Here is a 144,179-nt window from a genome sequence, read left to right on the forward strand (position 1 = left end):
GTGAAGTTGCAAAACACTAAATTATGAAGTAGAAACTCCACAAACAACTGGAAACCTTTTCATTGTAAGAGCTATCTTGGTGGTCACTGATGAAATCTCCGACCGTGTGAAGAGTACAGATACCTGTTGACATATAACAGGGTCATATAAGTTGGCAGGTCAACAGAAATTATTTTGATTGTCGCCGAGTAAACCACAGTTTTCTGGTTTATGGACTTCCTGGATGGACATGGTTTTATAGCCACTGTGGTACCAACAGATTAAGGAAAATCCATATGTAGAAAAAGTGAGAAGGGTGCTCTGTACAGTTATGAAATTTCTGTTTCCAAGTTTGGAATCTAGTAAATGCTAGTTGCTTACTTTTTTACCTCTTGATGTAGTGGAGATAGATCTAGAGGAAAAACTTCTGTTCTCAAAGTCGGTTTATTCTGAAAATTGGAACAGGTTTACTGAGTATGTGCCCAGGAATTAAAATTGTTGGCAATGGAGGTGTATCTGGTCTTGTAGTTCGCCCTCTACCTGGCAAGGGCAGACCAAATGCTGTTACTGAGGATATCTTACCCCTATTTATGCCTTCTTCCAATAAATGATTTTTAAACTTTTTGAAAAAGTGCATAATACCTATATGCTTTTGCCTTTTATTTTACATGTGTGGTACAGAATCTAGCTCATGCTGTTGACGGTATCTCCATTTGATTCAATCCATTCCTGTCTTGCACGGTTACTGATCTTGAAAACGTTTTCTTTTTTTGTCATCGATAATCAAGAAAGAGGAGTGGAAGGCCTCAGACTTGGCACATTATTACACCCATTATTGGATTCCATCCATCCAACTGATGTTGAATGTTTATCCTTTCGCCCCCAAAAAGATGTAATTTTGTGTTGTGTGTTGAACATCTTATATGGTATACCCTCGATGAGCAGCTGTTCATTTCTTTCTCTGGATTCAGGAAAAACAGAGCATGTTGCAGGGATTCTGCCCAAAAACAGAACTATGCGCAGGTTTATAGGACCTTGGTGTATAGGGACAGAGTCATACTACCACCTTAGTACCCATGAGCCCAGGACTGACTAGCTATAGTGTCTCACTTGCCCTCCTACTCGCCCACAGAGAAACAGTTGATTAGACACTCCAGAACACAACACAGATCTCTCAGGAATCGTGGTAGCAAGACACACCTTTTCGCTCGCACTCTTGTACTTGTCCACAATAAGATCTGACAGAGAGGCAAAACAGTTAAAAATATTTATTTCAACTAACGTGCCCTAACATGCAGTATATGTGCCACAACAAGCAGGAAAATGCATAGTACAAATACAGTCAGCATAGCAGTTGTCCATAAATCATGAAGGGGGATGTCATCATGAGAAGACAATAGAGCCTAACCTCCCTCCCCTTGCTAAGAAGCAGTATTATTATATATTAGATCTCTGGGCTTTGTCAGCAGCCCCCATACCTTAGCCTATAGATGGTAGAACTACATCATAGGTGCTGTCTCTCTCTTCTCCCTGGAAAGGTCCCTGCCCCAGTGTGTGCAACCTATTTGTGTATTCCATTAAAACCAAAGTACGTTGTTCAAGCAACAGCAGCATTAGTATTTTGTCTGAGGGCTAAGGCCTGGCCAGAACAAAATAACAAGGGGCATTGTTGTTCGACCTTGCTCACAAAGTTCAGTCAACATCCCAGGAACCTGCAGAATGTGAATACAGGATGAGTTGTCTTGTGAAAACAGCCATAGAAATGAAGCAAAAATTAAGTTGTTTAGTAAAGTGCGCAAAGCAGCGGGCAAGCTGCAGTGTGCTCATGCTAACTTAGAGAAGAAAGCAATGTCCCTATGGGCCATGTGACACTCTCCCATTGGTCAGGTCGTTAGGACTGGGCAAAAACAAAAATCGGAGATAAGCAGAGGCAAAGCATCCCAGTGGTATCCCAACTAGAATATTTTTGGACCCCAAATTTAGTTTTTTTTCTTAAATTTAAAAATAGCCAACTGTGGACCCAAACCTATATCCATTCACAGCAAATCTTCACAGTCAAACATGTTGCGGAAAAAGTGGATTGTCATAAACTCCAGCATGTTGTCTGAACCTTCCATAGTAAAAAGGTTTGCTATCCAATTAAGTAAGTCGAACGAGCACACATGCTCCTCCTATTTAGAAGCCGTTAGGAACATATCAGGGCAACCTGCATTAACTTCGATGAAACTCCAATCCATGAGGCGCTGTGCACGAGCACAGGTACTCAAATGTGCCGTTGGTCCAAGTAGAGGATCGCACACTAGGCGCATACCCACGGAACAGTCCTGGTCATGGGCCATCAACAGACCCATCAACAGTTCATAATCCAGGGCAGCGTGTGCCGTATTGGAGAGGCAGACATCCAGGGCCCATTGAAAAGGGTACTGGAGGCAGTAGAACACAGGTTGCACGCAGGTAAAGTAGGCATAACGGAAGGTCAGCCAATAGTCGATGTTAAGACCAAAAAGCTGCTGCATCCAATCATGGTACAGCTGCAGCTGGACCGGGCTTGGCTGTACCACAGGTCGAGTAGCCATTGCGGAGCAGAAGTAGAAGTACAAGTATGCTGCAAATCAACAAGAGCAATAGGGGAAACCCTCCGAAGGCGCTGGAAAAAATAGATTGGATAAATGCTGGGATTACTCCAAAAATAGTCTGAAAGGAAGTGACAAGTCCGGAGCCCACAAGATTAAAAAAGTGGGCAAGGGCCTCTGTATCAGACGCAATAAATATTTTGTGAATTAATTCTCCAAAATGGATTGGGAGATTCGTGTTTAGCAGTGACTGAATCTCATTTGCGGTTCTTGCTACCCGCAAGTCGAAGGTCTCAGGAGCTGATGTGAGAGCCACTTATTGTTGAAAGAATAGCACTTTGAGTCTACTTCGCTTATTGAAATCTGTTTTCAAAGTTGGAATGAAAGGCCAAAGCGAACTATCTACAATCCCATGCAGGGGTGGAAACAGGACATTGCTGTAACACATTGTGAAACTGTTACTATATACAGGATGCCTGCCCGTAAGCCGAAGCAGTTTTGAATATTAAGAATCAGATAACTGCCGTTAGAAAGCAAAGTTAATGCGGGAATAATAGCTGGGACCGGGGTCCCTTTAAAAAAAACAAGCCAAATTAGGGGCCGAAACATTGTAGGCACTGTGATGTTTTACTTGTTTACAGACCAGGGAGTGCCCTACTGTAGAATCACAATCCTCCACTGTAAGGAAAACCTCCTTATCTGCTCGTTGAAACCGAAATGTGAAAGGCAACAACCATATTTCATGAATATAGCTATTCCTAAGGGGCTCATATCTACCAACCGGATAGTGTTTCATGCAGGCCATAAACTTGAACAGAGAGAGAGGCAATGAAATAACCCCATGTATTACCCACACAGATAAATCAGTTTCTGCCACAGAAAATGGTAACTGTTCTAGTTGTTCGATATGTAAATTTGTGTATCTTGTGTCTTTTATTGACGTCAATTTCTACTTATCTGTCAAATTAAATGGTAAAAACAGTGCAGAAGCATTCAGGTAATCCCATGGACTTTCCCACTTTTGAGTGTTTGCAAGGTCCAACCAAATTGCATTACAGAACGTAACTGATTTTGACCATGGTACAAAACAGACACTTCATTTTGAACAATGTCAATGACCGATGATACAATATTATCCAAAGTATATATACGAGAAGACAGTGCATTAATGCTGTTATCGACTACTGCGAGAACTTTTCTAAATTATCTTGGTCAATTTGGCACAGGCGGACTGCAGCTTCCATCTGCGATAGCTTCCAAAATTCATTAAATGCATTAAATGCAGCATAAACAAAACGTTTTGCCCGGAGGAACTTTGGACCCAAAAGAAAATCAGCAAGATCGATATTACCTGATAAAAGGGAAAGATGCTGTTTCACAGATGCCAATGTGTAATGTTCCAACCATTGTCGACATAACTAATTGCCTGATGGGTGTAAGGGAAAACGAAACTAGCGCTCCAACAGGAATTCACATAAATATTTAAGAAATTAAATCTAATATGTGCGGTGCTATCAAGATAGGGAATAACAACCAATTCCCTAAGTAACTCAATCAATGATTGAAAAGACCAAAAACCAGCTGTTGATGCACACGCAAACTATTTAAATGTATGTATACAAATTCAGTAGACAAATGACATTGATTAGAACTCTTGTTCTTCTTTATTCTTGAAAAGAGATCTTCCACTCCCAACGCGTTTCGTCGCGATAGTGATTAACCCAAGCGACTTCCTCAGGGCTGGAAGTAATGAAATTACAATAAATCCAAATATCCCTCTAGTGTACATAAAATTACAGTTGCATAAATCAATAGTAGATGACAGCAAAGACAAAATGCATTGTCAAAAGCAGTATAATATTTTAAATCAGGAAACAATGAATAAACAGCGTTAACATCCCAGTCATCAGAGTGTATTCCAGGCAAAAACCACATCTCCTAAAGAAACGCAGAATACGTATAGAATGTTCAAAGTTTCAGTCGGGCAATGTATATCAAATGGTACTTTATCCCTAACGATGCCATCAACAATAGGGAAGGCTGAAATATTAACTAGGGCTTGATCTTTGTTTATTTTTTTAGATGAAGTGTGAGGGGCCAGAACTCCGTTAACCAAGTTCACAGCAGAGCATTCAGGTAAGTAATGGCCATTAGTCTGTGGTAAATATTTAATTACCTGTACTATTTTTCATGCGGTAAAGTCTAGTAAGAATAACTCAGTAAAAATAAGAGGCAGAATCCGTGGTATTAGAGGTTCTGAAAGGCTTTATTCCTTACAAGGAATTATGGTTCGAACCATAGGCATCAAATTCCATCACCACGAGGGTTCAGGAAGGGAAGGCAATACATTATTGACAGGTAAAGATATTTATATGAAAAGCATTACATTAAGACAGATGCAGGAGGCGTAACAGCTGATAATATAGATAATAATACACATACGTAATGAAAAAAGGCGTAAACATAGGCGTAAACTAGAAACGTCATTAAACATGATGTCACAGGTGGGTGGATCCATAAAAGAATCCTGCAATGTCAGCAGAAATACTTGGCAGAGATGCGTGCGCAGCCGCATGACGTGTGATTGACGTGCAACTAGAGGGTGAAAGGGACTTGACATTTAGCTCTACATGTGGAGACAGAAGTCTGGGGGGTCATGTCAACCTAATCCCAAATCATATCTAATATCTTATGTTTAAAGAACTGTATTATCCAAAAGGAAAGGTCTCTCGGACGGAATCTATTCTATACTGACTGTTAGTGCGTGTACAAGCGTCTAAGCGTCTACATGAGATGCGAGGGGGCAGGAATCCTCCATAGTAACCGGGGCTAGGAATTACTTGCATGAGGACAGTGAGGCCTGGCCCTTTGCTCGGTAGCTGGAAGAATGTTTACCTAAACTACTAGACAGGAATGCATCGGATGAGGAGCGGAGCAGATAATCTTGAAGGTGAAATACAGTTTTTGGCAGGCAACAAGCCGGATCAGGCACCGTTAGCCGCGCAGGGAGTAGGACAAAGTTCATGGATACAGATGCGGGCTCGGACTGGAGCTTTCAGAGGCAGAAGGCAGGAAAAGGCTTGATGGCAGAATTCAGGGCCTACTCGCCTGAACTGTAAAATGTGGAAAGTGAACCACATAAAGTCGGTGGCCTTTCATACTTAGGAACGGAATATCCGACTCATTCATGGCGGATCTGAAAGAGGACATGTTGACGGTGGACGCACATGTATTTGCGTCTTCATAACTGGAACTGGAGGGAACATACATGTACTTGTAGCATGTACATGGAGCCGTTGGGGTCTAAGATAGGGGACATAATCTGATCATAAAATTCATATTTCCTCATTCCCTCCTTGTCCCCTACGGACCCTCAGGAGATATCGATCTTCATCAATCCATCAATCTGTTCATATAGCATCATTTGTTCTTCTTTCTTCTTCCGGGATCTTGAACGAAAACTTGAAGGCGGGATACACGATGTGGCACACAGACCACAAATCGCTGGCCCGCATTGTAGACATAAGCAGCAACTGAACAATATGAGAAAGCCAATACCTAGGAAGGATAGAATCCTCCATCCCCAGGCTGACAACACGCTCCAGAACCAACCGGACCAAGTCCAGGTGCCTGGACTCTGGTGTATCTGGCTTATAATCTTATGAAGGCGAGTTATGGCTTTATATACTGACGGCGAGTTTTCTGGTATGAAAACACAGCAACTTGATCCGATGACCCTACAAGCTCCGCCCCTATCGGCCAGGATGACGTCAAGGACAAGACGATTTTGAAGCACAACAATCCGCATCGCAGACTGCTCCTCTGTTAAGTTGCCTAGGGCGGAAGTAGTCTCATTCACTACTGCTTCAAGGGTTCTAGTTAATCTACGTATCAGTTTACTATTAGTTACTGTACCTATATAGGGAAAGAAACCTTTATTGAAATCTGTGTATTGCTCCCATGCCGTTTCAGTATAATCGACAATCGGGAGATCTCTCTGCTGTCTATTGTGTACTAAATGGGTATTTCTGTGATAGTCAGGAGGGGCTAGGAAAACAGGTGGCAGAAGGAATGCTATGTAACAGGTACCATCCCAATCTAGAGGTAAACGTATATATGCAGTCTGACCACATATGAAGTAGGAATGACGAGAAGCTCTGAATGTAGACTTGCCTTGATCACTGAATTTTATCACAGTGGTGCATTTACTATGGCCCATGTGTATGGAACCATTCTTTCTTACACATAATTCACCTTTAACTGGAAATACTGACATAGCGGGCAAGATTGGTGTAGCTTCGGATTCAACATTTAGAATCATGAGGTTAAGTGTAAAGTTACCTAATCCATATACTTCATTTTCTAGATCAGTTCCTGTTCTTTTGGGAAGTCCCTCCTTGTTAGGGTAGCAGACTTTAAGCAAAACTAGGTTCAGGTTTCCCCATACCCAGTTGTCTTGATAAACTACTGAATTTGAATCTAGGGAATTAATCAAACTAAACCATGCTCCACAGGAGCCATTGTGTGTGAACGGATACGGAAAGAGAGGCAAAACTCCCTTATAGCTCTGATAGGGAGGAAGTCGGCCACATATCCAACAATTGGTAGCATTGTTGGTCTGATGGGAATGATGTAACATACTAATAAAAGTGTTGTTGCGCAGCGCAAATCTATAAGACAACTCATGCGGAGGTAATTCGCTAAAAGAATGTTCAGCAGTAGCATTGTAAGCACGCTTAGAAATAGGGTAATACATATGTAGCAATACACTAGAAATGATGATCAGAAGACTTAGAAAAAACAAAATTAATAATGTCACTATGCAGTGACTACGAAGCGATTTACAGTACGCATGTTTTTTAAGCTGTATCTGTCTATTTCTCTCTCTATTTCGGTCTAGAGGATACATGTCAGAGACAAATTCAACCGATTCACCTTGGAGAGGACTTAAACAATCAAATTGTCTGACTTGCTAGACCTTAGTTTCAGTTTATAGAGTTCAGTCTCCGTCTTTTCAACCAAGGGGAGCTTTGAGTCTGTCTGTGAAGAAGGAATGCAGGGCTGAGTGTTCACATCGGACGGTAGTCCATAAAAATTTTTGATATGGCTCGAGTGCAACCACCCTTTACGTCCCTCAATCTTCACGGCTGTCCTTGTGGTCAGCAAGACGAGCTTGGGCGACTGCCACCTGGGCTCCAGCTGGGTCTTCCGGTCAAAATTCCTCACAAGAACCAGGTCACCTGGAACCACGTCATGGGGCTTCACCTCAGTGTTATCGGGAAAAGCTGCAGCTACCTGTGAACGACAAGATTGTAGTGCAGACATCAAGGAAGCCAGGTAATCTGTCAGCATATTACAGTCAACATCAGTGATTTTACGAGGTATAGGCGTCCCCCACATATTTGGTGGTCTACCGAAGATCACCTCATCCGGGATAGCCCTGTTCGAGAATGTGCTACCATTCTCATGTAAAAGAGCGCAACTGGTAAGGCTACTATCCAATCGACACCTTTTTCTCTACATACTTTGGACAATCTAATTTTCAGAGTTTGATTATGACGTTCCACGAGACCTGCTGCTTCGGGATGTCGGACACAGTGGAATTTCCATTGATAACTTAACAGAAGTGAAACGTGTTTCATTAGTTCGGATGAGAATGGCTGGCCATTATCTGAGTACACGATACGGGGCAAACCATACCGTGGGAAGAATTCTCGAACTAACTGTTTGGCAGTAGTCGGGGCAGTGTAATCTGAGACGGAATACGCCTCTGTCCACCGGGAAAGAGCACAGACAACTACGAGGACATATTTGAATCCTCGACAACGTTCCATCTGGATATAATCCATCTGGAGGACTTCAAAAGGGTGATCGGGAGGTTGAAATCCACCCTGCTCTACGGGAATGCTTTTACCTGGATTAAACTGACAACATATCATACAGGTACGTACTTTTTGTTTAGCTGCTGCTCGTAAGTGTTTGTTGAACCAAATGTGTTGAATACTATCTAGCATAGCTTTTTCTCCTAGGTGCGCTGGACTATGTATTGTGTTAATGATGACTTGAACCATGGAGTCGGGAAGAAACCATATAGATTTTCCCTTTGTCATCCATCCTTGATCCGTTTGGATCCCTCCTAATTCAGTCCATTTCTTTATTTCTTCTGGTGTAGCATGTGTCTGTATGTCAATTACATCAAGGGCGGGATCCTTAACTGTCATGCAATGTGTTGGTGTCGGAACTATTGTCTTTGTCGTGTCAGTTGTATGAGTCTGGTTCTGAGCAGTCTGTTTAGCTGTTCTGTCAGCTAGGTCGTTACCCTGGGAAATGATATCGGTAACTTTCGTATGGGCCTTGCATTTCATAATCGATATTGCAGTAGGTAGATGAATCGCGTCTAATAGAGCTTGAATGAGGGGTCCGTGTTGGATGTGGGTACCGTGAGACGTTAAATAACCTCTCTCTCGCCACAGTACGCCGAAGTCATGGACGACTCCGAATGCATAACGTGAATCTGTGTATATGTTGACTTTCTTATTTGTGGCTTGAATACAGGCTTGTGTCAGAGCGATGAGCTCTGCTGCTTGAGCTGACAAAGTGTCAATACAATTTGTTTCGATCACTTCAGTGTCTGTTGTGACTGCGTAAGCTGCCACTAACTCTCCTGTACTTGTTCTCATACATGAACCATCTACATACAATGTCAGGTCCGGATCTAATAAAGGGATATCTGTCAAATCTTGTCTGGGTTTCGTCGTGATAGTAATGACTTCAATACAATCATGTGCTAATGGATCTGTTCCGTTTACTGGCAAAAGTGTGGCAGGATTTAATGTATTACAACGTCTGATTTCTATGTGTGGCTGAAACAATGTTAATTCATAACCGGTGAGTCTTGCTATAGTCAAGTGTTGTGTTTGCGTTCGGTTCAAGAGAACCTCTACTGCGTGTGGTACTTGTACTGTCAATTGATGTCCTAACACTATGGCATCGCTTTGTCTGATTGCTAAAGCTGTTGCTGCCACTGATTTCAGGCACGCAGGAAGAGCCTGAGCTACGGGCTCTAATGTACTAGAAAAATAAGCACATGGTTTGTGTGATCCTGCTTGTTCCTGAGTGAGTACTGACAAGGCAGTACCTTCGCGTTCTGTAACAAAGAGTGTAAAATGTTTACTGTAACATGGTGTTGCTAAAACAGGTGCTTGACATAAAGCTTTCTTTAAGCTTTCAAAAGCTTGTGTATGTTCTTGAGTCCAAGGGAGGACAGTCGATGTGGCTGCCTCCTGTGTTGTCAACTGAATGAGTGGTTTTGCTAGAAATGCATATTGAGGGATCCACTGCCCACAGTATGAAGTGAGGCCTATAAAAGCCCGCACCTCCTTTTGTGTCTTAGGTGGTGGCATGTTAGCAATTAACTGGATGCGGTCGGGTGTAAGCTGTCTTCCCTCCTTGGACAGCAAGTGCCCAAGGTAAACAACTTGCTGGACACAGAATTGTAGTTTCGAAGGGGACACTTTGTGCCCCTTGTCGGCTAAGAAATGTAAAACCGTCAGTGATGCTTTTTCACATTCAGGTTCGCTTCGTGCGGTGATCAGCAGATCATCGACGTATTGAAGCAGGGCAGTGTGAGCTGGCATGTGAATACTGTCAAGCTCTCTTTTCAGTGCTTGGCTATAGATGCTGGGGCTTTCTGTGAATCCTTGAGGTGCGCGTGTGAATTTAAAACTTCGTCCATTTAAACTGAATCCGAACAAATATTGGCTTTCCGGATCGATTGGGACGCTAAAGAAAGCGTTCTTGAGATCAATTACAGTAAAGAACGTTGCTTCTGAATCTATGGCCGTTAATAATGAAGAGATATCTGGGACCACGGGGTATTGTGGTACAATGCATTTATTTAATTCTCGCAGATCAATAACTAATCGATATACTGGTGGTGCTTTTGGATCCGTTCTTTTAAGAATCGGAATTATCGGGGAATTACATACATTGGAGTCGGTTTCCACAACCACTCCTTGTGCAATGAGCTCGTCAATGATTTGCAGCAAAGCCACAACAGCATCGGGTGGTAACTTGTATTGTCGCATTCGTGGTAGTACCACTCCTGTTTTTAGTGTGACTCGATATGGTGTAATGTTCATGCGACCAACATCAGTGGGGCCTTGTGCCCATAAATGTGCAGGTAGATTCTGCAGCCGGTGATCCATGTCTCTGGACACGTAGTGACCTTTGAAGTCACGTAAAAATAATCGTACTCCATCCGGAGAACAACATATTATTCTATTGTGGTGATATTGTAACATCTGTAACATCTGTGACGGGGTATTACCTTGCCAGGTACTCTCGAATTTCAATACTCTATTCTTAACTTGTGGTAGGGAATTTTCAACTAATTTTGTCACAAACAGATGTGGATATGACTCGCTACTTGCTTTTATGCCACTATTAATACCAAAACATTTTTCAAATCGGGAATAGAAATCGCTAGTGTCTTCATCTTGCTTTTGTTTACAGGCTGATATTGCACCCCAGTCCTCCTTTTTCGTAGTTAATAAACGTGGTAGTACCTGCACTAATAATCCTGGTAATGCTGTAGTCTTTTCCCCAAGCCCTGATCCTGCAGCTCGGGCCTTTTCTTCGTTTTCTAATGCTGTCCAATCTATCTTTTGGTCTCCCACCTCCCATTCCTTTTCTTTGAGTTTCTCGTAAATACCGGCAGGCATTAATACTTTTAATATTTTCATAATGTCGGGGTAGGTATACTCTCCCATGAGTAACATGTCTTTTATCTCACGGTGGAAACCTGCTGGATCCTTGTCATGGCTGGGTACTACTTTCTTCATTTCTAATAATTCAATTTTAGTTATAGGCGTGTACACAAACACGCGTTTAAAGGTATTATCTTCACCTCTGATTGGGTGTACTTCGCGTAAGGGATTCTGTCTATCTATGTGATACATTTTTCTTCCCATAGTGGGAACTGGAACATGTTCTGGGCATACGAAAACTATATATTGGTTTCGAAATTCTAGAATTTCTTTAATTAAATCAGTACCTGAACCTCTCCATTTATTCGTGAGTAATTCTGTCAATACGTCAGGTAGGGGTCCAGGATCGGAGTGTTGGCTTTTATATAATATAAGAAGGTGTTGAATCATGTATATACCAGCTAAACGCTGTTCGTCTGGGGTAAGGTTCAAAAACGTGTGTGCCAACGCATCATCACTGTATTTCTCAGAACTGTCAGCCCATTGTACTGCTGACCTGGCTAATTCTTGTTCATCCATAGAATCGAGCATATGGTACCCCCTTCGGTCTCGGAGTAGTTTATCAGCGGCTTGGAATAGGTGTTCAGGAGACCTTATATTTAACATAGGGGCTTGAAAATTTCTGTTACATTCTGGACGTATCGGACGTATTGGATCATTAAAGCATCTGGTATTATTAAAAGATCTTCCTCTACCTACATAAGCCATTGTCTCTAAGCGTCCTGTGGGCATTTCTGATTCTTCGTCCTCCTCTCCCTCTGATTCATGTTGGTCTGTCTCTAATCTTTCTTTATGTATTCGTTCTACTTCTTTGCGGATCTTTCGGCACATAACTACTATACATGTCTGTCTATCATGTTTCCCTTCTGATATATTCTGACCCCATTTGGTAAGTACTTGCATTTCCTTCTGCTCTACCTCAGGCCTGTCTTGGTTTCTGATCACACAGTTTATGAAGAAGCGTAACAGTTGTCTCTGTACATCCACTTTCTGGTATTCCATGGCTTCGTCAATACTTTCAGGGCCTCGCCCTGATTGGACAAAGTGGTATATATTGTCTAAATGTGCCACCATTCCTGGTAGTGTCGCTAAATACCTTGAAGCTCGTCGTATACGTAGTGATGACAGCAGCATACCGTCCCGTCTACCGGGCACAGGATCATATCTACAATCCACTAGATGCTCTTTAAACATGTCGGAAGTTGCTAGTTGGGGTGTACGTTCGTATGCTAAATCTCTAAGGGATAATTTATTTCCTCGGGGTGGCGTGGCAAAAATTTCTGTCGTTCCTCCTGTCGCACCGTCTGAGGTGCTAGGCACGAAAGGATTTGTTGGATGTAAGATAGAAACTGTAGATGTGGGAAAAGCGGTAGAAACAGATGGACCTGTGGGAATGTGCGTAGGAGTTTGTTGTTGCGGGGATACAGACGGATGATCTTGGCGTTGAGCACCATCGGTAGGCGGTGTGTGTGGCGGAACATTAGCATATTCAGGAGTTACATCATCTAAAAATGAAGAAAGGAAAACATCTTTTGCTGTTTTGGGATGTGCTTTTATCGGGAGTAATGGAGGTGTCAAGTCTTTCGGTATTTCCGGAGTGGCCTGAGGTAACCCTTCGGCCAGAAGAGGATACATACCATTCATAAGAGTGTTTCGTTGTCTGTCCACTTGTTCTGTTTTTACTCGGGTACCTTCCCCAATTAATATATTTTCTCGAGCTTTATTTGAATTCTCCCTACTTTTCTCTTCCTGTCTGAGCGCTTTTTCTGTACGTCTATATGATTCTTTACGCCATAATTCAATGGCATCTTTCTGTGACTGTCTGGCTTTCTTTTTCCATAATTCTTCTTCTACTCTCATGATGCAATCTGTATCCCAGGTCCCAGCTGCGGGCCACCTCTGACTTTCTGGTAGATCTTTGGTGTAGTCCACCCATAAATCAAGAAATAATACGGCATCCAGGCCATGCTTATGATACATAAAGTACCCTGGAGTGTCCCTAGGTGGAATGGGAACAGCTTCCTCGAGTACCCCTTTTCTGGTTTTGATCTGTCTTAATTTTGAAAAGAGCGGCATTTTTTAGACCTTATTACTTAATCTTGAACACACTTAATACAATAAACACAATAATGAACAATCATTCACACCACAATATGTAGAACGTATTAAAACTTTTAACATTTAACAGTTAACGAACAATGATAACTAATAGGAAACTAGTTACTGACATAATACTAACACTAGATAATACTGAATTATATGCAAGACATACTGGATATACTGCTAAACAGTACAGATACACTGCTAAAACAGTGCAGACCGGATCTGTGTACCCAAACCCGTCAGGACCGGCACAAATTAATGTGCACGTCTAACTGCCTCCCCAGCAACGGTACTCACCGGGTAGCACGGAACGGAAGGCCTCGGAACTGAACTGAACTGGACCGGACTGGACTCGACTGGACTCGGAGCTTCGGAACCTGGTGGGCCTCTGTATACCTCGGATCTTGCTCTCTCAGCTAGGCTCTGGTCGGGATACTTCGCACTTCTCACCGCCTCGTCTGGGTGTTGATCGCAGCCTCAGTCACCCCCGCTTGGCCGGAGGGAGATACAGGAAATCCTGCGGGTACGCGTTTTTGTCCGTCCAGCTGTGGCAGGAGACCGGGCCTGCAACGCACCTCCGGCGCGTGAGATGAGAAAGTGTCCCTGTTCGGGCGCCAATTTATGTGGTAAATATTTAATTACCTGTACTATTTTTCATGCGGTAAAGTCTAGTAAGAATAACTCAGTAAAAATAAGAGGCAGAATCCGTGGTATTAGAGGTTCTGAAAGGCTTTATTCCTTACAAGGAATTATGGTTCGAACCATAGGCATCAAATTCCATCACCACGAGGGTTCAGGAAGGGAAGGCAATACATTATTGACAGGTAAAGATATTTATATGAAAAGCATTACATTAAGACAGATGCAGGAGGCGTAACAGCTGATAATATAGATAATAATACACATACGTAATGAAAAAAGGCGTAAACATAGGCGTAAACTAGAAACGTCATTAAACATGATGTCACAGGTGGGTGGATCCATAAAAGAATCCTGCAATGTCAGCAGAAATACTTGGCAGAGATGCGTGCGCAGCCGCATGACGTGTGATTGACGTGCAACTAGAGGGTGAAAGGGACTTGACATTTAGCTCTACATGTGGAGACAGAAGTCTGGGGGGTCATGTCAACCTAATCCCAAATCATATCTAATATCTTATGTTTAAAGAACTGTATTATCCAAAAGGAAAGGTCTCTCGGACGGAATCTATTCTATACTGACTGTTAGTGCGTGTACAAGCGTCTAAGCGTCTACATGAGATGCGAGGGGGCAGGAATCCTCCATAGTAACCGGGGCTAGGAATTACTTGCATGAGGACAGTGAGGCCTGGCCCTTTGCTCGGTAGCTGGAAGAATGTTTACCTAAACTACTAGACAGGAATGCATCGGATGAGGAGCGGAGCAGATAATCTTGAAGGTGAAATACAGTTTTTGGCAGGCAACAAGCCGGATCAGGCACCGTTAGCCGCGCAGGGAGTAGGACAAAGTTCATGGATACAGATGCGGGCTCGGACTGGAACTTTCAGAGGCAGAAGGCAGGAAAAGGCTTGATGGCAGAATTCAGGGCCTACTCGCCTGAACTGTAAAATGTGGAAAGTGAACCACATAAAGTCGGTGGCCTTTCATACTTAGGAACGGAATATCCGACTCATTCATGGCGGATCTGAAAGAGGACATGTTGACGGTGGACGCACATGTATTTGCGTCTTCATAACTGGAACTGGAGGGAACATACATGTACTTGTAGCATGTACATGGAGCCGTTGGGGTCTAAGATAGGGGACATAATCTGATCATAAAATTCATATTTCCTCAAGTCAACAGATAACATAGTCACAAACCCAATCCACATGAAGAGGAACACCATCGTCTGCACCATCCAGACATATGTCCAGAGCCTTCCAAGAGATGAAACCCCATATATGTGCAGGGTGCTCTGTCACAGTCGATGACAACGAAGATGTATCAGAATAAAAGCTTTCACGGTCCATACAGTAACCACTGGACCCTAGCTGAAACAACGGGGGCTGTTCTTCATTAGAAGGTGAATGAATTGTACTTTCAGGAATGTCAATTATAACTTCGACTGAAGGAGAAGCATACTAAGTGTCCTTGATTGTAGATGTAGAAGGTAAAACAGGCAACAAATCAATTGAAGATTCCATCTCCCCATCTGTTTGTTTGGGACTTGTTGAGGAAACAGAAGCCATCTTATTTAGATGAAATCTCCCAGTGCTGAATGCTTGTAGGCATACTATTCAGTATCGGCCATATGGTGTAGCTTGACATGCTCGATTGAAATATATCAGTTCTCCTTACGACCTGGCATTGGAGGCAGGATTCCAGTACGGGTGCCCTTCAAACCAAGGACTCTGACTGGTGCACGGTATGATGGACCAAATTCTTGCTTGTCCTCCACCTTCTCTCTGACCAGATCTCCAACTTTAGGAAGCCTTCCACTAACCGAGATCAGCACCATCGCATCCGTGGAGAAAGGCAAATGGGCTTTCGCTTGTGAGTCACGAGCCTTTTGTAAATCCTGTAAGATAGCACAATGGTTATATACGTTAAACGTTGCGGCAGCCGCCACAATGTCTAGACCTCAAAGTCTGGCACAAATATTTTAATGGCAAAGAGCAATTTGCATGGTTTCCCCCACCCAGAGATCTTCTAGGGAGATTATTAAGTGCACGTTGGGCTCCATACAGATGAGTCAACCAGCCCCTACAAGTACCTAAAACCCTAGCTGTCAAAGATTACTCTAAGCCACGGTTCATCCGCTTCACAACAGAATTGCCCTCAGGCAGATATGGAGATGAGAATTGCACCTGCACCCGCACCCCCAGAGACTTCATCCATCCCATTAAGCCTTAGATGCAAAAGCAGGACCTTGGTCTGAATGGAAGGTGCCACAGGAAAACTCCCTACAAAGCCACACAAATCTTTTATAACAGTTTGTGCGTCAGCACTACGTTGAGGCCAAACCCAAAGGAATCTAGTGCACGAATTCACTGTAACCAAAATATACCTAAAAGCATTGTCAGATGTTAAAGGACCGCAGTGATCAAGATACATACAACCAAAAGGTTGATTTGAAATGTATAGTTGCGTGTGGGGTGGACGTGAAACAGTTGAAGGCTTAATCTGTTGACAAATGTCACAGGAAAGAACATATTTACGTGCCTGTTGGAATAAACCACACCACCAAAAACGTTGCTGTAAAAGGGAAATAGTTGGTGTCACTCCCGCATGTGCAGAAGCAACGGCTTCATGTGCTGCCATTATTAAAGAAAGTCTGCGGTCCTCGTTGGGAATCACCCGATCCACAACAGATGGAATAGTCACAAATGGAATTTGATCTGTTGTTAAATGATGGGTATAACGAGAAAGGAAACCTTGGGGAAATTACAATCATCAATTTTAGTTATAGACCTAGTAACTGCTGCTACTGAGCATGTGGCCACTGCAGATTTGGCTGCCTCATCAGCCAACGAATTACCAACAGTGTGTGCTCCCACACGCTGATGACCCAATGTATGGATAGCATGTGTGTGTGGCAACTGTTCCTTAAGAGCAGCCACTCGGACCCAAAGCATTTTATGCTTAAATGCGCTTCCTTTAGAATCATGAAAATCATTTTGTGTCCACATGAACAAGATGTTGTTGTAGGATTGTATACAGTAAAATGAATTGCACACTACAAGCATAGGAACATCTGGATCAGCAAATTCAAGAGCCAAAACCAAAGCACGTAGCTCTGTCAATTGCGCTGTGCAATCCCCAAGAGATTGTGTGTGCAGCAAGTAGGATTTGAAATCACCATATAGTATTGTGCCTGCTACAAACGCGCAGGCTGCCGAATAAGCATGTTTGGAACCAATGGCTGGCTGAGCAGACCTATCAGTGTTAAATAATTAATTTTTACTGTTCAAGAGGAAGTAAGGATAAAGGCGGAGGATGAACATGTTCTTATTGTAAAAACTCATGTGTTTGCAAAGAAGGGTCAAAGATAAAGTTAACATCAGTCGACGTCAAAGAACTAGCTCATTGTATCCAACGCGGATGCAAGGCTTTGGAATTTGGGACGCTAGCCTTCGTGACTGCTTCTAAAGCAAGCACTGGGGAGACCATAAAAATGCATTTACCCTGAGCCAAAGAGCGTTCTTTCAGAATCGGCATCTGGACTGTTGTCAAAATCTTTCCCGTAGAAGAGAAAAGCATTTCAGCTGGAGTATACAAATGCGATTAAAAGCAAAGGGGACGGTGTCCCCTTCGTTGAAAGTCAGTTTCGTGAATCCTAACACTCCTGGTACAATCTGTGTGACTAAATTAGTAGTATTATCTCTTGTTAACAAGAATTGTGTCGCAAGCAGATCAGACTGCAAGGACCTAAGTACTGCTGTATGTTCTGGAAGCCATCTGGAAGAGGGAAAAAAGGGTTGTATCAACGCCTATAGCGGTTTGATTCACTGGGCATAATCAGGAATGGAAGTTCTGCCAAAATTTAAAAAAACGAGCAAAGACTGCAATTTTAGATAAGGGTAGAGGGAGGCTGCAATTAAGCACATTTCTCGAAAAAGTGGGGTCCAACCACCTACCTTCATTATTGAGTTCATAACCAAGGAAAAGTACTGTCAGAAAAGTAATATGTGGGTTTGCAAAATTAAATTTGTAGCCTAACTTCGCAAAATGTGTGATGCTGTGGTCCACATGCATAAGATGCGGAGTCATATCATTATCCGTCAAATAAATGTCATGGTCGTACGAAAAGGCATCAGGGTCAATTTCATGTAAAATTGAAACAATGCGTGCCGCAAACACACCTGGGCTATTCTTTTATCCCATAGGCAATCTCGCATAGCATCTCTGATTGTCTAAAGCACTGAATGCAGTCAAATTACGGCTTTCCGGTGCCAAAGAATGGCTGAAAAAGCTGTTGGAAATATCCAAAGTAGTTTTATACTTTTTTCGAACAATGTTGTTTACTAACGCAGAGCAATGTGTGTTCTGAACTGCAAATGTACGAACTTGACTGTACAATGAACCATCCGGTTTCAATATCGGAAAAAGAGGATTATTCATTGAGGAAACACAGGGTTCAATCACACTCTGATATTCCAATTGGGTCAAGATGTCACTTACGGACGCTTTTGTCTCACGTTTAATCGGATACTGCAGCTGGGGCTGAGGTGTAGAACACAAAGGAATCACATGAACCGGGGAATCCCCATCCCAACCCGCCTGATTGTGATATAACGCGGAGCTAAGGACAATGCTCACTCCGATGCCTAAGCCATTTTATCGTCATCTGGTGTGTATTGCATAAAACTGGGTAGAATAACATCTTCCCCTCTGGAGGAAGCTAGAACAATAGGGGGAGGCCAATCAACCTCCGCCAATAAAATATCATAAGAAGTAGTGAGATTCTCCCAAAAGACTTCTTAAACCGGGCGTTTAATATCACCTTCAATTTGGAGGCTTACTTCATAAAGCCCATCAGGAGGAGCAACTCGGATATCAGCTGTTTCTACGGTAATAAAAGTGTCAGTTGCTTTTGCCTCCAGACGCTGGTGGAGTGTCTGCCGCACTATGGTAACCTCCACCGTGCTGTCGAGGAGTGTTACCGCCCAACTCCTGTCGAGGAGCAGGGTTCTCACCGTCTGAGGCATACTTTGCAGTCAAAGCAGAAACTTTTTTCTTCTGGAATGGGGCATGAAATTGAGGTGGTTCCTCCTGCTTGTCTTTCACATCAAACTGGCACTGCGGGGTACGTCTTGTTTGCATAGACTCACCTTGTCTGCGATCCAGACCCTCTACTCTGCCGAATTGTTGATCTGACGATTCCTGAAAGGAATAAGGAGAATGTGGATCTGGAAACTGGAACCTCTCGGTGTCTTAATTTTTGAGCAGTCACGCAAATCATACCTACATTCAGAAGCGTCCGGTGAAGGCGAACCCACAAGAGAACTAGGCTTCTGATGTTGCTGCCGCTGGTTTTTGTTCCAAGCCTTTTTAGGAAAGACTGGATGACCCTCCTTATCGTGAGGGGGTTTACTCTGTGCCTGTGTAAATGGTCGAATCTCCAAGCTATTGCGACCTAAAGATGTATACACATCCGCAATAATAATCGGCAACTGTCACTGACGATCCACTTCCGCCGCCAGGCGTTGACATATTTGTTAGCAAACTACGTCACCTTTAATATTGGCCAGAATCATATCGGAGACAATAGGGAACATTCCCACTAACTTCATCCCCAAATCCATGGCTGGACCAGCCCTGTGCTCATCCTGTAACTTCTTCAGAACACTCGGCAGAACGCTCATGGAAGGGGTGCCAAAGCACAGTGTATACACTGAAGCAAACACTGTCCCCCAGGTGGTGCAGTCAGCTAAAGAAGGAATCGGACTACTTGGCAAACTCATTGTAAAGATTCTGTGTTTTACAACAGGCGTCGTATGTGGAAAAACCTCCTCAAGCTGCTCAAATCTATGTGCAAGCCAAAATGGCAAGCCATCACGATTTTGAGAACGTTTGCGCATCTCCGAGGTAATCATGACGGGACTAATCACAAGCCCACCGCCATGTCCTGGCGGCAGAGGAGCAGCTCCAGCCGGAGCTGCTTGAAGTGCACAAGACATAAACTGTATGACTCGTCTATGAAGATGAACCAACTTTGTGTACAATTGACGCAGCTCTGCATAGTAACATTGAGATAATTTGGATGTGGTGTAAAACCAGCCAAAACAGACCAGGTGGCCCCATCGATAGACAAGGGGCTCATTCGAACAAGAGAAACAGTGTGAGGAAGGGAGCCGTTAAACCATTGACATCATGGTATGCTCCCATGATGTTAACGGAACTTCAATCAATGCATAAGGACGATACACTGCTGGAGGAGCATTGACCGTATATTCATGAAACAAATTATCATTTCCATCTACTGCTGGAAATGTAACCCAAGAAAAAAATTACCTCAAAGCGGTATGCGGGATCAGCCTCAACTACGAAAATAATATTTGCCCCTGCATTAGGGACTCCATGTTGAGGTAAATATGCTGTAATTGCTGCACAGTTATGTGCCACAGTAGCGACTGGTTGTGCCATGTTTATAAAGAAAGGAACAAGTAGAATGGCAGCGCAAAACCGAGTCAAAAACCTTTTAAACTTCAAGCTTGAAAAACCTATAGAAATAGGGATACCCTACAAATACGCCCACCACGAACGTCTCCGGGAACCGGTGAGAGGGTATCGTGGACAAGCACAAGCGCTACTCAGGGGTCTCGTGAATGAGTACCAGACCAAATGTTGGCAGCGCCATGTTGCAGGGATTCTTCCCAAAAACAGAACACTACGCAGGATTATAGGACCTTGGTGTATAGGGACTGAGTCATCCTACCACCTTAGTACCCATTAGCCCAGGACCGATTAGCTATAGTGTCTCACTTGCTCTCCTACTCGCTCACAGAGAAACAAATGATTAGACACCCCAGAACACAACACTTCCAGATCTCTCAGGAAACACATTAGCAAGACACACCCTTTCGCTCACACTCTTGTTCTTGTCCACAATAAGATCTGACAGAGACACAAAACAGTTAAAAATATTTGTTTCAACTAACGTGCCCTAACATGCAGTATACGTGCCACAATAAGCAGCAAAATGCATAGTACAAATACAGTCAGCATAGCAGCTAGTCCATAAATCATGAAGGGAGATGTCATCATGAACAGGCAATAGAGCCTAACCCCCCAACCCTTGCTAAGAAGCAGTATTATTAAATATTAGAAGATCTCTGGGCTCTGTCAGCAGACCCTATACCGTAGCCTACAGATGGTAGATCTACATCATAGGTGTTGTCTCGCTCATCTCCCTGGAAAGGCCGCTCTTCAAGTGTGTGCTACCTATTTGTGTGTTCCAATCAAACCAATGTACGCTGTCCAAGCAACAGCTGCATCTGTATATTTTGTCTAAGGGCTAAGGCCTGGTCAGAACAAAATAACAAGGGGCATTTTTGTTCGACTTTGCCCTCAATGTGCAGTCAAAATCCCTGTAACCTGCAGAGTGTGAACACAGCGATGAGTTCTCATGTGAAAACAGCCACAGAAATTATTGCACAAATAAAGTTGTGTACTAACGTGCACAAAGCAGCAGGCAAGCTGCAGAGTGGTCATTCTTACTTAGCGAAGCCGACAATGTCCCCATTGGCCATGTGACAAGCATTGGTGAAATAGACTATATTCATGTAGTTAGCATTGTGTATCAAGTTCTGCTATGAACATGACAAAATATTGTGGTGAGGTTACATAGGCCCCCGGGAACAGAACACCACCATTTTATATATATACACGTTTAAAGTTGGCATCTTTTTTAAATGATTACTTTAACACACATTTGTTTGCACGCCTTTATGGGAAAATGATCTCAGAAATGGGTTTGCTTACACTTACACTTCTTCGTAGGCATATTATTAGGCCCTTGAACATTCTGTACAAGGACTAAGTTCACAGCGCAAAATGTTGTTGTTTGTTGTTGTCCATTCAGCGACAACTCTGTAAAGGTAGAATCAACAGTAAGAGTCAGAGCTCTAGTATGGAAAGCATGGATGAAGTTCATTATATAAACTACATCCCTCCTTAGTTTAGACAGAGGAGCATTTAGCTGGTACTGTCGCCCCATTCCGGAATTCTAGCCCAGCTGAATCCTGTTACCTTCCTGAGAAGGATGGTGGCCTTCTCTACACCAAGACGGGCTCCCAGATGAAGCATACCCTCAGCTAAATGGGGAGTTAAATCACCCTAAGGTATTCTAGCAAAATCACAGCCACTATGTTTACTAGGATAGGAAGCACTAGCCAGGAGTATAGATACAATTATATATATTCAAATAATCAATATACCAGCACAATGGTTGAACTGTTTATCTTCTTTGCCATTCTTGTAATGCTGATTACTCTGTTTTGTTTCCTTCTATTAATCATTGCAGTGCACGTATTTTACATAAGAATCCAATTTCTTCAATAAATGATGGAAATGCCAATTCGAGTATTTCTTTTGTCTCCCTTTGGGCATGCACTAGTTACTAACGAAAGGGTCGGATCTGTTTCCACGATTTCCTTGGGGAGTCAGTGTTGTGATGCTGTGGGATTGCACATACAATCTGTGAGCAAGCCAGGACTACGGTCAACATAACTTGATGGTGTGCATGGATTCAGTCCTTCACAGTTTTGATGTTCATGTTGTCCAAATGCACTGTCTTACTGAAATAGTATGAACTGTACAACAATATATAGTGAAGAAGGGATCAGAACCTACTCGACTGACGCGATATTGAGTATGATTCCTGTCATTGATTTTTGTCAAATAGCACCTTGGTCTGTGTACCATACTCTGACAAAGCACTATTGCCTGGGCTTCGATGAATGATTAAATCTTATTTTGGAAGCACTGTTTTTCAGCAGTTTCTACATATATTTCTTATGGGCAAGAAGAACCTCAGATCCACCCTCTCCTGTTAATGGCTTTCCTTTGGGCGTCTTGCTAAGATTGAAAATCTGAAGGATGAAGTATTCATAAAAAATAATGCTGGTGTACTAAAACCTGTTTGGAAACCACTGACTTGTTTATGCAGGTATGCAAGTTGCAATGTGCATAGAGGTCAGAAAGTAAATTGCCCATTTCCAGGAGGTGACAAAACGAGCTGCCTATTGTATATTAATTAAGTAGGTGGCTCTTTGCAACCCCTACGATTGGCTGGAAATGCAGGGAAAGTTCCATAGTAGCCTCTGAGATCCAGCAGACATTTATTACAGTTTTTGCACTCCCAAACAGGAAAACTTGGTTTTAAGCAGCCAGTGTTCGTTAAAGGGCAGCTACTGCTTAAAATCTTTTTTGTACTTTGAGAAGGCATTGAGGGAAGCAGGCAGTAGTCCCCGTAGTTGCTGCTGTCTAGGCCACCCACCACAATTGCAAAAGGGGATATCTTCCTCTTTTGTGTATCTGGTGCCAGCTCAACATGGAAGTCAGGACATTTTTAATGGTTTGCGACCACAATTGAGTTCACAAACCTAGGAGGGGACCACCTCTCCCTTCTAAATGTGATTAGTTATGAACCACAAAAGACATTTCGTAAGTTGGAAAGCGTTTTTTGAACTCATGAAATGCCTTTGGTATATTGCACCCTTGCATTTTGTGTCACAGTGCCAGTGGTGCTGGAACACATTTCACAGTGGGGGTGCAGCCATTAATGTTATATTACTGAAGTCATAAGGATTGTGAAAAATGTAATTGTCATACAAAATAATAAGAGTAGCACATGTGCCATGCCCATTCAGCAGGAGAGTGGTAAGGGTGTGGTATGCAGCTGGTGGTGCAATTTGGAGCACTGGTATAGTAGCGCATTGTCATTTACAGACAGTACGTTTTACATTGAATTGGCCACTAGATTTGCCAGACATACAGTTTAACTGGTAAAACTAAAAACCAACAATGTGTGGAAATTGGGTTTCAGCAAATATTTATCATTTATGTTTCACCAACTAAAGTATCTAGATTTGATTTGAACTTAATAAAATCTTTGTTTCCATCACACTTCAGACATAAAAAAGTGCTTCATTTGTGCTTTCCTGACTTTTGATTTAATTTGAAATGTGTATTTTTCATTTACTGATATTTAAATATGTGTTAGAAAAATACTGGCGTAGTACAGTCTTTCCATTCTTTTCCTGAACCTCAGCAGGATTGTCAGCTAGATGACTTTAACAAATTCCTCTCACTTTGCAGTCTGGAAAATAAGAGTACACTACAGTTGCTGAATAAGCAGCAGTTTGCCAGAAGTAATAGCCTGACAGTTGAACTTTGTCTTTTAACATGCAGCAACTGTGACAAGAATAATCACTAGATTTGAAGGCATCTTTATTGCTCATTCACCTTCTGAGCTCCAGCATGGTTATTTCTAGGGGTGCTGCAGCAACCCCCCCCCCCCCAGCACCCCTACTTCCAGCGCCTCCAGCATGATTATTTCTGGGGGTGCTGCAGCACCCCTACTTCCAGCGCCTAGGCACAGTGTCTGTGATTTTGCAAATCACAGGCTTTGCAGCCAAAAAATGCAATGAAACAATGGGTCTTGTCACTTTCCTTCTGGGTAAAGTATGTCCTGAGGAATAATATATCTTCATGTATATTCTTCATTGCGTTCCATCCTCTCCCCTTTGGAGGATGGATATATTATCTGGTCACACTTTTACAGTCCAAGGTTCTATCTTTCAGTCACACCTCCTGTGGAGTGCGGAAATTGTGTGACGCTGATATCAGAAAGGTGATGTAGAGTCATGATGACACTTCCTATTATGTCTGTGACTCAGTGGCTGGCACAGGATAGGCGAATTGCTTCAATGAGTCTGGATCATGTCTGATCCATGGGGATACTTTTAGGATGATAAATCTGTGGGGGATAAGAGTATTCATGAGAAGGGAAAGGTGCCGAAGGTGAAATATTCTCCAGCTTCCTAACCCAATACCAGCCAAATATTGAATTTCCTCCTAAATCATTTGTTTTATACTGTTTCATACAAATATGTGGGGTGTCAGGTTACTGGAACACTACAAACTGTAGTACAGGACAACAATATTAGATGTGATGGATGCCAGGAATATGCACATGCTAATTCTGGTCAACCTCTGTATGTGTATACTGCAATCTCTGTATAAACGTCTCGATCCAGGGGGCATATCTACAACACGACGATAGAAAATTATCGCTGCTTTTGCGGCCGTTTTCGGCCAAAAAGCGGCAATCATTTTATCGCCTAATTAGCAAACTCACGCTAACGCGTGAAACCTTGCGTTAGCGCAAGAATTCCTAACGCCCAGCTTTGCTTCTCTAATGAGATGCAAAGAGGGCGTTCCGGACCTGACATGACAGGAGAAATGTCGCTAAGCGACATTTCTCCTATCATCAAGCCCCACGCCATGAAGCATAGCGGCAAGAAAAGTAGCAATAACCCCTGCTATCGCTACTTTCCTTACGCCTGCTTCAGGACTGACTTAGCCATGATATCCTATGGAAGGTGGATATCATGGCTAAGTTTGTGAGGCCCTATCACCAAGCTAGTGCCACATTTCGTGAGATTATCGCTGGGTTTCCAGCGATAATCTCACGTTAGGCAGTTAGCGCTAGGATTTTTATCGCTTTTGAGATAAGCGTTGCTAATAGCACGCTATCTCAGCGATAAAAATCCACGTTAGCCGGCGATATTTATCCTAGCGCTAAGTGTGCTTAGCGATAATTATCGCCGGTTGTTGCTGATATGCCCCTAATTTCTTTTTACTCTGTGACTTGTGACGCATCCACTCGCAGAATATAAAGACGAGACGTCAGAACTCAACTAGCTATTGCAGTCGAGCTCTGACATCACAATGCCTGCAGCCAGAGCCAGCAAATGAGATGAAAGGCAGGCCAGGTCACAAAGCAGCTGCTTAAAGGAACAAAAATGAAATGTTGCTTTTCTTTATTATGCTCTATTTTTCTAGCTTAAAGTGACTAGCAGAAAGAACATGATTATTTTTTGCCTTCCCTAGACAATAAAAAATACAGACTTGTATTAAACTGTTTCTAATACGTTTTTGCAACAGATATCGAACACTTTTTTGATGTGTGTAATTTTGCTCTAGAGGTTCTACTTTTATTCTTTGTTTTCAAACATGCTGTCTCTTTCATATGAAAGAGCTAGGCACCAATGTTTTAAGTGGTTTGTGGGAAAGGTGATAGTGTGACCATGTATTATATGGGATAAAGTACCCCCTGCCATACATGATAAGGATATTGGAAGTCACCTCTGAGTTCCATAACCTTATAAAGGAACTCAGCCTTTAGCCTCATTCATTATGTGGTTATAGAACTGCTCAGTAACTTGTAATATCCTTATAATGTACGGCAGGGAGTACTTTATCCTTTATATATCACATACAATGCACATCTAGCGACAAAACAGCAACACAGTATGCTCGATGTGTGTTGTACAATAAGTACTGCAGATGAAGGGAAGGTTTTTAAGGGTTACATTATCAAGAGAGTGCAGGTTTAAAGTGGAGAGGGGAAGGCTGCTGGGATTAGGCACAGAGGGATCATCAAGGTAGCAAGAGGGGGAGTAGAGTCTTTCCATCTTTTGATGCAGTGGATCCCTAATCTTATCTATTGACCTAGAATACATTCTGCTGCCTGGCCAGAAGCCTACCATGAATTTACCTCTTGCTGCATGATGGGCCACAGAACATGTATACATGCCTTCCAACTTGAAGAACAATCTAACCATATGAGGAAGGGGGCAAGGCCTTGAAGGGGGCAGGGCCTCGTGCTGAGAAGTACCTATGAGGCACTTTTGAACCCCGCCTGCAAGCCTCCTCCCCCTCCCCCAAAAAAGCTTGCTGAGGCTGGTGCCGAATTTCTGGGGTGTTTTCAGACCCCTTATTCGATATCAGCAGTTCAAAGCCTCGGAAAACAAGCTGGAACCACTATTTACAGTGGTTTTCAGCTGTTTTTTCCTGCCACTGTGTGATATCAGCTACTTATCGTGTGATGGGAGCCGATATTGTGTGTCACACAGTGGCATCGTGTGAGTCGGAGGCTATGTGTATATCTGCTCTTAAATGCTGGAAAGCTGTCCTGTCTGACCTCCAGGTCTTCCTACCAGTCACCCTTATCAGGGCCTCTGCCCTCTCTTTTTCCACGGCGTGTAGGCACACTGGTTTTCACACATGTTAATCGCAGGGCATGATTTGTGCACATCATTCCATGCTTTGCGCACATGGTTTCCACTTCTGTCATCTAGTGGGGCAGCGCATCACCCACCAATGACACTGATCTGGTATTCCACATCATTCATTCCTATATGAGAAGTATCTGATGGTCCAGCAGCATTGTGGGCCTCTCAGAGGGTGATGTCCATAACCTTGAGGGCAACTGGGTAATTTTCCAGCAATATTAAATATAATCTTCCTAAAGGATTGCCGGCTTAATCTCTGCCACAATCAAATCCTCTCCCCTAAGGGTGTTTTGTGAACTCCACATAGAGATACCTCAATATGTTTTATGAGTGCAACACTTCACCAGGGAACAGGCTTCATACTGAAAGCTGCATTGTAAGAGAATACAAGGTATCCTTCTAGCCCGTTTCCTGTCCATCATTGGGGCAGCTCTGCTAGATCTCATGATCATGGCCTGGAATTTTTCATTGAACCTAAGACCCTTTGGGAAAATGACCAGCCACTGATTTGCACAACTGAGGAGCTTGCGGGTCAATGCGAGTTCATCACACTCATTGTGCAGGCTTGGTTTGATTCCCAGAAAACTGATTTGCTGCAAAGCATTTGGCTAATGTTCCATAACACGCCATGCTTAAAAATAGTCCATTTACTGCCTATCTTAATCAGGATCAACTCTAAACCATGCAGCTGTGTTAAATATTACTCCAAAACTGGTCTTTTCTCAGCCGAAGCATATGCAATGACTGCCCCATGGATGATGGGCGCGCTTTGTGCCAAGTTGGGGTTAAATATTTGCTCAGCGGATCGCCTTTGCGCTTGCTGAAACAGCCAACCTATGAACAAACATTACCAAGCGGCCTATGGATGAATCATATAGCAATGGATAATTGTGTTGGCTGGCACTGGTGCACAGATGGCCCTCTGTGACTGTCAGGTCAACAGCCTGTGCACCAACAAGCTTATTCAGCAAATGTAATTCATAATGTATGCTTTACTTACGCAGTTTTTGAATACTTTATATGAATACTTTGTGTACAATAGGAACAGTATGGCTGTGACTAACATTTGTTTCATTCCTGTGTATCAGCCAACCAGTATGTAACCATTACTTTTATTGTGTAAATTATTTTTTTATCAAAATCAATACACTTATTTCATTTTGAAATTACGTTGCAATTTTTCATAGTGAGCACACTAGTTTCAAAAAAGTAATTTCCACTGCTAATGTTGGTCATTTCCTCTTGTAGTGCCACATTCTCCAAAGTGTCTGATTCACAAGTCTAGTCTAAACACAGGGTTGTCACGCAGAGGCTCTTTAAGTCAACACACCTCACATTCATAATCAATCACTCAATCATTTGTAAAGCGTGCTACTCACCCGTGAGGGTCTCAAGGCGCTGGAGGGGGTGAGGGATGTTGCAGCTACTGATCGAACAGCCAGGTTTTGAGAAGTCTCCTGAAGGTCAGAAGGTCTTGGGTCTGATGCAGGTGTATGGGGAGGGTGTTCCATGTCTTGGCAGCGAGGTGGGAGAATGATCACTGAACACATTGTAATGTGTACAATGGGCATCCTGCCCGTGCCTTGAGGAGTGGCAGATCACTCCTGGCACCACAGATCAGATCAACCTATCTGTGTGCACAGTAAGCTGAGATGGTCTTGAGTTGAGATGGATTGGTGTGTGAGAGAAAGGTGAGGGTACATCAGATCCTGTGAGAGACTGCGAGAGGGGAGGATTCTTATATCCTGGTCTGTGGCTGAGCAGGATTAAACACACACACACACACACACACACACACACCACACACCACACACCACACACTCTCTCTCTCTCTCTCTCTCTCTCTCTCTCTCTCTCTCTCTCTCTCTCTCTCTCTCTCTTCCTCTTCCTCTTCAAAGGGGAACGTTTTGTGTGAGGCTAGGCGTATGCAAAGGAAAGAGAATAGCTTGTGTAGCTTGCTGTTAGATTTAAAATGTGTAAAGGGTAGAAAATGTGTCGAGTTGTCAAAAAAGATAATGAGTAAAACTAATTGGGCGACAAATAGCACATTGAATTGATAGTGGGTGCTATGGTCCTGCAAGGTATTTGCACATGAAAGTTACATATGCAAAAAAACTTTTTTTTATTACGGTATGGCTTTATACATGCAAAAAATGTTTGTGGCAATAGGGGTTTTGCCTTATTTACAAGGCAGCGTTAAGCCACTTGACGTGGCTTAACGCTGCCTTGTGCATAAGGCCCCCTTTCACACTATGCTTAGCGTGAAAGGGGTGGGCAGTTGGTGTTGCAGGGGGCGTTCCACCGCAACACCCAATGATGTTGACACTGCCCCGTATGTACAAGGGCAGCGTAAATAGGAGGCAGTGCCAAAATTAAGACCAGTGAAAACCTGGTCTTAACTTGGCGAAACGAGGAGAAATGCTTTATTTCTCCTCGTTTTTGCTTTTTCCATGTGTGCTGCCTTGTGCAGCTCACATGGAAAAAGTAAAACGCCTTGGATTGTTTATGTTCAGGAAGGTGACCCTTCCTGCACATAAACAATCTTTAAAAAAAAATACATTTTGTGACTTCCATGTGTGCTGCATTAAGCAGCACACATAGAAGTGACAAAATGGCATTTCAGGATTGTTTATGTACAGGAAGGGACACCTTCCTACCCAAAAACAATCCTCCCCTGCATGCAGACAACCTTGCACCATGGTGCAAGGGTGCCTGCATTGGCGCTACATTGCTAAGTAGCTGGTGTAAAAAGGTCAATCTTTATAGTTGCAAAACTATACTTTCTTTTTTAAGAAACTTTATAACTAACTGCACCTCTATAGCATCCTCACACCCATTCACAAAGGTAGATTTACATGTGAGTAAATATTCATGTGTAAGTGTCCTCTTACACTTTGCAGTAAATTGACTACTTTTGGCTATTCACCATTTCCGAGTGAATATTCACTACAAAGTGTGGACTTACATGTGGCAATTCCCTGAAACATGGCGTGGTTTACGAGTGTCAACTTACTATTGCCAAAAAAGACCCAAAACAGTAGTAAATGAACTCCACCTCAGACCAGGAGCAAACCCAGCACCACACTTAGCCAACTACTATTCCTGTAACACTCTCACATAAACAATAATGGAGGTAGACACTTAAAATAGAAAAATACAACCCCGTGGGAAATAAAGTACATTCATTTATTTTGAGTTTTTAGAAATATATATAAATGTAATTTAAGTGTATTATTTCCTTTGAAATTTTCATATACTCTACACTTACAAAAATCCTGTTCCTTTGAGAAATGAAATGTAGTTACCTCAGCTTGTAAAAATTACATTGAAAGGTGAGATACATTACAGCACATTCAACTTAATGCATGACATCAAGTAGTGAGTAATCACAGGAAGTCCATGAGAAGAGAAGAGGATCAGACCACCTTTTTGTCCATATCACTGTGCATGGTGAATACTTTATTTTCATATATGAGTTCCTGGGTAAGTGTCTGACCAATCCATCATATGCTCTGAATTGTACTGTTTCAGCTGAAGAACTATGCATTGCCTGCTGGCTCTTCTCTAGTGGCCATATGCCTGAGTGAATGCCCATATATTCCAGGGTATGGATCTGGGTGACAACAGGAGACTATAGGTCTCAGTTGCTTCATTGCAGTATACAAGATCACTATTCCATTCAATTAAAGTTGGTGCTGGCCGCTACCCAATCTCATCGCTATTTGCCACTTGGCCAATAGGAGCGCCAATGCCATAAACCCTCTGACCAGAACTGGTATTTCCATAACGTAGCCCAGCAGTGCTAGCAATGAGTCATGTGTTATTGTGGTTACTATTAGTGTGCTAATGTCTGTGAACACTAGGGGGCATATTTACAATGAAGTGGCGGAGTGAGCCTGCACCATATTTACAAGGATATGGGGCAGCCTTGCGTTTCCCCCTGCGCTGGCACTACACTTTGCAGTGTAGCGCCAAGGCAGGCACCCTTGCACCATAGTGCAAGGGTGTCTGCGTGCAGGGGAGGATTGTTTATGTGTAGGAAGGTGTTCCTTCCTGCACATAAACAATCCTGAAATGCCCTTTTGCCACTTCTATGTGTGCTGCTTAATCCAGCACACATGGAAGTTACAAAGTGGCTTTTTTTTTTTAAAGGATTGTTTATGTGCAGGAAGGGTGACCGTCCTACACATAAACAGTCCAAGGCGTTTTGATTTTTCCATGTGTGCTGCCTTGTGCAAATAAAGCATTTCTCCTTGTTTAGCCAACTTAACTTTGCCGCTGCCACCTATTTATTCTGCCCTTGTAAATAGGTAGCAGCGTAAAAAACAATGGGTGTTGCAGTGGAACGCCCACCGCAACATCCACTGCCCACCCCTTTCACGCTAAGCATAGCTTAAAAGGGGGCCTTATTTACAAGGCAGCATTAAGCGGCTTAACGCTGCCTTGTAAATAAGGCGAGGCCCCTATCGCCACCACAACGTCACTTAAAGTGACTCAAGGTGTCAATAGGCCTTTATACTCAGAGGTCACTCCCATGTCAAGCGCATGAAGTCAGCTCCCATGGCCCAACATCATGAATACTCAAAGTTGTCTCGGAGACCATACCTGTGTAACCATGAAGGGGTGAAATAATATCTCTGAACATACTTGAACTGAATCAACCTGTGGCTGCTGTTTAATGAAGCACTCTTACTCGCCGAGCAACAGTATAGCCATTCCTTACCGGTAATGTCTCGCTACAGATCTCATGCCTATTCTTGTCGGCATTTCGAGTCCTGTGGTGGTGCAGCGCTTCTGTTAGGCACAGAAAGTTGGGGCTGCTGTTGAGCATGACATACATTGGCATATTGAGTAAAGCAAGTGCACTGCCCACGAAATCCTGAAGGGCGTGATGTATAATCATAATAAAAAAACATAAATAAAAAAATAAGTATTTTATGATCAAATATTTTAATAACTTTTTTTAATGTAAAACTAAAAGTATCTTAAATTAGAAAATAAATTAAATAATTTAAATGAATTCTATACCTAATGTGTTGAATGTTTAATACCTAATAAGTTAACATAAACATTTTATTTTAGGTGTCAAATGCTTTTTTCAAAATCGATCAGCATCAAAGCACTTGGACTCTCCAGGTAGTCATCCAAGGCCCATATGCAGTGCTGCGTGGTGCAGTGTGGGATGAATCTGCATTGGTCGGGTGAACCACTTGTGTTATCACATGGAGGACCATCGGTGCCAGGACTTTGAAGTATAGCTTGAAATCCACATTTATGAGGGAGACCGGTTGATATGAGGCACATTGATCCGACTGTTGGCCTGACTTGTGAATGACCACAATAGTCAACAAGTCAAGCTCAGGTGGGAAATGGCCTGCATCAATTGTTTCAAGGGACTATATCTAAAAGAGGTGACAACAATACTGATTGAAATCTTTGGCAATATTCAATTGGGTGCCTGTCAGGTCCTGGTGTCTTCCTGGGCTCCATGCTCTTCCGGCCATCCTCCGTCGCTGCATGTGTGAGGGGCTGTTCAAGTTCCTCCCGCTGAGTGGCACTCCGTCGTGGCAAGGGAAGGTCTGCAATGAGATTGGCCCATCGCTCATGAGTAGGGTGCCTCCTGTCCTCGTATAGGTAGCAGTAGTAGTCTGGGAACTTAGATGCAATACCTGAAGCAGCAAATATTTGCCTCCCAGTGCCCTCTGTAAGGTGAGGAATCATGTGAGTCACAATAGCTTCCTCAACTTGTCCTCCATTCATAAACTCTTCTGGTCAAGCCCATCCAACATTGGCATGCCTCTTGCAGGGAGAGCTGTCTAAGGGAGGCCACATCTATTTCCAGGTGGTATCTCACCTCCTCAGTCTCATGTCAATGGTTTTCCCCCTTCCAGGAACAGAATATTAGTTTCTAGCATAGTGAACTGGCTGTAATTTCCCTCTCCCTGCCTGTCAGATAGAACTTAGTGATCCCTCATGTGGTAACCCTCCCAGTGGTCCACGGGGTACCCGAAAGTCTACTGTTCCTTTATTCATGTGTAGGAAGGCCTGCAGCTCTAGCAGTAGGAATTGCGTTAATCGTTTGTCAGCAACCAGGCGTTAACATGCCATATAGGTCTTCAGTCTTCCCCACACACTCCAAAACTCAACATGACTGGGTCATGATCCGATATTCCTTAGGGCAGCTGTGGGGTCTAGAATGGAATGTGAATGTTGGGAGCGGGAGATTCTGCTGGCGGCAGTTGCTGTGGACCTGGACAGCTGACGGCTTAATAAAGTATGTCCTACCTGTGTCCCAGTGTGTCGGACATCATTTCAGTGGCGATGAGTGAGCCGTCAGTGCGTCTATCTCCGTTCTGTCTCTCCAAACATGGATCTGGCATTTCGTGAGTTCCTGTGCCCCTATGCTGTGCCCCTTCACTTTGCGGCTGCAGGATCGGGTGTTAACCCTAAATGTACCCCTCTGGCGCCCCAAAAGCTGAACACTACAAGCTTACACTACATTTGCATATTGGGAGGGGACTGTCCTTGACGTTTCCATGTATGCACGTCTAGAACACCGTTGTTCACTTAGAGTAACCTAGATATTGTATTGTATTGTAATTGAATTTATATAAGATATGCAGCCAGTATGTAATGCTGATGCTGTAGAATGCATTAAAGTTACTAGAAATTACTTAAAAACTGCTGCCTGCTCTTCTGATACTATTCTCTGCTGTCAGGCTGATCAGCAGCACTGTTGTCCTGGCTTGGCTTCCAGCCCCTCCCTAAGGTCTCACTGTGTAGCTAGATGTGGGTCAAATGTCTCCTGGTTTCCCTTGCCTGGGACGCCTCTGCTTCTTCGTCCGTGCACTTGGATGCGAAAAGAGACAGATCCATGGCACTGTTCACCATTTATCGGTGAGCCGCGCCATGGATGTGTATTCCATACCAGTGCACGCTGCACAGACCCTGGGTTATGACGCCAGCAGGATTTCCTTTACAAAGGAAAAGAGTCACCTGCACTGGCCATCCCTTTCCCCCTGCTGTGCAATCTTCCCACTCCCACCCCATGCTCACAGCACATCAAGTGCTTAGGTGAAATCCCCGCCTTCAGGCAAGGATATCAACTCGGTGGCACCAGTCTAAAAGAAAACAAAAGGTGGGGGCAGGGAGGGTCGCTGAAACCGTTCAGAGGGTGGCTCGCTCTGGCTGGTCTGGACCTCTCAGAAGGGGTCATAAAAATCACATTCTCGGATGCTTAGCATTCATCCAATGCGCAGCCTTCTTTCATTATTTCAGTGCTTGTCATCTTAGCCCGGGCTGTTGAAGACGACGGGGGGGGGTGGGGGGGATGAAGCCCGGTAAGCCCAATGGGTGTTGAGCGCCTGGTAAGAAGGGATATATGTGGGATCTAGAATGGAATGTGAATGTTGGGAGCGGGGCATTCTACTGGCGGAGCTGGACGGCTGACGGCTTAATAAAGCATGTTCTACCTGTACCAGTGTGTCGGACATCATTTCAGTAGCCTGTGTATAGTCGCTGTGTGGGGGTGGTCAGCAGCAGGGAGATGTAGCGACTCGAGACAGGACATCCACTCATGGGCAGCTGAGATGTGGTTTTATACAAGATTCTGTGGATTCCAAACTCACCATGCATCATACTACGCCATTCCAACTGTCCCCTCCCTCCTCTCCGTCTCAACCCAGAAATAAAGGCAAAGTGAATTATGCGACAATCATGCTGGAGTACATGAAGTGTGAAAGGAAAGGCTGTAGGATGTCATTTTTTGTAACAAACAAAACAAAATGAGAATGCCTGTAAATGAGCTGTACACAGTCAGCAGCTAGTCAAGCAAAAATGAAGCCCATTTTTTTGTTATTCTGAAATATGCTGGAAACAAAGATTTTAATAGGATCAGAACAAATCTTTACTTGGTGCTGCACAAATAGTAAACATTGGTTGAAACCTGATTCCCTCACATTATCATTTGTGTGGAATGTAGTTTTAAGAGTAAATGTTTGTGCAAATTTAGTGGCCATTTCAATGGTAAATGTGCTGTCTGTAAATGCCAATGCGCTACCACGTGATACTTTAGTTACATTTAATATTCGCCCGCCCCATGTCCATTAAAGCTAGGTGGTTCACAAAAGTTTTTAATTCTAAAAAGTGGGTTGTGGTTCTAAAATGTTTGGGAAGCACTGGCCTAGAGTGTAAATGTCCTCCTCCCTTCATTGCTTTGGCTGTGCCCACTGCTGGTGACCAGCAAGGGAGCCTGGTCCAATCCCATTCCACGTCAATCTTTTCCATTACCAGGCGTTGTTTCATGGAGTCCAGGTGAACATCAGATCATCAGGAGGGCAAGCGGAGTGCGCCATCCATACAGATGGTAGAGTTACAATGCAGGGGAACATGTCACGCTCCCACCAGGCCGCCTCCTAAGACCTTGACAGGAGTCTGATCCTATCATTGACTCCTGGAGCCGCCAACACTCGCCCATCAACACATATTCTCTCCAGGCTCTCAGTCATTGCTGCAGCTGTCCTAAGTTCTAGGCTACTTGGTTAATTGCAGACGCCATCTTGGTGCAGCCACAGAAGTAGGCCCAGGTCCTTTGCCTTCTCTGTATTTCAGCAATCTGACAACCTAAATCACCTGTAGCTACCCTAGGGTCACCAGTAGGTGCTGGGGCCATTAGGGGGCTGATTAAGACGTGCTAGCACCCAGTATTTCTAGTGATCCTGCAGGAACGAGTGGGAGCTCAGCACAGGATACCATCCCACCCTATTTAACATTTTTATATAACACACCTCTACCCTAATCTGATATTGGCTTTACAGGGAACCTTGGAATATGGCTTTTAAAATCCCATTACATGGAAGAGGGTAAACAAATGAACAATTCAATTCCAGCAAAACTCATTTCTGCGGTTCAGTAAGGAGGAAATGCCTTCCACCAAATATATCACATTAATTTAGGACCATAGTAAGGTCAGAAAAAGGTGGACCAGATAGTTAGAAAAGAGAGATGCTGAAAAGGAAAGTTTTTAGTTGTTTAAAGAATTGTAGGAAGTTTTACGGTTGCCTTAGTTCAAGTGGTAGAGTTCCACAATAAGGGGACAATCTAGTGGAGGATTTCGATATGGTCAAGTGAGAGTTGAACCTTCTGGATTATATGGCCATTACTTACTAAACTGGAACCACTACAGCAGTACATGTAAGTGAGCAGCACTGTGATGCATGGATGCTAAAACATGGTGCAAAGCTATATTAATTCAGTGTTGCATCCCTATGATGTCATCAGTCACACGTGTGCAAAAAGGTTGCGTGCAATGACACAAAATGACCCAAGCACTGCATTACATGACATTTGTACTCGATGTAAATCCCCAAGTATAAGTTTCAATTCAAAGACACCCATTCACTGGTAAGCCCTTTAAAATGTTTAATTTTGCCTTGATTACAAGTATTGCACAAAGAAATATCCTGCAATATTCCACTTCTTCCTTGGTAGTGCCTGGTTCTATTTCACACTAGGATTTCAAACTAGGCCACGTCACATCATTTTAGTAGATTTGGCCTTGCATGAAATCTTTTGGGTGTTTGGCTAATCACAACCAGTTACGACCCCTTTGCATAGATGGTGGCGAATTGAACTTCCTTGAAGCAAAGCTATTTTGCACTGCGTTCACGTCATCTTTTTTAGCGCGAAAGTTGATCCATGCTGCTGTTTGTGCCACACAATCATAAAAGCAGAATTATGAATTTGAGCCCATGTGAAGTGCTGTTTTTCTCCTAAGAATCTTAGCACCCAGCTGCTAGAAAATAGGGGGAACCCACCGGATGCTAGTTCCAGCAGCTATTTTCCAGGGAAACATGCTGATTATGTCCTGTGTTATTTCCCAATATTGGGGTATAATGCAGCAGTGCCCCCACATTGTCTGCATTCCATTTAGAGCAGAGACCTGCAGTCAGCGAAGGGGCTTTTTTATTTTAACATCCAGCTGGGCCATAACATAGGCCTGATTTAAAGGACCATCAGCCCTCCTTTTGTTCAAGTACCATCCTGGCTGGGAGCCATCTGGAGCCTAATATCACAAGCACAACAGAGCAGAGAGCCACTCTAGGTACTGCACCTCCCAAGTTGTCAGGAAATGTAATTTTACTTTGTGCACCAAACTTGCGGCTCCCAAGATGTGACCAGAAGGTCAGACAAAATCCAAAACACACAAGTGGTAATGCACCGTAAAGTTAAAGTGCATCATACACAAGTCCAATCCAAGTTGCATATAGTCGCATACATCTTTATTTTCTTTTTTCAATGGTGATATGAAAAGTTTGGCGTATGAGACGTGCACCATGAAATGGTAGTGGTGTAGGCACGAATCAAGCTGCCTAAGATGGCAGCCTAATAGATGACCTCGGCTGAATTACTTACATCAGCAGGAGACATGAGGGTTCAACACAATTAATCTTACAACGGGTGAATTCTATACCTCATCGATGTACAACTTCACTAGCCATACCAAAGTTCACATATTGTGATCGAAACGTGTTGACTGTCTTTTTATATCCCCAATGAAAGAAAGAAAATAAAGACTAATTGGACTACATGCAACTTGGATTGGATGTGTATGTGAATGGACTCTAACTTTGCGGTGCACCACCACTTGTGTGAACTGGAGCCTAACACCTCGGTACCAATGCAATGGAAGAAAACAAGGGTGCACAGCTTGTTATCACTGCACAAGCACTAGGATTTGGAGGCAGGTTTTTATCTTTGTTCAACTCCCTATTTAAGAGATGTGCTCACTCTGTAAGAATGTAAGACTTATCTGTCTGTATGATTTATTACACAAATATTGATTTAAATGGCACCTACTATTTTTTTATTTAATACTTTTATAGCACCACTCTTCCCAGAGTACGGTGTCAGTGCGCTTTACACCACACAATTAGGCACAATAATCATACTAGTGTGTAAATTAATGTACAGGAAATGTTACATAAAACAATGAGGGTTATAGGATGTAGGAGTTTCATATCCTCCAAATGTGTAGATATTACATGTTAATAGTGAATGGTTGGGAAAAGCACAAAGTCAGGGTATAAACCATAATGCAGTGGTCGTGGTTGTATGTGCTCGCAAGACTTAATAATTCCCAAAGGAAGCCTTCTTTGCAATCTTAGAATAACAAGAGAGCGAGAACAAAACAATACAGATCTAAACTCATGGCTTACAGTCTGCATAAAGCACCTTGATGCGGTAAATAGATCACTGTGCAACATTAGGAGGCTTGCAACTTATGAACTGGAAATAATAAAATGATCTTAGTGTCAAAAGCAGTAGACCATTTGCCTATTGAAATAAAATACAAACCTGTGATCTGCATGTCACACCATGTGCTTTGCAGCTGGAACATTAACCCTCTATGCTACTCTATGAGTCAAAACTGCGATTGGACAAAGCACAGAACTTTCCCAGATCTGTGTTAACAACTATTATTATCTTAAACTATTAAAGGCCCCTCACAATCGCTGGGCACACAATGGTCTTTGCAGCAGGTGTCTTAACCTTGTAAAATATTTAAAAGTGCAATCTCTTTATGACCAATTAAGTAATCCAGACCAGATTTACTCTCACATATGTCCTTGTTACCAATGTTTTGGCAGCAGATTTTTAAAGAAGCGTATAAACTGGCTGTGAGACTCTGCTTTTCAAGCTCTGCCCCTCGTGACTCCACCCCTTTTTTCTCCACCACACCTTAATCCCCAATTCATGGGTTCCCTCCACCAATCTCAGCACTGCTGCACCCCCACCTTGCTCACCTCTAGAGGAGCAAGCGCCCTCTAGAGGTGGACGGTGTGGGCTCGGCGGCGCCTCTTGCCAGGGCTTGGCTGCTGTTTACCTCCTTGTGTGAGCTCCGGCTGCGGTTACCGCGGGCCGAGGAACAATACATGGCCGCAGGGACAAAGGCCGACATGTAGTTACTGACACCATCTGCTGATGTGTTCTGGGAAGCCGCAGTCTCCAGGGCTACCCAGTGTAATCCAAACACCGGGCGAGTGATGCTGCAATTAGATGACATCAGAGCCAGGGCTGCCTGGAGAGAGGCTTGTACGTCACCCAGAGATATTATCATAAATGGCTCGGTGCATCGTTCCCTATGTCTCTGCTCCCCAATATATGAAGGACGTTCAAAGGCGAGGAACGCACACGAAGCCTTATCTCTGCCTGGCAGTTTTTCATCCTTTCGGATGCTGCCCTGATTTTAAATGCCAAACACTTTTGAACGATGGAGGTCTAGTTGTAAAGTGCGGACGTCCACTCACCAAAATGTTAGGGGTGCACGAAGTGGCTTTTGACACCGGATTAGCATGTGTCACCTGATTAGCATCCCGAGGAGATAGGGAGGTGTACAGTGTTTGTAATGTAAGTCTCTGCAGGGAAAAATAAACGAAATCGAAAAGTAACCTGCCTGTTATTTACCAATACACAATGCCAAGCTTTATAATCCACACATGCTTTAATATAACATATAGTTGGATGGACACTAGTGTGTTTTACAGATTATTGACATTATGCGTAATCCTATTTACAAAAAGCTCTTGTTATTTACTTATAATGTGAACACGTAATAACACAATTTTGATCATAAACGTAACAAGCATTGAAAATGCAATATGTCTCGCCTTTGATTAAGTTAAAGCCATTTGCTTTGCTAATGGTATTGTATAGCAAACCAAATGGCTTTAACTTTATCAACCTATTGCATTTCTAGCTCAAAAGGATCAAAAGTTAAAAAAACAAATATGGCTTCTCTGGTTCCTGCGCACTGGACCACTATTCACAAAGGTTAACTGGGCATCTTTAAGTTGCTTATTGCTGAATTTGGGTGTTAGATTGTGAAGAGGAGAGGGAGCCCTGATGGGACGCAGTTGGCACAAGCAAGTCACACAGGAAGAGTATGTGGGCTTAACTTTCTCCTTGTCAGAGAAGTGCCTTAAGTGCAGGGTTACAATTTCTAGCACAAAATCAAAGACAGAGCTGGTGCTCAGGTGAGCAGTGTTGTTGCATCAGGCAGACAGAGGAGCAGAGAGACTAGGCCGGCATCCCTCCGCATATGTGAACATGTAAGGCCTCAAAGTCAAGCGCATCAGGCTTCAAGGTGATTTTTGACAGACATTCAACATCTTGAACAGAACAGAAGAGAGTGCATGAAGCTGCATCTTTTAGTGAAAGTGACCTGCCTATAAAAAGTAGTCAGGGACTGGAGGGGCAGTGTGGGGTGATGGGAAATATATAAGTAGTGACCGAAAAGAGAATGAGTGCGTGGGTCACTCTCCCAGCAGACATGGTGGAGGCATGCCATGTAAATTAGTTTACACAAGAGCACAACCGCAGCAGGGGTGAAGCTGGTGACCTTGTGCTTTGGCATACAGCTGGAGACAGGCAGAGGGGGCCAAAAGCCCCCATCTGCTGCCCAAGCTCACATGCCAAAGGATGACGTCACGCTGAGTGCAGATGATCTGTACCTTCTGTCACATATAGGCGCACAAACACACATACATTCACACAAAGACATAGGGGTGTGCACAAGCACACAAAACATTCACACATGCAGAAACAAACACACTCAAACACACACCAGAAACACAAACATATACAGACAAACACACACATCTACATAAAAACAGACACTTGCACACAAACACAGACGAGTGCACAAACACACACAGAAATATACACACACACCAAAAGCTTAAACATATACAGACAAACATGCACACAAACATATACACAGACACACATACACATAAACACACAGATGCAAGGGCGTGCACAAACACGCACACAGAAACATGCACACACAAACATATGCACAGATGCACCAGCATATAAACATATACACAAAAACACAGTCGTAGGGTTAAACTGCCTATATGGTGAAACTATTGCAACGCAAGAAACACATTTGGCAAAAGTGCATGTTCACAATCTCTGCATGTCCACCCACAGAGTACATGTGTGGTTTCTGGTGCTCACCAGGTGTAGGAAGGTACATTGCATTATAAATCACCAAAGGAATGCCCCATTCACTAGTCTGTGCCAGCCTCTGAGCAGGGCAGGTGCAGCCTGTTTGGGTGGGCAGTGAAGGAGCAGCAACAGCTGCCAGCGACCAGGCAGTCACTCTTATTTACAAAAAAAACACAAGCATTGTGAATAGAGGAAGTTAAGGAGAAATCCACACCAGGCAACCAACAGTCATGAAAAGAGACAATGAGAGAGTGACAGAGACAAGGAGGGAGACAAATGGACATGAATGGGAGACGATAGGAAGAGCTGAAGATCGCATGGAAAGAGGCAGACACATGAAAGGGGAGATGAAGAGAGAGATGGATAGTGGCAGGCAGACAGGGACCAGGAAGAGCAAAGAGACCAGGTAAGGAGACGGCAATGAGACAGGAAAACAAGAAGTCAATACGAGTTATGCAAAGGTAGACAGAGTAGAAGACCAAAGATATACATAACAAGGGGACTTCACGGACACATGGAAATTGCCTGCCCTTCTCCTTGTTGCTCTACTTGCCAGAGATGGATTGGGGAACAGAGAATGCCACAAAGAGGGACAGAAAAGAAAAGGAATAGAAGAAAAGTATGGAATGCTGCAGGCAGGCAGGTGAAAAGGTAGATGAGAAGACCGACTCAGGTGGTAATTGAGACACAAGGAGAGGGGCAGATGAATTGGAAGAACAGTACACCGTGGGACAAGAAGCACAATTGACGAAAGCCAGCAGCACAGACGTGTACCAGGTAAGGACATGAATTTTAGTGAGGCAGACAGAAAGAAGGATCAGAGGAGATTGCAACAAAAGTAGACAGATAGGAATGGAGACAAAAAAACAAAAAAACATGAACACACAAGGAACGTGGCTGGCATTCAAAAAGGGGCAAATACTGAGAGGGGATGCAGACACAGGAAGAGTAGGTGGGAGGAGAGACAGGAAAACATGTCCAACTAAAGGCAAGCAGTGAAGGAGGCAGGAAGTGTTCCCGATTGACAGGAAGAAGGAGCAGGCAATCCAAGAACAGGAAACGGTGAACCAGTAGGAGACAGGCCTGAGGAAAGGGCACAAAGACAAGAAGGTTGACAAGTAGAGAAGAGGGGCAGGCATAGATGGAACCAAGAGCAAGGTGCAGCGGTAAGGCACAGCGGTAGACAGCAATAGTATTATGAAGGAGTAGTGACCAGAGACAGAGCAAAATGCAGGGAACAACTTGGTGATGGTATGCCCACAAGCATGCGGAGAATGCGTAAGATGATTTAAATAGTGGGGTGGATCAGATGATCCATGCCAACACTCTAAACATGCGACCTGAATGTTATTTGCTAATTAGATTACTTTGTAGTTTGGGATGTTTCGCGAGAATAGGCAAAGTCAGCAAATAAGCATTCCAGAGTAAACAAAGAACGTATTTGCTCATGACAGGGTTCAGCAGCATGCATGATGATCACAGAATAGATTAGTGCTAATCCAAGCAGCGGGCAAGGCAGAGACACCGGTCTTTGTCCCCGGCTCTTCCAGCTTATCATGAGGCGCGGGCTTCGTAAATTAAACTAATGGAGCAATGCGCACGAAACGTGTTCCAACCCACATAACGACATCAGTTGATTATTGAATGTGAGCAGCTACGGTGGGAAATGGGTTCAAATCTCGGCATCGGTTCTCCCCGTGCCTACAAAAAAACACAATTTAAATATGTGTGGCGCCTTAACAAATAAAACAATGGCAAACCTGAAACACGTACTTCTTGTTTCATAGAGGCGGGCTATCAGCCTCCTCGCTGGCCTGCAGGCCTGTTCTCTGGTCCACACATGGTGGGCAAAAAGGTTTTAACAGATATGGCTAATACGTACACAATGGAAGAAGGGGGGGATGGAGGGAAATCGAAAGCACGCTGCCATGCGCGCGCGTGCACATTTTGTACACCCATACGCGGCAAGCTGCAATCGAAAGCACGCCGCCATGCGCATGTGTGCACATTTTGTACACCCATACGCGGCAAGCTGCATACGTGAAGCGGCATTTTCATTGCTATGGCAACGGAAGCTTCGCAAGATGGCGTCGGACTGTCCACAGTCCGTACGGACACGCGCATGCTGTTTGCTATGGACAAATGGCAAGAGCAGCCATGTTTGTCCATATAGACACATGCATGAAAGCCCTCGACAGAATCAATTTCAAAAGGTACTCGCAATAACGAGGGCAGCGCATGCGCTGCATTCGCCAGGCGAGACCTAAAAAAGTAAAAGTCCTTCAATTCTTTTGTCCATCCTCATATGACACAAATATGAGTCAATGATTCAAGGAAAGAAATGAACAGAATTAAACATACAGGTAAGTGCGGAACCTCGGCAGATAAAACAAGTGCAAATTGCTTAAATTGATCTGCCCTAATTCGGCAATGTATGCTTTAGACGCTAGTTTAGTGCTGGACAAAATGAAACAAATAAAATGAACGTTTTGTAAATACAATAAGTGCTTTGTGACTAAGATTCAGCATGATCCCATTCTTCTGCAAAGCACACTAATGTCCATCATAGAGATGTTATGCTACAATTTTTTAATGTCTGAAGATTGGCATTGTGTAGCTGCAAATAACAGGCAGATCACATTACAACATGTTTTTTTTTTCTTGAGGAGAACTGCATTATAGACGTTGACACATCGTGATATCACTGTGTAGACCTCTTGTTCCTCCCCCAGCCCCTCCACAGCCTCCTACTTGCTGCTGAGGGGCCTTGGGGAAGGGCAGTGAGTGGACACTACAGAATGTAAACATGGCTCTTAAAGCACTGTTCACTTTCTGTTCCTGCCACTGCCTTCATGACCCTTGGCATCTAACAAAAGCCAGTGGAAAAGCCTGGCCACCCGTGAGTGACATCCGAGAATGCTGAGCACCCTTTTAAAAACTTTTATTTACTTCTAAAACCACGGGTGCTTCTGTGATCAACAGAAGCTGGTGTCTTATGATAAAAAGTTTGAGAAAAGCAGACAGTACTGGTAAAGCAGGGAGAGATAGTGACTCTAAAATGATTTGAGTAGAAGAATGCAGAGTTGCTGTTCAGCAGTGGTGCTGGTGGAATCCCAAATGCTCTAGGGAGGGCACTGCCCCATCTCTTCATAGGTCTGTGTCATTGCTGATCAGCAGATGGTCATGGCAGGTCTTTCTCTCAGCAGGATGAGTGTGCTACTGTAAGGATGTCAGTTTCTTGGTGTACATAACCTTGTAGGTGAAATGCGCCGGTCTAGGTATGGCTTTAGCCTCCCCATGAAGCTAACGTAGGCTGCTGAAGAAAGGGGTTTCAGGGTGCAAATGGCTGGTGTCCGCATTGAGTAATATTGTTCTTGGGTTGGTATACGGGGAGCAGCAATGAAGCGCCATCTGCACCCTGGGCACAGGAAGGGATGATTCACTGAGGATATCTGGATGTGCAGAGGAAAGGTTCAGCCAGAAACAGCAACGGAGGAGTACTGGGCATGTATAAGAGTGGTCCTGCCAAGAGAGGTACAATGAGAACCCTGGCATGCAGAGGATTGAAGGTGCAAAGTCATCATAAGTGCTCTGGGCACGTACAAGAGCAAACAAGAGAAACATCATCGTCCTGGGCTTTTAAAGGGGCAGCTCCACAGATGCCCCAGACAAATGGGGGTGGGGGATCCCGTAGGAATCCATGGACTTGTGCAAAAGGAGTGCATTTGAAAGTAGCATGATCAGAGCCCAGGATATATGCAGGAGTTTTCAAGTTATGAGGCCAGAGGGCTGGCCCAGGTAGGAACAGCACTATCTGTGCCTGGGACGTGTTGAGGTATGGTCCAGCTAGGAGAGGCACTCTATTAACCCTAGGCATGTAGAGGCATGAGCTAGGTGTAGCACCACACAGGCCGTGGGTAAGTACATGAGTAGTTCAGCAACAATGAGTCCTGGAATATGGTTGTGCTTGGCATGTAGATGTTTGGGCCAGACGGACAAGTTACTGACCTTTGGTAATGCCTTATCAGGTAGAGACATGATCTAGCGGCAGATTTCTTACCTTTGAACTTCCAGGCGTCAGGCTGGATCCGGAAGATTTTTGATAGCAGTACCCCTGCACGCCGATAGGTGGCATCGGTCAACTCAGTGTGACGTCATAGGCGTCGGGTTTCTCGTCGTCATGACGTCAGCGTCATCAATATAGGCCCACCCCGGTGTGCTGACGTCAGTAATTTTCATGACTTTCCACGCCAGAAGCACAGAGCCATGAAGTGACTGACCATGGTGTGTCAAAAAAACAACCAGGGCCCTGAAGGGGAACAGACCTGACACTAAAACTAATTCGCAGTGTGGGCAGGATGGGTGGGTCAGTAAGGAATCTGTGGCTAGATTATGTCTCAACCAGATAAAGCGTTACTGAAGGTAAATAACTTATCCATCTGATAGAGGCATCTAGCTCCAGGTTCCTTACCTTTGAACAGATACCCAAGTAATACCTTTCCTAGAAGTGGGACTGCAGAAAAGCTATAAACCAGAAAGTCCTGCAAGACAGAACGGCCAAAAAGGCCCTCCTTGCGGACCTGATTGTCCAGGCAGTAATGTCTGGGGAACGTGTGCAGAGATGCCCACATGGCCGCCTGGCAGATGTCACGAACTGGAATAGCACACTGAAGAGCAGTGGTGGCTGTCTTCGCTCTGGTCGAATGGGCCCTAAAGCCTTTAGGAGGCTGTACAGTGTGCCCCTTCTTTGCTCCAACATACCCTACAAAGAGTTTGTCATCCACCTGGAACTCTTTAGTGTGATCAAGGTAGAACGCTAAAGCTCTTTTTGCAGAGGTGCACAGAAGGTGGGCAGGGTAGCAGACTGTCCTAGACGGAAAGGTGTTACTACCTTAGGCAGAAAAGAAGCCGAAGTGCGGAGCACTACTTTATCCGGAAAGACGGTCAGGTAAGGAGGCTGAGATGACAGAGGCAATAAGTCACTCAGGCTCCTGGCAGAAGTTATTGCTACTAAAAAGGCTATTTTGAAATGAGCAGCCAGAGGGGACAGTTGTGCAATGGTGCTAATGGTACAGACATCAAGAAGATGAGAACCAAATTAAGGTCCCACTGTGGCATGATGAAAGGTGAAGGGGGGAACAGATGGGTAAGCCCCTTCAAAAATCTCTGTACAAGAGGTGATTTAAAAAGAGACCATTGATCTGGCAACCGAAGAAAAGCAGGCAGGTACGAAAGGTAGCCCTTTGGGGTGCCCAGAGCAGTTCCCTGCTGGGCCAAAGAGAGGATGAAAAGAATAACATCTGAGAGGGAGGCAAACAATGGTCAACCGACCGTTCTGTACAGTTTTTACAAAATCCTTGCCATTGGAAGGCATATACCGACTTTGTGGAGGGACGCTTGGCTGCCAGAATAACTTCACAGACTTCTGCAGGAAGGTCAAAAGCTTTCAACTGCCGCTGCTCAATCTCCACGCATGTAGGTAGAGAGTGGACAGGTTCGGGTGGAGGACCATTCCCTGCTGCTGCAACAGAAGAACCTCCAACAGGGGCAAACTGATTGCAGGATCGATGCTCATTTGCAGAAGCTTGGGATACCACACTCTCCGTGCCCAGTCCAGAGCCACCAGAATAACTAGGGCTCGGCCGCTCCTGATCCTCTTGAGCTCGCTGGGCAGGAGTGGTATGGGCAGACAGGCATACAGAAGGCCTGCGCTCCACTCGTGACGAAAAGCATCGCTGAGCCAGAGCCGCCTTTACAAACTTCAACACACAAAACTGCTGACATTGCGCGTTCCCTTCGGAGGGAAACAGATCTAACCAAGGCTCTCCCCACCTTAGAAAGAGAACTTGCACCACCTCCGGATGGAGATGCCACTAATAATCCACAAGGCACCGACGGCTGAGTTTGTCTGCTCTGGCATTCAGAGAACCGGCCAGATATTGAGCCACCAGGGATATGCCCTGTTGTTCCAGCCAAGTCAAGAGACACAGGGACTTTTGACAGAGGTTCCACGACCCCACTCTGCCCTGTTTGTTGCAGTGCCACATGGTAGTAGTGTTGTCTGTAAACACCTGAACTAGCCTTCCGTTGATGGTTGATGAGACCTGGGTCCTCTGATCTCCACCTCTCCAGATGGCTGCTCCATCCCAGAAGAGACACATTTGTTATTACAGTGAGGTCTGGGTGGGGAAGGGAGAGGGGTCTGCTTCTGACCCAATCGTGGTTTGTCAGCCACCACCGCAGGTCGTTCACGGTGCCCTCCGATATCTTAACCAGGTCAGTGAAATTCCCCCAATGCTGTGCCCAATGGAACTTCAGGTCCCACTTGTAGGAAAGCAGGATCTGCCTTCATGGTCACCCCCAATTTTTGCTGGTGTCATTAGGTTTTACTGACTAGTCTCACTGAGATCCTGCTAATGAGAACCCCAGTCTCTGTGCGTCTTCCCTAAATTGGGCATGGTGAGTACTCTCCAGATTGGCTAATGGTGTACCCTGGTGAGTCCCTGGTATATGGAACTAAGGTAACCGGGGCATAGATACACCAAAGGTCTCCCATGGGCTGATGCATGCATTATGCCACCTATGAGAGACCACTACAATTATTACTACAGGATTGCCATTACAGCCTGTGTAAGCTGGTGTTAGCACCACATACAACAGATTTAAGTTTCCTTCTAGTTGAGGTCACTGCAGTTAAAACCTCTAAGTCACCTCTAAGGCAGGCCTCTCAATCCTGAAGGCAGGGTGCTCGGTTTGAAATTTGAGGGTACCTCTGCATGAGCAGGACACCCCTACAACATTCGTAGTCCATTTTCTCAGGTTGTAAGTGCCTCAGCTATTTAGATACATAGAGTGGCCATGCGTCATTACGCGATGGCTATCTCTAAACTGGCTATACCAAACCCTGTCGTGTTTTGTATCAAACATGTTGGAATCATACCCCCCACCAAAAACATTGAGGGAGGTAAGATTCCATGCACTGAAAAGCTCCTCCGGAAGGCCCTCAGTGCTCCCGGTACGAGTCTTCTAGAGCCAGACAGCAAACTATGGCTGCTGCCGACCAGAGACATGGTTCTGCCCTCCAGAGCAGGGGAGGACAGGACAATAGGTTTCCTTTCACAGGGCGGTATGACCACCTCCCAGACAGGACTTAGTGTATTGGGACAGGGTGGGGGCGCTTGCCAACGCCACTGAGGCTGCTTGAAGGGCACATTTGGTGCCCTCCTTGCATACTCCAGTTCAAACGGGTTCAGGAAGCCGTTGTCTACTGCTCTGGTGTGAAACTGGACAAAGAACATGGGAGTATCTTCCCCACTGTCCAGCCCCTCCTCTGGGAGGGACTCCTGAATCGTCAACACCCTTTTGTTAGGGTACTTAAGGGCTTACCTGCAGGTGGGTCCTTAGATTCGTCGTGGGACAAGATTCAAATCCAATACCACTTCTATTTCAACTGTCTGGGGACTCTGTACCTCGATGGACTTCGTGTTGGGACCAGAGACTGCAACTGGGAAACTCCTGCTGATCATGGTCTCGTTGTCCTGCAAATCCGCTGCAACGTCTGTGTCTGTGCTCCATATAGGTCCTTCACAGGATCTGTGGACATCCAAGACACCTGAAGGAATCTCCCTTGGAGTGAAAGAGTCACTCCCCTGCATTTGCAGGCACCGCAACACAGCTGACCGGTCTGCTGATCCTGGGCTCCCACGGACTCCAAAAGGCTCAGCAACACAGGTGATGGTTCTGCAACTCCCTTGAGGTCTGCACTGTCTTCTCACCAAGTTTAAGGCCAGTATTCCTCGCCAGAACCGCTGGAACAGAACCTCTGTGCACTGTGTCGACTAGCCTTTGCCAAGGCTTGTTGACTCTCTCCTCCAGAGATCTTCGGGCTCCAAGGAGCTACAGCCTCAATCATCTCCCACAGGCAGGATCTTAGCCTACACTGCATCCTTTGCACCGTGGACCTTCATCCTTTGGTGAGCTACTCGAGGTCCTCATGCGAATCCTGTGCCTTCGGCCCGTCGGTCCTCTCAAGGGTCTTCTTTGTCTCCAGTGGGCTCACCTGCTTTCCCAGGGCCTGCTCTGACTTACCTGCTCGAACTGAGTCACTTGGACATTGCTGGTCCTGACACTGCACCTTTTTCTACGACTACATTGGTTTCTGTTGCCAAGGCTAGTTGGTGCCCATGCCGGACACCGACCCCTTGGCTCCTGACATCTGACGTGGGACAGCTTGGGCATGGCTCCTGATCCTCCTCTGCATCGCCTGGTCCATACAGCTGCAACTTCAAGGGCACCTTCCAACTCTCCTGCATCTCCGACATCGTTGGGCATCCGTCTTTCATGCCTCCTGGTCACTCCTGAGTGGCATAGACTCTGTTCCCTCTGCTTGCAGGTACCTCTCATCCTGAATCCACCTTTGGGTTCCACCGGACACTTTCACCTTCTCCCTCAGCGGCATCTTCCTGAAGACCTCCATTGTGGTCTACGGTGGTTTCCAATGCCACTTCGCACCTATGCACCCGGCTATCCTGGTGTAGGGATCCTGGGTCCTGGGTTATCCACAGGGTGGGGTGGCCCTCCAACTTTCCGTCCTGCACGGGGTTGCTTCAGGGTCCGCTTGGAAGAGTCCTTCTTCTTTAAAATTGCAACTGCGAATTACCCATTGACTTGAATTGAGTACGCGGTTGTCTTCCCACACTTCACACAACCTCCGTGGGGTTCCTAAATACTCACCTTGGGTGGATCCTTGGGTACCCGACTCTTCTACATCTTCTGGGTCCACTCTTGTCTTGAGTCGTTGTTCGCAGTCCACTATTTTAGTATAGGGTTTGGTCTCCCCCTGGGGATCACTGTGTATTTGTGCTTCTTGATTATTCAATTGACAAGTATTGTGTGTATTTTACATATATCTACGGGTAGGAGATACTATATCATGTTTGTTAGTGCTAATAATAAATACATATTTTTTATAACTACAATGTGTGGTTCTTTTTCACTTAACCCATACCATAAGATTAAGTGAGTGTAAAACAAGCTGCTTTACACTCCACCTGGACAAAGCCTGAAGGCTGCTCTCCACAGCTTCCACTTAGAGAGCTTTCAAAGGTTGTCTAAGACTACTAAAATCACCATAACGGTTGTCTGGGTTAGTGCAGGGTGCTAGATTTAGAAAAGTGTGCACCATATACTAAGCCAGCCTCTTACATTGGTGTGCAGCGGTTGGGATTCATGCCTGCATTGTTTTACCATCTAATCTAGATGTGGATTAATTGAAAAACCACCACTAGCATTAGGCACATATAATATTTAGAAAGTCCAAGTAAGTTCTACTGAACATTTAGATTGGTTGTTAAGGGTCTAGCACAACCCTTTCTCCAATCTTAGGAATTTTAGTTTGCACTAGGGTAGGTAGGTGCAAACACCACACTACACCTAGGCACCAAGGGGCAGATTTATGTTTCCTGGCACAACCCTGCAAATCAGCATGGATGCGCCAGGAAATATGCGTCACGCAAGTTTACCCTTGCGCCACCACAGATGCGCCGCATTTACAATGCAGCGCATCGTGGCGCAAGGATGAACAGATGCGTGACGCATCTGATGGCGTAAGGCGGCGCATTGCTGGAGTCGTGTTGCAAGCACGACGCAACTCCAGCAATGTTTAGGGGCTGCCCATACCTATCATGCCGCGTCATGCCTTACGCCTGCTTCAAGCAGGCGTAGGGTTTTGACGCAGTAGCGTCGTAAAAATGACTCCGTGAAATCTTATAGATTTCACTGAGTCACTTTTCCGAGGCTTTTTCCGATGGAACGCCCACCCTGCATACATTAAACCTGACGCAGGTTTAATGTGGCGCAGGGCTTTACACTGTGACGCATCTCCATAGATGCGTCACGATGTAAATAGGGCGCAACGTGGCGCAGGGTTTACGCCGCCGCTGCGTCACAAAAGTGACGCAACGGCGGCATAAAAGTGGCGCAAGTCTGATATAAATCTGCCCCCATGTCTTTAGTGATGGACGTCAATGAGGCCCAGTCTTCTAGATACAGTGGTCTTAAGTTCCAGGAACTAAGGACTCTGTGTACCTTTAGGAAGTTAAAGACAGGTAGCAACCCAACCACTAAGCATCTCTTAGAGCTGCTTAACATAGATGATCTCCAGAACCCTAACAGATCAGGAGATCAGTACAAAGTGGGTGGGGATGCTCCAGAAGATGGGACAGGAGGGGTTACCCCTAGTGGCCCTAATTCTGAGCATGACCAAGAGGAGTCTGAGGACCCCACATTGGTGAACTCTGATCCCACAGGGAATAGCGGGTGTCCCTAGAAGTGGGTCCCCCTTTATTCCTCCTGGGAGGGTTCAGAGTAGACAGAGGAGGTCTAGATATCCCTCTGTCGAGACCAATACTTCAGATACTTCCATAGGGACCTCCACATCTAGCAAGAGGGAGGACTCCTTGGAAAGGGAGTACCATATGATCAAACTTGAGAGAGTTAGACTCAAGCTCAGCAAGATCAGTTGGCCCTTGACAAGGAGGCCCTAGATACAGAAAGCTAGGAAGATATTGGGACTTGAGTCCCATGGTGGTAGCAATAGTGTCCCTAGAATCAGGGAACCATCCTTTGACAGTAGAAACCTGAGCAGGATAGTCCCTCCTAACCAGAAGGGGGATGACATCCATAAATGGATCACTGCTTTGGAGAGGGCCTGTTCAGAAGGTCCCTCAAGGGCAGTGGGCAGCTATCCTGTGGCTCTCCTTTGCTAACAAAGGTAGAGATACGTTCCTCACTGTTAGGGAAGAGGATGCTGACAATTATTCAGTGTTGAAGAGTGCCCTCATAGATGGGTTTGGCTTAACCACTAAGAAATACAGGATTGAGTTCAGAGACACCCAGAAGGCACACACCCAGCACTAGGTAGATTTCATCGATAGTGCTATTAAGGCTCTGGAAAGCTGGCTTCATGGAAGCAAGGTAAAGAACTATGAAGTAATGTACAGTTTGTTCATGAGGGAGCACATCCTTAATAACTATCAGAACCAACTTTTGTACCAGTTCCTGATGGACTCTGATCTGGGAAAGAAGGCAGACGAATGGATCCGCACAAGGGTTAAGCAGAAAAACCATGGTGGTGGAGGTGACCAGAAGAAGGAAGATTCTTCTAAACCCCAGGAGAAGGGTGGGCAGAAGGGCAAATACAACAAGCATTGGCATAGCCAATAGGTATCGCCTATGGGGTCTTATAAGTGTTTAGCCAGAGCTCTTGACATTGCCAATGTCTTCAAGCTGTGCTGTAGAGAAGTGTGGCTGCTGTGCAGCATGCTGAAAAGTTCTAATAAAAAAGTGTCAGAAGCATTTTTGTTACCTTATATATGACCAAGAAGGCATTATGTACAACTGAACGACCATATTAAAAAAAGTATTTACAATAACATTTTTCCTCAGTTTTCTTTTGTTCTTGCAATGCTGGCAACTTGTTTCTGCCTATTCCAATGGTTGTTTGTTAAAGCTTTTTTTTGAGGGGGGCATAAACAATCGGAGGGTGAAGGTGGGGAACTAGTACCTGTATTATAACACTAGCAGCGGCCAGACGCTAGGGGAGAATCAACAGATGGCAGATTCCGAGAACAGGCTGAGGTGGTGCTGAGTGATGCTGAGGTGGTAGTGGTGGTGGTGGTGGTGGTGACTGGTGCGGAGACGATGCTGAGGTGATGCTAAATGATACTCAGGTCTTGCTGAGTGATGATGTGGTGGTGTACGAGTGCAAAGGCGATGCTGAGTGATACTGATGTGGTGCTGAGTAATGCTGTGGTGGTGCTGAGTGATCATTTTGTGGCACTGAGTGATGCTGTGGTGGTGCTGAGTGATGCTGTGGTGGCGCTGAGTGATACTGTGGTGGCATTGAGTGATGCTGTGGTGGCGCTGAGTGATGCTGTGGTGGCACTGAGTGATGCTGTGGTGGTGCTGTGGTGGCGCTGAGTGATGCTGTTGTGGCGCTGAGTGATGCTGTGGTGGCACTGAGTGATGCAGTGGTGGTGCTGAGTGATGCAGTGGTGGTGCTGAGTGATGCTGTGGTGACGCTGAGTGATGCTGTGGTGGTGCTGAGTGATGCTGTGGTGGTGCTGAGTGATGCTGTGGTGGCGCTGAGTGATGCTGTGGTGGTGCTGAGTGATGCTGTGGTGGTGCTGAGTGATATTGTTGTGGCACTGAGTGATGCTGTGGTGGCCCTGAGTGATGTGCTGGTGCTGAGTGATGTTGTGGTGGTGCTGAGTGATGCTGTGGTGGTGCTGAGTGATGCTGTGGTGGCGCTGAGTGATGCTGTGGTGGTGCTGAGTGATGCTGTGGTGGTGCTGAGTGATATTGTTGTGGTGCTGAGTGATGCTGTGGTGGTGCTGAGTGATGGTGTGGTGGTACTAAGTGATGCTTTGGTGATGTTGAGTGATGCTGTGGTGGCCCTGAGTGATGCTGTGGTGGTGCTGAGTGATGCTGTTGTGGTGCTGAGTGATACTGTGGTGGCGCTGAGTGATGCTGTGGTAACCCTGAGTGATGCAGTGGTGGCGCTGAGTGATGCTGTGGTGCTGCTGTGGTGGCCCTGAGTGATGCTGTGGTGGTGCTGAGTGATGCTGTGCTGGTGCTGAGGGATATTGTTGTGGCACTGAGTGATGCTGTGGTGGCCCTGAGTGATGCTCTGGTGGTGCTGAGTGATGCTGTGGTGACCCTGAGTGATGCTGTTGTGCTGCTGAGTGATGCTGTGGTGGCACTGAGTGATGCTGTGGTGGCGCTGAGTGATGCTGTGATGGTGCTGAGTGATGCTGTGGTGATGCTGAGTAATATTGTTGTGGTGCTGAGTGATGCTGTGGTGGTGCTGAGTGATGCTTTGGTGATGCTGAGTGATGCTGTGGTGGCCCTGAGTGACGCTGTGGTGCTGCTGAATGATGCTGTTGTGGTGCTGAGTGATACTGTTTTGGCGCTGAGTGATGCTGTGGTGGCCCTGAGTGATGCTTTGGCGGCCCTGAGTGATGCTGTGGTGGCGCTGAGTGATGCTGTGGTGACGCTGAGTGATGCTGTGGTGGTGCTGAGTGATGCTGTGGTGGTGAAGAGTTATATTGTTGTGGCACTGAGTGATGCTGTGGTGGCGCTGAGAGATGCTGTGGTGACGCTGAGTGATGCTGTGGTGGTGCTGAGTGATGCTGTGGTGGCGCTGAGTGGTGCTGAGTGATATTGTTATGGCACTGGGTGATGCTGTGGTGGTGCTGAGTGATGCTGTGGTGGCGCTGAGTGATGCTGTGGTGGTGCTGAGTGATATTGTTGTGGTGCTGAGTGATGCTGTTTTGGTGCAGAGTGATGCTGTGGGGGTGCTAAGTGATGCTTTGGTGATGCTGAGTGATGCTGTGGTGGCCCTGAATGACACTGTGGTGGTGCTGAGTGATACTGTGGTGGTGCTGAGTGATGCTGTGGTGGCACTGAGTGATGCTGTGGTGGCCCTAAGTGATGATGTGGTGGCCCTGAGTGATGCTGTGGTGGTGCTGAGTGATATTGTTGTGGCACTGAGTGATGCTGTGGTGACACTGAGAGATGCTGTGGTGGTGCTAAGTGATGCTGTGGTGACGCTAAGGGATGCTGTGGTGGTGCTGAGTGATGCTGTAGCGGCGCTGAGTGGTGGTGAGTGATATTGTTGTGGCACTGGGTGATGCTGTGGTGGTGCTGAGTGATGCTGTGGTGGCGCTGAGTGATGCTGTGGTGGCGCTGAGTGATGCTGTGGTGGTGCTGAGTGATGCTGTGGTGGTGCTGAGTGATATTGTTGTGGTGTTGAGTGATGCTGTGGTGGTACTGAGTGATGGTGTGGTGGTGCTAAGTGATGCTTTGGTGATGCTGAGTGATGCTGTGGTGGCCCTGAGTGATGCTGTGGTGGTGCTGAGTGATGCTGTTGTGGTGCTGAGTGATACTGTGGTGGCGCTGAGTGATGCTGTGGTAACCCTGAGTGATGCTGTGGTGGCGCTGAGTGATGCTGTGGTGCTGCTGCGTGATGCTGTGGTGGTGATGAGTAATATTGTTGTGGCACTGAGTGATGCTGTGGCGATGCTGTGGTGGCCCTGAGTGATGCTGTGGTGGTGCTGAGTGATGCTGTGCTGGTGCTGAGTGATATTGTTGTGGCACTGAGTGATGCTGTGGTGGCCCTGAGTGATGCTGTGGTGGTGCTGAGTGATGCTGTGGTGACCCTGAGTGATGCTGTGGTGCTGCTGAGTGATGCTGTGGTGGCACTGAGTGATGCTGTGGTGGCGCTGCGTGATGCTGTGGTGGTGCTGAGTGATGCTGTGGTGGTGCTGAGTGATGCTTTGGTGATGCTGAGTGATGCTGTGGTGGCCCTGAGTGACGCTGTGGTGGTGCTGAATGATGCTGTTGTGGTGCTGAGTGATACTGTTTTGGCGCTGAGTGATGCTGTGGTGGCCCTGAGTGATGCTTTGGCAGCCCTGAGTGATGCTGTGGTGGCGCTGAGTGATGCTGTGGTGACGCTGAGTGATGCTGTGGTGGTGCTGAGTGATGCTGTTTTGGTGCAGAGTGATGCTGTGGGGGTGCTAAGTGATATTGTTGTGGTGCTGAGTGATGCTGTTTTGGTGCAGAGTGATGCTGTGGGGGTGCTAAGTGATGCTTTGGTGATGCTGAGTGATGCTGTGGTGGCCCTGAATGACACTGTGGTGGTGCTGAGTGATACTGTGGTGGTGCTGAGTGATGCTGTGGTGGCACTGAGGGATGCTGTGGTGGCCCTAAGTGATGATGTGGTGGCCCAGAGTGATGCTGTGGTGGTGCTGAGTGATATTGTGGTGGCGCTGAGTGATGCTGTGGTGCTGCTGAGTGATGCTGTGGTGGCACCAAAATGTTAGGGGTGCACGAAGTGGCTTTTGACACCTGATTAGCATGTGTCACCTGATTAGCATCCCGAGGAGATAGGGAGGTGTACAGTGTTTGTAATGTAAGTCTCTGCAGGGAAAAATAAACGAAATCGAAAAGTAACCTGCCTGTTATTTACCAATACACAATGCCAAGCTTTATAATCCACACATGCTTTAATATAACATATAGTTGGATGGACACTAGTGTGTTTTACAGATGATTGACATTATGCGTAATCCTATTTACAAAAAGCTCTTGTTATTTACTTATAACGTGAACACGTAATAACACAATTTTGATCATAAAGTTAACAAGCATTGAAAATGCAATATGTCTCGCCTTTGATTAAGTTAAAGCCATTTGCTTTGCTAATGGTATTGTATAGCAAACCAAATGGCTTTAACTTTATCAACCTATTGCATTTCTAGCTCAAAAGGATCAAAAGTTAAAAAAACAAATATGGCTTCTCTGGTTCCTGCGCACTGGACCACTATTCACAAAGGTTAACTGGGCATCTTTAAGTTGCTTATTGCTGAATTTGGGTGTTAGATTGTGAAGAGGAGAGGGAGCCCTGATGGGACGCAGTTGGCACAAGCAAGTCACACAGGAAGAGTATGTGGGCTTAACTTTCTCCTTGTCAGAGAAGTGCCTTAAGTGCAGGGTTACAATTTCTAGCACAAAATCAAAGACAGAGCTGGTGCTCAGGTGAGCAGTGTTGTTGCATCAGGCAGACAGAGGAGCAGAGAGACTAGGCCGGCATCCCTCCGCATATGTGAACATGTAAGGCCTCAAAGTCAAGCGCATCAGGCTTCAAGGTGATTTTTGACAGACATTCAACATCTTGAACAGAACAGAAGAGAGTGCATGAAGCTGCATCTTTTAGTGAAAGTGACCTGCCTATAAAAAGTAGTCAGGGACTGGAGGGGCAGTGTGGGGTGATGGGAAATATATAAGTAGTGACCGAAAAGAGAATGAGTGCGTGGGTCACTCTCCCAGCAGACATGGTGGAGGCATGCCATGTAAATTAGTTTACACAAGAGCACAACCGCAGCAGGGGTGAAGCTGGTGACCTTGTGCTTTGGCATACAGCTGGAGACAGGCAGAGGGGGCCAAAAGCCCCCATCTGCTGCCCAAGCTCACATGCCAAAGGATGACGTCACGCTGAGTGCAGATGATCTGTACCTTCTGTCACATATAGGCGCACAAACACACATACATTCACACAAAGACATAGGGGTGTGCACAAGCACACAAAACATTCACACATGCAGAAACAAACACACTCAAACACACACCAGAAACACAAACCTATACAGACAAACACACACATCTACATAAAAACAGACACTTGCACACAAACACAGACGAGTGCACAAACACACACAGAAATATACACACACACCAAAAGCTTAAACATATACAGACAGGCACACAAACATATACACAGACACACATACACATAAACACACAGATGCAAATGCGTGCACAAACACGCACACAGAAACATGCACACACAAACATATACTCAGATGCACCAGCATACAAACATATACACAAAAACACAGTCGTAGGGTTAAACTGCCTACATGGTATATGGTGAAACTATTGCAATGCAAGAAACACATTCGGCAAAAGTGCATGTTCGCAATCTCTGCATGTCCACCCACAGAGTACATGTGTGGTTTCTGGTGCACGCCAGGTGTAGGAAGGTGCATTACATTATAAATCACCAAAGGAATGCCCCATTCACTAGTCTATGCCAGCCTCTGAGCAGGGCAGGTGCAGCCTGTTTGGGTGGGCAGTGAAGGAGCAGCAACAGCTGCCAGCGACCAGGCAGTCACTCTTATTTACAAAAAAAACACAAGCATTGTGAATAGAGGAAGTTAAGGAGAAATCCACACCAGGCAACCAACAGTCATGAAAAGAGACAATGAGAGAGTGACAGAGACAAGGAGGGAGACAAATGGACATGAATGGGAGACGATAGGAAGAGCTGAAGATCGCATGGAAAGAGGCAGACACATGAAAGGGGAGATGAAGAGAGAGATGGATAGTGGCAGGCAGACAGGGACCAGGAAGAGCAAAGAGACCAGGTAAGGAGACGGCAATGAGACAGGAAAACAAGAAGTCAATACGAGTTATGCAAAGGTAGACAGAGTAGAAGACCAAAGATATACATAACAAGGGGACTTCACGGACACATGGAAATTGCCTGCCCTTCTTCTTGTTGCTCTACTTGCCAGAGATGGATTGGGGAACAGAGAATGCCACAAAGAGGGACAGAAAAGAAAAGGAATAGAAGAAAAGTATGGAATGCTGCAGGCAGATAGGTAGATGAGAAGACCGACTCAGGTGGTAATTGAGACACAAGGAGAGGGGCAGATGAATTGGAAGAACAGGAGACCGTGGGACAAGAAGCACAATTGACGAAAGCCAGCAGCACAGACGTGTACCAGATAAAGACATTCATTTTAGTGACGCAGACAGAAAGAAGGTCAGAGGAGATTGTAACAAAAGTAGACAGATAGGAATGGAGACTGAAAAACAAAAAAACATGAACACACAAGGAACGTGGCTGGCATTCAAAAAGGGGCAAATACTGAGGGGGGATGCAGACACAGGAAGAGTAGGTGGGAGGAGAGACAGGAAAACATGTCCAACCAAAGGCAAGCAGTGAAGGAGGCAGGAAGTGTTCCCGAGTGACAGGAAGGAGGAGCAGGCAATCCAAGAACAGGAAACGGAGAACCAGTAGGAGACAGGCCTGGGGAAAGGGCACAAAGTCAAGAAGGTTGACAAGTAGAGAAGAGGGGCAGGCATAGATGGAACCAAGAGCAAGGTGCAGCGGGAAGGCACAGCGGTAGACAGCAATAGTATTGTGAAGGAGTAGTGAGCAGAGACAGAGCAAAATGCAGGGAACAACTTGGTGATGGTATGCCCACAAGCATGCGGAGAACGCGTAGGATGATTTAAATAGTGGGGTGGATCAGATGATCCATGCAAACACTCTAAACATGCAAGCTGAATGTTATTTGCTAATTACATTACTTTGTAGTTTGGGATGTTTCGCGAGAATAGGCAAAGTCAGCAAATAAGCATTCCAGAGTAAACAAAGAACGTATTTGCTCATGACAGGGTTCAGCAGCATGCATGATGATCACAGAATAGATTAGTGCTGATCCAAGCAGCGGGCAAGGCAGAGACACCGGTCTTTGTCCCCGGCTCTTCCAGCTTATCATGAGGCGCGGACTTCGTAAATTAAACCAAGGGAGCAATGCACTCGAAACGTGTTCCAACCCACATAACGACATCAGTTGATTATTGAATGTGAGCAGCTATGGTGGGAAATGGGTTCAAATCTCGGCATCGGTTCTCCCCGTGCCTACAAAAAACCACAATTAAAAACAAATAAAACAATGGCAAACCTGAAACACGTACTTCTTGTTTCATAGAGGCGGGCTATCAGCCTCCTCGCTGGCCTGCAGGCCTGTTCTCTGGTCCACACATGGCGGGCAAAAAGGTTTTAACAGATATGGCTAATACGCACACAATGGAAGAAGGGGGGGAGGGAGGGAAATCGAAAGCATGCCGCCATGCACGCGCGTGCACATTTTGTACACCCAAACGCGGCAAGCTGCATACGTGAAGCGGCATTTTTGTTGCTATGACAAGATGGCGTCGGACTCTCCACAGTCCGTACGGACACGCGCATGCTGTTTGCTATGGACAAATGGCAAGAGCAGCCATGTTTGTCCATGCAGACGCGTGCATAAAAGCCCTCGGCAGAATCGATTCCAAAAGGTACTCGCAATTGCGAGGGCAGCGCATGCGCTGCTTTCGCCAGGCGAGACCTAAAAAAGTAAAAGTCCTTCAATTCTTTTGTCCATCCTCATATGACACAAATATGAGTCAATGATTCAAGGAAAGAAATGAACAGAATTAAACATACAGGTAAGTGCGGAACCTCGCTAGATAAAACAAGTGCAAATTTCTTAAATTGATCTGCCCTAATTCTGCAATGTATGCTTTAGACGCTAGTTTAGTGCTGGACAAAATGAAACAAATAAAATGAACGTTTTGTAAATACAATAAGTGCTTTGTGACTAAGATTCAGCATGATCCCATTCTTCTGCAAAGCACACTAATGTCCATCGTAGAGATGTTATGCTCCAATTTTTTTATGTATGAAGATTGGCATTGTGTAGCTGCAAATAACAGGCAGATCACATTAAAACATGTTTTTTTTTTCTTGAGTAGAACTGCATTATAGACGTTGACACATCGTGACATCACAGTGTAGACCTCTTGTTCCTCCCCCAGCCCCTCCACAGCCTCCTACTTGCTGCTGAGGGGCCTTGGGGAAGGGTAGTGAGTGGACACTACAGAATGTAAACATGGCTCTTAAAGCGCTGTTCACTTTCTGTTCCTGCCACTGCCTTCATGACCCTTGGCATCTAACAAAAGCCAGTGGAAAAGCCTGGCCACCCGTGAGTGACATCCGAGAATGCTGAGCACCATTTTTAAAACTTTTATTTACTTCTAAAACCACGGGTGCTTCTGTGATCAACAGAAGCTGGTGTCTTATGATAAAAAGTTTGAGAAAAGCAGACAGTACTGGTAAAGCAGGGAGAGATAGTGACTCTAAAATGATTTGAGTAGAAGAATGCAGAGTTGCTGTTCAGCAGTGGTGCTGGTGGAATCCCAAATGCTCTAGGGAGGGCACTGCCCCATCTCTTCATAGGTCTGTGTCATTGCTGATCAGCAGATGGTCATGGCAGGTCTTTCTCTCAGCAGGATGAGTGTGCTACTGTAAGGATGTCAGTTTCTTGGTGTACATAACCTTGTAGGTGAAATGCGCCGGTCTAGGTATGGCTTTAGCCTCCCCATGAAGCTAATGTAGGCTGCTGAAGAAAGGGGTTTCATGGTGCAAATGGCTGGTGTCCGCATTGAGCAATATTGTTCTTGGGTTGGTATACGGGGAGCAGCAATGAAGCGCCATCTGCACCCTGGGCACAGGAAGGGATGATTCACTGAGGATATCTGGATGTGCAGAGGAGAGGTTCAGCCAGAAACAGCAACGGAGGAGTACTGGGCATGTATAAGAGTGGTCCTGCCAAGAGAGGTACAATGAGAACCCTGGCATGCAGAGGATTGAAGGTGCAAAGTCATCATAAGTGCTCTGGGCACGTACAAGAGCAAACAAGAGAAACATCATCGTCCTGGGCTTTTAAAGGGGCAGCTCCACAGATGCCCCAGACAAATGGGGGTGGGGGATCCCGTAGGAATCCCTGGACTTGTGCAAAAGGAGTGCATTTGAAAGTAGCATGATCAGAGCCCAGGATATATGCAGGAGTTTTCAAGTTATGAGGCCAGAGGGCTGGCCCAGGTAGGAACAGCACTATCTGTGCCTGGGACGTGTTGAGGTATGGTCCAGCTAGGAGAGGCACTCTATTAACCCTAGGCATGTAGAGGCATGAGCTAGGTGTAGCACCACACAGGCCGTGGGTAAGTACATGAGTAGTTCAGCAACAATGAGTCCTGGAATATGGTTGTGCTTGGCATGTAGATGTTTGGGCCAGACGGACAAGTTACTGACCTTTGGTAATGCCTTATCAGGTAGAGACATGATCTAGCGGCAGATTTCTTACCTTTGAACTTCCAGGCGTCAGGCTGGATCCGGAAGATTTTTGATAGCAGTACCCCTGCACGCCGATAGGTGGCATCGGTCAACTCAGTGTGACGTCGTAGGCGTCGGGTTTCTCGTCGTCATGACGTCAGCGTCATCAATATAGGCCCACCCCGGTGTGCTGACGTCAGTAATTTTCATGACTTTCCACGCCAGAAGCACAGAGCCATGAAGTGACTGACCATGGTGTGTCAAAAAAACAACCAGGGCCCTGAAGGGGAACAGACCTGACACTAAAACTAATTCGCAGTGTGGGCAGGATGGGTGGGTCAGTAAGGAATCTGTGGCGAGATTATGTCTCAACCAGATAAAGCGTTACTGAAGGTAAATAACGTATCCATCTGATAGAGGCATCTAGCTCCAGGTTCCTTACCTTTGAACAGATACCCAAGTAATACCTTTCCTAGAAGTGGGACTGCGGAAAAGCTATAAACCAGAAAGTCCTGCAAGACAGAACGGCCAAAAAGGCCCTCCTTGCGGACCTGATTGTCCAGGCAGTAATGTCTGGGGAACGTGTGCAGAGATGCCCACATGGCCGCCTGGCAGATGTCACGAACTGGAATAGCACACTGAAGAGCAGTGGTGGCTGTCTTCGCTCTGGTCGAATGGGCCCTAAAGCCTTTAGGAGGCTGTACAGTGTGCCCCTTCTTTGCTCCAACATACCCTACAAAGAGTTTGTCATCCACCTGGAACTCTTTAGTGTGATCAAGGTCGAACGATAAACCTCTTTTTGCAGAGGTGCACAGAAGGTGGGCAGGGTAGCAGACTGTCCTAGATGGAAAGGTGTTACTACCTTAGGCAGAAAAGAAGCCGAAGTGCGGAGCACGACTTTATCCGGAAAGACGGTCAGGTAAGGAGGCTGAGATGACAGAGGCAATAAGTCACTCAGGCTCCTGGCAGAAGTTATTGCTACTAAAAAGGCTATTTTGAAATGAGCAGCCAGAGGGGACAGTTGTGCAATGGTGCTAATGGTACAGACATCAAGAAGGTGAGAACCAAATTAAGGTCCCACTGGGGCATGATGAAAGGTGAAGGGGGGAACAGATGGGTAAGCCCCTTCAAAAATCTCTGTACAAGAGGTGATTTAAAAAGAGACCATTGATCTGGCAACCGAAGAAAAGCAGGCAGGTACGAAAGGTAGCCCTTTGGGGTGCCCAGAGCAGTTCCCTGCTGGGCCAAAGAGAGGATGAAAAGAAGAACATCTGAGAGGGATGCAAACAAGGGTCAACCGACCGTTCTGTACAGTTTTTACAAAATCCTTGCCATTGGAAGGCATATACCGACTTTGTGGAGGGACGCTTGGCTGCCAGAATAACTTCACAGACTTCTGCAGGAAGGTCAAAAGCTTTCAACTGCCGCTGCTCAATCTCCACGCATGTAGGTAGAGAGTGGACAGGTTCGGGTGGAGGACCATTCCCTGCTGCTGCAACAGAAGAACCTCCAACAGGGGCAAACTGATTGCAGGATCGATGCTCATTTGCAGAAGCTTGGGATACCACACTCTCCGTGCCCAGTCCAGAGCCACCAGAATAACTAGGGCTCGGCCGCTCCTGATCCTCTTGAGCTCGCTGGGCAGGAGTGGTATGGGCAGACAGTCATACAGAAGGCCTGCGCTCCACTCGTGACGAAAAGCATCGCTGAGCCAGAGCCGCCTTTACAAACTTCAACACACAAAACTGCTGACATTGCGCGTTCCCTTCGGAGGGAAACAGATCTAACCAAGGCTCTCCCCACCTTAGAAAGAGAACTTGCACCACCTCCGGATGCAGATGCCACTAATAGTCCACAAGGCACCGACGGCTGAGTTTGTCTGCTCTGGCATTCAGAGAACCGGCCAGATATTGAGCCACCAGGGATATGCCCTGTTGTTCCAGCCAAGTCAAGAGACACAGGGACTTTTGACAGAGGTTCCACGACCCCACTCTGCCCTGTTTGTTGCAGTACCACATGGTAGTAGTGTTGTCTGTAAACACCTGAACTAGCCTTCCGTTGATGGTTGATGAGACCTGGGTCCTCTGATCTCCACCTCTCCAGATGGCTGCTCCATCCCAGAAGAGACACATTTGTTATTACAGTGAGGTCTGGGTGGGGAAGGGAGAGGGGTCTGCTTCTGACCCAATCGTGGTTTGTCAGCCACCACCGCAGGTCATTCACGGTGCCCTCCGATATCTTAACCAGGTCAGTGAAATTCCCCCAATGCTGTGCCCAATGGAACTTCAGGTCCCACTTGTAGGAAAGCAGGATCTGCCTTCATGGTCACCCCCAATTTTTGCTGGTGTCATTATGTTTTACTGACTAGTCTCACTGAGATCCTGCTAATGAGAACCCCAGTCTCTGTGCGTCTTCCCTAAATTGGGCATGGTGAGTACTCTCCAGAGTGGCTAATGGTGTACCCTGGTAAGTCCCTGGTATATGGAACTAAGGTAACCGGGGCATAGATACACCAAAGGTCTCCCATGGGCTGATGCATGCATTATGCCACCTATGAGAGACCACTACAATTATTACTACAGGCCTGCCATTACAGCCTGTGTAAGCTGGTGTTAGCACCACATACAACAGATTTAAGTTTCCTTCTAGTTGAGGTCACTGCAGTTAAAACCTGTAAGTCACCTCTAAGGCAGGCCTCTCAATCCTGAAGGCAGGGTGCTCGGTTTGAAATTTGAGGGTGCCCCTGCATGAGCAGGACACCCCTACAACATTCGTAGTCCATTTTCTCAGGTTGTAAGTGCCTCAGCTATTTAGATACATAGAGTGGCCATGCGTCATTACGCGATGGCTATCTCTAAACTGGCTATAACAAACCCTGTCGTGTTTTGTATCAAACATGTTGGAATCATACCCCCCACCAAAAACATTGAGGGAGGTAAGATTCCATGCACTGAAAAGCTCCTCCGGAAGGCCCTCAGTGCTCCAGGTACGAGTCTTCTAGAGCCAGACAGCAAACTATGGCTGCTGCCGACCAGAGACATGGTTCTGCCCTCCAGAGCAGGGGAGGACAGGACAATAGGTTTCCTTTCACAGGGCGGTATGACCACCTCCCAGACAGGACTTAGTGTATTGGGACAGGGTGGGGGCGCTTGCCAACGCCACTGAGGCTGCTTGATGGGCACATTTGGTGCCCTCCTTGCATACTCCAGTTCAAACGGGTTCAGGAAGCCGTTGTCTACTGCTCTGGTGTGAAACTGGACAAAGAACATGGGAGTATCTTCCCCACTGTCCAGCCCCTCCTCTGGGAGGTACTCCTGAATCGTCAACACCCTTTTGTTAGGGTACTTAAGGGCTTACCTGCAGGTGGGTCCTTAGATTCGTCGTGGGACAAGATTCAAATCCAATACCACTTCTATTTCAACTGTCTGGGGATTCTGTACCTCGATGGACTTCGTGTTGGGACCAGAGACTGCAACTGGGAAACTCCTGCTGATCATGGTCTCGTTGTCCTGCAAATCCGCTGCAACGTCTGTGTCTGTGCTCCATATAGGTCCTTCACAGGATCTGTGGACATCCAAGACACCTGAAGGAATCTCCCTTGGAGTGAAAGAGTCACTCCCCTGCATTTGCAGGCACCGCAACACAGCTGACCGGTCTGCTGATCCTGGGCTCTCACGGACTCCAAAAGGCTCAGCAACACAGCTGATGGTTCTGCAACTCCCTTGAGGTCTGCACTGTCTTCTCACCAAGTTTAAGGCCAGTATTCCTCGCCAGAACCGCTGGAACAGAACCCCTGTGCACTGTGTCGACTAGCCTTTGCCAAGGCTTGTTGACTCTCTCCTCCAGAGATCTTCGGGCTCCAAGGAGCTACAGCCTCAATCATCTCCCACAGGCAGGATCTTAGCCTACACTGCATCCTTTGCACCGTGGACCTTCATCCTTTGGTGAGCTACTCGAGGTCCTCATGCGAATCCTGTGCCTTCGGCCCGTGGGTCCTCTCAAGGGTCTTCTTTGTCTCTAGTGGGCTCACCTGCTTTCCCAGGGCCTGCTCTGACTTACCTGCTCGAAGTGAGTCACTTGGACCTTGCTGGTCCTGACACTGCACCTTTTTCTACGACTACATTGGTTTCTGTTGCCAAGGCTAGTTGGTGCCCCTGCTGGACACCGACCCCTTGGCTCCTGACATCTGACGTGGGACAACTTGGGCATGGCTCCTGATCCTCCTCTGCATCGCCTGGTCCATACAGCTGCAACTTCAAGGGCACCTTCCAACTCTCCTGCATCTCCGACATCGTTGGGCATCCGTCTTTCATGCCTCCTGGTCACTCCTGAGTGGCATAGACTCTGTTCCCTCTGCTTGCAGGTACCTCTCATCCTGAATCCACCTTTGGGTTCCACCGGACACTTTCACCTTCTCCCTCAGCGGTATCTTCCTGAAGACCTCCATTGTGGTCTACGGTGGTTTCCAATGCCACTTCGCACCTATGCACCCGGCTATCCTGGTGTAGGTATCCTGGGTCCTGGGTTATCCACAGGGTGGGGTGGCCCTCCAACTTTCCGTCCTGCACGGGGTTGCTTCAGGGTCCGCTTGGAAGAGTCCTTCTTCTTTAAAATTGCAACTGCGAATTACCCATTGACTTGAATTGAGTACGCGGTTGTCTTCCCACTCTTCACACAACCTCCGTGGCGTTCCTAAATACTCACCTTGGGTGGATCCTTAGGTACCCGACTCTTCTACATCTTCTGGGTCCACTCTTGTCTTGAGTCGTTGTTCGCAGTCCACTATTTTAGTATATGGTTTGGTCTCCCCCTGGGGATCACTGTGTATTTGTGCTTCTTGATTATTCAATTGACAAGTATTGTGTGTATTTTACATATATCTACAGGTAGGAGATACTATATCATGTTTGTTAGTGCTAATAATAAATACATATTTTTTATAACTACAATGTGTGGTTCTTTTTCACTTAACCCATACCATAAGATTAAGTGAGTGTAAAACAAGCTGCTTTACACTCCACCTGGACAAAGCCTGAAGGCTGCTCTCCACAGCTTCCACTTAGAGAGCTTTCAAAGGTTGTCTAAGACTACTAAAATCACCATAACGGTTGTCTGGGTTAGTGCAGGGTGCTAGATTTAGAAAAGTGTGCACCATATACTAAGCCAGCCTCTTACATTGGTGTGCAGCGGTTGGGATTCATGCCTGCATTGTTTTACCAGCTAATCTAGATGTGGATTAATTGAAAAACCACCACAAGCATTAGGCACATATAATATTTAGAAAGTCTAAGTAAGTTCTACTGAACATTTAGATTGGTTGTTAAGGGTCTAGCACAACCCTTTCTCCAATCTTAGGAATTTTAGTTTGCACTAGGGTAGGTAGGTGCAAACACCACACTACACCTAGGCACCAAGGGGCAGATTTATGTTTCCTGGCACAACCCTGAAAATCAGCATGGATGCGCCAGGAAATATGCGTCACGCAAGTTTACCCTTGCGCCACCACAGATGCGCCGCATTTACAATGCAGCGCATCGTGGCGCAAGGATGAACAGATGCGTGACTCATCTGATGGCGTAAGGCGGCGCATTGCTGGAGTCGTGTTGCAAGCACGACGCAACTCCAGCAATGTTTAGGGGCTGCCCATACCTATCATGCTGCGTCATGCCTTACGCCTGCTTCAAGCAGGCGCAGGGTTTTGACGCAGTAGCGTCGTAAAAATGACTCAGTGAAATCTTATAGATTTCACTAAGTCCCTTTTCCGAGGCTTTTTCCGATGGAACGCCCACCCTGCATACATTAAACCTGACGCAGGTTTAACGTGGCGCAGGGCTTTACACCGTGACGCATCTCCATAGATGCGTCACGATGCAAATAGGGCGCAATGTGGCGCAGGGTTTACGCCGCCGCTGCGTCACAAAAGTGACGCAACGGCAGCATAAAAGTGGCGCAAGTCTGATATAAATCTGCCCCCATGTCTTTAGTGATGGACGTCAATGAGGCCCAGTCTTCTAGATACAGTGGTCTTAAGTTCCAGGAAATAAGGACTCTGTGTACCTTTAGGAAGTTAAAGACAGGTAGCAACCCAACCACTAAGCATCTCTTAGAGCTGCTTAACATAGATGATCTCCAGAACCCTAACAGGTCAGGAGATCAGTACAAAGTGGGTGGGGATGCTCCAGAAGATGGGACAGGAGGGGTTACGCCTAGTGGCCCTAATTCTGAGCATGACCAAGAGGAGTCTGAGGACCCCACATTGGTGAACTCTGATCCCACAGGGAATAGCAGGTGTCCCTAGAAGTGGGTCCCCCTTTATTCCTCCTGGGAGGGTTCAGAGTAGACAGAGGAGGTCTAGATATCCCTCTGTCGAGACCAATACTTCAGATACTTCCATAGGGACCTCCACATCTATCAAGAGGGAGGACTCCTTGGAAAGGGAGTACCATATGATCAAACTTGAGAGAGTTAGACTCAAGCTCAGCAAGATCAGTTGGCCCTTGACAAGGAGGCCCTAGATACAGAAAGCTAGGAAGATATTGGGACTTGAGTCCCATGGTGGCAGCAATAGTGTTCCTAGAATCAGGGAACCATCCTTTGACAGTAGAAACCGGAGCAGGATAGTCCCTCCTAACCAGAAGGGGGATGACATCCATAAATGGATCACTGCTTTGGAGAGGGCCTGTTCAGAAGGTCCCTCAAGGGCAGTGGGCAGCTATCCTGTGGCTCTCCTTTGCTAACAAAGGTAGAGATAAATTCCTCACTGTTAGGGAAGAGGATGCTGACAATTATTCAGTGTTGAAGAGTGCCCTCATAGATGGGTTTGGCTTAACCACTAAGAAATACAGGATTGAGTTCAGAGACACCCAGAAGGCACACACCCAGCACTAGGTAGATTTCATCGATAGTGCTATTAAGGCTCTGGAAAGCTGGCTTCATGGAAGCAAGGTAAAGAACTATGAAGTAATGTACAGTTTGTTCATAAGGGAGCACATCCTTAATAACTATCAGAACCAACTTTTGTACCAGTTCCTGATGGACTCTGATCTGGGAAAGAAGGCAGACGAATGGATCCGCACAAGGGTTAAGCAGAAAAACCATGGTGGTGGAGGTGACCAGAAGAAGGAAGATTCTTCTAAGCCCCAGGAGAAGGGTGGGCAGAAGGGCAAATACAACAAGCATTGGCATAGCCAATAGGTATCGCCTATGGGGTCTTATAAGTGTTTAGCCAGAGCTATTGACATTGCCAATGTCTTCAAGCTGTGCTGTAGAGAAGTGTGGCTGCTGTGCAGCATGCTGAAAAGTTCTAATAAAAAAGTGTCAGAAGCATTTTTGTTACCTTATATATGACCAAGAAGGCATTATGTACAACTGAACGACCATATTAAAAAAAGTATTTACAATAACATTTTTCCTCAGTTTTCTTTTGTTCTTGCAATGCTGGCAACTTGTTTCTGCCTATTCCAATGGTTGTTTGTTAAAGCTTTTTTTTGAGGGGGGCATAAACAATCGGAGGGTGAAGGTGGGGAACTAGTACCTGTATTATAACACTAGCAGCGGCCAGACGCTAGGGGAGAATCAACAGATGCCAGATTCCGAGAACAGGCTGAGGTGGTGCTGAGTGATGCTGAGGTGGTAGTGGTGGTGGTGGTGGTGGTGACTGGTGCGGAGACGATGCTGAGGTGATGCTAAATGATACTCAGGTCTTGCTGAGTGATGATGTGGTGGTGTACGAGTGCAAAGGCGATGCTGAGTGATACTGATGTGGTGCTGAGTAATGCTGTGGTGGTGCTAAGTGATCATTTTGTGGCACTGAGTGATGCTGTGGTGGTGCTGAGTGATGCTGTGGTGGCGCTGAGTGATACTGTGGTGGCATTGAGTGATGCTGTGGTGACGCTGAGTGATGCTGTGGTGGCACTGAGTGATGCTGTGGTGGTGCTGTGGTGGTGCTGAGTGATGCTGCTGTGGCGCTGAGTGATGCTGTGGTGGCACTGAGTGATGCAGTGGTGGTGCTGAGTGATGCAGTGGTGGTGCTGAGTGATGCTGTGGTGACGCTGAGTGATGCTGTGGTGGTGCTGAGTGATGCTGTGGTGACGCTGAGTGATGCTGTGGTGGTGCTGAGTGATGCTGTGGTGGTGCTGAGTCATATTGTTGTGGCACTGAGTGATGCTGTGGTGGCCCTGAGTGATGTGCTGGTGCTGAGTGATGTTGTGGTGGTGCTGAGTGATGCTGTGGTGGTGCTGAGTGATGCTGTGGTGGCGCTGAGTGATGCTGTGGTGGTGCTGAGTGATGCTGTGGTGGTGCTGAGTGATATTGTTGTGGTGCTGAGTGATGCTGTGGTGGTGCTGAGTGATGGTGTGGTGGTACTAAGTGATGCTTTGGTGATGTTGAGTGATGCTGTGGTGGCCCTGAGTGATGCTGTGGTGGTGCTGAGTGATGCTGTTGTGGTGCTGAGTGATACTGTGGTGGCGCTGAGTGATGCTGTGGTAACCCTGAGTGATGATGTGGTGGCGCTGAGTGATGCTGTGGTGCTGCTGTGGTGACCCTGAGTGATGCTGTGGTGGTGCTGAGTGATGCTGTGCTGGTGCTGAGGGATATTGTTGTGCACTGAGTGATACTGTGGTGGCCCTGAGTGATGCTGTGGTGGTGCTGAGTGATGCTGTGGTGACCCTGAGTGATGCTGTGGTGCTGCTGAGTGATGCTGTGGTGGCACTGAGTGATGCTGTGGTGGCGCTGCGTGATGCTGTGGTGGTGCTGAGTGATGCTGTGGTGATGCTGAGTAATATTGTTGTGGTGCTGAGTGATGCTGTGGTGGTGCTGAGTGATGCTTTGGTGATGCTGAGTGATGCTGTGGTGGCCCTGAGTGACGCTGTGGTGGTGCTGAATGATGCTGTTGTGGTGCTGAGTGATACTGTTTTGGCGCTGAGTGATGCTGTGGTGGCCCTGAGTGATGCTTTGGCGGCCCTGAGTGATGCTGTGGTGGCGCTGAGTGATGCTGTGGTGACGCTGAGTGATGCTGTTGTGACGCTGAGTGATGCTGTGGTGGTGCTGAGTGATGCTGTGGTGGTGAAGAGTTATATTGTTGTGGCACTGAGTGATGCTGTGGTGGCGCTGAGAGATGCTGTGGTGACGCTGAGTGATGCTGTGGTGGTGCTGAGTGATGCTGTAGCGGCGCTGAGTGGTGCTGAGTGATATTGTTGTGGCACTGGGTGATGCTGTGGTGGTGCTGAGTGATGCTGTGGTGGCGCTGAGTGATGCTGTGGTGGTGCTGAGTGATGCTGTGGGGGTGCTGAGTGATATTGTTGTGGTGCTGAGTGATGCTGTTTTGGTGCAGAGTGATGCTGTGGGGGTGCTAAGTGATGCTTTGGTGATGCTGAGTGATGCTGTGGTGGCCCTGAATGACACTGTGGTGGTGCTGAGTGATACTGTGGTGGTGCTGAGTGATGCTGTGGTGGCACTGAGTGATGCTGTGGTGGCCCTAAGTGATGATGTGGTGGCCCTGAGTGATGCTGTGGTGGTGCTGAGTGATATTGTTGTGGCACTGAGTGATGCTGTGGTGGCGCTGAGAGATGCTGTGGTGGTGCTAAGTGATGCTTTGGTGACGCTGAGTGATGCTGGTGTGGTGCTGAGTGATGCTGTAGTGGCGCTGAGTGGTGGTGAGTGATATTGTTGTGGCACTGGGTGATGCTGTGGTGGTGCTGAGTGATGCTGTGGTGGTGCTGAGTGATGGTGTGGTGGTGCTAAGTGATGCTTTGGTGATGCTGAGTGATGCTGTGGTGGCCCTGAGTGATGCTGTGGTGGTGCTGAGTGATGCTGTTGTGGTGCTGAGTGATACTGTGGTGGCTCTGAGTGATGCTGTGGTAACCCTGAGTGATGCTGTGGTGGCCCTAAGTGATGATGTGGTGGCCTTGAGTGATGCTGTGGTGGTGCTGAGTGATATTGTTGTGGCACTGAGTGATGCTGTGGTGACGCTGAGAGATGCTGTGGTGGTGCTAAGTGATGCTGTGGTGACGCTAAGGGATGCTGTGGTGGTGCTGAGTGATGCTGTAGCGGCGCTGAGTGGTGGTGAGTGATATTGTTGTGGCACTGGGTGATGCTGTGGCGGTGCTGAGTGATGCTGTGGTGGTGCTGAGTGATGCTGTGGTGGCGCTGAGTGATGCTGTGGTGGTGCTGAGTGATGCTGTGGTGGTGCTGAGTGATATTGTTGTGGTGCTGAGTGATGCTGTGGTGGTACTGAGTGATGGTGTGGTGGTGCTAAGTGATGCTTTGGTGATGCTGAGTGATGCTGTGGTGGCCCTGAGTGATGCTGTGGTGGTGCTGAGTGATGCTGTTGTGGTGCTGAGTGATACTGTGGTGGCGCTGAGTGATGCTGTGGTAACCCTGAGTGATGCTGTGGTGGCGCTGAGTGATGCTGTGGTGCTGCTGCGTGATGCTGTGGTGGTGATGAGTAATATTGTTGTGGCACTGAGTGATGCTGTGGCGATGCTGTGGTGGCCCTGAGTGATGCTGTGGTGGTGCTAAGTGATGCTGTGCTGGTGCTGAGTGATATTGTTGTGGCACTGAGTGATGCTGTGGTGGCCCTGAGTGATGCTGTGGTGGTGCTGAGTGATGCTGTGGTGACCCTGAGTGATGCTGTGGTGCTGCTGAGTGATGCTGTGGTGACACTGAGTGATGCTGTGGTGGCGCTGCGTGATGCTGTGGTGGTGCTGAGTGATGCTGTGGTGGTGCTGAGTGATGCTTTGGTGATGCTGAGTGATGCTGTGGTGGCCCTGAGTGACGCTGTGGTGGTGCTGAATGATGCTGTTGTGGTGCTGAGTGATATTGTTTTGGCGCTGAGTGATGCTGTGGTGGCCCTGAGTGATGCTTTGGCGTCCCTGAGTGATGCTGTGGTGGCGCTGAGTGATGCTGTGGTGACGCTGAGTGATGCTGTGGTGACGCTGAGTGATGCTGTGGTGGTGCTGAGTGATGCTGTTTTGGTGCAGAGTGATGCTGTGGGGGTGCTAAGTGATGCTTTGGTGATGCTGAGTGATGCTGTGGTGGCCCTGAATGACACTGTGGTGGTGCTGAGTGATACTGTGGTGGTGCTGAGTGATGCTGTGGTGGCACTGAGTGATGCTGTGGTGGCCCTAAGTGATGATGTGGTGGCCCTGAGTGATGCTGTGGTGGTGCTGAGTGATATTGTTGTGGCACTGAGTGATGCTGTGGTGGCGCTGAGAGATGCTGTGGTGGTGCTAAGTGATGCTTTGGTGACGCTGAGTGATGCTGGTGTGGTGCTGAGTGATGCTGTAGTGGCGCTGAGTGGTGGTGAGTGATATTGTTGTGGCACTGGGTGATGCTGTGGTGGTGCTGAGTGATGCTGTGGTGGCGCTGAGTGATATTGTTGTGGTGCTGAGTGATGCTGTGGTGGTGCTGAGTGATGGTGTGGTGGTGCTAAGTGATGCTTTGGTGATGCTGAGTGATGCTGTGGTGGCCCTGAGTGATGCTGTGGTGGTGCTGAGTGATGCTGTTGTGGTGCTGAGTGATACTGTGGTGGCTCTGAGTGATGCTGTGGTAACCCTGAGTGATGCTGTGGTGGCGCTGAGTGATGCTGTGGTGCTGCTGCGTGATGCTGTGGTGGTGATGAGTAATATTGTTGTGGCACTGAGTGATGCTGTGGTGATGCTGTGGTGGCCCTGAGTGATGCAGTGGTGGTGCTGAGTGATGCTGTGCTGGTGATGAGTGATATTGTTGTGGCACTGAGTGATGCTGCTGTGGTGGCCCTGAGTGATGCTGTGGTGGTGCTGAGTGATGCTGTGGTGACCCTGAGTGATGCTGTGGTGCTGCTGAGTGATGCTGTGGTGACACTGAGTGATGCTGTGGTGGCGCTGCGTGATGCTGTGGTGGTGCTGAGTGATGCTCTGGTGATGCTGAGTAATATTGTTGTGGTGCTGAGTGATGCTGTTGTGGTGCTGAGTGATGCTGTGGTGGTGCTGAGTGATGCTTTGGTGATGCTGAGTGATGCTGTGGTGGCCCTGAGTGACGCTGTGGTGGTGCTGAATGATGCTGTTGTGGTGCTGAGTGATACTGTTTTGGCGCTGAGTGATGCTGTGGTGGCCCTGAGTGATGCTTTGGCGGCCCTGAGTGATGCTGTGGTGGCGCTGAGTGATGCTGTGGTGACGCTGAGTGATGCTGTGGTGACGCTGAGTGATGCTGTGGTGGTGCTGAGTGATGCTGTGGTGATGAAGAGTTATATTGTTGTGGCACTGAGTGATGCTGTGGTGGCGCTGAGAGATGCTGTGGTGACGCTGAGTGATGCTGTGGTGGTGCTGAGTGATGCTGTGGTGATGCTGTAGTGGCACAGAGTGATGCTGTGGTGGTGCTGAGTGATGCTGTGCTGGTGCTGAGTGATATTGTTGTGGCACTGAGTGATGCTGTGGTGGCCCTGAGTGATGTTGTGGTGGTGCTGAGTGATGCTGTGGTGGTGCTGAGTGATGCTGTGGTGACCCTGAGCGATGCTGTGGTGGTGCTGAGTGATGCTGTGGTGGTGCTGAGTGATGCTGTGGTGGTGCTGAGTGATTTTGTTGTGGCACTCAGTGATGCTGTGTTGGCCCTGAGTGATGTTGTGGTGGTGCTGAGTGATGCTGTGGTGGTGCTGAGTCATGCTGTGCTGACCCTGAGCGATGCTGTGTTGGCCCTGAGTGATGCTGTGGTGGTGCTGAGTGATGCTGTGGTGGTGCTGAGTGATGCTGTGGTGGTGCTGAGTGATATTGTTGTGGCAGTGAGTGATGCTGTGGTGGCGCAGAGTGATGCTGTGGTGATGCTGAGTGATGCTGTGGTGGTGCTGAGTGATGCTGTGGTGCTGAGTGATGCTGTGGTGGTGCTGAGTGATATTGTTGTGGCACTGAGTGATGCTGTGGTGATGCTATGGTGGTATAGAGTGATGCTGTGGTGATGCTGAGTGATGCTGTAGTGGTGCTGAGTGATATTGTTGTGGCACTGAGTGATGCTGTGGGGGCCCTGAGGGATGCTGTGGTGGTGCTGAGTGATGCTGTGGTAGTGCTGAGTGATGCTGTGGTAGTGCTGAGTGATGCTGTGGTGGCACTGAGTGATGCTGTGGTAGGGCTGAGTGATGCTGTGTTGGCGCTGAGTGATGCTATGGTGGTGCTGAGTGATATTGTTGTGGCACTGAGTGATGCTGTGGTGGCCCTGAGTGATGCTGTGGTGGTGCTGAGTGATGCTCTGGTGATGCTGAGTAATATTGTTGTGGTGCTGAGTGATGCTGTTGTGGTGCTGAGTGATGCTGTGGTGGTGCTGAGTGATGCTTTGGTGATGCTGAGTGATGCTGTGGTGGCCCTGAGTGACGCTGTGGTGGTGCTGAATGATGCTGTTGTGGTGCTGAGTGATACTGTTTTGGCGCTGAGTGATGCTGTGGTGGCCCTGAGTGATGCTTTGGCGGCCCTGAGTGATGCTGTGGTGGCGCTGAGTGATGCTGTGGTGACGCTGAGTGATGCTGTGGTGACGCTGAGTGATGCTGTGGTGGTGCTGAGTGATGCTGTGGTGATGAAGAGTTATATTGTTGTGGCACTGAGTGATGCTGTGGTGGCGCTGAGAGATGCTGTGGTGACGCTGAGTGATGCTGTGGTGGTGCTGAGTGATGCTGTGGTGATGCTGTAGTGGCACAGAGTGATGCTGTGGTGGTGCTGAGTGATGCTGTGCTGGTGCTGAGTGATATTGTTGTGGCACTGAGTGATGCTGTGGTGGCCCTGAGTGATGTTGTGGTGGTGCTGAGTGATGCTGTGGTGGTGCTGAGTGATGCTGTGGTGACCCTGAGCGATGCTGTGGTGGTGCTGAGTGATGCTGTGGTGGTGCTGAGTGATGCTGTGGTGGTGCTGAGTGATTTTGTTGTGGCACTCAGTGATGCTGTGTTGGCCCTGAGTGATGTTGTGGTGGTGCTGAGTGATGCTGTGGTGGTGCTGAGTCATGCTGTGCTGACCCTGAGCGATGCTGTGTTGGCCCTGAGTGATGCTGTGGTGGTGCTGAGTGATGCTGTGGTGGTGCTGAGTGATGCTGTGGTGGTGCTGAGTGATATTGTTGTGGCAGTGAGTGATGCTGTGGTGGCGCAGAGTGATGCTGTGGTGATGCTGAGTGATGCTGTGGTGGTGCTGAGTGATATTGTTGTGACACTGAGTGATGCTGTGGTGGCCCTGAGTGATGCTGTGGTGGTGCTGAGTGATGCTCTGGTGATGCTGAGTAATATTGTTGTGGTGCTGAGTGATGCTGTTGTGGTGCTGAGTGATGCTGTGGTGGTGCTGAGTGATATTGTTGTGGCAGTGAGTGATGCTGTGGTGGCGCAGAGTGATGCTGTGGTGATGCTGAGTGATGCTATGGTGGTGCTGAGTGATATTGTTGTGACACTGAGTGATGCTGTGGTGGCCCTGAGTGATGCTGTGGTGGTGCTGAGTGATGCTCTGGTGATGCTGAGTAATATTGTTGTGGTGCTGAGTGATGCTGTTGTGGTGCTGAGTGATGCTGTGGTGGTGCTGAGTGATGCTTTGGTGATGCTGAGTGATGCTGTGGTGGCCCTGAGTGACGCTGTGGTGGTGCTGAATGATGCTGTTGTGGTGCTGAGTGATACTGTTTTGGCGCTGAGTGATGCTGTGGTGGCCCTGAGTGATGCTTTGGCGGCCCTGAGTGATGCTGTGGTGGCGCTGAGTGATGCTGTGGTGACGCTGAGTGATGCTGTGGTGACGCTGAGTGATGCTGTGGTGGTGCTGAGTGATGCTGTGGTGATGAAGAGTTATATTGTTGTGGCACTGAGTGATGCTGTGGTGGCGCTGAGAGATGCTGTGGTGACGCTGAGTGATGCTGTGGTGGTGCTGAGTGATGCTGTGGTGATGCTGTAGTGGCACAGAGTGATGCTGTGGTGGTGCTGAGTGATGCTGTGCTGGTGCTGAGTGATATTGTTGTGGCACTGAGTGATGCTGTGGTGGCCCTGAGTGATGTTGTGGTGGTGCTGAGTGATGCTGTGGTGGTGCTGAGTGATGCTGTGGTGACCCTGAGCGATGCTGTGGTGGTGCTGAGTGATGCTGTGGTGGTGCTGAGTGATGCTGTGGTGGTGCTGAGTGATTTTGTTGTGGCACTCAGTGATGCTGTGTTGGCCCTGAGTGATGTTGTGGTGGTGCTGAGTGATGCTGTGGTGGTGCTGAGTCATGCTGTGCTGACCCTGAGCGATGCTGTGTTGGCCCTGAGTGATGCTGTGGTGGTGCTGAGTGATGCTGTGGTGGTGCTGAGTGATGCTGTGGTGGTGCTGAGTGATATTGTTGTGGCAGTGAGTGATGCTGTGGTGGCGCAGAGTGATGCTGTGGTGATGCTGAGTGATGCTGTGGTGGTGCTGAGTGATGCTGTGGTGCTGAGTGATGCTGTGGTGGTGCTGAGTGATATTGTTGTGGCACTGAGTGATGCTGTGGTGATGCTATGGTGGTATAGAGTGATGCTGTGGTGATGCTGAGTGATGCTGTAGTGGTGCTGAGTGATATTGTTGTGGCACTGAGTGATGCTGTGGGGGCCCTGAGGGATGCTGTGGTGGTGCTGAGTGATGCTGTGGTAGTGCTGAGTGATGCTGTGGTAGTGCTGAGTGATGCTGTGGTGGCACTGAGTGATGCTGTGGTAGGGCTGAGTGATGCTGTGTTGGCGCTGAGTGATGCTATGGTGGTGCTGAGTGATATTGTTGTGGCACTGAGTGATGCTGTGGTGGCCCTGAGTGATGCTGTGGTGGTGCTGAGTGATGCTGTGGTGGCGCTGAGTGATGCTGTGGTCATGCTGCATGATGCTGTGGTGGCCCTTAGTGATGCTGTGGTGGTGCTGAGTGATGCTGCTGCAAATTACCCTAACTTCACGTCATCTACATTAAAGATTATTCTATTGGACTTTTGACGAAGCCTGCGTGAGCCGTAGCCCCGCCTGTAGGGTAGAGGAGCGCGAACTAGAACCATGCCCCTTCAAGCACTGTTCAGTGTCCACAGATTGTCGTAAACTGCGTTTTACTCTGCGACCCTGTGCGCTTCAACAGTACTTCGCGGATTTAACAGTATGAGAGGCGAGGCCAATATCAGGGGCAAAGTAAAGCATCACTTCCGCCCACAATTGTCAGTCAAATATGAAAACTCACGAGAAGCTCCGGTGACTTGCAATTCCCATCCTGAAAAAGAGTGACGCCATGACTGCACCGCACGTAGTCTTTCAGCAGAGGCTGTTGGTCGATGGGTAGGCGGGCTAAGGGAAAGAACGGTTGTTTCATTGGGTGCCGTGATGTGGCGTGGGAAAGGCAGGTAATTTGATTGACACTATGAGCAAGTTGCTTGTACATGCAGGCTTCAGCGGGAGAGAGAGGCGGAGGGGTGCACCCGCGAGTGGTGCGCGCACTGGGGAGAGCAGTCTGCTCTTTTTCAAAGCACATACTCATGCTTGTGGCGCACCGCTGCACACTCCCGCAAGGCGTATGCCGCCACAAGCACGAGTATGTGCTTTGAAAAAGAGCTGCACGACGGCTAAAGGTCTCCTATGCATTGCATGCGTGCTGCTTATGCGAGACTTAAAAAGGAGTCTTCTCAAGGTCCCAAAAAAACCTGCATCTGAGGGTGAGTCCCAAAACTTCAAGAATGGTAAAAAGAAACCTTGGTGTTATTTATGTAAGGTAAAGACCCATTGGACAAGATATGCTGATTGCCCAAAGACCAAGGAACCTATTACTACTTCCCTTAAGGCAACTGCGCCCCCTAGCACCAGTACCAGTGACAGTACAGCACCCAAGGGATTATTTGGGTTAAACTCGGGTTCTGGCCTAGTCAGAACTCCAACTCAGGCTGTGTTAGTTTGTGATGGTGACATTGCCACTAGTAAGTCCCACTAACTTGGGCAAGTACAGGCAACAGTCTTTAATCAATGGAAAGGAAGCAATAGCTTTCAGGGACACAGGGGCCAGTGTCACAATGGTGACAGAGATACCTTTGTCCCCTGAACAAACCATACTTGGACAGATGTACCAAGTAACCAACATTAGCAATGTCAGGACTGATCATTCCTTGGCAGTTGTGAATCTCAGCTAGTGAGGGGCAACTGGATCTAAGAAAGTTGTGATATCTCCAGACCTGCAACACAACAAGAGCTAGGGGGAGGTCCAAGGGAAAGGTTTAAAGACCTGCAGGTTGTGTTTCCCTCAATCACTAACACAATAACCACAAAACAACCTGGGTCTGTGCAGAATCAAAAAGATAAACCAGGAGACAATACTCACAGCTGTTCTGACATCTCTTTAGGAGAGAAACCCTTTTAGAACAGGACCCATCATTCACAGAAGGTGGTTATTTGTCATCATTTGGGTCTGTGATTCTCAGAGTGACGAACCTAGTCTAGACATATTGACCAGGGAGCGCACAGAGAGAACGCAAAAAAGGGGGTTGTTGTCAGATCTCAATATGTGTCAAAACGACAGTGTACCCAAAGGTTGTGAAGGGGATCCTAGAAAAAGCAGCACTAAATAATAATTGGTGAAGATAAAAATTCTTTATCATTATGCTATTGTCCATATTAGTAGGGCTATTGACCCTACTAATATGGACAACAGCATAATGATAAAGAATTTTTGCTAAGTTGCCATACTGCTTTTTAATTATGACAGGGGCACTCTGCTAATAAAGAACATTTGATTTCCTCTAGTCATTTTTATCTTCACCAATTATTATTTAGTGCTGCTTTTTCTAGGATCCCCTTCACAACCTTTGGGTACACTGTCGTTTTGACACATATTGAGATCTGACAGCAACCCCCTTTTTTGCGTTCTCTCTGTGCGCTCCCTGTGTATGATGGGTCCTGTTCTAGAAGGGTTTCTCTACTAAAGAGATGTCAGAACAGCTGTGAGTATTGTCTCCTGGTTTATCTTTTTGATTCTGCACAGACCCAGGTTGTTTTGTGGTTATTATATCTCCAGACCTACCTGTAGATTGGCTGTTGGGTAATGATTTCGAAATTTCAGCCTGGTCTGAAGTGGAGTTCAGGACTCATGCATAGATGATGGGCATCTCTGCCAGTGTCTTTGCTGTCACCAGGGCTCAGGTCAAATAGCTCAGCACTGGGGGAGCACTGGCTCTTGGAAAAATGGACCAGATTGCTCCTAAGAGAAGGAGCAGGAAGGGTAAGGAATTATCCTCCTCCTAAACTCTCAGTGAGGATCAGTTTCCTGAGGGAGATGATCTCAGTCCCTGAGAAGGCACTGTCACAGAGGAGCTTGGGCCTGAGCAGTCATAGTTCTTGGGGGGAGAGGAGCCTTCCACGGCAGACTTGAGTTTGAAGAAGCAATCCTGCCCCTCAGCTCAGACAGCTAGCTGCTGCTGAGGAAGCAGGGAATGTCAGTGAATCCCACAGGATCTATTGGGAAGATGGGCTTCTGTATTCTGAAGGTAGAGACCCCAAGCCTGGTGCCACCAGGAGGTTGGTAATACCTCTGAAATTCAGAGGTTTTCTTCTCTCCCTGGCACATGACATTCCCCTTGCAGGACACCTTGGGCAAAGTAAGACTTGGGACAGGATTGTCCCTCACTTTCACTGGCTCCATATATCTGAGGACACCAAGGAGTTTTGTCGCTCCTGTGTCACTTGCCAAGTCTGTGCTAAGTCAGGTGGCACTACAAAGGCCCCCTTAATTCCACTCCCAGTGGTTGGGCTTGACTTTGAGAGGGTATGGATTGATATTGTTGGTCCCTTAAACCCTCTAGCTGCATCTGGATACAGTTATATCCTGGTGGTGGTGGACCATGCCACTAGGTATCTAGAGGCAATTCCCCTTAGAACTTCTACAGGTCCTGTAGTGGCCAGGGCCCTCCTGGGAATCTTTTCTAGAGTGGGCTTTCCTAAGGAGGTCTTAACAGACAGAGGTACCAACTTCATGTCTAATTATATAACTGCAATGGGGAAAGAGTGTGGAGTAAACTATACGTTTACCACACCTTACTATCTACAGTGCAGTAGACTTGTTGGAAGGTTCAACACAACCCTAAAGGGTATGATCATGGGACTCCCAGACAAGCTCAGGCAAAAATCAGATGCCTCTCTACCCTGCCTTCTCTTTGTCTACCGAGAGGCTCCTCAGAAGGGGGTTGGCTACGGCCCATTTGACCTTCTGTTTGGACATCCAGTAAGGGGTCCATTCTGTCTAATTAAAGAGGGTTGAGAGCAACATCTCAAACCTCCTAAACAGGATATTGTGGACTGTGTCCTTGGCCCTGCGTTCACGTGACATAAAGAAGGCAAGTTAAAACCTTGAGGCCAGCTAGGAGCTTCAGAAAGCTTGGAATGACCAAAAGGCTGTCCTGACTGTTTACCAGCGAGGCCAGAAAGTGTGGGTGTTGGAACCTGTGGGCTCAGTAGCTCGCCAAGACAAATGGAGTGGCCCCCACACAATCCTTGAAAAGAAAGGTGAGGTCACCTACTTCATGGACCTAGGCACTTCAATAAGTCCCCACAGGGTACTTCATGTGGACTGTCTGGAACCGTTTGTGGACAGGGCTGACATGAGCTTGCTCATGGCCACTGATGAGGGACATGAGAAATAGAGTGACCCTCTCCCTGATCTCCTCTCTCAGAACCCTGTTGATGGGTCAGCCTTACTGACCAGCAGCAAACTGATTGCGGGAAGGTCCTCAATCAGTACAAACACATGTTTTCTCTGACACCCAGTCAAACCACCTAGCGTATCCATGAAGTGGACACATGTGACCGTCTGCCAGTAAAGAACAAAATTTACAGACAGCCTGACCATATCAGAGACTGCATCAGGACAGAGGTCCAAAAGATGCTGGAATTTGGGGTCATTGGGCCTTCAGATAGCCCCTGAGCTAGCCCAGAAGTACCTCACACCAAGGGTGGAAAAAGAGAGACGAGGTTTTGTGTGGAGTACAGAGACCTCAATGAAGTGACTAGGACTGATGCCCATTCTATTACAAGGGCAGATGAGCTCATAGATACTTTGGCCTCAGCCAAATATCTGAGTTCATTTGACCTGACTGTTGGCTACTGGCATATAAGACTAGCTGAGGATGCCAAGCCACAAAAAGCATTTTCAGCCCCTAGTGGGCATTATCAATGTATTATGATGCCCTTTGGTCTGAAAAATAACCGGCCACATTTCAGAGGTTGGTGAATAAAGTTCTCACAGGTCTGGCAGCCTACAGTGCAGTATATCTAGATGATATTGCTGTCTTGAGTTCCACCTGGGAGGATCACCGGGCCCACCTCAGGAATGTTCTGGAGGCCCTGCAAAAGGCAGGCCTCTCTATCAAGGCCAGCAAGTTGCAGATAGAGCAGAGCAAGGTTGTATACTTGGGTCACCTGGTAGGTGGAGGACTAGTTAAGCCACTGGAGAGCAAAATCCAGACAATCGTGGACTGGGTTGCTCCCACTACCTAGACTCAGGTCAGAGCTTTCCTGGGCCTGACTGGGTACTACATGAGGTTTGTTAAGGGCTATGGGTCAATTGTAACTCCCCTTAATGATCTCACCTCCAAGAGAATGCCTAAGAAGGTTCAGTGGACAGTTAGCTGTCAAAAGGCATTTGATGACCTGCAGCAGACCATGTGCACTGCCCCCATTCTGAAAAGTCCTGACTATTCCAAAACCTTAATTGTCCGGACAGGCGCATCTGCGATATGGGTAGGAGCTGTTTTGTCACAACTAAATGTAGAGGGCCAGGACCAAACCAGTAGCTTTTATAAACAGAAGGCTGACCCCCATGGAGATATCTTGGTCAGCCATAGAGAGGGAGGCCTTTGCTGTGGTCTGGGCCCTGAAGAAGTTGAGGTCATACCTGTTTGGTACTCACTTCCTTGTTCAGACAGACCATAAGCCCCTCTTATGGCTTAAACAAATGAAGGGTGCAAACCCTAAACTTTTGAGGTGGTCCATTTCCCTATAGGTGATGGACTTTTCAGTGGAACATAGGCCTCGGAGCAACCATGCCAACGCAGATGGACTCTCCAGATATTTCTACTTAGAAAATGAAGCCTCAACTGGGCAAGGTTAGTCTCATCGCCTTACGTTTGGGGGTTGGTTGTGTAGGAATGTAGGATCTGCTTTCATGGTCGCCCCCACTTTTTGCTGGTGTCATTACGTTTTACTGACTAATCAGGACCCCAGTCTCTGTGCCTCTTCCCTAAATTGGACATGGTGAGTACTTGGGTACACTCCAGATTGGCTACTGGTGTACCCTGGTAAGTCCCTAGTATATGGCACTAAGGTACCCAGGGCATAGGTACTCCAGGAGTCTCTCATGGGCTGAAGCATGTATTATGCCACCCATGAGAGAACACTCAAACTGTGACTACAGGCCTGCCATTGCAGCCTGTGTAAGCTGGTGCTAGCACCACTTACGACCAATATAAGATTCCTTATATCAGAGGCAGGTCTTTCAATCCGGAAGGCAGGGTGCTTGGTTCTAAGTGTGAGGGTGCCCCTACATGAGCAGGACACCACTACAACCTTCGGGGTCCATTCTACTGGGTTGTAAGTGCATCAGCCATTAAGATACATAGAGTGGTCATGCGTCATTAAGCAATGGCTATCTCTAAACTGGCTATAATGAACCCTGTTGTATTTGGTATCAAACAAATTAGAATCATACCCCCACACTGTACATGAAACATACCCCCCACCGTAAACGGTGTGGGTGGTAAGATTCAATGCACTGTAAAGCTCCTCCAGATGGCCCTCAGTGCTCCCGGTGACAGTCTTCTAGACCCGGACAACAAACTATGGCTGCTGCCGACCAGAGACACGATTCTTCTGAGTCAAGCTCAAGCAGGGGAAGGCAGGACAATAGGTTTCCTGTCACAGGGAGGTATGACCGGCTTCCTGACGGGACTTATTGTATTGGGGCAGGGTGAGGGTGCTAGCCAGCTCCACTGAGATTGCTTGAAGGGCACATTTGGTGCCCTCCTTGCATACTCCAGTTCAAACCAGTTCAGGGAGCTGTTGGCTCCTGCTCTGGTGTGAAACTGGACAAAGAACATGGGAGTATCCTCCCCACTGTCCAGTACCTCCTCTGGGAGGGACTCCTGAATCGTCACCAGCCTTTCCTTAGGGTACTTAAGGGCTTACCTGCGGGTGGGTGCCTAGATTTGTCGTAGGACAAGATTCAAATCCAATACCACTTCTACTTCAACCATCTGGGAACTCTTGACCTCGCTGGACTTTGCGTTGGGACCCGAAACTGCAACTAGGAAGACTCCTGCTGCTCCTGGTCTCCTCGTCCTGCAAGCTCACTGCAACGCCTGTGCTCCATGTAGGTTATCCACAGGACCTGTGGACATCCAAGACACCTGAAGGAATCTCCCTTGGAGTGAAGAAGTCACTTCCCCACATCTGAAGGCACCTCAACACAGCTGACTGGTCTGTTGATCCTGGGCTCCCAGGGAATCCAAAAAGCCAGCAACACAGGTGGTGGTTCTGCAACTCCCTTGAGGCCTGCACTGTCTTCCCACCGAGTTTGATGTCACTATCCCTTGTCGGAACCGCTGGAACAGAATCCCTGTACACCGCGTTGACTTGCCTTTGCCAAGGCTTGTTGACGCTCTTCTCCAGAGATCTTCGGGCTCCAAGCATCTCCTACAGCCACAATGTTCACCTACACCGCAACCTTTGCACCATGGACCTTCATCCTTTGGTGAGCTGCTCGAAGTCCTCTTGTGACTCCTGTGCGTTTGGCCCATGGTTTCTCTTGAGGGTCTTCTTTGGCTCCAGTGGGCTCCCTTGCTTGGGAGCCTCGTCTGACTTACCTGCTCGTGGTGAGTCACTTGGACCTTGCTGGTCCCGACACTGCACCTTTTTCTACGACTATGTTGGTTGCCGTTGCTAAGGCTTGTTGATGCCCCTGATGGACACCGACCCCTTGGCTCTTGACATCCGACGTGGGACAGCTTGTGCATTGCTCCTCTGCATCGCCTGGTCCATACAGCTGCAACTACAAGAGCACCATCAAACTCTCCTGCATCTTCGACATCGTTGGGCATCCGTCTTTCGTGCCTCCTGGTCACTCCTGAGTGGCATAGACTCTCTCCCCTCTGCTTGCAGGTACCTCTCATCCTGAATCCACCTTTGGGTTCCACCGGACACTTTCACCTTCTTCCTCAGCAGCATCTTCCTTAAGTCCTCCATTGTGGTCTACGGCAGTTTCTGACTCCACTTTGCACCTGTGCACCCAGCTTCCCTGGTGTAGGTATCCTGGGCCCTTGGGTATTCACGGGTGGGGTGGGTCTCCAACCTTCCCTCCTCCACTGGGTTTCTTCAGGGTCCGCTTGGAAGGGTCCTTCTTCTTTAAAATTGCAACTGTGACTTACCAATTGACTTGAATTGAGTATGCGGTCGTGTTCCCACACTGCACACAACCTCCTTGTGGTTGTTTTATGTTTTCTGGGTCCACTCTTGACTTGAGTTATGGTCCGCATTCCACTATTTTAGTATAGGGTTTGGTCTCCCCCTGGGGACCACTGTGTATTTGTGCTTCTTACTTATTCAATCGACAATTATTGTGTATATTAGACAGAAATCTCCGGGTAGGAGATACTGTATTGTGTTAGTGAGTGTTAGTAATAAAGAGATATTTGTTATAACTACACTGTGGGGTTCTTTTTCACCCATACCATAAGATTAAGTGCTGGTAAAAAAACTGCTTTACAATCCTTGACAAAGACTGAAGGCTGCTCTCCACACTTACCACTTAGAGAGCTTTCTACGGTTGTCTATGACCAACAACATCACCATACGGGTTGTCTGGATTAGTGCAGGGTGCTACACTTACATAAGTGTGCACCATATACTAAGCCAGCCTCCTACAACAACCACTTTACAGTTTGAGCAAATGAGCTCAGTGATGAAGAAGGGTAAGTAAATCTACTTACTCTCAAAAGAGCGACCCCACAAAGAAGTCGCTCCCACATCAGTCCTAAAGCAGGCCCCTCGACCCACAAGGGCATCATAGGGGCGAAACTTGTCGACCAGTCATGATCTCACATTAGGTGCTGTGGACCATTAACACATCCACCAATGCTCCTTTTCTATTTTTAACATTATCCCCTTTCCTGCATAATAAAATAACATATAGAGGAACTGAGGTACTTTTAATCCACCTTTTTACCGCACCACTCACCTTTACTCACGACTGTCACAAACCAGACGGTTTCCCTCCAGGTGGCGGATCGTAGAACGCCTGGACAGCTGAAAACTCTGGTGATAAAAACCCAATGATGATGTTATTCACCTAACCAACAGGACGGAGAACCAATATATACCGCACCTGGAATTAGTGTGAATGAGGGTCTTCGAGAAAGAAACCCTAAAGACCCTGGAATACTGAGACACAGGATTCATTCTCATTGATAATGACTATAACCTCATGGAAGCCGAATTCATCCCTGCTTCTTTCTCCCTCATTATAATAAATAAGGGTAGAGTGGCCAGCTACAACGCCACAGTGTGTGCTTCTATGTGGAGGTATTTTAAATGGTAGAGCACTCTAAGACACTCTCAGCATGCAGTACGACATGTATCGAAGAGGAAAATGAGACATGATTCTCTCTCTTTGATGACATGTGCATTGAATCCACACGTGCAAACACTCACATACATGGCACCGTAATTTCGCCCCAATCGCCTGGTGTCTGCTCTCTCCTTCTTTGTTTTTCTCTCTCTCAGACATAGGAGTTGTAATTAAACGACATGTGGGCTACTGTGGAGTGCAGCCAAGATGCCCTATTAATAGTGTGCTGCAGAGCAGCTGACCAGGGGAAAGCAGCTGCAGCCAGGTCAGTGACTCCATGCCTTTCACCTTCAGCCAGGCCATGCCTTTTCGGAAATAGCAATTTGCATACTAGAGCTGTCTGTACTGAGAGAGAAGAAAATAAAACTGCAAGTTCCAGAATGCACGAAGAACCAGGTATCTGCTCTGGCTCCAAAGAGGAAATGAAACAACATATGTTGCTAGCTGTAAAACTGTCCCAAGGGTTTTGGCTCAGAGGATGAAGCAGCGAGAAGTAATTTCGGGCGAACTGCGGACTTTGGAACTGGGGAAGAAGGTTCGAGTCTTGATGTCGGCTGAGCATCCTGTGATTTTGGGCACAAGTTTTAATTTACCTGTGCATTAAATACAAATGTGATTTTGTGATAAGAGACACCGCCCAGCTCTTAAAATGATTTAAATCCATCTCAACAGTGTGCACGGAAGGGCAGCTAAAGCCTCATGGGATTTGAGGGTCAGATGTTTTATGCTTGCTGGGGGATTCTAGTGCCATGCCAAAGGTGGCATGTGTATACATGCCAACATTTTAGAAGTGGAGAGTGGGAGATTTTTTTAAAACAATTGGGAGAATGTATGTCCCCTATCGACGTCTATTGAGGGCAAAGCAATTTCAGGCAGGAGACACACAAAAATAATTCTCAGTTTGGCTGAAAAAATCGGGAGTCTTCCGACGGAATGGGGTCGATTGGCATATATGCATCTGTGCCCACCAGTCCGGTGGCTTCATGCTGGATGGGGGTTTGGTGGAGCAATTACCAATATGGAACGAGTGGGCATTTTTCATACATATACTTTTGCAGGGCGGTGTTTGCCTTTACCGCATTGTGCCCGCACTGACAGCGCACATTTCAAAGGAAATGGTGTTGCACTGCAAGTTAAACGTGGTCACACCAAGAGAGAGAAGCCATGTGAAATGGATACAGACATGCGATGTCACACAAAGCTAACCCTTGGCAATGGAAATGTTAATCCGCCGAGAGAAGCAATGCCCCCAAGTCCTGCTGGAAAAACATGCCATGGCAACACAACATGCCCCGGGCCCAGCAATCAATCGACAATTTAATAGCAGCATCAACTGCATGAGTCAAACAAGTATGATAAACATTCACGACAATGGCGAGCCTCCCAACCCGCCACTTATCGGGTGAGGTGAGCATGCTTCTACGAGGCTCAATATGGTGGCTTCAATGTTAAATTCAGTGCAGTGTGCCTACATTATGCTTTTCTTTAATCATTGTTGCTCCATGCAAATTTACATATATCTATATGTACGTTACATGCATGTTAACACACCTGTGGATGGGGCCAGCTAGCCAAGGCCCTTTTTCCCCAAGCCCCTGTAAGCCTGTATTAGAAGTGGAAATTGGTACACACCGAATATCAGCGCCCGATTTCTTCTGTTAGCTTTCAAACATGCAGAACTAGACACAATTAGGGTGCTTTTATGTTTTTTGAAAACACAGGGGCCTTCCCTGAACCCTGCCTGGCATGTGTAGCTTTTAGGGCCTTCGGGTGCTAGACATGCAATAACCTCTTCTTCATAAAGTTGTTCGCATTAATTGCAGACCAGGTCAGAAGTAGTGTTTTATCTGAGCACTAGTTACAATAAACATGTTTAGGTCTCGCCTAGCGTCGCAGTGCATGGGCTGCAAACCTTGGTGAGATCTATTGTTGACGGTTTTTCGTCGGAAGGGGGACAGGACATGCACGCGTGCAGAGGACAGGAGTTGTGCACGCGTCCGCACATCTCCAGTTCGCGCTCGCGGCGTTTGAGCAGAACGCGTGCATGGCGTTCTTTCACTCTCACGGCGACCGCTTGTACAAGAGTTGTGCATGCATACGCACATCTCCTGCCCTGTGCTTTCACAGCGACAGTTTGTTGTACACTCCAGTGAACTTTGCAACCCTGAGCCGTTTGCTTCAGCTTTTGAGGTGCATTTCTCAAAAGAACAGAATTGCAAAGATCACTGGAGTGTGTTAGGAACTGTCTTGCCTCTGCAAAATCTCAAACTTATTCAGTGCCAGAGTCTGTATTGTTTTTTTAATATAATGCTGTCTGTCTTCCGAGGAATTTTAGGAGATAGCTAGCAGTAATCTTTCGGGCAGCCACACAATTGGCCTGGGTTCGCAGCCAGCGGAATCCATTGGCGTAACACAGGCCCCCGCATCCCCTGCGGTGCAGGGGGGCCCCCAAGCTCCAGGGGACCCCCACAGCACAGTACTCCGTCCAGAGAGCTCCTGATTGAGCTTGGAGGAGGCCCCTCCACTTACCTTGCAGGGGGCCCCCTCAAGTTTTGTTACGTCACTGGCGGAAATGGTAGGAGGCAAGGCGCGTCTGCCGCCTGGGGAGAGCCCAGACTACAGACAGCGGTCCAGGGGTTCAGAGCTGAGACACTTTTTTGGGTAAATTATACCTGGCGCTAGGATCGATCGTGGCCTGCCTGGGCTGGCAGGGAGAGTTGGAGTGCAGACGCAGGCACCGTGAACTCGTGCACCAGAGACAACAGTGCGTGGATGTCGATTCACAAAATGCCTGGGGTGGTAAAAGTGACATCACTCCTACATCACATGACAGAAAATTACATCCCAAAACCTTTGATCCCTGCCGATGACCTCTAAAATAAAAACAAATATATCACAGGCGGTGACATTATTGTGGTGCAGGATAAAGTCTCAAAAGCACTATTGAAGCAGAGTACTTTCTCACTTTTTTACCATCGACAGATTAACTAAGGTACTGTCATGATATGCCAAAGCAAAGTTGCCATCTAGACACATATCTTTATCACATTCCGTTGAATGCTAAAATGCCGAAGTGTGTCCCAAATGCTTGTGTGAACATTCAAAACAAGCATTCGTAATGCAATAGGTCTCGCATTTACGCGAGTTTGAGCTATTGACATTGTAAATGACAATGCCTTTTATGTATGTGTTAAAAACGAAAACAAAAATAAAAGGCATTGTAATTTACAATGTCAATAAATCAAACTCACGTAAATGCGAGACCTATTGCATTGCAAATGCTTCTTTTATTTTAAGCACAAGAATATGAAGGGATTTGCCCAGAATCATAGGATGGTGAGCCAACGCTGAGACTCGAACCTGGTTCACCAGCTCTATAGTAGGCAGCTCTGGTGGTGATGCCACATTCTCTCCCCCTGTGAGCTTTGCACCAATGTTTCATGTCGCTAAGCAAATAGATAAGATGCCTGGGGCTTATTGCTCGGGAGGAGTGTTGCACTAATTTATACTTCTCTTGTTCATGTAAGTATTGTAACTAGAACTAGGTCCAAAATAACATTGTGGCTTTAAGAAAGGAAGGCAAATGGGATGCTTATTGATGTAATCTGCGGTTCCATATAGCAAGCACTTTGTATGGGGCATTTCAGAGCTTCGCAACACAACTACACTGTTATCATGCGAGTGCTAAACATTACATTTTAAACATTTGCTCAGCTGCTTAAAGCGGAGTGTCAAGTACAGTATCTCGCATCACGTAATATTGAGCTGAGGCCGGGATTCACAACTGGTTCCTTAATTACAATGGAGACAGCTTTCTTGCACATCCCGGAGATGTAAACTTGTTTGCAGTGATCGCCTGCCTTTTCACCACTAACCTGCAAAATTACAAAGGCAAATGATCTGGGACCTTCCGCTGGGGAGGGGGGGTCATTCGTTGGGAGAAATGGCACATATGGAGTTTGCGGTAGTGTTAGATCCTATTGTTCTATGGGGTGCAAAAGGTGAGGGATAACACCCTAGACCCTCAAAACATTAAGCCCTAAGGCCAGCACTGTGATCATTCTTATCCTATGCACACGCTCTATTTACAAGTGAAATTTTATGAAAACAGTAAGTGTGAACAAAAGAGGTATAAAGTCCTGTTGTCTTTTCTTTTAATCCAACAATGCCCAGCCAACAGGTGTTTCGTCGATTGGGGGTGACCCCACGACTTGTCAGGGCTGTATGGCTCTTTAGGTACTAAAGTTTAAAACCTCTCTGCCGCTTATACTTCCAACTCGGCTGGTCAATAAATCCCAAGTAAACTGTGATCCAAATTATTGAGGGAGATTTAGTAAGTCCAACCTTGTCGTCAGACTGGTGCAAGGTCCAGAGTATGGTGGCTTGTCCAAGTGCTCCGATCGACGTAAAAACTAGATGTGGCAGTCCCTGATGCGAGTACGCTTGACAGAAACGGAGTCTGGACGCGGAATTCACATTCTGAACTGGAAGCCAGGCTTCTTTTGTTCGCACTTACTGTTTTCATGAAATTTCACTTGTAAAAAGAGCAAATGATATGGGAGCTAGGAGCAAAAGTACCGATAGAGCTCATGGAACGAGTGGGGGATTAGAACACAAGCCCGGTTGGGGCAGATGTTCCAAAACGGTAGCAGCGATAAAACCTAAAACAAAGCTTCCGATTGAACTTCCCTATACCTCACAAACCCTGCTCAGCTGATAACTGCTGAAGAGAGGTTCAAATACCAATGAATTACAGCAGGCTGGCAAGATGGGCAGTCGCAAGGATGGTGCACAGATAAAGAAACAAGTGAAAACATGAGCACTCGTAAAAAGCGCTGTTAATCAAAGAAAAAAAGTAGTCCCGAAAACATTTCCTAAATGTAACAAATGTTAGGCTACAAGTAATAGGGCGGTGTTCCGCGGGAGGTACCAACCCATGGAAAGAAGGGACTAATAGGAAAGATTAGCCACTTGGAAGCAAGGCTTTTTAATGTGAATGCGAAGAAACAAATGTATATACAACATGTCTTGAAGAGACAGATCAAGCGCCGCCTAGGCTGCACCTAACAAAGAAGGTCCATATTTTATATAGGGTGTACTGTCTCTGTTTGCGTCACAGCGCATCTTTCAAAAGGTGGGCCTGGTGCAGATCGGGGCAGTGCGCACTAATATAATGAATGTGCTGCCCCCAGGGTAGCTGTGAACTTGTGCTGCCCTGGGAGCAGTGCAGTTATTAAAATGCAGAGTGGTTGTTTACAAGCCATTCTGTATGTCTCATTGAAGGCGGCAACCTGCCTGCACTTTGAAGAGGGGTCAGAGAGCCCCGAGCATAGCAGAAGGGGGCAGTGAGTGACTGCACGCGCCTGCCTGGGGATGTCTGGTGGGTGCATGGGTCTCCCTTTCACCCCTACGGAGGGCTACCCTAAGTAGGCTGTCTGACAGTGCTACCAACTTTTTGTCAATAATATGGAGCGGCGCTGTGACAAAATGAATTCCCTTACTTGCATGGGGCCATGTTCCCATGCAAATAAGGTAATGCCCTCTCAAGATAACGCTACATGTGTGTCAGCACTGTCCGAATTACATAAGGGGCCCCACAAGTGTCTGCAGCCCCTTCTGTAATACCATAGTACCCCATGGCCCTAAAAGTGAGCACACACAAGTGGGTCACTATGTGTAATATGGAACCAGAATAACTACAACTGACAAGGGGCAACTTAAGCTCTCTCATCATGTAAACACACATGACGTTTTTAGTCAGCTCTGGCTTTTTTTTTATTCAACACATATGGTGAATCCACTAGCAGGCAGAGGTACATGGTATGGTTAAGCGAGAAAATGCCTACTTTATACAAGTTAGATTTTCAGACACACCATTTAAAAAACACCTTTACTAAAAGATGTGTTATTAAATTCTGAGCTCAGGAAACCTAAACTCCATTTCTTCATCTTTTCCCATTTGAAAGTTAAACTTGTAAAATGTTACAAGGAAGCTCCAATGATCACCTACGGGAAAGACAGCCTTTCAAAAGGTAAAAACTAAATGCATAATATTTAACTATCGGCAGTAGCGGCTGCTACCAAACGGGGGTGGCAGGGGTGCAGGGGGAGAGGCGGAGGGAATTAAAAAAAACACACTTACATGGATACAGCCGGCAGGCCACTGCCTCTCTTCCATCCTGTTCTCTCCGGCAGCAGGAACTAGGAAGCAAACACCCTCCCTGACTCCCCTAACCAACCACAACGCTGCCTTAAAGCAGCGTTGTGATTGGTATGAGTGGCGTGGTTCAGCGCTCAGACAGGGGCTGGCAGGCTGTGCATGTTCTCCACCCAGGCTGTAATGCAGCCTGGGTGGAGAACATGCAAAGTGCGCATGACTGTTTGGCCGGCCCAAGAGGGCCAGCCAAAATGTTTCGGGCACTTAGGAAGTACCTACCACTCCTTCCCCAGCTCTAAACAGCCCAGCCCACCCCGTCCCCCAACCAGCTGAGCCAGTATGATTAAATAAAATTATAAGAACGTTGTGTGATTATCATTTTATTTTTCCGTTTTTAATTGTGGGGAGACGCACCACCGCCTTACCGGAGGAGCCGCCACTGACTATCAGGACATGTAAAACACACCAGCACATGTCCTACCTTTCGCATACACTGCACCTTGCCCACGGAAGTACCTGGGCTTACCTTAGGGGTAACTTACATGTAAGAAAAGGGAAGGTTAGGGTCTGGCAAGTTGCCAGGTCGACATGGCAGTTAAAAAACTGGGCGCGCACACACTCCAGAGGCAGGTCTGGGATACATTGGAAGAGCTACTTGTGTGGGCGGCACAACCAGTTCTGCGGGCCCACTAGTAGCATTTGATTTACAGGCCCTGGGCACACCTGTACCCATTACTACGGCGTTATTAGTAAATCAAATATGCTAATTATGGCTATACCAATCAGTAACACAATTTACATGGAGAGCATATGAACTTTAGCACTGAATAGCGGTGGTAAGGAACCCAGAGTCCTAAAACCCCAAAAAAGGGAGGTAAAAAAGCAAAACTTAGGTTATGAACAAGGAAAGCACTAGAAGAGGAATCAAGCTTAGCATCCTGAGCAGAAAACATTATTTTAAAAAGGCCAACATTTCACCTACTTCTACTAGGCTGTAAGAGGTCATAATTTTGGGGAGAGGTTTGCGCCCCAAGCCTTTTTCATACCTAAGGAAGTCTCCCTAAGGTGGAGGAGCACCAGTCAGATGAACAAACATATGATTGCTTCTGTATATTTAAAACTGTTGTGAAATGACTTTGGATATTGGTTTGAGTCTGGCTTTAGGTGAAGGGTGGCATGGCAATCTACATCTACTCTGGAGTTAATCACATCTTGGTGTCTTGATTTGCTGAGAGGGCTGTGATAGGGCTCAATCAATGGGAGCTCTCTCTTCTGTTTGTGTGTAAATCCTGGCTATGCCACGTGCAAAAACTGCTACCATACTGCAAATGATGTGTATCATTTTCCAGGTGTTAATTGTGCACATTCATCTTGTCATGCTCAAGTTAGGGTGATTCATAACACCCGTCCTCTGGTTCATGTTTTGTCTATTAATAGATGCCAGGGTCACTTTTATAAGCAGACTGTTGTCCTGTATTTACCCGTGTGGTGTTAAGTTCCCCTAGGGTCAGGCTAAGACACAGTTGTTCGCCCCTTCTAGGCGTTCCTTCTGCGATGGGAAGTCTACAGTGATGGTGTTTGCTGTCATTGTTCCCAGCCCCTGCTGTCAGACTCGCCAGCTCTGAGCACTACCAGGGTGGGCTTCTGGGCGCTGCCCCTGATGAACTGGTGCCCCAGCTGGAGGCTTCCCTTGGACAACCAGGCATTGATCATCACCGGCATGTGTTTGGGGGCAGCAGGTGGCACTGCCAGCATCAGTATACCAGGGGTATTTATAGCAGAGACTCCAGTCACACATGGTTCATTGCTCTGGCAGGGGATCACTCTCACGTGGCGGAAAAAAAACACGCTTAGTGAAAACCAAGTTAGACAAAACAGGACTGACAAGCAACCGTACTGAAGAACAACGAATCTGACTAAAATCCTAGGGGGCAGATTTACAAGAAAGTGACGCATCTGTAGAGATGCGTCATTTTCCCTGCGCCAACATGTCAAATCCTTGCGTCACCGTGGATGCGCCGTATTTACAATACAGCGCAACATGGCGCAAGGATTGACAGATGCGTCAGAAATTCTGACGTATGTGTTGACGGAAAAATCACGCATTGCTGGAGTCGTGACGCAAGCACGACGCAACTCCAGAAATGCTCAGGGGCACCCTATGCCTAACATGCTGCATCACTCCTTACGCCTGCTTCAAGCAGGCGCAGGGTTTTGATGCAGCATGGACGTAAAAGTAACTCAGTGAAATCTTGTAGATTTCACTGCGTCACTTTTACGGGGCTTCCTGCGACGGAACGCCCACCCTGCATACATTAAACCTGACGCAGGTTTAATGTGGCGCAGGGCTTCACAACGTGACGCATCTCCCTAGATGTGTCACGTTGTAAATGGGCCGCAACTTTTACGCTGCGTCACAAAAGTGACGCAACGACGGTGCAAAAGTGATGCAAAGAGCTTGTAAATCTGCCCCCTAATTGCTAAGAAAAAGGGCAAAAAATTACAAAGTTGTCAATTAGATCTGTTTGAAAAAACAAAGATGTCCAGAGAAGGTTTGAAATCTAGATGAATATTAAAAAAGGGTTAGATGTTTGCACATGGCGTGTAAACAAATGAGAGAAAGAGGAAAACCGACCCGAAGCATTCCGGTAGTATATTTTCTATTTCTAACGCAGCAGTCAACAGCAAGAATAAATAGAGGGAGACTAACATGAAAGCCAATATTTGGAAACTGGAAAAAGGGATATTTTGAACCAATAAGTGGGAGAATTTACTGGATTGCAATAAGGTGGGGGCAACTTTCGGAGTGAGAACGCTTGTTAGCGTGTGTGCAGGAAAGACAGAAGAATGCATTGCAAATAGGAATTTGAAACCGGGAAGAGTTAAGGGAGTAAAAGGTAATAAGAGTTGCTAAAAGAAGTAGGACCATGCGGAGCAGGTATTAGGAAGGGAGAGGTATGAAGGAGGGTATACGAGAAACCCAATAACTAGCAAGAAACAAGCATTTGCAATGCAATTGGTCTCGCATTTTTTAAAGTTAGAGCTGTTGACGTTGCAAATAATATTTTATTGTACTAGAGTAGTCTAGAGGACTAAGAATGAGTAATAACCACTGGGAAGAGAGACACAACTGCAGCACTGCCTAGAGTCCTTAGAATGAGGAATTACAACTGGGACCAGAGTAGCAGTTAGCAACACTGTCTGGTGGACTTAGAATGAGGAATTACTAACAGGACCAGAGAAGCAGCTGCAGCACTGCCTTGAGGACTAAGAATGAGGAATTACCACAACAGAGACCCAGCTGCAGGACTGTGTAGAGGATTTAGAATGAGGATTTACCAATGGGAGGAGAGTAGCAGCTAGCAGCACTGCCTAGAGGACTTAGAATGAGGAATTACCACTGGGACCAGAGAAGCAGCAGTAGCAGTGTCTAGAGTACTTAGAATGATTAATTACTGATGGACCAGAGAAGAAGCTGTAGCACTGCCTAGAGGACTAAGAATGAGGAATTACCACTGGGACCAGAGAAGCAACTGTAGCAGTGTCTAGAGGACTTAGAATGATTAATTACTGACGGACCAGAGAAGAAGCTGTAGCACTGCCTAGAGGACTAAGAATGAGGAATTACCACTGGGACCAGAGAAGCCGCTAGCAACTCAGCCCAGAGGTCATTATCTGACTTTGTCTACCATGCAATTCACTGGATGGACCACAATCACCTAACACTAAATCCAGGCAAGACCAAACTAGTCCTGACGGGTGGCGGTCGCAATCTGTGGGGCCCACATTATTGGCCAAACGAATTAGGACCCCCCCCTTCCAAATCCCTCCTCCTCAGTAAAAAGCCTTGTGGGCACTATAAACAATGAACTATACCTAAAAACTCACGTAGGCTCTATGATCTCCACCTGCTTTTTTTCAGCTGTTTAAAATTAGGAAGATAAGCAGGCTACGTACCCAAGCAGCTTTGATACAGGTCTTGATAGCCATGGTCCTATCACGTCTAGACTACGCCAACGCAATCAATCTTGGTATACCACTCTGCCTTACAAAACGGTTACAGATGGTACCGAACCAAGCGCGATTTACAAACAACCAGGGGGCAACATGCCTCCCTCCTCCTAAGGAAGCTGCACTGGCTTCCTATTTCCCAACGCTGCACATTCAAATTTGGCTGTCTGGTGTTTAAATCCCTGAATGGCCAGAGCCCTAAATTCATAGACAGCCTCATATCATGCTACACCCCCACACGCAACCTCCGCTCGGCTCATCTCCAACTTTTGACAGTCCCGATCTTCAAGCTGAAGCGCCAAGGGGGTTGTAGGTTTGCAACTCTGGCCCCCAGACTGTGGAATTCTATCGCCCTGGAAATCAGGTCAAGCACTGATCTATTGAGATTCAGAAAATCCCTCTAAACATGGCTGTATATCCAGGCCTACGAATAAACTGCTCCAGGTTCTGCATTTCCTAGTATCATCGCCATGAAACCAACCAGTGTACGGACGCTTTATAAAACCCTTTTAACATAACATAGCTTTAAAATGAGGAACTACCACTGGGACCAGAGAAGCAACTTCAGCACTGTTTGAGGAATTAGGTTGATGAATTATTGATGAGTCCAGAGAAACAGCGGTAGCACTGTGTAGAGGACTTACAATGAGGAATTACCGACGAGTCCAGAGAAGCAGCTGCAGCACTGCCTAGAGGACTAAGAATGAGGAATTACCACTGGGACCAGAGAAGCTGCTAGCAGCACAGCCTAGAGGACTTAGAATGAGGAATTACCACTGGGACCAGAGAAGCAGCAACAGCACTGTCCAGAGGACAATGAATGAGGAATTACCAGTCGGAACAGAGACCCAGAAGCAGCACAGCCTAGAGGATGTAGAATGTGGGGATTACTGATGGAACCAGAAAAGCAACTGCAGCACTGTCTAGAGGACTTAGAATGACGAATTATTGATGAGCCCAGAAAAACAGCTGTAGGAATGTGTAGAGGACTTAGAATGAGGAATTACCACCAGGACGAGAGAAGCTGCTAGCAGCACGGCCTAGAGTACTTAGAATGACAAATTGCCATTGGGACCAGAAAAGCAGATACAGCACTGTCCAGAGGACTAAGAATGAGGAATTACCACCAGGACCAGAGAAGCTGCTAGCAGCACGGCCTAGAGTACTTGGAATGACAAATTGCCATTGGGACCAGAAAAGCAGATACAGCACTGTCCAGAGGACTAAGAATGAGGAATTACCACCAGGACCAGAGAAGCAACTGCAGCACTGTCTACAGGACTTAGAATGATGAATTATTGATGAGCCCAGAGAAACAGCTGTAGGAATGTGTATAGGACTTAAAATGAGGAACTACCGACGGGACCAGAGAAGCAGCTGCAGCACTGCCTAGAGGACTAAGAATGAGGAATTACCACCAGGACCAGAGAAGCTGCTGGCAGCACAGCCTAGAGGAATTAGAATGACGAAATACCACTGAGACCAGAGAAGCAGCTCCAGCACTGTCCAGGGGACTAAAAATTAGGAATTACCACTGGGAGCAGAGACCCAGCTGCATCACTGTCTAGAGGACTTAGAAATATGATTTACTGATGGGCCCAGAGCAGCAGCTAGCAGCACAGCTTAGAGGACTTAGAATTAGGAATTACCACTGGGACCTGGGAAGCAGCTGCAGCACTGTCTAGAGGACTTAGAATGAGGAATTATCGATGGGGCCAGAGAAGCAGCTGCAGCACTGCCTAGAGGGCTAAGAATGAGGAATTATCACCGGAACCAGAGAAGCCACTAGCAGCACAGCCTAAATGACTTAGAATGAAGAATTATCAGTGGGATCAGAGAGGCAGCTACAGCACTGTCTAGAAGACTAAGAATGAGGAATTACCACTAGGAACAGAGACCGAGCTGCAGCACTGCCTAGAGGACTAAGAATGAGGGCTTACCTCTGGGAACAGAGACCCAGCTGCAGCACTGCCTAGAGGACTTAGAATGAGGATTTTTCGACAGGCCCAGAGAAGCATCTAGCAGCACTGCCTAGAAGACTAAGAATGAGAATTTACCACTGGGACCAGAGAAGCAGCTGGAAAACTATCTAGAGGACGTAGAATGTGGAATTACAACTCAGCCCAGAAAACCAGCTAGCAACACTGTCTAGTGAACTATGAATGAGGAATTACAACTGGGCCAAGAGACACAGCTGCAGCATTGTCTTGAGGACTTAGAATGAGGAATTACCACTGGAACCAGAGAAGCAGCTTTAGCACTGTCTAGAGGACTTAGAATGAGGACTTACTGACGGGGCTAGAGAAGAAGCTGCAGCACAGCCTAGAGGACTATAAATGAGGAATTACCACTGGGACCAGGGAAGCAGCTACAGCACAGTCTAGAGGACTGAGAATGAGGAATTACCACTGGGAACAGAGACTCAGCTGCAGCACTCCCTAGAGGACTTAGAATGAGGATTTTCCGACAGGCCCAGAGAAGTATCTAGCAGCACTGCCTCCTAGAGGACTAAGAATGAGGATTTACCACTGGGACCAGAGAAGCAGCTGTAGCACTGTCCAAAGGACTAATAATGAGGAATTACCACCGGGATCAGAGAAGCAGCTACAGCACTTTCTAGAGGGCTAAGAATGAGGAATTACCACTAGGACAAGAGACACAGCTGGAAAACTGTCTAGAGGACGTAGAATGTGGAAATTTACCGACGGGACCAGAGAAGCAGCTGCAGCACTGTCTAGAGGACTTAGAATGATGAATGATGAGCCCAGAGAAGTAGCTGTAGCACTGCCAGACAACTTAGAATGAGAAATTACCACTGGTACAAGAGAAGCAGCTGCAGCCTCGTCTAGAGTACTAACAATGAGGAATTACAACTCAGCCCACAAAACCAGCTAGCAACACTGTCTAGAGAACTATGGGCCAAGAGACAAAGCTGCAGCATTGTCTAGATGACTTAGAATGAGGAATTATCATTAGGACCAGAGAAGTAGCTTTAGCACTGTCTAGAGGACTTAGAATGAGGACTTACCGACGAGGCCAGAGAAGGAGCTGCAGCACAGCCTAGAGGACTATAAACGAGGAAATACCCCTGGGACCAGAGAAGCAGCTACAGCACTGTCTAGAGCACTAAGAATGAGGAATTACCACTGGAAACAGAGACCCAGCTGCAGCACTTTCTAGAGGACTTAGAATACGGATTTACCTACGGACCCAGAGCAGCATCTAACAGCACTGTGTAGAGGACTAATAATGAGGATTTACTACTGGGACCAGAGAAGCAGCTATCTGCACAGCCTAGAGGACTTAGAATGAGGATTACCACTGGGACCAGAGACACAGCTGGAGCACTGTCTAGAGGACGTAGAATATGGTAATTATTTTACTAGGGGACCATAGAAGCAGCTACAGCACTGTCTAGAGGACTCACATGGAGTGAGGTCCTTTTAACAAGAAGACAGGAAGTTTCCCACAGAGAATCGAACTTGTTTTGTAAGTTAACAAGCCTTTTGTTCTTGCTAATAAAGCACATTTGTTGTTTTTGCCCCTTGAAAGTGAAAAGCATGCTTTATTTTAAACAGATAAACTGCAAAACAGGAGTCCCCACCTTATCAGAAAGAAAGCATATTATAAAAGTAAAGGCAGTTAGGAAATGCTTTTTTAAGTATGATAAACCCAGGCAACTCTAAAATTGAGGATTGGATCAGGATAACAGTATAAACATGGAACCTGACTACGCTGCATTGCTAAGTAAGGGGCATATTTATAATAACTGACGCATCCCTGCATATCAGCAGGGATGCGCCAGTTATTTTGCGCCCCAGATCCGCCACCATGGATGCGCCACATTTATAATGCGGCGCACCATGGGGCAAAAACGGCACAGATGCGTCACGCATCTGTGCCGTAAAAGTGGCGCATTGCTGGAGTTGCGTCGCAAGCGCGACGCAGCTCCAGCAATGCTCTGGGGGGCCCTATCTTCACAATGCTGCGTCAATCCTTAGGCCTGCTTCAAGCAGGCGCAGGGTTTTGACGCAGCATGGGCTCAAAAGTGACTGAGTGAAATCTTGTAGATTTCACTCAGCCACTTTTCGGAGGCGTTCCTGCGCCGGAACGCCCCCACCTGCTCTGAACGCCTACATGTGGCGCAGGGCTTTACAACGTGACGCATCTCCCAGATGCGTCACGTTGTAAATACCCCGCACCATGGCGCAGGATTTGCGCCGCTGCTGCGTCTCAAAAGTGACGCAACGGCGGCGTAAATGAGGCGCAAGTCAAACATAAATCTGTCCCTAAGTATTTAGCGAAGAGCCTTGCCACAACTGTATTTTAGGAGAGACAAACAGGCTTTTCAAAAGAAGAACGCAGCGTAGCGCTGTCCAACAAGAACACTCATTCAATGTTTCTATATTAACGAGTTTCCTTTGAATGGTAACACCAAGGCACAGCGCTAAATCGTGGGGGCGTAGGTGGGGGTGGGAGTGTTAGGAAGACTCTGGGAGAAAAATCATAAATAGTTCTGGTTGAGTAAAACACCGCGCAACAGAATAGTATGAACGTTCTTCAGATTACACGCCATGTTTGTTGCCGGGTGGCAGCAAGGTTAAGTAAAAATTTCTCAAAATGAGTCTCTTAGAGGGCACAATGTGGCACCTGTGGGGATACACAGTTCTCATCAGGGCTGTTGTCACCGTGCGAAATTCATGTGACATTTAAAAATAACAGTTCAGTAATTGCTTAATTAACACCCTGCCTCACTTACTAGACGTCCAGTGTGCATATGTGCAATTAAAGGAAAGGCCAAGGGATAAACACGCGGAGGTAGGATTGCATATGTGTGCTAAAAAGGTGGGTTAGCAATGTGAAGGTTAAATAAAACAGATTGCGAGCGGACAAGGGGTGTAGTATTTCACATAAGTATCTATCACGAGGGCTGCAAATACTGTGACTTATGAAATAGGGGGCTGGGCAGCCGCACAGAAGTTGTTCCACGTCCATGTGTTTTTTTATGCAATGCCCGTACAAGAAAAGTGAAGAGGTAGGAGAGGTCATCACACACTATACAATGTAATGGCCAAACAAAACGTTCCCTGAGTGAAATCGCAAGGAACAGAACTAAGTACACAAAAGAGGGACAGTAACAGAAATGCACCAATAACAAACCAGCAAGATATATAGGAATGGAGAAGTGGATCTAAATGATTTGCGAAAACATTCATAAGGTTGAATTCGTCAAACAAATTTGGAGGAAACATTGCATTTCAAGTGTACATTGCAAATGGAGCATGCACCCACTTCAAACACCCAACATGCACCAGCAGTTGGATTGTCACCATCCACTATCTGTTCATGTTCTCATCACCGTATGAATCCCTTTAACGGGCAGCGGGGCATATTTACAAGCCCCTATCTCCACCACAACATCACTTTTATCGACGTTGTGGTGGCGATAGGGGCTTCGCCTTATTCACAAGGCGGCGTTAAGCCACTTAATTTCTCCTTGTTTTTGTTGTTTCCATGTGAGCTGCATTGTGGAACACATATAGAAACAGCAAAATGCCATTGTTTATTTATGTGCAAGAAGGTGTCCTTTCCTGCACATAAACAATCATTAAAAAAGACTTTTTGCAACTTCTATGTGTGCTGAATTAAGCAGCACACATAGAAGTTTCAAAATGCCATTTCAGATTGTTTATGTGCAGGAAGGGACACCTTCATGCTCATAAACAATCATTCCCCTCAACACAGGTACCCTTGCACTAAGGTGCAAGGATGCCTGCGTTGGCGCTAGGCAGCTAAATTAGCGCCAGCGCAGGGGGAAACACAGGGCTGCACCGTATTCTTGTAAATATGGTGCAGCCTTGCGTTTCAGAAGTGGCGGAGCACGGCGTTAAGCCAAAGAGGCTAACGCGGCACTATGCCACTTCCTTGTACATATGCCCCAGCGTTTGTTGTGTAACATCACAAGACCCTCTCCAGTTTAAGACTACAAGCAACACAGAACTGGCAGGTGAGTAAATGATATTCTCAAAATTCAAACTCTACTCTTAAAAGTGGTCCACCCACTACATCAGGGCCTGGGACCTCCTCACAGTCAAGGCTATTAAAACAGTATGAATTCTTTAAAGGAACAAGTTTATGACATGGTAGCAGAATACATATTTGGGATACATTATGCTCCCCTTCACCCTTTTGGTATTCTTTGGGTACTCTGTGGTCACCATTTGGGTGGTTAGTAGCACTTAATAAAAACTACAAAATAAATAAATAATCAGCTGCAAACTACTCCATTAATGCTGCTTTCACCTCTACCTTAGCAGGTTTAGCAATAGTGTTAGGTTCGGTAAACGAAGCATTTAAACCATGGGTTTCAAGGGTGGTCTGTATGTAGCTTAACCAAGGGATATAATGGGCCTTATCCAGTGTACGGCAATCAAGTATAATGTCCCTACAGAGCCTTGCAGCTGGATTCGTCCAGAGGCTGACGCATAATAAGAGAGGCTCCAAACGGACCTTATCTGATATATAGTTCTGTCTTATCTCTGAGTGAATGATAATGCTGGATGTGGTAGGTGGTAAGCTCAACAACCGCCGGAGGAAGCGATTCTCCTCCGACTGAAAGCAGTTACACTGGTTAAAACCCCAGACAGCTGCACCATAAGTGGCTGTACACCTTCAAAGGATGAAGAGAAGACCCTCTGATGTCTTTTCTAATCATGTTACACACAGTCCCTGTGGCTTGACTAAGCTTTGAGCTAGCCTGCGCAAAATGAGGGCTCGAGGGGCCTGAAGAGCTGAAAGTTAGTCCAAAGTAGCAAAAGTTGTCAACAGACGTTAAATCCTGACCCTTTAGACAAATTTTATTTCAGACTAGATCTACCTGGTCCGCATGACATTTTGTGCGACTTGGTTTAGTTCGTTTTCAGATTAATGTTTTGTATAAAAGAGGCAAAGAGGTCAATCTGGAGCCTTAATGCATTAGGGGTGAGGGCTAGCAATACCGCATCGTCAGCGTACAGTAATGCTGGAATCGGAGAACCTACTATTCTTGGTATATCTGAGGAGCAAGAGGTTAATTGTTAGACCATTTATATATAAAATAAACAGTAGGGGGACCAGTATGCACCCTTGACGTACTCCATACTTCAAGGGAAAGTCAGATGAAAGTTCTCAGTAAGAATTTAAATGCACTCTAGCAGAAAGGTCTTCATAAGTAAGTAAGTGTTTTATAAAGCCCTCGAATGGCGTCTTGGCACTGGGAGAGTAAGAGGTGTGTTGTTCATACTGGTCGTAGAACTTATTTGGGGGAAAGCAGCCAGGCCTTAATCATTTTTCTGAACTGGAGCCTGTTTGGCTGCAGCCTAATAGTGGCCGGCAGCTTGATCCACAGTCTAGAAGCAAGGTGGAATAGGCTCCTGCCTCCCCATCTTTCCCTACGGATTTTGGGAATCTGAACCAGCCCAGTGTTGGTTGATCTAAGACTCCGTGTCGGGGAGTGCCAGAGAAACAGTTTCTGCATGTCCAAGGCACCCCCTCCAGACAATGCCTTTTGAGCCAGACAAAGCGCTTTAAATTTCACCCGTTGTTGGGTTGGAAGCCAATAAAGTAGCCTGATACTTGCGGAGGTGGAATGATATTTAGGAATGTTGAGTAATAGTCGCGCTGCGGCATTTTGTAATGATTGTAGTTTGGCCATCTGAGCCTTGTCAATGCCCAGAAATAGTGCATTGCAGTAGTCTATCCTTGAGAGGATCAATGCGCCTATGACTGTTTTCCTGAGATCCTGCAGGATAAAAGGCATGATCTTACGTAGAATCTTTAGTAAAAAGAAACATGAGGACGTCAAGCGATTAATTTGGCATGCAAAGTTTAGCTGGTTACCGAAAATCCCTCCCAAGTTTCTCGCCTTGGTTGCCAGAGGCGGACAGTCGCCTGCCTCGATTGGCCACCTTGCTTGGTTCCACAGGATTGGCCCCTTACCAAACTCCATTACTTCAGTTTTATCAGTATTGAGTTTGAGGAAGTTTTGATTCACCTAGCTCATAATATTCTTCAGGCAGTTATGAAAGCTGTGACCTCATTTCTGTGCGATACAGATATCACTAACTGGGTATCATCAGCATATGACACCAGAGTGAAACCATGCTCTCTAATTAATCTAGCCAACGGGGTGACATAGATGTTAAATAGGGTCGGTGATAAAGCCGAACCCTGTGGCACCCCGAATTGGAGATAAAAGTTATCTGATTTGAGGTTGTCCCAGTGTACCCTCTGTCCTCTGGATGCTAGAAAGGAGGAGAGTCGGGTCAGAGCCATCTCCTTAATCCCTATTGACTCCAGCCGCCGCACTAACACCGCATGATTCACGGTGTCAAATGCTGCTGATAGGTCAAGTAGGATAAGGATGTGGCCATAATCAGGGCAGACTCAGTGGAATGGCGTGGTCTAAAGCCATGTTGGCTAGGGTCTAAGAGATTACTGGAATCAAGACATTGGATTAGCTTACCGTTAACCGATTTTTCTAGGATTTTGGCCGCTATTGTCAAGCACGATATTGGCCGGTATTTTTTTACCTGAGTGGGGTCCAGAGCAGGTTTTTCCAGAATGGGCCTGATGCATGCCGTCTTCCACGGCAGTGGAAAGATCCCTGATTTAATCACTTCATTTAGAAGTGGAGCTAGATGGACAGTAATCGTTTGAGAGATCAGATGTAAGCTGGCAGGGGGACATGAGTCATTAGGAGATCCTGACTTACTCAGTAGAAGGAGATTGTTCACTTTCTCCATGGTTAAGGCATGTAAACTAGTTAGTTTGTTATGAGTTAGGTTCTCGTCGATGGTAGGAGTAGTATGTTTGGCTGCGTCGGGTGCTGTTTTGAGGAGATCTTCATAAATTGATTGCACTTTGGTTTGGAAGAAGGTGGCAATCTTTTTTTTTTTGGGATAAATCTTTTTATTAATAAACATCGACACACAAGCAATCAGCAAATCAGCTTAGAATCAGTACAAGCATGACAAATAGAGGCAGTATCTCTTCACACTGTACACAGTATGGATCTTTCATGGAGGAAGCAAATCATCTAGTTCAATACTCTGTGGGGGGGTGCAGATGTCTCCACGACATGAGTTCCATGGTGACCATATGCGGGACCACTTTTTAGGACAGCCTCAGGCAGTATACACTGTCTTTTCTCTAAACATACACCAGTCCATACTCGTCTCCCATACCCCCAGTGTGGGGGGGGTTGCTGCTCCCCAGGCCTGTGCAATATTTATTTTGGCGATCATGAATCCCAAAGTAGCCGATTGCGTTTGATGGGTGTTAAGATCAGTCGGCTCCCATATATTCAGCAAGCATCTGCGTGCTTCAGGGAAAATGTCAACAGCGAGGACCGCTCTTATCACTGCATGCACCTCCCTCCAATATACTTGAATGAGAGTGCACTCCCATATAATGTGCATAAATGTACCAATTTGGCCGCATCTTCTGCAACAGTCCCCTGACCCTGCCCTCCCCATCTGCACCAACCGGGGGCCGGTCATATATATCCTATGTAGGATTTTAAGCTGAACCAACCTTAGTCAGGCTGGAATGGCCACCACCCGGGGAGAAGATATCGCCTCCTGCCACTCTTCGTCATCTATTTCTATGCCATCTGCCACCCATTTCTGTCGCAAGACTGAGAGAGGGTTTTCCATGTTGTGTATTAATTTATTATATATTAATGAGATGGTCTTATCTGGGATGTGGCCATCTAGTATTCTATCATCCAATGGGGATGATTCAGGAAGGGACGTGCTCCTTGGGATGAGGGAATGTAGTGCATGCCTAATCTGTCTGTAACGGAAAAGCTCAGTGTCAGCTAGGTCGTGTTGACTCTGGAGAGTGGCAAAAGATTTCACCCGTTCCCTGTCCCAAATATCTTTAATTTGTGAGATGCCAATTAAGTCCCACTTATCAAATCCCTTTGTTGTCCACAGATTACCTAGTTGTGCAGAATCCCATAGGGGGGGTGGCAAGTGTCAGCTTACGTTCCCATCCAAGGGACCGATTTGCAGCGTGCCATACCTTGACTGAGTGAGCCTATCAGTCTAGACCAGTCAGGTTTCGAATAAAGTGATCTATTATAATTCCCTCCTGGGAGGAGCCACTTATCCATCTGGTAGCCAGGGTCACTAAGGCCACCGTACGTGCCATGATTGATAGCTGCTAGGTGTGCAGCCCAATAATATTTCTTTATGTCTGGGAGACTGATGCCACCATCGTACTATTTTAGTGTGAGTTTACTCAAGGCTATGCGCGGCAATCCATTCCACAATAAGTCTCTCTGGAGGTGTTCAATTTCTTTAAAATATTTCAGGGACACAGGATCTAGGGACTTTTGTAGGGCATAGAGAAAACGGGGGAGGGACATCATTTTAAAAAGAGCTGCCTTGCCCACAAGAGAGAGGGGAAGAGATTTCCAGCTGGCTATATCTCTTTTTAAGCAAAGCATTGGAGGAAGGAGGTCTTTTTTCGTAGCGAAGCGTAGGGTCCGAGGAGAGAAATATGCCCCAGTATTTAAATCCTGTGGTACTGACCTGTATTGGACAGTTACTGGGCAAGGTGGGTAGGCCTCCTTGAAGGGCATATAGGTGGGACTTAGTCCAATTAATTTTAAACCCAGAATATCTGCCGAACACTGCTAAAATGTCCAGAACTGCAATTAGAGATTTTTTGGGGTGAGTTAAATAGAGTAAAATGTCATTCGCATAGAGCGAGATGCGGGCCTCCCATGCAGGTGACCAACTCATACCACGAATGACTGGATCTCGGTGGATCCATGCCTCCAGGAGTTCCAAAGCTAGAGCAAATAGCAGGGGGGAGAGCGGGCATCCCTGACGAGTACTCCGGCTCTGGACAAATGTGTCTGACTTTTTATTATTAACTACGACTTGTGCCATTGGCTTCGAATACAGGAGGCGGACCCACTGAATACATTTCTGGCCGAAACCCAGCTTTCAAAGGACAGCTATGAGATAGGGCCATTCAATTGTATCAAATGCCATGGTGGCATCCAAGGAGACAAGGACAGCCGGTTCTAGGATCGTGTCTACCCTACCTAGGACCCCATGTACTCGGCGCAAATTTAACGCCGTGTTCTGGTGCGGTACAAAACCGGATTGGTCTGGGTGTACCAGGTCTGAAATTATCTTTATTAGACGGTTAGCTCAGACTTTGGCAAGGATCTTGGGCTCAGCATCAAGGAGGGAGATCGGCCTATATGAGGCACAATCCGTTTTGGGTTTGCCTTCCTTCTGTATGGTTACTACGTTGGCTATGCGTTGGTCCACTGGCAGCTCACCTACTTCTCTGCTTTCCTCGAACATGTCCTCGAGATAAGGAGACAATTTATTGGGGTTAAGTTTATATAGTTCGATCGGAATGCCGTTAGGGCCAAGGGCTTTCCCTGAATTTAGTGATCTGATCGCCTGCGTTATTTCGTCTGTTGTTCAGGGGCTGTCCAATAACTGCTGGTCTGCTGAGGAAAGGGTGGGGAGTGCAATATCTCTTAACAATTCATCACAGTCTTCTTCGGTATAGGGTGCTACTGTGGTATACACCTCACGAAAATATCTTGCAAATTGATTCGCTATTTCCTGAGGGTCAGTAATGTTAACATCATTAGCGTTGTGCAGTACTGGGACGAATCTGTTCGCCCACTCACGTTTATCATGCCAGGCTATCAGTTTTCCGCCTTTATCCCCTAGGTCATTAATTCTCCCAAGTTTCTCTCTCCCCTAGGCTTTAGCTTTCTCCGTTACCAATGCCCTGTATTCCTCCTGTTTAAGACGTAGCAGGTGTAGCTTCTCTGGTGTGGTCATTGTTTCCTTGTCTCTCTCTAGTTGATAAATCTCACCCTCTATACTTGACACTTCCTTTTGTTGTTCCTTCTTCTGTCCCGAAATTAGGGATAGAGCTTCTCCCCTAATCACTGCCTTGAAGGCTTCCCAAAGTATTTGGGAGGAGTCTACCGTACCAGAGTTTTCATTAAAATAAGTGTCCATTACCCTAGCGAGTTCCTTACGGAGTTTGGGGTTTCGCAAATGCTAGGGATTAATGGGGACCACTCTGCCCACCTTCACCTGATCCAGGAGTATATGTACCCATACTTGAGAGTGGTCCGATATGCCCCTAGCTAGGTGTTTGATTTCATGAATATGTGAGATTTGGGGGCGAGGGATCAGAATATATTCTAATCTGGACAGGCTACCGTGGGCCCCAGAGTGGAAAGTGTGTTTTATACTGTCAGGGTTGTAGGCACGCCACCCGTCCACCAGTCCCATGGCCTCAAGAAAGTCTGGCAGCCATCTATTAGTAGGCCCTAACTCACGCGTTGGGTGGCGATCCAGTACACCCGATCCCACGGAATTAAGATCACCTCCCAGCAACAAAACTCCCTCTGGCAGCGAAAGGAGATTGGTGCGCAGGTCTTGGAATGTCGTGCCTTGGAGGCCCGGTGGGACATAAACAGACACTAACGTAATGGTTCGTCCCTCCCAGGACCTAGTGATACCTACATAGCGGCCTCTGTCATCGGTCCAGGTAGAATCTACGCTAAGGGGGAATGTATTTTTCAACATAATACCCACTCCTCTCGAATTCGTTGTGAACCCGGCATGTGCCACAAGCTTATATCCCTACCTACACATAGCCTTACACGAACTTCCTATCAAGTGCGTCTCCTGAAGCAGAACAACGTCAGGGGCCTGATTCTTGATATACTGAAGAACTATACTGCGCTTAACTTTGTCCCCAAGCCCGTTGACATTCCAGCTCAGGATTCTGGCACTCTTATCCCACTGCGTATACATCGAATCTAATGGAGAAATCAATAGCCTCAGTCATGCCAATTACAGTGCTTGTCGATGTAATAACTGGAACAAATATCAAATACAACAGCCCCTCCCAACAGCCCCCCTCCCTGCTTCCCTGCCCATTGGACTTAAAACTGCCCATTCTAAACTGTCAGAGTGCCCTTCGCCCAACTTCAATACTAATAGTAGAAAGGTGGGATGCGTGGTGCCCCGCCGCTCCCGCCTCCCCCCACATAAAACAAGTTATACATCTCTGTGAGACAAAAAAGAGTGTCATCAAGTGTTCTGGTTACTAGGTCCAGCGCACCCCCGTTACCTGTCTTATAATGTTCCATCTGGTCCATCGGCGGCTACAATCTATCCACTTGCGCCACCGTGGGGGCCCGGTGTCTGCCGAGTTTCTACTTGTTTCCCACATAGCTCTGGACCTCCTCTTTCCAATGTTACTGTCCTGGTCTCATGCTTTCTGGGTCTCCAGCCAGTTAGCAGCTATTTCCGGGTGGTCAAAGAACCAAGCCTTCCCGTCTGCTTCCACTCGGAGTTTGGCAGGAAAAAGCATTGCATATTTGAGGCCTTTGTCCTTGAGTATTCTCGTGACTCCCAGAAAGGATCTCCACTGTTTCTGGACCATCTGAGTGAAGTCTGGGAAAAAGGTGACTTCAGCATTCTCAAGCCTGAGCGGAGGACCCGCACTGGCGCGTTGAAGTATTGCGCCTCGGTCTCGATACTTGACGATCCTGATCAGGATTGGGCGTGGGGGGGCCCCGGGTTTCGGCCGACCCCCATGGACTCTGTGAGCTCTTTCAATGATGAAGATGTTACTTAGGCCTTTGGGTTTGAGATGTCGCAGGTTGAGATCCTCCACAAACAGATCTACTAACTCCCCTTCCGCTTTTTCGGGAACCCCTAATATACGCACGTTATTGCGTCTAAGGCACCCTTCATAATCATCCAGCTTATTTTCTGTGAACTTTCGGAAAGACTGCAGTTCAGTAATATCAGTCTGTGTTTGTGAGGCGTCTTCTACCAGGCTGTTAGTTTTGAGTTCCACCTGTTTAAGTCGTTTATTGTTTTTGTTGAGATATGCACGAATGAGATTTGCCTCTAGAGTTATGGTGTCCATTTTATGTTTAAGTGAGGTTTTCATATCAGCTATAGCGGCCATAACGTCTTTCAGGGTGGGTTCTTTGCTCGGGCTCACATTTTCCCCTGCTGCTTTATGCTTGGGTGAAGACTCCGACACGCATTCTTTTGAGAATGCGTATTTGTCCAGTTTATTGGCCTGTAATGTTTTGAGGCCCCGTGTGGTCGCCATTTTAGATTCCAGCGGCGCCTTACTGCTCTGTTCTCTGGCGTTCACTGTCTTGTACGGAGCAGTAGGAGGGGGGGTCTCACCCGCGGCGCTGCGCTCAGGATTTTTGTCCGGTAAAACTCTCGCTGTGGGGCGCTCCACTCCCTTCACACCAGTTTACTGGCCCGTTGTGCTAAAATCCGCAGGTCTGGTTCCTCGCCTAGGTCCACAGTGCCGCTGATGAGCCCCCGTCGCTGCTGGTCAATTACCTGTGTGGGGGGATGGTTAGGCACGATCCACCCGGAGTCGCGCCCAGAGCCCTGCCGTCGGCGTCATCACGCACTCCCCGACTCTCAGTACTCGAGGTCCCGGCTTTCCTTGAGCCGCAGGCCGCGCTCTTCTGATGAGGATATTTCGGCTTGGGATGCAGCCGCTGGTCCTGTTTCTTTGGCCACGGATTTAGATCACTTTCCGGTTGCTAATTCCCTCCGCAGATTACTCGGATAAGTGGCTCGGATATGTGGGGTAGGTTGGAGGCTCTGGAGCTCTACAGAACAGCGGCCATTGCGCTACGCTGCTTAGCCACGCCCCCCCCCAGTCTCGAAGGTGGCAATCTTATTACAAAAGGTTTGATCAATAGTTGACTGATTAACCTGCTGTCTTTTAGCCAGAGCCTGGACAGTCTTCAAAAGCTCCTTAGAGGCGTGTAAGGAGAATAAAAGATATACGAGTGGAGAGTCCAATCCTTGATCCAATAACATTGTCCATTGTTTAATTCTGTCCACTGAATCAAAGGCAGTGGACAGATCTATACAAGCCAAGTAGATGGGAGACTGCCTGGCTTTGGTATATTTAGAAATTAACAGAGCCAGGTTCAAGCACTGTTCATTAGTACCAAGGTTTGAGCAGAGGCCAAATTGAACAGGGGAAAGAATGTCATTATCCGCAGCCCAATTGACTATACGGTTGTAGATGACTCTACTGATGATTTGACCATACTGTCAATAAGCGAGATGGGGCGGTAACATTTTGGGGACATGTGATCTTCCTTTTTAAATATTGGCACAACTGTAGCATTAGCCCAGGAGGAGGTTGTTAAACATGAGTTGAATGAGTTGGTAATAAGAGGGGCCCAGATCTCCGGTATGGATTTCAACAAACTCATGGGAACCCCATCTGGACCTGGTGCTTTCCCTCCCTTACTGTGCAAGATGGCCGATTCAACTTCCTTGCGATGTTATTAGAAAAGGTATAGAGTTCTGTATTCTACAGCAAAGTTCTAATAGCATACTAAGATTGTCCTCAATAGAGGAGATAGATACAAAATGAGTGACCCAGTCATAGCCTAAGATATTGTTTCGCAGACATGGAATAGCGGGGGAATTTCTCGATCTAATTAATTTTACAAGGTCCCAAAATATTTTGCTATCCTTTCCCTGGGTTGGGTTTTCTTAACAGCTCCCATTCCCGTTTATATTGCTCACTTTTACTATTTGATAGCTCAGTTTTATATTCTCTGTGAGCCTGAGAGATTTCACTCCTATCACTAGGATGTGCATTTAGGGCTTTCTATTAGCCTTAGAGCAGGATTCATTGAACCATCTAGGCTCTGCGCTGCTTGAGTGGATTGGTTTCAGCATAGACTCCCTAATTATACATATTAACCTGTGGTAATGCATAGCTATCGTGTCTTGCCCATGCTCAGCTAAACAGTGGAAAAATACTCCTACGTGGGATTTAGAAGGATTGATAATGATTCAATGGGTTTTTTCAGACGCCAGACCAATCTTAACCCATCTGAAGAGTGTTGTGTTATGGATACTAGATTGCTGATGCGTGCAAGACCCTTAAATGGCAACACCATGAGAGCACACAAGGTGTTATGGTATCTTCACTCTGTAAGTAGAATCTCGCCTTTGTAAAACCAAGACAAATAATTGGAACTGACAAACATGTACTATTGGCACCTCCTAATTTCTCGAGTAAATCAACCAAACCATGAGCAATGAGGTACTTATATAGTTCTGTTAAAATGTAAAATCTGAATTCTCTCGTTTTTTAATTAAGCTGTGCTTCATCCATTTTCACCCCTGTCCTGTTTTCAGCCTGGCTCTATCCTTGACACCGCACCTGCATAAACATTGGTAAAGAATTTAGATTGAGACATTGTAGGCTGCGAAAACATGCAAAGTCAGCACAAAAGAACAGCTTATGTCTGCACTGGGTTTCGTGTGTTTGTTAAACAATGGTAAAACCTTAGATAAAGTTTGCTCAGATAGCCTATCTTGTTGTGCAACTTCAGGACGCGACAGTTACACAAGGCACCAAGGTTGTTGATTCTTACCGATTGTCTCATTTGTGTGTTCTTCCCAAAGCTCTATTTACCTCTGGGCGTTCCTTGTTTGTGATCTTTACTATAAAAACCCATGTAACCATCGTTCAGTGTGCTCTCTCCTTCGGTATCTTGATGGTACTTGTTGGATGGAGACCCATTCATGAATGCTTAATAAATGACCTATGATTTGACTTCGCTCCAGTGTCGATTCCTCCTTACTTGTTAAGAACCCGTGGCGAAGTGGTGACCCTGCACCACTTCGGGGCCCCATCAAAGGCTTGCAGTCGGACCAGGGGAGGAGATCGGGTCAGTAAGACGAACTTCGCTGAGGGGCGCCCCACCTGAATCCTGAGGGGTTACGTAGACTTCTGTACGTGTGTCTTGAATCTGTAAACCCCCACTTAACGTTGCATTAAAATCACCACAAATGAGGAAATTTAATGGTGAGTGTCTAGGTTCAGTCTTGGTTTGTATACTGGATATAAAATTGAACAAACTAGTAAAATGTGTACAAATAGCATTGGTGAAGTCATTATTATAAATATTTATTAAATAGAAGGCTATAGTTGTATTTGGACCACAAATCAATACCGCTAAAAAAAAGTGTGAACCGTAATTTACTTGGCGTATCTCAACCTTGAGGCTTAGACTGACCCGAAGAGCTAACCCTCCCTTAGCTTGGCCCCCATTAGATGGAATACCATCACAGGAATAACAAGTGTAACCCTCGAGGTGCAATGCAGAGTTAAGCCAGGTTTCCTGTAGTGCGGTTATACCATACTTAGAGACAAACGCCCGCCATTCACTATAGTTGAACTTCTCCTTCAATCCTGCCACATTTCAGCTAAGAAAAGAAAGAGCTTGATACTGGAAGGTCAGGGTAAAAGAAATCTTTACTGCCGGCTGAGAGACAATTGGAACAGTAGAAGTTACTAATAATTTCTCAGCCTGAGCTTTAGTAAGGGAAGCAATTGGTGATGTGGTGACCTTTTTACCCATTTGTCAATCCAAGTCAGAAAGTGCATCAAACCTATTTGATACCGGTATAGTACACAGAGGCGAAATGTATGCTGTGTGGCCTGCGCTCCATATAAGGTGTTCTCAGAAGATATAGTGACTGCGTGAGAAATAGGAATTAGTTGATCATGAATTATTGGCCCTACGATACATTGTCCTGTTATGCCCTGCCCATATTCAGGAAAGAAATTACAACTTCTGCCACAAATGAGGAAGATGTCTGTAGAAGTAGCCAAGTGGCACCAGGGTAATGGTACTCCTTGGTAGGCTGCTACGTCTGGAGTTAAAAATCCAGTAGCGCACCAAATTTGAGGATCTAAAATTTACCACTATACAATTTCTTTTGGATTCTGGGTGGTTTGGCCCTATCCATCCACATCTCCTTATTTGCAGGATATCGCCAGCAGGGAGGTAAGACATGCTTCTATGTCAAGCAAACCAATCTAAGGTTTAATTAAAGAGATCCTCATAGGATTCACACTCATCATGTCTTAACAAAGGTACGCCCTACAGGACAGCCACATATGGGCAGGCGGCTAGAGGGAGGTTGAAAACCAGAAGTTGGACAGGTGGTTGTTCTGCTGAGGTTATTTCCTCCGCTCCCTTTGGAAGGCGAGAAAGTTCATGGACTAGAATTGGCGGGGTCTGTGTTTCTCCAGGGTAATGCAGGGTTATTACTCCCTTGGACTATACCCGCTGACAAGTTACAGGGGTTAGACGGAAAAACAGTTGAAGGACAAGAGTCTGCTGACAGTGCAGCGTCTGCTTTGGAAGCAGTCTTTTGCCTATTGGGATTGTTAATAGTAGTACCTAATGTTGATGGGAAATGGTCCTTACTAACTAAAAGAGGGGCTTATTTAAATTCTATATTACTCCAGACATAAGAACAAAGGAGAGAGTACTGTACTAAACATTAAGTTTAACTTCTCTTAAAAAAGACTCCAGATGAGAGGTCAGTAGGTCATTAAAGTAATTAGTGATCCAGGTCTTATCTTGCAGTGACAGTGTAGGAGAAGGTTTTGGGCTAGATAATAAATCTGTTGTTATCTCATACTCTTGTTCAGTGTCTGGAGGAGGGGGGTGTACTAACTGTCTTCTTGCATCCCTTACCACAGTTGGCCTTCTTTGGTGGTTTCTAATGGGTTTCCTTAGTACTTAACACAGAGACTGATGGGGCTGGGGCTATGAGATCTATAAGGGGATTAACCTCACAATTTACATCAGGACCTATGGTGATTGGAGAGAAAATTCCATTTGGGAGGGGAACAGAGTAGAATGAGAGGGGAGGCAAGATAAACCTCCACTCTCGCCACCAGGGTTTAAAGAAAGTCTCTGCTCTGTTCGCGCAATTTTGTTACTGATGACGGCTCGTTCCAGTATTCGGTCTGTTGACATTGGCTCTGTTAAAGGAGTTGAGATAGGGCGCCGCCATCTCCCACTTTTTTCTTCCCATTCTCAAAGAGCAAAACATCTAAAGACCCAGTTACCAAAAATCATGAGTTCCAAAGTTCATGAGATATCCATATGCTTTACAACTCCAGAGTTAGGAATAACAACGTTTCAAATTAGGAAATAAACGGGAAAACAGTACCTCCATAAGGTAGGTCTGCTACTGTGACAACCGGCTCGGTGGCTCGAATTCCTCTGTCAAAAATGCCTTGGACTGGGCACAAAAACCACAGGCTCAGAGGGCATGGCCAGCTTAGCCTCAGTTGGGCGCAGACAGGCCCGCTCTTGGCCCGGTCTCCTCCCAGGGCACCTCCTGTTATTTTAAAGCGCTCTGGCACTTTGTCAGGGTATTGCGGCCCCTCATTCACTCAGGTCGGGATGACGGGAGACGTAGTCTCCCAAGGCGGTGAAAGCCCCTGGCAGCCTAAGCAGGCAGACAGACACGCAGGAAGGGCTGATAGCTTAGGGAGGAGAGAACGAGCATGCACAGACCCTATTGTAGGGAGGAGTAAAATGCACTTCTTCCGGCTGCGCAGCTCACCTCAAGGTAATGCGCTGGCGTTAAATGAGAAACATCAAGACATACAATGAGAATCATGTAGACAAAACAACCGTTTAGGAAATTGTTTATTGTAAGAGCATAAGACATAAAGAAACATGGGATAAATCAATATAAGAACTATGGGGCATCTTTATTTAAAAACTCACGTAGTGCAGCAAGTCGATTTGCTGCGCTGCGTGATAGGGAAGGGGCAGGAATGTGCTGTATCTAACATTATATGGTGTATTCCTGTCTTTTCCCAGTGCTGTTGCACAATATGCTGCCTAGCGCCAATGCAGGTACCCTTGGTGCAAGGGAGCCTGCTTTGTAAGCAGGATTGTTTCTATATTCAGGAAGGGATATCTTCCTCCACAAAAACAATCCCCTGAGGCATTTTCCTCTTTCTAGGTGTGCTGCACAATGCAGGAAAAAACGAGAAATTAAGATATTTCTCCTCGTTACGTGTCACTTGGGAAGATATAGCATTCTGACACATTCCCAGGTCTACAGTAATGGTAAATATAGGAATGCGCCAAAATCCATGGGTGGATGCGCGTGAACACCCACGCTCCACCCACGGAACACCTCCCTGGGGCTGAGCAACGAGACCCAGAGACTTGCGTTGCATTATTCTAGATTTATCAAGCCCTGCAGGGTCACACAAGGTGGTCTTGCGTGGCTTGATAAATCTAACTTAAGAATTGCATTGCTCTTGCGCCCAATTGCGTGGTGCAAGGGTGACACGACTCTTTAATAAATATGCCTCATGTGCACTCAGTGAATGGTGAGCACACAATGCTACTGATCGCAAGTAACAGCCCATAAAAATTATCAAGCAAAAGAATGGCAGTAGACTGTATTCAAATAATAGTAATTTCGCAGAGCAGCATTATTAGTTAAGTTCATTTTAACTGTGGTCCTTTGAACTTTGCATTAAATTTCGCACCTGGAAACATTGTTGTAGCTGTGTGTGTCAACAAAGTTTTGGCCCTCTGATAGTTTAAGGGGTCATCATGGCCTAGATTAGAGCACTAACAGGAGTCTATGGGGCATATTTACAAGCCCCCTTTTAGTGACGTTGTGGTGGCGAAACGGGCAATGCCTTATTTACACTACAGCGTTAAGCCACTTAATGTAGCTTAACACTGCAGTGTAAATAAGGCACTTTTTCACTCTATACTTAGCGTGAAACCACAACACCCATTGGTTTTGATGCTGCCCCATATTTACTAACCCTGGGCGGGTAACTCCGCTCCGCCAACGGAGTTTGCTCGGGTTTGCCTACTCCGCGGTGAATGCGGAGTAGACAAAAACTAAGCCTCCGTGGCGGAGCAGAGTTAGCCGCTCCCCCCCCCTGCCAAAGTCCTTTAAAAATGATTTAAAAAGGCACTTAACTGTTGTTTGCCACCTCCCCTGCCTTCGCGCTCCCTGTCCTGCTCCTCGCTTCTTCAATAATAGAAAAAAACTTTGTTGTACGTCTGACGCACGTGCGCACGCACGTCAGACGTACAATGTAGCTTTTTTCTATTATTGAAGACGCGAGGAGCAGGACGGGGAGCGCGAAGGCAGGGGAGGCAGCAAACAACAGGTAAGTGCCTTTTTAAATCATTTTTAAATGACTTTGGGAGGTGGGAGTGGGCATAGTGGAGCGTAGCATATTTCCACTGAGTTTCTTTTTAACTCCGTGGAAATACGCGTAGAGGCACTATGCCTGCTACGCCCACCCTTAATATTGACAAGTGTGGTGTAAATATGGGGCAGTGCCAAAATTAAGGCCAAAAAAAACTAGCTTTACCCTGGTGAAACGAGGAGAAATGCTTTATTTCTACTTGTTTTTGCTGTTTCTATGTGTGCTGCATTCTGTAGCACTCACAGAAGTTACAAAATGCCATTGGTGATTGTTTATGTGCAATAAGGGAGACCTTCCTGCACATCTTTCCCTGCAACGCAGGCATCATTGCACAATAGTGCAAGAGTGCCTGCATTGGCGCTAGGCAGCTGCAATTAGCGACAGCGCAGGGTGGAACGCAGGACTGCACCGTATTCTTGTAAATACGGTGCAGCTCTGCGTTTCTGAAGTGGCAGAGCGCAGAGTTAAGCCAACAAGGCTAAAGCAGCGCTCCGTCACTTCTTTGTGAATATGCCCCTATGCCTCTACAGATAATAAAAAGTAAACAGAAAAGAGCTCAGCAATTGAGTCTAATGTGATCGAAACAATTGTTATATGGTCAATAGGGTGAGTGATCTTAAAATGTGTTAGGGTTATAGAATACCTGAAGAAAAGAAAAAGGAATTAATCCAGGACCAAGGAATGGGGGCAAAGAGGTGGATACCCATGCAAAGAGAGCACTTGAGCACTTCACAATCGCACATTGTAGAACATACTGAAATGAACATGGGAACTGGAGAGAGATGATTGTGTGGAGAAGCTGTGTAAACCTGTAGGGATAATTAAAGGTTTTCATGAAAGAAAAATATTTAAAAACTTGGAAACCACCTAAGTGATTAGCATAGGAGCACTTGCATGAAGGTCGGAATTTAGCAAGCAGGTTCCGGTCTTTGTCACATGGCTAATAAAGAGCTCCAGAAAGGCGAAATCAATTCATGGGCAGCAGGGGAAGAGAATTCACAGGGATTATGGAAAAGGCTGGCAATGAGGCAACCAGGGTTATGCAACCAATTAACTACGTCCCCAATGGGGGAAAAGGCACAAGGTGAAGCAGAGGCGCAACTAGAGCCAAATTTCAGGGGGGGGGGGGAGTTGCGGGGGGGGGGGGGGGCTAAGAACAATTTTCGGGGGGGGGGGGGCTAAATCTTTAAGAAATAGGCAGAGTGGAGCTGCAAGTGCTCTTAGAAGGGGTGAAACAACAGCAAGGCCTCATTAACATGCAAATGGTCTTTTAAAGACCTGTGAAGTGCTCGGGTGCGGCTGTGTGTGTCCCCGGGAAGCCGTCTCACCCTAGGCTGCCACACACGACGTGGGGGGGGGGGGGGCTGAAGCCCTTTGAGTCCAATGGGTGTTGCGCGCCTGAGGTGAACACCTTATGCAGTGGACTGCGAAAGGGTGAATTGGTTCATTCCTTTTATATTTAAATATTTTGTAAAACGCGATCTCGTGGCAGGAGCCACTGAGTGGCGCTGTTGAGAAACAGGGACAAGGAATGGATCTTGGTTAGCCTGACCCCTCCCTCATCAGTGAGGGTTCATGGTTGTAGTGGGTCGGATATCCCTTGGTGGTTATTTACTTCATCGCTGGTCATTTGTCACTCTGCAGGAGGAGCCTGGTGATAGTCCAGTGAGCTTCTACACAGATTGGAAAGTCTTCTGAACAGAATAATTTTCACTTTTTTCTCGGGGAAAAAAACAACAATAAAATATTGTCAAAAGAACACAGCCAGCTTAGATATTTCATGAGCCAGGGGTGCAGCATATTCCACTGTAGTGTGCCTAACACCCTCATAGCCCTCACCCCATGCTTTTTGCGGTTCAATTTCATATATGAAGGTGGTGCAAAAAAGTTCGATTTTTTTTCCGTGCCACTGGGAACGAGGGAGAGTCTCTAGGGGACAGGGGCCTGCGTTATGAGTTCCGTAAGCTGGGAGGGACTCTGGCAGCTTGCTTTTTCCAGCATTTTTGCCAGTGCTTTTCTTAAAATGTTGCCAGAGTGACAACATGCCAGCTCAAAAACCCAAGGGGAACCGGGCACGGGCTGAGAAATTCTGCTGGGGCTCTACGGATGTCCGGCATTTAGGGGTTGCCAGAGTCTCGGTTGCGACCCCTGGCTTGTCCCTTGCAACCCCTGACACTTCATGTACGACCCCTGGCCTCAGAGGTGGTAAAATCAGTGCCAGGAACACAGGGGAAGCTCCTCCGTACGGACATCGGTTGGGGCTCCGGTCTCCTTTTATTTTGCCTTTTTTTTTACACCAATAGTGAATAATAGTTTATAATTATTCACTATTGGTGTGATAAAACATGGAGTACAATTAGCTGGAATATGACCCTTCCCAGCAGCTGGGGTAAGTAAACAATATATGTCGTGTGCATGAGTGCAGATGAGAGTGTGTTTATATGATTGAGAGGGTGAGCATGTGTGATTGTGCATATGTAAGCATGTATGTGTGAGAGAATGTGAAGGTCACACACCGTGTGATCTCACTTCCATCACCCCCGGCCTTTAGGTGAATGGACCTTCATGGCTCTACTGGTGGTTTACTGAGTCCAAGCCGGCGTGCCTTACTCGCCAACTGAGGTCAGCACTGGGTAGAGCCTTTGAAACACTGTAGCACCTTCTCCAGACATTACCATGGTTTGATTCCAGGAACTTGCCTATAGCATATGTACCATTGTCTCTGTCTCTGGCCACCTTTTCCAGCTGTCACTTACGTACAGCGCAACTTCAGTGCTCTCGGGATCCTTATCCCTGCCGGTAAGTGAGCATTTTATTTCTGGATCTCCATAATGCATTTAGCCACAGTATTTGTGCCAACCACAGGCTTCCCATGGGCCTGGCCCAGCCTGAGGTTCAGTGTCTGCACCAACCATAAGTGCTTCAGAGTGCCCACAATCCCACTCAGAGTTCAAACATGGACAGCTTTATTTCTTCTGTTTGCTTTAGCTTCCATTCCTCTGGCTTGCGTCACTCAAGCAACCATCACGCTTGAAGCAGCTGAGACAAAACCTCTTGATCGCAATGAATTTTGCTTTTGACAACATTCCTGAAGGCGCTTACAAGGCTGCGCCAGTCGTAAATGAATGCCTTGTTCGATGCCTATGATCAAAGCCCCAGGTGTGCTGCGACAATTTCATGGCAGTGCTGAATTGCTAGATTGTCCTGCATCAAATGTTGTGTTTACCCCCCAATTTCCTGACTCTCAGGGTCAACATGCCCCTAGTGTGGATCTCCATCACCAACCATTTTCTATGTCCCATCTATTGTGCCTTGGACTCCGTGATCCCCAAGCCCATGCCGCTGTCCTGCACCAGTCGACCTTTGAGCTACAGGGCCCTACTGCCAGTGGCTTTACTCCTGGTTACTGCTAACTCAGTGACCCTAGGCTCCGAGCGTAAAATAAGTTCACAATACAAGCAAAACGCCTTTGCTCATAAACACATACGAAGAGCATAGGGCTTCATACCCTCCAGCAACAGCGGGGTACTACCATCCATCTTATCAGGGGGCTTTCTTTTGGTTTTCCAACAACCAATCATCAGTCTTTCCTCTGAAACATCAACTGGAACAAATATCAAAGCAGCCAACGTAGCTCCTGTTGATGTTGCTCGTGTGTACTGCTCAACACTCAAAGGCAGCAGGAATCCCTTCTCAAGCTTTTGTTGTTCCCGCACACCCTCTGTACCAGTTCTTAAAGTCTCAAAATCCGTGGTGCCTTCTGGATTCTAAGGGGCAGATTTACAACTTCTGGCGCATCTCTGCAAATCAGCAGGGATGCGCCAGAACAGATGTGTCACGTAATCCACCCCTTGCGCCACCACAGATGCGTCGCATTTACAATGCGGCGCACCATGGTGCAAGGAGGGGAAGATGCGTGACGCATCTTGTGGTGTACGGGCGGTGCATTGCTGGAGTCGCGTCGTAAGCGCGACGCAACTCCTGCAATGCACAGGGGCCGCCCATACTTAACGTGGTGCGTCACTCCTTACGCCTGCTTGAAGCAGGCGTAAGGATTTGACGCAGCAGCGTCGTAAAACTGACTCAGTGAAATCTTGCAGATTTCACTGCATCAGTTTTACGGGGCTTTCCTGCGAGGGAACGCCCACCCTGCGACAGACCGCCCACATGAAACCTGACGCAGGTTTCATGTGGTGCAGGGCTTTACAACGTGACGCATCATCTGCCTAGATGCGTCAAGTTGTAAATAAGTCGGAATGTGGTGCATGGTTTACGCCGCCGCTGCATCACAAAAGTGACGCAACAGCGGCGTAAAAGTGTTGCATGGGGCTTGTAAATCTGCCCCTTCGACTATAATGCCACTTGACCATGTTTGTTCATCACCTCAACTATGGACCACTATCAGACCCAGCTATATGTTCCTATTGCCAACAAGTGCCCTAACACTGGCAGCACCACCCCAAAGGGAACCAGCTATTGCTATTAAGTGGCACGTCCTTTCTCTCTGCACCTCTACATGTATTTTGATGAGTGAAAGAGAGATAGTCTTGTACTGCTGCTGCATATGGTGTGCAGTTCTGTGAGGGATGATTGCACTGTTCTTCATTCTAGCTTGGTGGTGCCCATAGTCTGTCTGTTGTGTATGTGAGGGCATGTGTATCACTGCTGCCTATGCTGTACCTGCTCTGTATGTGAGAGTGAATCTTGCTGCTGCTGCTATGGTCCAGATTTATTAACCTTTGCATTGTGGATGCTCCTTTTCTTTGCGCACCCGGCACACAAGATGTTAGTTGGTTTGCACCAAGGTACGCAAGGCCCTACTTGCATTGCCTTGTACGGCTCGGTAAAGAAAATGTAACGCAATGCAGCCCCTTTGCATTGCACTACACTGCATCTGAGAGGCGGTCCATGGGGGAGCATGGGCGTTCCCATGCATCCACCCATGGATTTTGGCACATTCTCATTTTTCTAAAGCTGGTAAACCTGGGAATGTGTCAAAATGCTACGCCTTCCACAGTGAGGCTCAATGAGGAGAAATATTTTTTATTTCTCCTCGTTACCTCCTCTTTCTATACTTTTAGCATTCAGCATCACACATAGAAACGGGACATTTCCTTATAAGATTGTTTTTGCAGGAAGGTAACTCTTCCTGCACAAACACAATCCTGCCCATAACGCAGGCCCCCTTGCAGTAACAGTGCAAGGGTGCCTGCATTGGCACTAGGCAGCCACTAGTGCACCAGCACTTGGAAGGAGCTGAAGAGCACCATATCCTAGTAGTCTTGGGGCTCTTCAGCTCCCTCCCATTCACGCAACACAGCACAGCAACTTTGCTTGCTGCCCTGCGGTGCATGAACTTTTGATCAATATGACCCCCATGTGCCCTGTACAGCTCTTTCTGCTACAGAAGCATGCGCCCCTTCTGCGCATGCTGCAGCTATGCTGTCTATTAGAGAAGACTCATGAATAAACACCATTTATTGTGCTTGTGGATATCTGTTTTACTATTGTCTTATGTGCTTGGCTCATAATGTCCTAAAGGATATGCTTCAAGGGAGGATGTGCAGAATAATATTCCAGGTGATTTTCAAAGGTTAGCAGCTTAACTTGCCCCCACCTTCTTGCACAGTACTCTCTATCACCCATGACTTGTCATAATCTGACTTTTTTTCCTCGAAGTTTTATATAGCGCGAACTTGACCCGAAATCAGGTAACAGAGCGCTTTACATGGGCACCAGTTGCGTTACACGAGGACACATTCATTTTTGTTAGGCACGGGGAGATTAAGTTCTTCTTTACGCAAGCGGAACTGATGATCTCCTCATTGAGATCTGAGAGCCCTTCTCTGTCCCCCAGATCCTGTCATCCCTGTTTTATTATACGCTCTTGTCTGGTGTCCTCAACTGTCTATCCACCTTGTCAAGCACTCCCTACTTTCTGATTTCTATCTTTATTGCTTTCACTCTGTAGCAGTAATTTAACACTTTCACTGCAAGGCCTTTTTCCCCTCAGTGCTAAGCTTTGTTCTGGATATTTTGGGTAGTTTGAGCTTAGGTTTCCATAACATTTTGTCCACATATGCTATCCCTGCCAAATTTACTTCTTTGTTTTCCAAAATCCTGGGGATTTCTAAAGAGACACAAGGTTTGTGGATTCCGCTGTAGGGGACCAAGAAAATATATATAGATAAATGTTTAGTTTTGGGGGGAAAATAGGAAAAATGTGTTCTGGATAAAAGTGTCTATTTTTTTTCATAAAAATTGAATCAAATAATGGTTTGCTGTGCTTAAGTCACCATCTTCCCAGCTTTCAGGAACATGCAGAGCTGAATAAAAAAATGTTTTCTTAGCCCATTTTTCCTACTTTTTGTACTCTCAACCAACTTCCAGTTTGTGGTGGAAACCAGTGTGAAACCCATGAGTGATCCTGAAAAGCTATAGATTTCTGCAAGGTATAATATGTGTAGATCCCTCAAGATTTTCCCAAAGAACCTAACTGTTGAAATAAAGAAATACTGAAAATGAGTAGGAAAAAAATTGCCTTTTGTGACAATGTTTATCTGTGACTTGTTTTCATCTGTAACTTTTTGTCACACTGGCTGATTTAAAACAGCAATATACCATTATGTCTGCTAGGCCCTAATGGTTGTGGTGATATATAGGGTTTGTAGGTTTTCCAAGAACCCAAGGTACCCAGAGCCAACAAATGAGCTGCACCGTACAATGGTTTTTCATTGTGTACCGAGTATAGACCAATTAATATGGTGCAATATGGAGAGTGAAAAATGGGTCTCAAGGAAACCTATGTATTTCTGAAATGGGCACAAGATATGGGGTTTAGGAGCAGTGGTTATTTGTACATGTCGGAATTTGTGGGTGCCCGTATATGTGATTTATAATGAGTATTTTTCAAAATGTCTTTTTTCTTACACACTGGCTTACCTTTGGAAGGCACAAATGCAGTGAAATCCAATTGGTAATAACAAATATCCTGCTATTCTATGCTTCCACATGTCTTTTGATAAAAATGTTACCTCACTTGTGTGGGTAGGCCTAGTGTCCAGAACAGGAAACAGCCGGAAACGCAACATGGATACATCACATTTTTCCACTCAAAATTGACCCTTTTTCTGCAAGGTAGGTAGATATGGATTTTGTGCCCTAGCTCAGCTGGCACCTAGAGAAACCTAGCAAACCTGTCATCTTTTTAAAACTAGACACCTAATGTAATCGAGGATGGGGTGAGTTGTGTGGCTCTCACCAACTTGTTTTACACAGAATCCCTTGAAAAGCTCAAACTTTAACTAAAACACTAATTTTCCTCACATTTCAATGATGGTTCTGGAATCTGTGGAGAGCCAAAAACATCCTTACACCTAGCATTCCTGTAAGTCTTCCGATAAGAATGGTACCTCACTTGTGTGGGTAGGCCTAGTGCCGGCTTCAGGAAATCGTCCAAAACACAATATGGATACATTAAATGTTTCCATTCAAAACTAACCTGTTTTTTGCAAAGTGGGTAGCTGTGGATTTTGGGCCCTTGCTCAGCCGGCACCAAGGGAAACCTGGCAAACCTATACATTTTTTAAAACTAGGTACCTAGGGGAATCCAGGATGAGGTGACTTGTGTGGCTCTCACCAAGTTGTTTTACTTAGAATTCTTTGCAAACATCAAACTTTGACCCAAAACAGACATTTTCCTCACATTTTTGTGATGGAAAGTTTTGGAATCAGCGAGGAGTCACAAACTTCCTGCCACCCACCTTTCCCGTAAGTCTTCTGATAAAAATGGTACCTCACTGGTGTGGGTTAGCCTAGTGCCCGCAACAGGAACCAGCCCAAAATGAAACATGGACACATCACATTTTTCCACTCAAAACTTACAAATGTTTTGCGAAGTGGGTAGTTTTATAATTTGGTCCCTAGCTTACCTGGCACCTAGGGAAACCTAGCAAACCTGTACATTTTTGCACACTAGACACTTAGGGGAATCTAGGATGGGATGACGTGTGAATCCCATGAGGTTTGTTTTACCCACAATGCCTTGCAAACCTCAACCTTGCCTGAAATCATATCATTTCCTTACGTTTCTGTGATGGAAACTTCAGGAATAAGCAGGAATCCACAAAATTCCTACCACTCAGCATTGCCTAGTGGTTGCGACAGGAACGGATCAAACCAAGGACAATGGGAACCCTTGCGTGGGGATTCTTATTGATCTCGGTTGGATCTGTTCCTGAGATATGCCCCCGAGCACTGATGCAGTGAAAATGAAATGAGCCGATTGGCTCATTTCACTTTCACTTTTAATGTAATGACGTCAGCATGCCATGCATGCCGATCGTCATTACATTGAAAGAAATGCCTCAGGCTGCTGGGGAAGTTCTTCTCTAGCTCCCGAGGCTGAAATTAACAAAAAAGATATCCCTGTGGTGTTCACACCAGAAGGATTTCCTACCTCGGTGCGAGGACGGGCTGGAGCCATCATCAGCACATGAGGACTGGTGCAGAGGGCGGCTTGGAGCCGTCCTCTGCATCAAAGTGGTTTATTAGGATGAAAAAAGGGGGTTGGGTCTCCAAAAGGAGTGTGGCCAAAAAGTATAGCTATGAATTCTTCCCAAGAATCCTGGTCCCTTTAATTAATGGAGTGGCTTTAAACATAAAATAAAATCCTAATCTTACCCACACAGTATGACTACCAACTAGTATTGAGTGCCTCTGTGTATGTTTTCTGTTAGTGCACCCAGACATGTCACACAACAATGCTCTGGCTTATCATCCCTAATTTCTTTCTGTAAAATAAACTTCTTTGGTTGTTTGTTTGTTGTAGAACACACTTTTTATTCATTATTATTTGTATACTTTTTGTTCCATTGCTTTAGGGTTATTCGTCTTCACTTGGTACACAATGCACTTGTCTAATGATCTTCCATATGTATATTACAGTTATTGTATAAATGCTATGAAGTTAGCAATTTGGAGTGATGGTTTCATTTCAGTTTTTGTAAAGAACATTAATTGTTTACAGTCATTGTGGCTGACCAGATTAATATTTTTGTAAATCTTGATGCCAGGTTACTCACTGGTAATCTTCATTACTCTGAGTCCCAGTCTTCCCGTTCCATTCCTTACAAGTGAGCTGCTTGTCCACTCTACAGAAACCCTTTACCATAGCAAGCAGAAATACTTCCCCGAATATGGTGCCCGCCCCAGATTGGAGGTAGGGGGGCAGGGGCGGGAGGAAGCGAGGCCGCGAGGAAAGCGGGTATTAAAAAATAAAATAAAAAACTACCTTCTCACCCCTTCCTCGCCGTGTCTCACCTCCGCAGTCCTCATTCGCTGGCCTGAACAGCAAGAACATCCAGGCTCCCAGTCAGCCAATCACAACGCTGCCCTAGCAGCGTTGTGAGTGGTCAGAGCGCCATGTTTAGGCGCTCAGATGCTGACTGGGAGCCTGGGCATATTCTCCACACAGGCTGTAATTTGGCCTGCATGGAGAACATGCGAAGTGTGCAAGACTGTTTGGCCGCCCGAGAGGGTCAGCCAAGCAGTCATTGCACACTTAGGATGGTGCTACCATTTCTCCCCTGGCCCCCCCCCCACGCAAAGCTGCAGAAGTAGGAGAAAATAAAATGATAATAATGCAAGTTATTATCATTTTATTTGACCTTAATTTCACTGCTAAAAAGCAGTGGGGCGAAGATCCTCTGCCTTGGCAGAGGAACCGCCACTGGCACCTCCTACACTATCCGGCATGCATAAAGGGGGAAGTACAACAGAGCAACATCCTGAGAATCCAAAAGAAACTCAAGAAACAGAAAAACATAATCACCAGAAAATAAAAAAAACAGAGAGGGAGGAATAGGCCCAGGAATAGAAAGGGAAGACCAGGACTTGGAGTAAAGAAGATTACTGTTGAATAACCAGGTATTACCTCCTTGTCCGTCTTCCCGTTCCATTCCTTACTAGTGAGACCATACCCAAGCGAAAGGTGATTGAAAACACAAAGACTAGAAGCATGCTGCAGAACCAACAGATCAAATTTAATCAAAAACAAAACAGTACAGATCACAAATTATGTACAGCAGGCTAAACATGAGAGCCAAAAGCAGCTTAATCAGCCAGCATGAGGAGAGGCCCAAGTAGCAACATTTCAAATATCCCACAAGGAGGCACCCTTTAACATGGCCCAGTAAGAGAAAAACCCCATGAGTGGACCACCTCTGGACAGAAGAAGGAAGAGGACAGTGTGCAGCCTTGTAGGACAGGACCACCACACACTTCATCCACCCAGTCAAAGTGGACAAAGAAGGCTTTAGACCTACGCTAGACGTCCCGTAGGTAACAAAAAGAGAATCCACCTTCCGAAACTCAGGGGTACCATCCAGATAGATACGAAGATCCTGCACACATCCTGAGGAGGCACTCAGGGGTGGGAGGATCAGGAAAGTACACAGGAAGAACAATATCCTCCTGACAGTGGAAGGCAGACGATACTTTGGGTGGAAAAAATGGACTAGGCCACAAAATCACCTGGTCCAAACAAAATGCAAGAGAGGGGGAGAAGCCAGCAAAGCCCCAATCTCACCAACCCCCCTACCCAAAGAAATGGCCACTAAAAAGAGAACCTTAGCTCAAAGGAACTTAAGGTCAACAGAAAGCAGGGTATCAAATTAGGTCAATGCCTTAAACATCAAAGGAAGATTCCAAGCGGGAACCAGAGAGCAGGAGACAGGCTGCAGGCGCAAAAAACTTTGAAAAAGGCACGACACTAAAGGAGAGACAGAGGCCACCGCAGAACCCTGGAAGGCGAGAATGGCAACCCATTGGGCACGGAGAATAGAGAAAGTGAGACCCAAAGCAAAACCATCTGCCAAAAAATCGAAGGCCCGCACAGGATCACAGGAAGAAGACAAACCCTGCTCATGACACCAGGAGTCAAAGTTCTTCCAATGCCACACGTAAGGCTTCAAGGTCGAAGGCCTACGAGGCACCTGAATACTTTGGATCACCTTCAGCGAACAGTCCTGACCCAACAAATTCAACCTCTCAAGTGCCAAACCTCCAGCCAGAGGCAAAGAAGAGATGACTCACTGAGAAGGGGCGCAAGCAGACAAGATGGGTACAGGGGAAACCACCAATGGGGAAACATTGCCAAATCCTGAAAAATGGGAAAACCAGGGCCTCCAAGACCATTCTAGGACCACCAGAAGCAACTCTGCCCGTTCCATCAGAACCTTCCTGAGGACTGCAGGAATCAAGGGAAAAGAAGGGAAGGTGAACAAGTGTCCCTGGGACCATGGGATGGAGAAGGCATTGATCGCCCAGGCCGATCTTGAGTGAATCAGGCTGCAGAACAGTGGAAAAGGGGCTGCCTTCTCTGAGGCAAAGAGATCCAGCCCTGGAATGTCGAACTTGGAGACTATCTGCCAAAAAAGAAGAGGAGACAGACACATGGCTACTGGTGAGGGAAACAACCTTGTCAAAGAATCCGCAGGCCCATTATCCCTCCACGGAAGACAAACTGCCAAGAGAAAAAGGAGATTCCGCTTGGCCCACAGACTGATCTTCCGGGAAAGGAGAAACAGAGACCAGCGCATCCCCACCTTACCAATTGACGTAGGCCTGGACCACTTGATTGTCTGTCTGAACGCAGACAGCCTGGGACTGAAGGAGGGGAGCGAACCAAAGAAGGTCCCGCCAAACTGCCATCAATTCTCGCCAATTCAAGGACTGGGGAGACTCGGAACGGGACCACCGACCCTTGGAATCCTCCAGAACTGGCCCCCTACCCCATGGCACTAGCATTGGTGGACAGGATGCTAGGTAAACAGCACTGCATTTCTGAAAAAAAAGAACAGAATGTTGTTCTGTCGTACTTCCCCCTTTATGCATGCCGGACAGTGTAGGCGGAGTCATATTGAGGGAAATATTTCCGCTTCCTATGGTAAAGGGTTTTTGTAGAGCAGAGAAGCTGCTTACTAGTAAGGAATGGAGCAGGAAGATGGACGAGGTGGTAATGCCTATGAGAACCGTTGTGTTTAATGTATTGTATACCCAGGTTCACATGGGACTAAGGGTTGACCTTGTATGACATGTGTACTCACATTGACATGTCACACCCTTTCTCTATCCTCACCGGCAATCACAATATTTTCTTTTCTTGTGGTGCTGTCAGTATCTTCACAGCTCTGTACGACATTGGCACACTTCCATATAACATCATAGCTGAAAGTGGCAGTCTGCAACCACCGCTCTGCACCCTATCTTAAGAGGCCAAGGATTTGATGAGCATGAGCATACTTCTGAACACCTTTGTGACACATTGGCAGATTCTATCAAAAAACGTGCACTGCCTTCAACCTTACGTCTGAACCTATCAATCACACCCCGTCATGAACACCCACTTACAATTGAACTCGCCCAGACTCAAAAAGGCAACTCAGATCACTGTATGTACTGGTCAAAAAAATGAGAGAAATACAACATCTAGAAAAAGCAAATCCTCTTAGGGAATACATTATGAATTAAAACATGTAAAATGTAAACATGGACAGCATCTACTTCATAGATGTCTTTATGAGTTTTTACAGGAATTGTTGTGGAATGGATCTGAGTTTTGCCTGTAAAGTTAACGACATGAGTTCTAGACCCAGTAGAGTCCTGTTTCAAAGTCGGTTTAAGACCAACCAACTTAAAGCTCTGATCTGGAGCCATACAGCTTCTGCTAATCGGGGGCAGCTCCTCCATTTGAACGGAGGAGTGTCGCCCCACTAAAATGCCCCCAGATATGCCCCAGAGACGAAAAATAAAATGGTAATGAAGTTAATTCAATACCATTTTATTTTTCGGCAACCCGTTCTGAACTGAGTGTCAAGACAGAGCAGGGCCGGCTGAGTGGCATCAGTGGTAGGCTGCCTGTGCATTAGTGTATAGTACGCATGTCACTTTGGCTGTCCGTCGTGAAACGGCCAGCCTGGTATGCACACTATAAACCTCTCAACAGCTGGGTTGAGAGCCTGCAGAAGCCTACACTGTCCTCGGAAGCGCTGAGAGAGATCGCTCCCTTCAATCCTGCTGCTTCTCTCATGCTGGTTAATAGCATGAGAGCAGCACAACAATTGATTAAGTAGGTTACCTGGGGCCTTGGACATGGTGTCAGGAAAAGAAGAGAACCGGAGCGAGGCGCACGTGTCTGCGCAAGCAGGTAAATGACTTTTTATTTCTTTTTCTTTTTTTATAACGTTTTATTTTACGCACCCACCTCTCCACTGCTATAGTTGCCAGCCACCACTTCTGCTAACACAGAAAAATAAGATATAGGACTAATAAGAATATAAGAAAAAAAACAAATTATCTATCTTCACCATTCTACTAACACCAGGTTTCCCAACTTTGGGGCATATTTACATGAGAATGGCGGAGCTTGGCGTTAAGCACAAAATGCTAACGCAACATGCAGGGATGATGCGTATTTACAAAGATACAGCACATCCCTGCGTTTTCCCTAGCGCTGGTGCTAAATTAAGCTGCCTAGCGCCAACGCAGACACCTTGCACTATGGTACACCGTAGTGCAAGTGTGTCTGCATTAAGGGAATGATTGTTCATGTGCAGGAAGGTGTCACTTCCTGCACAATGCAGCACATATAGAAAAAGCAAAAAATAGGAAAAATAAAGCATTTCTTCTCGTTTTGCCATGTTAAGACGAGGTTTTCCTGGTCTTAATTTTGGCACTGCCTCCTATTTACGCCACCCTTTTAAATAAGGGGCAGCCTCGAAATCAATGGGTGTTGTGGCGTAACGCCCACTGCACCACCCATTGCATGCCCCTTTCACACTAAGGGGGATATTCTCAAAAACGTGTGATAACTACCGCAAAAGTAGCTTAACGCAACTCTTCACATCGCAGTCTATCACGGGAAAATAACTCTGTGTTAACGTGGTATTCTCAACATGGCGGCACCATGCGAGAGACCCACCACAACGCATCAAATGAACGGGTTAAAATCAACGCAATGCTGCAAAAATGTGAAACACGAACGTGAAAAAAGGGGTGATGACGCAAATCGCGATACAAAAATCAGCGAAAACCAGCCACAGGCCTGCAATCCCCACGCGACATGCGGGAAAACAACAGCGAAGCACAATTGAGGTAGCCGGAGCAAGTGCAGAGGACAGCCAGAACCCCACAAGCCCCCCGGAACACCAGTCTGGGACCTCGGGGTCAGGTAAGGGCAAGGACAAGAAGAGTAGGAAGAAGTGGTTCAGTCCGCAGGAAAACAGGATCCTGATAACGGAGGTGATAGAACACCATCAACTACTGTTCGTCACCTCCACTGTGTCACATGCAACCAAAAATGGGATATGGAAGACCATCGTGGACAAGGTGAATTCAGTCGGAGTGCTGAAGAGGACAATGGAAGAGGTCAAGAGGCGCTGGAATGATGTCAAGCGCAAAACCAAGCAGAAACTCGCAAACAACCAGAAGGCAGCAATGCAGACTGGAGGTGGGAGCCCAGCGCCACAGGAGGAGCTGGACGAGATGGAGGAAATGGTGTCCACAGTCATCAGTGAGGAGACGGTGGTAGGAGTTGGGGGCCAGGACACTACTCAACATGACCGGACACAACAGCAACAGGGTGAGTACCGAACAGGGACTGGAGGACGGGGGAGATGGGCACAATGGCACACATGCACAAGTAAGCATAGCACATCTGCGGAAAAACCATGCCCCAGACCCCCAAAACCCACCAAGAGGCCAATGCACCCAAGTAAGCAACATCTCAGCACTGTATAAGCACAAAAGTCATAGGCACAGCGCATGTAAGGGATAAGGGGCAGCCAAATCAGAGCTGCAGGGGTGACTCCCCCAAAATGCGGCACACACACATCACATGCAGAGCACATCAACATTGACAACGATGTGGCACAACCCGCAACACGTCCACAACAGAACAGAGGACACAACTGGTGCCGCTTGTGTGCAGACACTGGCCAATCATGTAAGGCATCGCAGGGAAATGTGAGTTGACAATGTACAAGTACAAACACACATCCGTGATGTTGTCGAAATGTCCACTGTTCCGCATCATATAGGCAGCTCCCCACAAACAGTCACAATGTACACTGTCATTCAGTCCAAATGTAAACATGTGCAATGTGTCAACATACATGTGAACACAATGTTAAAATGCATCTCCCATTCACATTGCAGAGGGAAATTCAACACCTCCTGCAGAGCAGTCCCAACCTCTCTTCTCTGATGACGAAGAGGACCACCACACCTTCGACGCCCTCCAACAGCTCGTGGACAGCCTCCGCAGCCCACTTCCAGGAGCAGGGCAGCCCAGCTGCTATGAGGAGAACCCACCCCCTGCACATAACACACAGCAGGCAGCACCCACCACCACGGCTGCCTCCTAGGACCCACACGACGAACACATGGCCTTCCAACGCCGTGTGTTGGGGTGCCAGGAGAAGCTGGCTGAACAGGTGCAGGTGGGGTTTGACCGCATGGCAGACAAACTAGATGCCATACGTGGGCGTCTAAGTCCCATCAGGGACCACTCACAGTCCCTAATGGACACCGACAGTCTGCTCCATGTCCTCCAACGAACCATGGCTGACATCGCCAGAGTACTGACTCTGCGACAAGAACAACTGTCTAGTCAGAGTGGCTCGAGCGAGCTCGCCCGGGAGTTGGGACTCATGCGGAGGCTCATGGAGAACACGGAGCGGACACGTGCGGAAAGAGCGGCTGCCACAGCTGCACACCAGCAAGAGGTAGCTGGGTCCCTCAATGCCATAAAGACCCTCCTCATGGCATTGCTACCACAAGGCCTTGCGCTGATGCATGCTGCTGCTACCACCCCATCCACATCTCCGGCCCCTGATGTGTCAGTGCCACACAGTGCAGCAGACATTCCACCTCCGGCCCCTGAGGTGTCACTGCCACACAGTGCTGGAGACAGAACACCATCACCCACATGTGAGGCACATGAAACTGCAGAGGATGAAGATGCAGATTAATCTGCCCTCGTGGTCAGAAGGAGGCGGTAGCATTCATCTCCACCATATGGCCTGTTTCTGCTTGATTCTGCCCTCTGCATCATCACCTTCCACTGTCCCCCTTTGTACTCTGCGACACTCACCTTCGACCTCGACATGGACTGCCATCTTCTGTTTGGGCACCAATGACACAGCTATCAGACTATGGACTGAACTCCTCCTCTGTTGATGTACTTGTCATTCCCTGAAGGACTCTGGCTGGCCCTCCACGGGCTAACAATGTAAAGTGGGGTTTGCATGGCCCTGTAGTGCTCCAGCTGAAACACTCCACTGAATGTGAATTAAACATTCATTTTCACACCGATGTGTCATGTCTATGATCTTGCAAGTGTGGAGGTATGGATGCTTGTAGGGTCAATGATTTCACCTTACATCCATGTTGCTCATGTTGTGGGACTTGGGTCACAGGGTGACACATTGCTGATTGCGTGCCGGGTGGCGCCGACATTAGAACAGAGACACACTCACTAGTTACTTCCTTGTCCAGCTATGGACGGAACCACACCCAGAGCCCCGGGGTCATTGTTCACACCCTTACGCTGGACTGGCATACGCCAGGCCAGCCCACTCCGCTTACGCTCACAGGGGGGGGGGGGACAACGCTACTTGTCCCAGGCCTTCCCTGTGGAAATCTGCTGCTCACAGGCCTAGTTGTCAGCATGGCACAGCCACTCCCTTACGGCTGGTTTACACCCACACCACACCCATCCAGCACAGCCGTCACAGGACATGTGACCCTGCAAATAAAAAGGGCGTGCACGTGCTGGACGCCATTACCACTCTGTAACTGGGTGTCTCTGTTTGGTTATCATTTCTGCCTGAGGGCCTAGGGCCTGGGCACAGCACATTGCCCAGTGCCGGGTGTGACGTGATGGCGTCCGTGCCACGGGATTCAATCATAAAGGGTCCATGGCTTGCGGTGCACAGACTTGGTGGCACCGGATACACTGCGGCAGGCACAGGTACCCCACCACGGGATGGTGTCTTTCGGTGCACTGAGGTAGGGGCACCTTAAGTGCTGAGCGGGTGTGCAGCCTGCATGATGCGCCGTCCAAGCGGTCCGGAATGGTTGATTTAGTGTGAGCCCTGCTGGACCGCAGTGTAGGCCTGAGCCAGCGGGCAGTGCGGGCCTACTGCCACGTGGCGTCGCCTCGCCGTTCACAGAGTTAGTGGCAACTCTAGGGCTGAGCGGGTGTGCAGACAGCGATGAGGCCGTGTGCACTGATATGTCCTCTGCCATAGCAAAATCAAGACCCAGAATCAAGTGTATGACCTGGTGGCCCGCAGTGCGGGGCTGCATGATGTGGAGGGTGCCATGGTCGTGGGCCCTTGGCTTGGAGCTCCCACCGGCACATGGTGGGGCCTCTTGGAGACATGCCGGTGGCGGAGGGTGAGCAGTGAGGCCTGGTTGCGCAGGGGCGGGCAATCTCCGCTGGGCAGCGAGAGGGGCTGGGGTGCAGCAGCCTGTGTGCGCAGAGGCGGGCAAGCGATGATGGCGTGTGCTGGTCATTGCCATTTATGTCTCTGGCAACTGTTTCAGATGAGGGACCTGGGGAACTACAGTGTGTACCGGCACTTGGTTGGAGACACACCAATGGCTGCAGGTGAGCAGTGAGGCCTGGGTCTGCAGTGTCTGCACTCTCTCTCTCTCTCTTTTTCTCTCTCTCCCTCTCTTTCTCTCTCTCTCTCCCTCTCTTTCTCTCTCTCTCTCTCTCTCTTTTACTCTTCCTCTCCTTCTCTCTCCCCCTCTCTCTCTCTCTCTCTCTCTTTCTCTCCCTCTCTTTCTCTCTTTCTCTCTCCCTCTCTCTCTCTTTCTCTCTCCCTCTCTCTTTCTCTCTTTCTCTCCCTAGCTCTCTCTTTCTGTCTCTCTCCCTCTCTTTCTATCTCCCTCTCTCTCTCTCCCTCTCTTACTCTCTCCCTCTCTCTTTCTCTCTCCCTCTCTTTCTCTCTCCCCCTAGTCCCCTCTCTCTCTCACTCTTTCGCTCTCTCTCTCTGTACTTTGATGGGCGCATGACACACCTTCTTATCTGTATTTCTGTCTTGCAGGCTGTGACTTACAGAATGCCCAGAGAAGACCCGCCGTGACTCTTCAAGATTGTTGTTTTTTGGTTAATCTGTAATAAAGGTTTTATTTGGATTATTTGATATGAATGTATGATTTCCATTTTACTGGCCACACCTGTATGTTAGGTGTTGTGATTGTGCAACTTCAGGCGATGTGTTTGGTTCATGGTTTCGTGGAGTTGATGTGCATTCTCTTTGTCCAAAGGGGAGTGGGGGGTGTTGTTGCCCTATTGGGGCTCCGGGTTGCATGTTCAGTTGCTCGGGGGCATCTGTTGTTCTTCATGTTTGGCTCTGGGCTATGCACCCTTGGCTGCTGCCGGTTGTCGTCCGACTTTACACCACGCCAGAGCAGGTGTTAGAATCCTGTTGCTAATGCGCCTTATCGCCTGTTTTGTGATCTTATCGCCGATCTGGCTGGTCGTTGAGAATGTTGTGGAGTGGTGCTGTCATGACTTTTTGCTCGGGAACGCCTACTCTGCTCTCATTAGCAATAGTTGCTGGGGTCATCCGTGGCGATGTTTTTTGAGGATGCTATTGCCGGAAAACTGGTGATATCGGCTGTTTGCACCGGCTTGTGAATGGGGCGATAAATTTATCATGACTTTGGCTGCAATAAAGTGCCGATAACTCGGCGATAGGTCCTTGAAAATATGCCCCTAAGTATAGCGTGAAAGGGTGCCTTATTTACAATGCTTTGTAAAAGAGGCTAAGTGCTTGTAAATATGCCCCTCTCTTTATTTTCTAAACCCCTTCAACAGTAAAGAGTCAACCAACTATCCTCATTCACCACCTCATAAAGCATAGCAAACATCCCAGTGAGATAATCTTCCTTCACTCCACAAAAACAGCCTGTGCACTATTTAAAATTGATTACTCTTGCACAACAGAATCACCTTTCCTTATTCTGATGCTACTTGACCTTTCAATCAACTTTGATGCAGTATATAGCCCTACCATGCTAGCGTCCCTGGACACCACAGGCAAGGCTTTGGCAGCGTTGCCCACCCTCTGAAACTACTCCTTTTCATTCTATAAGTGTTAAGTACATTCACCATCGAATAACTCACCCTCCCTGACCGGTAGGCATTCCCTCTTAATTATTTGCAAAAAATATTGATTACTATGATGTTAATCGAGGTAATACCCTGCCTATAATTATGTTATATTTTGACAATAACTATGAGCAGGTTAATATTACACATCTCGTATTGAAAGTCACACATCTCATATTGTAAAGCACACTGATGTCCCATTGGATAAGTCTATGCTATAGAAGAACTTCACACTAAAAATGATTTTAAAATGTCATATCAGTGACAGCGTGGAAGATACTGATGGAAGCTACAAATCACCAGGAAAGTCTAGTCCACAAATTAATGTTCTAGAGACATTGATGTCTCTAAACAACATCTAGGGGTAGATTTGCTAAGCATTCACAAAACGCAATCAGAAAGGTATGTTTTTGTGCTGCGTTGGATGAATGGGAGAGAGCTGAAGAGCGCCATGTTTACAAAGCCTTGGCGCTCTTCAGCTCTCTCCCAGCGCTGACGCACATATGGCTGCCTAGCGCCAACACAGGCACCCTTGCGCCATGCTGCAAGGTGCCTGCTCTGCGGGCCGGATTTGTACAGAAAGAGATCCCTTCCTGCCAAAAAACCAATCTGAATAAGCAATGTCCTCTTTCTATGCATGATGCAGACAGCATCCCGCATGGGAAGAAGAAGTAACGAGGAGAAATAAACATATTTTCCTTTGTTGCGCCTCTCTGTGGTAGGCGTCCTAATTTGACACAATTCCATCTTAGTAAATCTGGAATTGTGTGAAATTCGGGGGCGGATGCACAGGAATGCCCATGCTCCACCCCCAGAACGCCTAACTGAGGGCCATATTAACAAGCAGCAGCGATAATTATCGCTGGCTGCTCTTAGCGAGAAAAATGTTATCGCTGGCTATCGCAGGAAATTATCGCCATGCTAGCGTTGTATTAACAACGCATAGCGCAATGGTAATAATTTCCCAGAGATAGCGATGTTTTCCATGGAACATCGCTGGTTTTCCAGCGATGTTCCATGGAAAACGGCGATAACCTTGCTGATACGACCCTGTGGTCATATCAGCATAATCCAACCCCAATGGTAAGTATAGCTAAGTCTGCATTTTAGCAGATGTTAGTTTTTGGAGAAAACAGCTGTTTTCTCCAAAAACTAACGTCTGCTAAAATGCATGGGCAGCCTTGGCAATATCGCGATGTGTACATCAGCGATATTTACAAGGTTGTACTGCCCAGTGACGCCCACTTTGCATCTCATTAGAGATGCAAAGGGAGGCGTCGGGTAAAAGGGTGCTAACATGCGCTAATGCATGTTATCACCCTCTTGTAAATAGGGCGATATTTTTATCTCCGCTTTTTTGGCTTTAAAAGCCAAAAAAGCGGAGATAAAGCCCTTGTAAATATGCCCCTCAGAACTTTAATGCAACAGAGCGCAAGCCGCTGCGTTGTGTTACATTTCTATAAAAAGCTGTGCAAGGCCATGCAAATCAAGCCTTTGCGTTGCCCTGAGTAGCCTTGCAAGACGCAAGGGTTGACGCAAAGGCTTAGTAAATATGGGCCCTAGTTCTTTCTTTTCCCCTATAACCTTCTATGACGTTTCCTGGAAGTGATGTGACTCTTGACCCGGAATCCCTCAGCCTCCTCTGTATTAAGAAATTACGGGGTCTCTTTACTAAGATTTAACGCTGTGATTGCGTCACAAAAGTTCACCCATGCATGCTTCCGTGTCCCATTTCACTTCTCCCCTTACCCCTACCAACACTCATACTGTTAACTGATAAAAGAGGTTGGCAGAAATCCACCGTCCTGACATGGGGCTCGTTGGCCGCGATGAGGAAGGAAATGTTCATCAGTCCTTGTCTGTATGGAAATAATAGAAGAGAGACCACTTCAAAGCCCGCCAGCCCTGACATGGTGCATAGAATCTCATGGATATCAATGCATTCTGGGAATGGGTGGGCCTTTCGATGGAGGGCTTTTCTTTGAACTCTTCTAAGGGCGCGCACGCTCATCTAATCCCCCATTTTAAAATTCAATGGCGACGGCCCTTGACGTGTGCCAAGGCCTTTGTGCGTGGATGGGGGTGCCTGCCAGCCCAGCTGCTCCGCACACAGCCCTGATTAGTGGGTGAGAGGGCATTAGGCCTGACAAAGGCGAACAGACGCGCCTGTGTCGTGGGTGTTGTGTTTGGACGACGCTCCCGCCTCTGTCATGAGTCTTACATTTGAATGCTGCACTCCTGTTCTGTTTCCCCAAATTGTTTAAACAAGCACTGCCATAGCCAGTAGGGTTGGCATTTGCACAGCGCATGCATATGGGTTGCACCCGTGGCATATATGCCACCGTAGAGCACACTTTCACACACACAAGACACTTGCGTCCGAACTCTCACCCAGGCATAATGGCACCCGTGCACACAGACGTGCACACATCCGTGCACAAATGCAGACAATCCACAAACAGGCACCCACATGAATAGCCAACAAACATTTTGGCACCCATGCACGCAGATCAACCGTCATGAATAGCCCAGTGCAGCAGGTGGCACAGAGTATTGTGCAGCAGGGGTGCACAGGGAAGTAAGCTGCAAAAACACAGGGTCATGTGCAGCAGGGGTGCACAGGAAGGTAAGCTGCAAAAACCCAGGATCATGTGCAGCAGGGGTGCACAGAGAGGTAAGCTGTAAAAACACAGGGTTATGTGCAGCAGGGGTGCACAGGGAGGTAACCTGCAAAAAACACAAGATCATGTGCAGCAGGGGTGCACAGGGAGGTAAGCTGCAAAAAACACAGGGTTATGTGTAGCAGGGGTACACAGGGAGGTAAGTTGCAAATAACACAGGGTCATGTGCAGCAGGAGTGCACAGGGAGGTAAGCTGCAAAAACACAGGGTCATGTGCAGCAGGGGTACACAGGGAGGTAAGTTGCAAAAACACAGGGTCATATGCAGCGGGAGTGCACAGGGAGGTAAGCTGCAAAAACACAGGGTCATGTGCAGCAGGGGTGCACAGGGACATAAGCTGCAAAAAACACAGGGTCATGTGCAGCAGGGGTGCACAGAGAGGTAAGCTGCAAAAAACACAGGGTCATGTGCAGCAGGAGTGCACAGAGAGGTAAGCTGCAAAAAACACAGGGTCATGTGCAGCAGGGGAGTGCTCCACAGGGGTGGTGTCCAACGAGGTCTCACAGGGTGGAGTAGGGCACAGGAGCACAGGGGGATCATTTGCAGGGGAGATCCCCTAGGTGCATGACTGTCAGCATCTGCTCTCTGTGTGTCTCCATTGATATGATAGGGCAGCAGGGAGCGCTCCCTATCCATCCAGGGAGCAGGCTTCCATGCCACCCATCTTTACCCATTCCCCAGCATTCCTCCTTTGCTCCTCCGTTCCAAACAGGAAAGGGGGGAGCAACAGAAGCTAAGGATAGTTAGTTCAACACAGAGGGGTATATTCTCAAGAACGTGTGATAACCATCGCAAAAGTAACTTAACACAACCTACAACATCGCAGTCCATCGTGGGAATTTTACGCCGTGTTAACCAGGTATTCACAACACGGCGGTACCATGCGATAGTCACCAGATAACGCGTCAACTGACCGCGATAAAATGAACGCCACGACTCAAAAATGCCAAATGCGAATGCAATAAATCCTGCGATGAGGCCAATCACGGCACAAAAAGCACAGAAAACCAGCGACCGGCCTGCAAATCCCATGCATCCCTGCATCATGGCGGCACATATCAGAGCACAAAAGAATCCCTGTTGTCACCTGTAGGCCACAAATGACAGCCAAAATTGAATGATTTGGGACAGATGCGAAACACCGAAGAGTGGGATACCGTAACAACTGTGACACGCAGAACTGGCAGTGACACCATAAACAGCCGCACTGCACAGAGGTGACACACCCACCATCCATCGACAAATACCACAATTGACAGCACAACATGTTGCACCCACACTTGTCTGAGTGAAGTGCCTGTACAGATGAGTGACATGCAGGCAGGGATTGTGTATCGGAATGCTTTTATTAGCACATGCAGTGCCTGTGGCAGTCAACGTACTGTGACATTACTGCGAAGGACCCACACAATGTGATGTCAACCAGAGAAGAAATTGTCAATGATGTAGTTCCTACAGGCTATTCCTGCTGGGGCTGCAGTGGGGTGTGGTACACCTGCCTCATCTTCATCATCATCATCCGGTGCATCTGGCACTCGTATCCTTGGGGCTTTGCTGCGTACACATATGTTGTGTAACACACACCATGCAATGATCATCTTGCACATGAGCTCTGGGCTGTACAGGAGCTTACCATCTGTGACGTCCAGGCACCTGAAACGTGACTTCAACACACCAAATGTGCATTCCACAATGCCTCTGGTGCGTTTGTGGGACAAATTGTACTGCCTCTGGGGCTGTGTGCTTGGGGCTCGGAGGGGTGTCATCATCCAAGCGCAGAGTGCATATCCTTGGTCTCCTGTGACAGTGTAGAGAGACATGAGTCACGACTACATACTGCATGATGTGTTGGCAGGCTCACTGGCTCATTGGTGTGTAATATGTGTCACTCAGTGATTCCTGTACGACATGTACTGCATGTTGCAAATGAGCTGCATCACTGTGTACTATGTAGCCTCACTGCTGCACCTCCCCCGAGCACATTCACTAGTGTGCGCAGCGTGATTACATCACATGCACCCCTACTGCACACCATTGACATGCTTGTCTGCGCATGTCTACAAGCCAGAGTATGACACAGTGATGATGCTGCGCTGAATGTGGCCGGCCACGTGTGTGTAGGCCCATTGCAAGGACAGTGTTGACACAGATGTAGAGCACCTGCCTGGCTGAACTCAACATGCCGTTGAGGGTACATCTTTGGCTCACGCTGCTCTAATATAGACACACACAACAGTTAGCATGTGTGATCCCTGACCCCAAGCGGGCATGACCTCCCCCATGTACCGCTTCGGCCGACCACACACACCGGGGACATGCCACATAGCAACATTGTCGATTGCGTGATGGGTGGCACAGACACTAAAACAGAGACACACACATCAGCCACATCCTTGGCAAGGCCCACACTGAACCACAACCAGATCCACATGTGGAGGACCCACTCCTCTACGCAGTGCTGTTGTACGCCTGTCCACCCCGGTTATGCTCACATGAAGATACAACACGGTTACATGTCCCAGGTCTACACCACTGCCTGCAGTGACATGGTTGCGCACGCTGTACACAGCACAATGTATTATGGAATGGCCCCGGTCCCACATGCATGTATAATGACCACACAGACACACTGAGTGAGTTTCTGGGACTGGCTACGGGCACGTGCGCCCGGCCCCTTTATTGCCATGGTCACATCTCCAGTGATGCCTGTGCTGGATGGGTGTTGGGTAGTGTAAGCCACCACTCAGGGGTTGGTTGGTGCTGGCAAAAACCACAACAGTGAGTAGACAATCAGCAGTACAAGGTACGGACATCATGGGTACCTGACTTGAGCAGCAGAGTTTGTGGTCCCGGTTGCACAGAGGCCGGCACAGGCACACTGCCACGGGGATGGTGACTTGTGGTGCACTGAGGTAGGGCCACGCGAGCTGAGCATGGAGTCATCGATGTCCAAGGGGAATGTCGCGGAGGGTTGCGGGGTATAGTGGAAGGTGTCCCTGCAGGGCATGATGCAGAGGGCAGAAGCAAGCAGAAACAGGCAAATTGTGGAGTTGAATGCTACAGACTCCACTTTTCCACCTTGTCAGTATCAGCTACATGTAGAGGAAGACAACCTCCAGCCCATGGGCCCAGACGCCATAGACGTACAGACAGATATCGACTATGAATTTCAGGGCACACACTCAGGGGCAACAGAGTTGCAAGGGGATGCAGTATGCGATGAGGCCTGTACAATGACATGTACTCTGCCATGTAGAGGACATAACTCAGTTCCAAATATGTGACCTATTAGTCCGCTGTGTATGCCGGTGGAGTACGTCAACGAGAAAGGAGTACTGTAGGCCTGTGTTGTGGAGGCCATGATGGTCTGAGAAGGCTAACAACTAACCAGAGATATTCAGTCTAAAGGAACGGAGCAGGTACCTACTGAGACTAGTGAGAGAGAAACTCAAATTAAAGATCTGGAGGATCAGATAGTTTGTTCATACATTGGTAAGATTATAGAGTCCATCAGCCCACCCTGAGTGGCGGAGCCCCGTCATCTGGACCTATAGGAGAACAGGATACCCGCCATAGTATTAAGGCCAACAGGCCCTACTGAAAACCTGGCCCTGATACTCCAGTTGGAACTCTTCACCAGATGTATATCCGAACTATGTGGACTCCAAAGAAGTTTATGTGAATATGTGTGCAGTGCTCTAGTGTGTGTGCTAGTTAAAAATGACTACTGGGGCAAAAAACTAGGTTTATTGTGAGTATGTCCAAGTGTCATGTCTAAAATCACCTAATAGTCTTAAAATATATAGACTAATTCCTGACTAGATGCTATTGTGGTCAACATGTTTCAGCCGGAAGGGTCACTCGACCCGGCTTTCTTCAGGACCTAGACAAATGTAAGGAATAAACAAAAAAATGGCTACTGCAAAATAAACGCAGAAGGTGCAGGTGCATACAAAAATCAACTCTTTAGACAAAGGGTTTGTGCATATACTGGTCCAACAAGACTTGTGGCAATTGCCACCCTACCGGATGGCTGGACCCAGTAGAAGGAAGGTGAATATCACCTCTTCTTTCCTAAAAGAAAAAATCAAACTATCACAAAACTCTCACCTCACACAAAGTACCTGTTCATTAATGCCTGTTTATGCACTAATATATTACAAAAAGAACCCTCAAAGTGGTCACATTTATCCAAAAATTGATTTACAAAATTTGGGACTTACCCAGCTTTGTGTGGGAGAACCGCCTCACCTCACCCGGCTGACTGCTCGGAGGAGGAGGCACCGCTCTGTTAGTAGGTAGAGTAAAAACAAAAAGTTGCCAACAGCTACTGTTCTGACTGCAAACTCTACCTAAGAATCAAACACTATAAAAACCCAATAGGGTCTAACACCTACAAACTACAGTACCCCAAATCAGCATGGTTACGCAGGGCAAAGACTTAAAAGGGACCCAAAAGGATGTGGGGATTCTTCATAAAGAATCTGACATTAAGAATACTGAAACCTCGAAGATCCCAGGGCCCAGAGACAACCTAAGGTTCCTCACCATCATGCCTGAATGTTAAAACCCAGTAAATAAAAGTAAGGCATATTGACTCTACCCGCTTGGAAACTGCCAACAACCGCCATCCCGCTAAGAATTGGCATGGAGGCAGGAGAGGGACTCAGGAAAAGACACAGCACACACGGCTAATAGCTACACAGTGGAAGTGCTGGGCTTACTCACCTATCCGTCGGTACCTCAGACCAGGCTGCGAACAGT

At 46.8% G+C, this 144,179-nt stretch overlaps 1 long non-coding RNA gene across 1 annotated transcript; it reads right to left on the reverse strand.

Annotated features, from left to right (window-relative positions):
* Positions 1-1,232: 1,232 nt before the first annotated feature.
* LOC146858808 (uncharacterized) lies at positions 1,233-86,416 on the reverse strand. The gene is made up of 3 exons (XR_014979699.1): positions 86,351-86,416; positions 85,874-85,950; positions 1,233-4,292 (listed from the first exon to the last, which is right to left on the reverse strand). It is a non-coding gene; the product is annotated as an uncharacterized LOC146858808 (long non-coding RNA).
* Positions 86,417-144,179: the final 57,763 nt, after the last annotated feature.

Source organism: Triturus cristatus, chromosome 3_2, assembly GCF_964204655.1.
Source record: "Triturus cristatus chromosome 3_2, aTriCri1.1, whole genome shotgun sequence".
In the NCBI taxonomy this organism is placed as follows: Eukaryota; Metazoa; Chordata; class Amphibia; order Caudata; family Salamandridae; genus Triturus; species Triturus cristatus.